The sequence below is a fragment of the Lutra lutra genome, chromosome 6 (genome assembly GCF_902655055.1).
Source record: "Lutra lutra chromosome 6, mLutLut1.2, whole genome shotgun sequence".
Classification (NCBI taxonomy): domain Eukaryota; kingdom Metazoa; phylum Chordata; class Mammalia; order Carnivora; family Mustelidae; genus Lutra; species Lutra lutra.
Genome location: NC_062283.1, coordinates 86485498 through 86596568, shown reverse-complemented (window position 1 = coordinate 86596568; position 111071 = coordinate 86485498). Strand labels below are relative to the sequence as shown.

General features: G+C 37.4%; 2 protein-coding genes across 3 annotated transcripts in view; both read left to right on the top strand.

Annotated features, from left to right (window-relative positions):
- Positions 1 to 6072: 6072 nt before the first annotated feature.
- On the top strand, positions 6073 to 91226 carry HBS1L (HBS1 like translational GTPase). Of its 2 annotated transcripts, XM_047732369.1 has the most exons (18): positions 6089 to 6267; positions 9954 to 10019; positions 17876 to 18004; positions 18506 to 18700; positions 56206 to 56314; positions 60972 to 61231; positions 61694 to 61859; positions 64568 to 64685; positions 69017 to 69163; positions 70961 to 71035; positions 71597 to 71714; positions 72829 to 72897; positions 75661 to 75765; positions 79488 to 79578; positions 80014 to 80122; positions 86365 to 86465; positions 89317 to 89461; positions 90565 to 91226. In XM_047732369.1, the coding sequence occupies exons 1-18, from the start codon at positions 6225 to 6227 to the stop codon at positions 90574 to 90576; spliced, it is 2058 nt and encodes a 685-aa protein (XP_047588325.1). In that variant the 5' UTR covers positions 6089 to 6224; the 3' UTR covers positions 90577 to 91226. The 2 variants fall into 2 exon arrangements, with proteins under 2 accessions (XP_047588326.1, XP_047588325.1); XM_047732370.1 differs by lacking the exons at positions 56206 to 56314; positions 60972 to 61231; positions 61694 to 61859; ... (9 more) ...; positions 89317 to 89461; positions 90565 to 91226 and adding an exon at positions 19938 to 22687 and having other exon boundaries at positions 6073 to 6267.
- A 9100-nt stretch (positions 91227 to 100326) lies between these two features.
- The window catches only part of ALDH8A1 (aldehyde dehydrogenase 8 family member A1), a 21349-nt gene continuing 10604 nt past the window's right edge, over positions 100327 to 111071 (top strand). The window contains exons 1-4 of the mRNA XM_047732371.1: positions 100327 to 100539; positions 104512 to 104659; positions 105769 to 105924; positions 107517 to 107666. Of these exons, the coding sequence (XP_047588327.1) occupies positions 100402 to 100539; positions 104512 to 104659; positions 105769 to 105924; positions 107517 to 107666 (592 nt within the window). The 5' untranslated portion in view covers positions 100327 to 100401. The remainder of the gene's footprint in view (positions 100540 to 104511; positions 104660 to 105768; positions 105925 to 107516; positions 107667 to 111071) is intronic.

Below are 111071 nucleotides of genomic sequence, written 5' to 3'. Positions count from 1 at the left end.
TCATTTCTTTTTAAGAATGGTGGACTACAGGGGCACCTGGGTGGCTCAGTTCGTTAAGGATCCCATTTTTTATTTCAGCTCAGGTCATGATCTCTGGGTCCTGAGACTGAGCCCTGAGTTGGGCTCCCTGCTCAGCAGGGAGTCTGTTTAAGACTCTCCCTTTCCCTCTGCCCCACCTCCCCAAATAAATAAATAAATCTTTAAAAAAAGATAATCTTGGGGTACCTGGGTGGCTCAGTTGGTTAAGCATCTGCCTTTGGCTCAGATTATGATCCCAGGTCCTTGGGATTGAATCCTGCATCAGATTCCCTGCTCAGTGGAGAGTCTGCTTCTCCCTTACACTCTCCCTCTATGTGCACATACACTCTCTCTCTTTCTCAAATAAATAAATCTTTATTAAAAAAAAAAGATAATCTTGAAAATTCCATGGATTTTCCCTCCCATTTTTCTTTTGTTTTTACTGAGGTATAACTTTTGTATTGCAAGCTGCAATATATATAAATATATATATTTATATAAATATATATATTTAATATATAAATATATTATATATAAATATATAAATATACAGCACAAAACATTTACGTTATATAAATTTTAAATATAGTATATATATTAAATTATATATAAAATCTCCTTTGCTGTTTTTCAATGTTGTATAGTTTCCTATTAAATGGGTTGTTCCACTGTTCATAAATATTTGGTTTGTTTACATTTTTGAAATTTTTTCATTTTTGGACTGTTATGAATATGATTACTACAAACATTCCTAAACACAAGTACTAATTTTTGTTGAGTCTATACTTAGGAGTAGCATCTTTGGGTTACAAGGCATATATATGTTTAGTATTTAGTGATACTGTCCGAAGTTCTTCAAAGTGGTTGTACCAATTTGCATATGCACTAGTTACTTATGAGACTTATAATTGCTCTACATCCTTTCCAACTCCTACTATTAAATTTAGTCATTCTGGTAGGGATATACCCATCATGATTTTATTTGCATTTATTTTTGGTGATTAATGGTGTTAGGGACCTTTTCAAATGCTCAATGCCCATGTTGTTATTCTTTTTTTGTAAAGTGCTTATTTGGGACTTTAACACATTTTTAATTTGGGGCAGGGGTAAATATTTTGAAAGGGTGCATAAGTTTTCCTTTATGTTCTAGATATGAGTTCTTTGTGAGATATATATGTTGTAGTATATTTCCTCCTAGATGTAACCTGTCTTTTTACTTTCTTAATGTCTTTTGACTAACAGAAGTTCTTAATTTTAATAAAGTTGAATTTATGAATAAGTTAGGGTTTTCTGTATCCGATTAAAAATCTTTACCCATCTTGTTGTCATATAGATATTTTCCTATATTTTTTCTAGAATTGTGATCAAACTATTATTGACAAGACCATCCTTTCTCCTCCTGAGCTGCAGTGGTGCCTTCGTTGTAAATTGGATGATCTCACGTGTATGAACCTGTTTCTGGATTGTCTATAGTGTTTCCGTGGTGTATTTGTATATCCTTGAATCAATATCACACTGTCTTCCTTGCTGTTACCATTAAAGCAAGTCTTAGTGATAGTGTAAATCCTTCAACTTGAGGTCATTTTTTTTTTTAAGATTTATTTATTAGAGAGAGAGAGCGCGCGCACGCACATGAGAGGGAGGGGTGGGGTAGAGGGAAAGAGAATCTCAAGCAGGATCCATGCTGAGAGCAGAGCCCAATCTGGGGCTCTATCTCACAACCCTGGGATCACGACCTGAGCTGGAACCAAGAGTCAGGACCTTAACTGACTGTGTTTCCCAGGTGCCTGGAGAAAGACATTCCGTTTTGAGATTGTCTTGACTATTCCAGTATCATTGCACCTCTGCTTAAATTACAGAATCTGATTGTCAATTTCTACCAAAGAATTGCTAGGATCTAACCAGGATAGTATTAATATAAATTCATTTGGGGGCATTTGACATTTCTTCCCGTTAAAATGACAAAGTATATTTCTCCATTTAATGTGACTTTCTTTATTATTCTGAGCAATATTTTCTAGTTTCAGTTTAGTCCTTATTCCTATTTCTTTATATTAATCATAGGTATTTGATAATATTTTCTATGCTAATGTAATTCATTTTTAATTTTTACTTTTCCACCTTATTCCTATCATATATAAGTACACTTTTTGGTGTATCCACGGCACTAATTAACTTACTAATTTTAATAGTGTAATTATGTACCTTTACCTGAAATTTTAAAAATTATTATCTAGGGGAGCCTCGGTGGCTCAGTGGGTTAAGCCTCTGCCTGCAGCTTGGGTCATGATCCCAGGCTCCTGGGATCGAGCCCTGCATCGGGCTCTTTGCTCAGAGGCGAGCCTGATTCCCCCTCTCTCTCTGCCTGCCTCTCTGCCTACTTGGGATCTCTCTCCCTCTGTCAAATAAATAAATAAAATCTTAAAAAAAATAAAAATTATTATCTATAATAGAATAAAAACACATGGAATAATTAGAACTACATAATCAAAAGTTGTGTAAGACTAGTCACTGCAAACTGGCAAGCATTATTGAGGGAAATTAAACATCCATATAAATGGAGAGACATAAGATGTCATGTGTTGAAAGAGTACATATTTGTAGCAATGTTAAAATATCAATTTTCCCCAAACTATCTATAGATCTATAGATTCAGTAAAATACCAGTCAAACTCTCAGTAAGAATATTTGTAATAATTGATCACCTCATTTAAAAATTCATATAGAGGGGCACCTGGGTGGCTCAGTTGGTTAAGCATCTGCCTTTGGCTCGGGTCATGATCCCAGGGTCCTGGAATCGAGCCCCATGTCGGGCTGCTCACTCGGTGGGGAGTCTGCTTCTCCCTTTCGTTCTCCCTCTGTGCTTTCCATATCTCTCTCTCTCTCTCTCTCTCAAATAAATAAATAAATAAAATCTTTAAAAAAATTCATATAGAATGCCAAGGACCTAGACTAGCTAGAAAACTCTGAAAAATAAGAAGTATAGAGGATTAACATTATCTAATTTTAAGAATTTTGAGGGGCACCTGGGTATCTCAGTTCATTAAGCATATACCTTCGGCTCAGGTTGTGATCCCGGGGTCCTGGGATGGAGTCCCACATCGGGTTTCCTGCCCAGCAGTGAGTCTGTTTCTCCCTTTCCCTCTGCCCCTGCTGTCTCTCATGCTCTCTCTCTCTAACAAATAAATAAAATCTAAAAAAAAAAGGATTTTGAAGATACAATAATCATGACAACATGGTATTGATGTCAAGCTAGATCAATAGAATGTAGAACCTAGAAACAGATCAGACATATATGGACAACTGATTTTTGATAAAGATGCAGATGAAACTAAGTGGGAAAAGGACCTTTTTAAAAATAATTGTTCTGGAACAACTGCATATATATATCTATATGTGAAAATGAACTTTGATCCAAACCTTATACCATACACAAAAATCAACTGAAATGGATCAACTGAAAATGGACTAAAAAAACTAAATGTAGACCATTAAACTTTTTTTAAAAATTAAGAGAAAATTTTTGTGACTTTGGGTTAGGCAAAGATATCTTAGATACAGTATCCATATTTAAAATAATATATTATTTTAAAAAATTGATGAACTGAACTTCATCAAACCTAAAAACTTCCACTATTCAAAAGACACTGTTAGAGAATGAAAAGACCAGTTATACATGGGGAGAAATATTTACAAATTGTATCAAATAAAGAAGTTTTATACAGAATATAAAAACAACTCTCTAAAGTAAAAAATAAGAAAACAAACACCTTATTGAAAATAGACAAAAAGACTCAGACATTTTACCGAGGATATAGAAATGTCAAATAAGCACATCTTTAGACCATAACCAGTGGAGAAACTGGAACTGTGCAGATGGTGGGAGCATAAAATATTACAACCACTTGGGAAAACAGTTTGGCAGTTTCTTAAAAAGCTAGAAATAATCTGTCGTATCATCCAGCTATTCCTCTCCTAGGTATTTATCTAGGAGAAATCAGTGTATGGCCATAAAAAGAACTGTACATGGATAATCATAGTAGCCCTATTTATGGTAGCCAAAATTGAAAATGACCCAAATAGCTATCAATAGGTGAAGCAGGCTACACATGAATAGGGAGCCCGACATGGGACTCCATTCCAGGACCCTGAGATCATGACCCGAGCCAAAGGCAGATATTTAATAGACTGGGCTGCTCAGGAGCCCCCTGTTTTTTTGTTTAAAAGGTATAAAAGCTTCCTGCTCTGGTCACTTCTTTGGATCTTCATTCTCTTGTGAAGGCTCCCATGTATGTGCAAAAATTTAAACTTACATGCTTTTCTCCTGCTTTTAGAGTCAGAGACCCAAAGAAGGTAGAGGTTTTTTCCTCTCTTACAGAACTTGTTATGTAACAGCTCTTTTTTACATCCATCACTTCATTTACTTTTCACAAAACAGAAGACATATCTTTTTATGCCCATTTTCCAGATAAATAAATTGAGCTCCCAAAAGTTAACAGAATGTGGCAGAACTGGCACTGAAATCCAGGCTTGTATGACTCCAAAGCTATGGTACTTTCAATCAAACCACAATACAAAAATCACAACTAAGAGTTCTAGAGGCTGAGAATAAAATCCCTAACACTCTCTGAGGAAGTCAGTGAAGTCTTCACTGCTGAAGAAGCTCTATTGCTTGAGATGTAGCCAAGGCTCTAAAAAGTATTTAGAATGTAAGAGTGCATTATTGATGAACCAGAGGCAAATTATATACTATCCCTCAGGCAGAAGTAATATTTTCTTCTTCATTGCTTTGTAGTACTGTTTATGTGGTCATTTTATAACTCATCCTCTTTGTACCTCAGTGAGTTATACTGAAGCTCATAACTGACAATTATACCACACTAGAAGCTGCTATTTGTATTTTAATAATGCCTAATATTTTAAAGCATCTGAGATCTGTGTGAAATCATCTTAAAAGGATAATTTATTATTCACCACTCTGTGAGTTAGATACTATTACTATCTCCATTTTACAAAGAAACAGGCTGCAACATAAAAATTATCTAAAAGTGTAAAATAAAACCCTTAGGCCATATAAAATTAGCAACTTTTTTTGGTATAATTTTGTCTTGGAGCTACATTAAACATCAATGATAGTTAAGAACAAACACTTGGTAGTCAGATACAGTCAAATGCGCGTTTAAATTATATTTAAACCACTTACAAATATGAACTGCATTTGCATAATTTTTTTATTATGTATAGTAAAGTTGAGTAAGCTTTCATTTCTAGAATTTGATGTAAATTATCACCATTTGAAAACACAGGCTAAAACCGAAATGTAATTTTAGTATGATAATGACGTTGGTGTTTTACATGACATCATTCACTTTGTGTTTTTGTTTCCACTTTCTGTGCTAAGAAATGAGGACATGTAAGGCCAGCGCTATGTCCAAAAAGCTATATTTAATACCCTTAGCATGTTACACATGATTATGTGTTCAGTGAATGCTCAAAGAATTCTTCATGATGCTGATGGTAACTACCTGCATCGCCAAGAGCCGACCTGTTTATCCTAGAGATGTTAACGCAGGATGGAGCATATACGTAAAACCATAAATTAACATAAACGAAGGCACGGTGACCTGTTGTAGTCAGGTTCTCAGTTAAACCATATATACCCATTTAAACAGAGTCCTTTTTACCCCCTCTAAATCTTGGACTACTTCTTAAACTAAACGAGTACAAATTTGTGCGTGCCTATCACGTCCCTAACTAGGCCTCAAAGATTAAAGTTACCTAAGTTTCCTGCTTCTATTGAGCACACAGTCAGCTTCATTATCAGAAACCAGACCCCGGAAATAACCTGGAACGCTGACGTAGGTCAGAAACGCGGGCTCCAAGTTTTTGGTACAAACCGACAAAAACGAGGGACTGGGATCCCGCCCCTTTGAGCCCTCTGTCAGTCAACCTGTCTGTGGGCGGGCGCCATGCTAAAAGACTACGTCCACGCACATCTCTGCGCATGCGCCCCAGGGAGGCGGGTGACCCTGAGAGGTTACCGTCGTGCAGTGCGCAGATAACTCCTTGCGCGTGCGCAAGCGCTCAGCGCAGAGGCCTGCCGGAAGTCAAGATGGCGCGTATGTGGTGTCCAGGCCGCAGTTGACGCTTTATCAGTATCTAAACCGTGTGTTTTCTAAGGGGTGGCGAACGCCCTCTCCGCCGCCATGGCCCGGCATCGGAATGTCCGAGGCTATAACTACGATGAAGGTAGGTGGCAGGGCATGCCGTAACGTCACTTTAGCGGTTCCCGCTGTGATCTCAGCCCGTGGGCTCCCAATTGGATCTGTGAGTTTCTCGTTAGAGGTGCCAGGCTGGAATTCCGAGTAGCCTCAGTTGGAGAAAATAACAATACATCTGAGTGCCAGCGAATGGCATTGTTTTAAGTCATGATTTCTGCCCGCTGGGATTGATTTTATTTAGGGAGAGGGAGGTTGCTGCATGCCGTCGTATGGGAGGACATTTGGGAATGTTGGGATCTGGTGATATTTGTGCACGTAAGCATTATCATCTCTCCCTCCCATTTTCTCCTCTCAGGTCGGGTAGACAATTGTCTACTTCTAAGTAGCGTCTTCCGACCCCCCTTTCAAAAATGCCCATGAAACTGTGCTAATTTGTAAAAGACGGGTTGACTTCATGCTTACATTCAACTGTCTGCTGTAACTAAATCTACGTGGTAAATCGTTTGTGTTTGTTCATACATACTTAGTACAAAACCTGGCTTGAGCAGATAACCCATTCTCTATGAGTTTCAAGTTAAATTGGAAAGTTAGGAGACGATAAAAAAAGATATCAGAAAGGCCAGTGAATAAGTGGATCAGATGATCTTGAGGTGTGTATACCCAATTCTTGGTCGATCATGCTGAATTTAAATGTATTTTGGAAGGGGAGGAGGAAAAGGCGATGCTAGAAGCAAGGGGGCTCTGGGTCATAGTTCTCGATTTAAAAAAAAAAGAAATAAAAATGTGCATATGAATATTCTCTAGGAGTTTAAAAGGAGTTAGAATTAGTTTAGGGTAAGTGCATCCTCTCCACAGTGGATAATTATAGGCATTACCAAGCATTATGCAAACTAAAATTATAAACAAATATGAAGGAGTGCAAAAAAGGAGTAAAGACCTATTGCTTTTTAAAGTCCAGGTCGTGTAAGTGTGCTTAATATGTTGGTGGTTGTTACTGGCACTGCCAGACGATTATTCTAGAACATCAGTATTGCCCTAACCACAGTGGAGGGTAGCTAACACCCTGTGCTACATTTGGAGACTGTCACCTAGTCAGCCTGTCATGTGTTATGTTCCTGGTGTTCACTTAAGATTGGAGGCCGTTTTAAGTGTTGCAGTGGATGTAAACATGGCGTGTGGATCACTGCTACCTGCGAGATGACTTTAACCTGACAGTTATTTTTGAGGTTATGATATGAAAAATATGAATAGGCCTAATTGCAACTTATTTCTTAAATAAGTATTTATAATTTCCTCAACATTAATTGAGTGCTTATTCTTCATTAATGGAGTGCTTAGAGTACTGCTCTAAGCTCTGGGGACTGATAGTTGGATGCTTGAGAGACTCTAAAGCGGGGAATATACAAGTAACAGATGAGTTGAGTATGACATGCTACAAAAATTACTCCTAAGGTGCTGTGGGAGCTATGTAAGTGAGAACACCTTATTCATTGTGGGTTGGCGGAATTTAAGTAGGATTTCTATGTGAAGTAAAGTCCTTCTGGAGGAGAGATGCTTGGCATATGGGAGTAAGTGCTAAATCTCTTTTCACCTAGGCAACTCCAGTTCAGGTTGTCCTTCATGTTTCTTTGGAACAATTGATGACATCATAAACAAGCTGTTCCTATAGCATAGGAAGTTCATCCCCATTTCCTGGTTATAAAAGTTCTACTCATTTTAAGGATTCAGTTTATTTCTCTTTTTTCTTAAAGTTTCCCCCCTTGTATTAATTTCAAATAGTAATTTGAAAATTCTTAAAAGTAATACGATGTTATTAGAGAGTATGTGCTTTAAACCTATTGGTTCCTCTATTTAACTTTCACTTTGTTCTTTGTAATTTGGGTAGTACTTTACTTGGCTGCCTTCATTCAGCTAATGCTATGTTAGCTACTAATTTTAAAGTGCCGGAGGGCGTAGTCCATACCTTATTGTTATATTTACTCTATTGTTATATTTATTCCAGTACCTGGAACAATGCTTTATGTGCAGTAAATACTGCAGAATTTTATTGAGGAGAAGAACCACTTTACAAAAATCCTAGGAAAGAATTCTCTTCATTTTTTTTATACTGTGGCACTGTTAGGATCAATTTCAGTTGAAAAACTGACCTAGAAAAGTTTCTTGGCATTCATATCTAAATATAGTATTTTGAAAGTGACTCCTTATTAATTTGCTGATAATAAAGTGTTTACTTGGGATTGTGGTCTAGTTTATTGACTGTTACATATTTTTTAAAAGATTTTATTTTTTTATTTGACGGGGAGAGAGAGAGAGAGGGCACAAGCAAGGGAGCAGCAGAGAGAGGAAGAAGCAGGCTCTCTGCTGAGCAGGGAGCCCAGTATTGGGTTGGATCACAGGACCCTGGGGATCATGACCTTAACCGAAGGCAGACGCTTTACTGGCTGAGCCACCCAGGCATCCCAGGCTGCTACATATTTTTATCCAATAGTAGCATTTATCTAATTTTTCTTTGCTGTAAATGTTTCATCCCTTGAACATGTGTTCCTACTATATGAATACCGTCAGAAACTAGCTAAGGATCCTTTGGAATTTGTTTAAATACTATATTCCGGGGGATCTTTCCTTAGCCACCCCACTCCCAGTTCTGTTTTTGTTGTTCGTATGTGTGATCCCAAATCGCTCTATAATCACTCTATATTTCTCATGTCTCAGACACTTATCATATAATTTTGTAATTGCCTGCTTTTGTCTCCTTTTTTCCTGTTAGATTTTAGATTGAGATCTGGAAATGTACCTGTCATTCACTGTTGTCCCTCAGATACATCTAATAGTCCTTGGCATAATCTATTAAGTGAATGAATGCATTTATGTAAATATATTTACCTTTTTTGTACGTTTTAGTTTTAAATTGATTCATTAATTTATAATAAAAGGAAAACTAATTTAGTTCCAGCCATGTGCCAGGTAGTTGGCTAAGACAAAACCTTTCCCTGAAAAAGCTTATAGTCTCATGGAATGAAACAGATACAGTTTTGAAGGAGTGTGCTAGAGAGTGGAAGTGGCAGGGGGGCTTGTGGCTTTACCAGAATGGTCAGGGAAGACATATGCAAATAGGTGATGTTTTAGCTAGAACCTTACTGAGGTAAAAGAAACAGCCTTAGGAAAATCTGGGCAAAGTGCATATTCTGGTCAGTAGGAAAAAAGTCTCATTAGCATGAACAAAGAGCATAAGAGAGTTTAGGATAAGATGGTTTTTATAGAAATTAACCAGCTGGACATGAAGAAAAACTGCTTTCAAGCTCTGATTGGAATTCCTTATACTAGTTAGTTGTATGGGAAACAAATGCTTTGGTCATGGAAGGGCACTTGGTGAAAAGAATGAATTGATGACTTCAGATTTTTAACACTGGAGAGACGATTCAAGTTTGAGGTCTATACTATCATTTTTTGATCACATGCAGTGAAAACTTGGAAGAATTTTAAGAAAACCCAGTTAGCTTAAAAACTGAAGAACTATGTATGTCTTTATGAATATAGAAAGTAAGTACCTACATTGGGGTAAAATTTTTAGAATTTTTTGGAGAAATAGACATTCCAAGCTCCTTTAATTTTGAGGGACAGTTTAGTTTGGAGAGAATTCAGATGCTCCTCTGTTAATAACTAAGAATATAAAAAGAACTTATGAAGAATTTGTCTTTTGTTTTTTTATTTTAGATTTTGAAGATGATGATCTCTATGGCCAGTCTGTAGAGGATGATTATTGTATTTCGCCATCAACAGGTGACTTTTAAAAAATAATTTGACTTCCACTTATTTGGGTTTAAAAAATGTTAAGTATTATTGTCATTCTAGGACTAGAGTGTTCCATAAGACTATAATGTTATGTAACATTTAAAAAGATAATGTCTTTAATTTTTATAAATGTATAAAATCATTTCTTTTTTTTTTTTTTTTTAAAGATTTTATTTATTTATTTGACAGAGAGAGATCACAAGCAGGCAGAGAGGCAGGTAGAGAGAGAGGAGGAAGCAGGCTCCCTGCTGAGCAGAGAGCCGGATGCGGGGCTCGATCCCAGGACCCTGAGATCATGACCTGAGCCGAAGGCAGCGGCTTAACCCACTGAGCCACCCAGGCGCCCCTAAAATCATTTCTTTACCCATGAATAGAACCTAAAGTTTTGATTTCATCATTTAGCTTTAAACATTCGAAGAAAACTTTGAAAACTATGTTTTTTCCAATATTCTTTGTAACTTGCAAATAATCTGAGTTGTACCGAAATGGTAATTTAGTCAGTAACGAAAATCTAGAACTTCTGAAGGCCGGTAGTAATTAATTTTATATATTCAGCAATCTCTTGAATCTTAGAAACATTGAGGTGTCACGCATAGACTTCCCTTCATATGGTACTTCAGTTTATCTACTATTAAGCAGTTTGTTAAATCAACCAAATCCATGTAGGTCAGTCTTCCCGGAGTCAGAGTGATTTAGAGTTCACGCTCCTGTAGGACTCCACATCAGAGCTGCATCTCCTATCTTACCAGCTGAAAGAGTTCTTCTTGACACCATATAAAGGAAACATGATACATTCATACCTTCTTTTCAGCAAAGACATAGTCTCCGACCAGACCTTTTCTCCTAATTTCCCTAACAATGTATTTGTCTTCATATTTCAGCCTACTCTATAAACATTTGGTTAAAATGCCTTGCTGAATTTTACTCTGCCAGGAAAGGGTAAAATTAAATATAGTTAGGTACAACATAAATATAATTCACAAAACTCATTTTCTATGACTTCAAAGGCTTAATACAATTAACATTTGTATCAAAATCCACTTTGTCTTTTTTTTTTTCTTTTTTTTTTTTTTTTTAAAGATTTTATTATTTATTTGACAGAGAGAGAGAGATCACAAGTAGGCAGAGAGGCAGGCAGAGAGAGAGAGGGGGAAGCAAACTCCCCACCAAGCGGAGAGCCGGATGTGGGGCTCGATCCCAGGACCCTGGGATCATGACCTGAGCTGAAGGCAGAGGATTTAACCCACTGAGCCACCCAGGCGCCCCCACTTTGTCTTTAATACCATATAGTCTGCAGAGCTGTCCTGTACCCCTGTGCCTGCTTTAATCTCCCTTTCAGTCTCTGAAGACCAGATATATTCTTTTGACTTTTTTAGAATTCCTTTTTCTTTATAAAGCATAGGTGTTCCACAAGTTGTCTTAGCACCTCTACTCTTCCTCCCATTTCTTACCCTGTTATTTGTTCCTCTGAAATGCATCTAGCTCTTTATTTTTACTTTCCTCATTTAGCCTTACTAATCAAGGCCTTTCCTCTCTTTCTCTAGTGTTAAACTGTTACCAATCAGGATCCTATTAGGAGATATAAATTGCACCAGTTATTTTGTCAGAGAGAATTTAATACAAGTAGTTCACCAGATTTTAAAGAGTGAAAAATGCAAGAAAGGCAAGCAAAATATCAAGGAAGGTGGTAACTTCAGGAAGCATTTAGTTGTAGAGGAGCAAATGGGTGAGGTCAGACCCAACTTTTTAGAAGCTTGTAGAGGGCCTCCTTGGAGCTGGGTCTTAGACCTGTGACGAGGGTTCTGCTTTGCCTCTGAAATTCAGAGGAGGGACTGTGAAATGGGGGATTCAACTCTCTGAGGAGGGGGACTGCATGGCTGGTACTGGTATCGGCAAAAGGACCCTGTGAAGCTGGGATTCAGCCTTTTGAAGAGGGAATTCTAGCTTGCTTGCTGGTCATGGTGTCTGAGGGATGTAGGTGGGGACACATGGAAGCTGGTTCTGGGAGTTTTGGGCAAAATGCTCACTGGTCCTAATTGCCGTTACTGTAGTGCACAATGTGGGTGAGGCAAAGGGGGCTGCACAAGAAGCAAAAAGGAAAGGAGCACTTGTGTTCCTCCCCTGGCCTTCCAGTCTCTCTTTAGCATCTCCCCCATTGGCTGATCCCCAAATGAGCTGACTGTCAAAGAAATGAACTTCCTGGAGACTGCAACCCCAGTATCACAAAGCAGAATAAAGAAGGCTGGGTTTGAAGCTCAGATGGCTTCATCAGCATTCCTTTAGAGCTCCTTATGCAGGGGTTCAAGGCCACATTGCATAGGGATGACGAATAAAATAAAAGAAATAAAACAAAATTTTGTCCAAGGAACCTCTCAGACACATGCCATTTGCAATGTTAAAGAAAACTTCATGGGTTAACCCTTGCGGGCTCCTGTAATAATACTGTCACAGTTGACTAGGTGATAAAGCGATAGCTGCTAGCATGAACTTCATCACTCATATTGTTAAGCACAGTAGAGAGCATGACATGCTCATGAAATGAGATGATGATGTGGGTGTGATAATTAGATTGGAGTTTTTAAAAAAATCCCTTCTACAAAGTAGAGACTGGATTGAAGGCGGTACATGAGTGGATATACATAGATTAGTTTGGAGGTTATACTAACTAGAGATGGAGATATTAGACAACAGTGTTCTCAAAATGTCCATGTGCCATTAGCATCACTTGAGAATTTATTAGAAAAGTAATTCTTGGCCCTGTTCCAGTCAGAAACTCAGAGTGGGGCACAGCTACTGTTTTAACAAGCCCTCCATGGTATGTTGATGCTTGCTTTGAGAATCATTTGTTTAGGACAAGGGTGGTAGCATTAGATTTGGAGAGAGATTCCAGAGATAGAGGAGTTAAGGCCTACAGATTTAGAAGTTGCTTGAATCTGACTTGCACAAGGGTGGGAACCTTTACAGAGGGAGGAACTACTGAAAGAAATCTTAATCTTGCAGGTTAACACATTGATTTATCTAGTCTTATCTGAATAAATCATGCTTAATCTTGTGTTAGGAATTGATGATACATTCTGAGGTCAGACATTCTGAGGGTGTTTTTCTGAGATTTACACTCATGGTCTAGCTTTCTTGAGGTCAGAGTTTATCCTTGTGTCTCTCATAGCTCTTCATGTGTGTCTTGTGTGTGGTTCATATTCAGTACAGTTTTATAATTTGAGTTACTTTGGTACACTCCAAGAAGTCAGTGATGTTATTGAAGTAGGAGATAGTTAAATGGTTTTGAGTTTTTTCTGTGACAAACTGTGTTTTTAACAAAAAACATGTGGTTTGGGATTTTTTAATTTTTTAAAACATAGTGATATTAGATCAGAAACTTTTCTTCTTTAGTGGTATATTTTCCAGGTGATTTTCAGTAAAAATAATGAAGAGTTTTAGAAGGATCCTCTCTGTTCTCAAACTGCCACTTTCATTGTAGAGATGATCATATTCATGGTCTTAATGAATTCTGATAATTGAGTGCTTTATCCATAGGAATTTTTCTAAAATTCATCAGTGCTTGTATTTTTTTGAACTCTACTAAGCACAGTTTTTGTGATTTCTAAATGTTACAGCTTTTTTTCCTTTGGAAAGATTGACTTTGATACTGAATATTGAACATATGTCAAGGAATTGGGGATGGCAAAAGCAACATATATATAACTTTATTTGAACAGTTATGGGTTTTGTTTTGCCTACTGAAATTAGAAGTGTTAAAAGATAAACCAAAGCATATTGAAATTTTTAAGAATTTATTTGAGCAAACATCAGTTTGAATCAGGTAGCTCCAAACTGGAGGTGGTTAGGCGTGCTCCACTAGAACAGAGCTAGGAGCAGGGGTTTTATAGAGAAGACAAGAAACAAAGCAAAGAAATTATTTGATTGGCTATAGCTTAAGGGTTGCATTATTTGGGAAAGCCTAGTTGGCTTTTGGTGATTGATTGTTCCTGAGACATTCATAGTAATTGACTCTTGCTTCGTTTTTCATGTTATCAAGGCATTGGAGCTACTGTAGTCAAAAGGTCTTCAATGATTACTTAAGCAGTAGTAATCTTTATTCAGTGCGTTCCAACTCAAAATCTTTATTGAGTATTAATGTGTATGAAAAACCCTATTTAATAAGTTTATAAATTAGTTTAAGGTAGCATGTTAGAGGTCTTCTTCAGACATGCCATAGTAGTGTGGTGGGTGGAGCCATAGTCCTACATGAAGGGGCCTGGGAAGGCTTCTGGAAGGAAGGGAGATTGGACTGGTCAATTTGGGAGGAAGAATGGCTTTGTTCCGAGGAAGAAAATAGCGCTTGAGCAGTGGCCTCTGTGTGAGGCTTATTTGAGAACACATTACAGTTGCAGCAGGGAAGAGGACTAGGAAAGAAAGTAGGAGGCAAGCTGTGGAAGGCAATTTTTTTTTTTTTTAGATTTTATTTATTTATTTGGCAGACAGAGATCCCAAGTAGGCAGAGAGGCAGGCAGAGAGAGAGGGGGAAGCAGGCTCCCTGCCGAGCAGAGAGCCAGATGAGATTCCCAGGACCCTGGGATCATGACCTGAGCCGAAGGCAGAGGCTTTAACCCACTGAGCCACCCAGGTGCCCCTGGAAGGCAATATTTAATTGTAGGTGTGTCTTGTCAGCTTAGTGAAGGGTTTTGAGAGAAGGGGCTGTATTTTGGGAAGGGAATTGATTACTGTACAGAGTGGACTATGGGGGGACTTGTAGGCCAGTATTTCCTAATCTTCCCTGATGATATTAGTTAGCTGGGAGACCAAATGCAGCTTTAAAAATACAGGTTTCCTGCTCCATTTCCAACCTCACTGAATCAGAACCTCTAGAGCAAGAAGCCCAGACAGCTGTGTCATTAATGAGTGCCTCTTAGATGGTTTTTATTTTAAGGTGTTAAGGAAACAATTTGGTTTTGAATTCTTAAAACTTTAATGTTTGTTAAACTGCCTTAAGTTTTAAAAGTCAACGTGGATGTCCCAATTTTTCAAAAAGCATTTCCATTAAAGTTTGTGATTTAAATTTAGAAACAAATAGCATTTTGTATTTATCCTTTTTCTCTCCATTGCTTTTTTTCTTACTATTTTATTGTATTTGTTGCCTTTGGGGCTCTCATTTCAACTTCAAAGATTTGGACTATTTTTCCCCACTAGTAGTTATGTTCCCGGGGGGAATTTGTCTATCCTCCTTCCCTCCCCACTTGTCAGCAAATCTAGCCAACACTGCTTCCAAAACAGTGGCCATAGTATAGGTTTCTGAGTTGGGTTTGTGTGTTCATCTGGGGTAAGAACACCCCCCCCCCCCCCCCCCCCCCGGAAAAAATAGCTCCTCTGAGGTTGAGTTGCAGCCTGGATATTGACAACTTCCCTTTTCCTGTCAGTATTTCCTAAGTAAATATTGTTGGGGGAAATTATCTGATTTTTTTCCTCACTTAATTTTTTATTTTTCTTGGGGTTTTCCTTACAGGTAAAAGCTATGAGAGGAAGTTGGGGCAAGTATATTTGTTACTTTTAGGCTAAACTGAATAATCTATTATAGATAGCTAGGAAAATAATTTGTAAATCACCAGGCACAAAGTGGCCCAGTTTATGTTTTTTAGTACTATCACATTTTATTAATCTAAGATGCCACAGAATGTAAGGTATATTGTAATTTTATGTACCACCTAAAGTAAATCTCCTGTCAGTCTAAGTGTTACATGATGTTGGATGCCATTTGATTGTAAGACACATCCTCGTTCTGAGATTTTAACATGAAATTAGTGGTCATCTTAGAGAGTCTGTAAATAGGATGACTCTTCTGTTTAGCCATGCTGACTTTTTAATAGTGTTCTATTCTTGTACTGAAGGGGGATAAATAGGGAGAAATATATAAAACATAATGTGTGTATTCTTGAAAAACCTATGGTCTTCAAAACTGTATACTGAAAATAACAGAATGTCTGGGAAAAACTAGGATCATGACAGATCAGTCAACCTGTAAAGTACTATCAAAAACAGTAATCATCTTAATAAAAATGCTTGCACATTTGAAAAGATACCTTAACTTGCTAATGAAGAAATATTCCAGTAAATATAGGGGTTTACATTTAAAAAAAGGTAAAAATCTTAATAGAAATGTGAGGAAAAAGTTGAACTAATGAATAATGTTGCAAAGGCAAATGCTCACAGATGTTGGAGAGCCAAGCAGTAAGCATGCACAAAGCGACACATGTCCTCCAAACTGAGCCAAGAGGAAGCCTGTGGGTCTCTCTGGCATTGCAGTACCATTATAGGTACAGTGTCATATTTTGTGCTGGGTATTCCCTTGTCCCTGCTGCTTTTAGGTGATGCCAAACATTTAAGTGTTGAGGAGAAAAAAATCTCATAAAGCACTTGAATATTAAGTCCTCATCATTCTCCTCTTTACCATTTGTGTGAATAGGTCTTGTTGAGGTAACATGCCTTATAGCAGAATAGATTGAATCTCTCAGCTGTCCTGTATCTCTCTTGTTTGTTCTTTTTGTCCAACATGTCTTCCACCTCTTCTTCAGTTTTTCTGACCCTCTTACCTCATTTTTTAGAACTGTGCTGATCTTCAGTGATTACTTAATCTTCTATGCTTCTGTGGCACTTGTTATCTATATTGCTCTTTTGGCTTTTAAAATACATCATTATATGTTTCTTCTTGGCCTTTCCTACTCTTCTGTAAGGGATTTATCGTTGATTTATTCTATGCATAGATAGCTGTTATGCTACAGCCTTCTGCATATGGGAGTAACACATAAGCCATAGTATTATTATCTGGTGTCTATATGTGCATTATTATAGGCAGTAGTTGCAAACTTTGAATGGAGTTAGCTTCCCTTTCTTTCATAGATGGTGCCTTCTTGAAAACATGAACAAAAGTTAAGTGTAGGAACACTAAGCAGTATAGACTTGAGTGTTATGTGCTCTTCCAGAAAACTAAATAATATAAAATCCCTAATAACACCTTGCCTGTAGAATACTGTATTAAAATTTCCTTCTTATTCTTTAATTTTATTTCTTCACAATTGAGCACAGTCCTAGGAATTGAGTTCAATGGGAATCCAGCTGGGGTGGAAGAGTTAGCACTTGGGGTGCGTGTGATGATTTTCTTCTTTGCTCACTTGTGTTTTATTTATGATACTCAGGCATATATTGTCTTTCCTCCTTTTAATGAAATCTACAATACCAGCTATATATTAAGTGATGACACTGCTGTAGAATGGCATAGACTAATTGCTGAAAGTCAGTGAGGTATGTGACACTAGTATACAGTGTAGACAGTGTTTGACTGAAAGTAGGAGTTGTTCAAAAGTTAAGGCCTATGATTTTGGTCAGCTGTTGGGTTCAAGCAAAATTAGCAATTCTCGGAAAGTGAAAATTAACTTGTTTTTAGTATTTTCTTAATTATGCAAATAAGCAGGTTTGGTATGTGGTCTGAAATATTTGTTCCAAAGATGAGAACATTTTGCATGGAAGATGGAGTTGTAGGCAGGGATGAGGTGTTAGGAAAGGTAGTGTTCGAAAAATATGGCAAAAGCTCGGTGGAGCTGTTAGAGATAGGAAGAAAGAAGGAGGATGGTTGTTAAAGCCAGTGAGTAGTTACTGAGGACATCTGACCAGGATTTAGGATATGGTATATTTTGTCTTTGTTTTTGATTCTATCCATTATTATAGAATGTGGGTAAATGGCCATAGGTGGTAGGTCAGAATCTTTAATTTCTATTTTAACTTTTGTGGGGGGAAAAAAAGACTTACTGGGAAGTGGCTGTGCTACAGCATTTTTCCATCATTTTCTCTTCTAGCTGCTCAGTTTATTTACTCGCGGCGTGACAGACCTTCCCTTGGTGAGCCTGTAGAAGAAGACGATTACGACGATCTGAAAGAGTCCTCCAATTCTCTCTTGAACCATCAGCTGAGTGGAATTGATCAAGGTATAGTAAAGAGTAGTTAATCTGTGCTTCTGTGTGAACGTGATTGATGATCAATACACCAGAATTTCTTAGGTTTTTTGCAGTTGTTCACAGTAGTGATTGTGGGTAAGAATGGTACAAATGTCTCTTGTATCTTCATGGGAAATTTACATTTTGTTAAGTATATTTTTTGAGGAGTGTATGGTTAACTCCATGGTTGAAATATTGGTTTTGTGGCTGTTATTTAGTAACTGGAATATTTGACTGAGATCTTCATTTATTTAGGAGAGAAACTTAAGTGATTTATTTTCTTTTAGCAATATTTATTGTTACATGAGCTCTAATAGGAAAAGATAGGTATGTTGTGGATAAAAATATAATCATTATAAGTAATTTTTGCCAAGGAAAGAGGAAAGTTGGACATGCTAATAGAGTTTCAAATCCTTCTTTTGTTTTGTTCTGAAAACTGAGGGTTCTTTCATGACATCATTTATGTATGGCTTTACTTACTTTCTGTTCTAGCTCGTCTTTATTCATGCCTTGATCACATGAGAGAGGTGCTTGGAGACACTGTGCCAGATGACACTTTGATTGAAGCTGTTCTGAAGAACAAGTTTGATGTGCAGAAGGCTTTGGCAGTGGTTCTGGAACAAGATAAAATGCAGAATTGGAAGGTCAAGAGTGAGGGAGCAACACCTGCAGGGAAGATAGCAAAAGGTATGCTTTTACTTGTTTTCTTTTAGTTTTTTTACAGTTAATGCTTTAAAAGAGGCTTTGATTTGCTTTAGCTGTTTAGAAAAATGGGCAGAAAATTGTGCATGTTAACAGTAATCCTGATGATCATCAATTCATTTCCCCATTTGTGAATTTTTAAACTGAGTGCTATGTTTTCTTTCCTTTGTTAAAGATTGTTTTTTTGATTATTTCCCTGCTTTTTTTAAAACTAGAAGAATATAGGGGGAATAAAATCAGATAAAAACAAGACAAGATACTTGTTGCTTCTTGTCAGTAGCTTAGAGAGTTTTTAAATTTTTTTTTTTTAACTCTGATGGCTCAGGAGATGGAAATTAATAGCCAGACAATTAATTACAAAAATGCCCTTATGTTTATAGCATTTGTAAATGTATTAGTTTTATTTAAATGTCATAAGTATCATACTTATACTGTTCTTGCATTTCAAAGCCTGATCTTTTATTTTGAATTTATAGAATTTGGGGTTAGTGTTTGAATTTAATTGGCATAAGAAGGAAACTGAGGTATCTTTATAATAATTGGTATGGTGTCTGTCAGTAGGAGCATGGTGATTTATTAACTGGCTTGATATTTCCTATATCCCGAGGATTAGATTTTCACCATAACAAAGTTGTATGCAGTCTCTTAACATGAAATAAGGGTGGTTTTTAATTTTTTGTTCAAATTTTAAAAGAATTTTGATGGGGAAGTACCTATAACTGACCAAATGAAAATGAGTCTATAGTATTTTATCTTTATTAGTAGTTTATTCCAGAAATTACAGAATGTTATTTGTTTGCTTGTTTTTACATTAAGAATATAGGAGAAGATGAACTAAATAAGTTCCTTTCATTGGTCTTTTAGACGTTTTGAATTTGACAGTTCTGATGATAATTTTAGTATGTTAAAACCTCACATTATAAAATTTGTGAAAATTAGAATATTGTCTAACTTGGTACTTGTATTTGCATATATCAGTGAGCAAAGTGAGAAGGTCACTTTAAGATGGTTAAAGGAAGGTAAAATTCCTTTATTATTGTTTTTTTAGATTGTTCACTTTTATTAAATAATGATCAAATGTTTGATCACTTTATTCATGTTATAATCAAAAGAAACATTTAGTAATTAAATGCCTCATTTCATGTTTCCTTTTGGTTGCTGTGACTGCCTTCTGCATATGCCAACCTATTCATCTGAAAATTAATGGCTTTTGTAAGGTAAGGAGTCTTATTATCTTCCTCTGAAGTTTCAGCTGATAATATTCAAAGCTCTTGTCCTCAATCTGCAAACCACTTGGATTATAGTAGCAAACCCTTTGATTTTTCTGGCCCAGTAGGAAAATCTGGATTATATCCTAATTCCTCAGTTATACCAAGTCACTATTTACTACACAAAAAAAAGAAACTTGACAGACCTAAAAGTGAAAAGAAACTAGAATCATGTAAGTTAACAAAAGAGCTGTCACTAGCTGACCTAATTGATGATATGCCAAGAGATTCTTGTAAAAGTCAGCCATCAGTCAGATTATCAAACACAGGTAGTCTGGAAGGTCTGTTTTCAAAGAATCTAGGTGCTGATATGTTAAGACCTCATGAATCTGAATGCGTTTCCAAAGATGATTCTTCATTCAAAGAAATACCAGATTTAAAATCCTTAATGACAAAGGACATAACACCTAATAACTCTTTATGTACTCAGAACAGTTCACTACCTGATTTGCAGAGCATTCTAGTAAAAAACAGCATAGGAAGTTTAAGCAATTCTTCGCTCTTAACTAGCACGTTGGAAGATACAGCTCATGATAATGTAAATGCTGCTAAAATGACTGATGTTGGAAGTGTTTCTTCAGTTGAACAAAGTACTAAGAATAACATTTTAAAAAATGACAATTTGCAGTTTTCCCAGTGTGAAAGTCCATCCCTAGCTGAACTCTTTCAGGAACACAAAGAAAACAATCCAAGCCAGTGCTTTCCTTTATCTGATCTTTGTAACCAGTCATCTGCCAGTTTCACAGATCTAAGTTTGGGATCCTTTCCCCTGTCACAGCTAGCAAATCGGTATCCATCTTCGACTGGAATATCAGAATTAACAGGATCCCTGTCATCTTTGGCATTTTGTAAAGCTTCTCCTACAAGAGATCTTGAGAATTTGTCACTTTCTGATTTGATTGCAGAAACAATTGATATAGACAACACTCAGATTAGGAAGGAGTCTTCTAAGCTCAGTTTATCTGAAATGAGGTCACCTGGAATAGATTCAAATATTGATCTTAGTGTCCTTATAAAAACCCCTCATCTTGTTCCAAAACATGCAGTAGACCAATCAGTTGCTCCAACATCAGAAACAAAAGTTTTAAGTTCAAAGTTAGGGAAAAGTTTCAATTCTGCTAAGGCTAATAAGAAAACCAATAAAGGCTCTTTGACTAGGAAACCACCTTTTTCTCTCTCTTGGACCAAGGCCCTTGCTGCTAGACCTTCAGCTTTTGCTTCAACACTGTGTCTTCGTTACCCACTGAAAAGCTGCAAGCGACGCACTCTTGACCTATATAAGACTTTTCTTTATAGTAGACAAGTTCAAGACGTGAAGGACAAAGAAATAAGTCCTCTTATAGCAATAACACCATTTGACTTCAAATCCGCATCTCCTGATGACATTGTAAAAGCTAATCAAAAGAAAGCTTTCACTAGAGAATAGTAACAAAAGGAAAACTTGCTAACTGTTGAGCTTTTGTTTTAATTTAAAGTCTTTATAGAATTACTTGATATTATGGGATTCAAGTTGTGATTTTTACATTAAAATCGTCTTAAGTCAGTTGATAGTTTTAGTTGATATGTGTTTTTGCACTGAAAATTTTTTTTTAAACTATATCTTCTTTTAAGTGATAACTGGCTTTATTTAAGTTGATAGCCTAAAATGGGTGTATGTTTACAAAGCGCATATGGAAACTTGATATTGTGAAATCAAACCTCTCAGATATTTTTGTTTGAAGCGTTCAACTTTATAAGTTTTTACAACGAGACATTTTCTTTTATAAAGTATTTTTGTGCTTCGTTCTTAAACGAAAATGCCACTTGGGATTATTAGAGTTTAGTGATGAAGATTTTTCTTACGATACGTGGCATAGCACAGGTGAGATGTAATTATATTTTAAAATATTAGTGATACCATTCCCATTCATTATTTTTCTGTAGGTGAATACTTAAAATTTTTCTATTAGAAAATTTTAAAATTCCTGACTCTTCAGAATACTGTGGAGGTTGTTGAAATACATTTTTGATGGTAATGAAATGAAAAACCTTTAAAGGACCATGTACGTACTGAAGTTGGATTAATACTAAATTATTTTTATACATTTTCAAAACCATTTGTCCTAAATGCACACTCTACAATAAGTATGTAGGAAGTGTTTTCAAGTATGGCTGCATGTTGTTTGAGTAGATAATTTTATCAGATCTCTTACTTTTTTTTTTTTACTGTGAGTAATGAAATGTGGAATTTTCCTTTTTGATGCTGACAGCTGTGTGTACTGCAGTGACAGAGTTACAGCAATGGTAGACCAGTAAGAGTTCTAGTTGCTAGAACAAGTATGTAATTCATCCCTTAAAGCAGTGGTCCTTAGCGAACAGTCAGAATCGCTGGGGGAATTTTTTCAAAACACAGATACTGTAGCTTCACTCTAGACATGGTGGTCAGTCTCTGAGGGTTGGCATTTGGGAATGTGTATTTTCAAAATAGTCCCTAGGTGATTTTGATATGTTACTTTTACTTAAGAACCACTGCCTTAGGAGAAGAAATCAGTAGCATGAGAGGCATTACTAATGCTAAGACCAATGTGAATTTATACTTCGTAGTTTCTAGGAATCAGGAATACTAAGGAAAATTCGAATTAGGAATTACAGTCTTTTGCATAAGAGGATGCTGATACTGTATTATTAATATTTCTTGCAGGAAAAAATAGTATCTAGAATGTTATTTCTTTTTTTTTTTTTTTTTTAGAATGTTATTTTTTAATGAAAATGCAATAGCTGGCCTTTTCCCAGTAAAGAAATATTTTTCTCTGGCAGCTACTTCACTATGCTTTTGATAATTTTTATTTTGTATTTCTTGTTTCAGTTTATTTTTAGAATGACATTCCAATATTTTTAGCTGTGTATGATGTTTTTATATCCAGTGTTTTGTTGGGAAAACTTAAGCCAGAATTATGTCTTCATTGTTCTTGACCACTTTTTTTCATGATGTCTTCAGTTTTGTTTTTAACTGTATATTTCAGTGCATATCATACTGATGCTTAGGAGATCATATAAATCACGTTTTGTTTAGGGTCGATTTTAAAGTTTGAATTATCCCAACTGCTGATTTTGTTTTCCTAACCTTAAACCTTGATAAAACATTTTAGTAATTTTGCAAAATTAGTATATGACTCATCAACTAGATTTATGTATGGGCAGTCTCCCACTTAGAATTGAATTGTATTCTATGAGTCTGTTTGGAACTGACAATAATTCCAGATAGATTAAGTGTTATGCAAGTGGTCCACTTTGCACATGAACCCACAAATACTTACTTAACCCATAGTGAAATTGAATAGTGGTACTATTATTTTACCTTTTTTTATAACAGATTTTCAAGCGAAAATACAATACTTTTAAGCCCCCATATAGTAGATCTTGTAGAGTGAACTAGGTCTCCTTTTGTTGACTGATTAGGATTGTAACTACCACTTCTAAGATTATTTAGGGGGAAATACTTTGTTGCAGGTCTCCCTGTGTGCGCTTGTCATGCCTACTGGTCCATTAGGCACATACATGATATGGCCTTATTGACTTTAAGGATGTGTCACAGTTTCTGAGATTCAGAGAGTGGAACCAAGAAGGTCCCTTGCCCCTTCTACCTTTGGCTTTTGGCCATTGATAAAGAGACCAGTGCCTCTTAATGGATACATTCCCAGTCTGATGATTGATTGCACTAAGTGCATATTCTGCACCAACTGCTGGTTTTTGACTGCTGTCTTGGTAGCTCAGGTATGCTAAGAGTTTCGGATTATTTTCTAATTCCAATATCAGTTTTGTGATGCAAAGCCATTTTTATTTGCATTATGATCAAGAGCATTTTTCTTTAGGAATGTAAATGATACTGTAATTATATTCTAAGTGACATAAAATACAAAAGATATTTAAAATTACTATTTTTGCTCACTTTTTTTGTCTTTAAATGATCTAAATGATTTAAATGGTTCATGGATGTTTTGTCCTCTTGCATTTTAAAGTCTTCAGTTGGCTTTTTTGGTTATGGTTCTTTTCCATTAATTGCCAAGAACTAGGGTTTCACTTGTGTACATGACATTTTGCTTAACTTTTCTTTCTTTTTTTGTTTTACCTTTTTCCTGCTTCTAGTTTAATAACTTGCATTCTAATCTCTTTTTGGCTTTGAATCCTCCTTTCTTGAACTTTTCTTTTACCCTTTTTTTCCCTCATATAAGTAGTAATAAATATTCCTAGCGTGTTATATTTCAATGTTTAGTATTCAAGTGGCAGGTCATCCAACTGATTGTCACACTAGAGATTAAACTAGTACAGTGCTTTTCTTTGTATGTAAAAGGGAGCACTGTTAAGATAAAGTTAAGAGAAAAGTAATGAGTTCTTATGTGATTATTTACTTTTTAAATTGACCCTGAATTTATATGTGGACCATTACAAATAAACAAGTACACAGTTACACATTGAGGAAGAACTGTGTATCAACAGGTTTTTTGTTTTGTGTTCCTACAAGTATATGTTTGGTTATGGAGTCATTTTTGTAGTAGCCTAAAAATTGCTTTTTGTTGCTTATATAAACAAAGAGAATGTTGACCAGACAGGGAAGTGTTGATAGTAATTTCTTTACTAGTTTTCTTCTAAAATTATATAAGACTCGATGTATGAAGTTGTACATTATATTTTTAATTTTTAGGATATAAAAGACTTGTCATTTTGAGTGTATATATACATTTTTGTAAAAGCTACATTGAAATAAATTATAATTCTGGGATTCTCTTAAATAAGAAAACATAATAGTTTATCCGTAGGGATTTTTTAGATAAATTTGATCCTTCAGAATGGGATTTTAATAATTTATGATGAAGGTACCTGCTTTTATGTTCCTATAAACAAATTAAAAAAAAAAACACAAAACTATCTGGTTGTAAAGAATTTTTTCTAAGATATTTGTCACTTAGAATTCTTGCTTTCCAAAAGGTAGAATTTTATAAATGTTTACCTTGGAGGACTTAACATACCATGCTAAAGGGGGGACCATTTTAAACAGCAAAATTACCAACTAAAATTGTAATGTGAAAAATGTAACACTAGATAGGTCATAAAAAGGGTATTTGTTTATGGTGTGAGAGCTGAAACAAGAAGGCAGAGTATCTATCACCTTTTGACCTCAGCTGGGACTGTGCATGTTGGGGGGGTTCAAATTTTTTGCCTCTCTGCACTTCTGTGGGCATGATTGCAAAAATGCCTGCCACACATAGTGATTTTTGGGGTTAATAATAAATTTTAGTGAATAGGTAAATTTGCAGATATGGAAACTGTGAGTAATAGGGATGGACTGTACATGTTTTGACCCACTAGTCTCCATCCTTATTGCTACTTTATCTTTTAAAGGCTATTAGTTTGGGGCAGAATTACTGAAACATTTGGTTTCTTTACTTCTCGGTTTATTTCACCCAAAACACTTGACACATTACAGTCAGAGTAACTTTTCCAAATTTAGCTCTTTCTAACCTCTGTATAAATTTTTAAAATTATTTTATAAGACCTTTTAGGAGCTGGGTTCTGCTCATGTGTGCCCCTCTCCCCAACCCACCCAAGAACAAACCACCTGAGTTGTTTCTGCTTCTTTATAGTGTTTTGCCCCTACTGTCGCCCCCATTACTCACCCTGGCCAACCATCCTTCAGGTTGTAGTCTATATATGACTTTACTCCCAATCTTGGTGTAGGGGAACCTTCATATGCATCCTAGTTCACTATATTCCTTTTATTACCATTCCATGTAAAATTACAGTCTTCCTCCCTGGTGCATGTAGTCCCTTTCCCTTGTAACCCTGCTTTATTGTCCCTCACAGCACTTAGATCATCTGACACTGTGTGGGTGTACACAGTTATTGTTTTCTTATCTGTCTCCTTACCAATCCCCATGCCCCCCCCATGCAGTTGCTATGGGTACAGGGATTTTATGTGTTTGTCGCTGTCTCCTCAGCTTAGAATACGTCTGGCTCATGGATGTAGGAATGGATTTAAGTAGAAAGTGAGTGTGGTCCTTAATACAGTCCCACATTCTTGTTCCCTACAGGAAGTTGTAAATAAATCTGTAAACAATTTGCTTCTTTTGTATTATTCCTCTAGAAGTTTACTTGCATATCACATATGTGTACCTACATATACATATTTAGACAAATGGAAAGATACATGACACTTCTATATCTGTATCATTTACCAAAGCATTTTGCCTATCATTCCTTACCATTTATGTAGAGATCTCATTCTTTTTAGAAGCTGTGTAGAATTCCATAACAGGGTTGTACAGTAAATAGCCCTTGTTGATACTCATTTTAAAGTATTTTCAGTTGCTTTTGCTATGACTCCAAAATGAACATCCTACATTTTTAGAAATTGAGTTTCTAAGCCAAAAACTAATAGACTTTAAATTTTTGATTGCTACTACCTAATTGTCTTTAACAGAGGTTGTTCCGATTTCCTTCTCACAAGTTTGTCAGTGTTTCTCTTCAGATTCTCACAGATATTATTACTCTTTTTGGTATTACACCAACCTGATAATTAGAAAATATTTTTTCATTTATTTATATGTCTTAAATAGAGTTAAGGTAACTGCTTTATTGTATATTTAGATACATTTATATTTCTTCTTCTGGGAACTGTCTATTAATCTTTGCCCATTTTTCTGCTTGTTATCTTTCGTAATGACTCTTAGTGTGTATGTGTGTATACATACAATGTATGTATGTATTATATACACACATGCATACACATACATGTATTTAAATGGTAAAGATATTAGTCCGTTGTTATATGCATGGAAAAAACTTTTTCAGATTCCCAGCTTGTCATTTTTATAAGACGGAATTTTAATTTTAATACATTCAAATTCATCGATCTTTCTCTCAGAGGTTTTTGTTTGAAAATTCTGTTCCACTACAAGATAATTTTTTAAAAGATTATTCATTTTTTCTAATACATTTGACCTTTGCCAGAGTTGTCTTTTTTTCTTTCTTTCTTTCTTTTTTTTTTTTAAACACCTTTGAGTCTTTGATCCAGCTGCCATTAGGGAGTAAGATAGGAATCCAGTATCTTCACCAGCATCTTTTGTCTTTTGAACAGCTGGATTTGTAATGGTACCTTTTCTTGAATTACATATACCTTTTCTTTCTTAACTTTATTTGAACTGCCATCTTTGGCATGCACTAAGTTCTTCTCTATCTAATTTGGGATTCTACTGTTCCATTTCTTTGGCTCGTTTTATGCCAATACCAGATTTTTAATTATTGTAACAGTTATTGTATAATTTTGATTATGTTTTGTAGTCTCTCTTGTTTCTTCTTCCCTTTTTCATAGTTTCTGTGAGTTATCCCACTTGATTATCTAACTTGGAAACAGCTTGTCAACTTTACTGAAAAAAATTGTTATTTAGATGTTTAATGATATCAGAAGCTTTGTGGAGAAAATATACTTGTTTTTATAGATGGCAAGAGGCTTTTGATATTACATTATTAAACATTAAACTTTAGTAGATTTTCTAGTAGACCTGTAATATTGGAACAACCCTAGTTGGTCATGGTAAATTGTTCTTTTAATATGATGGATTTTGTTTGCTAATATTTTATTCAAGATTATTCCATCTATTCATAAATTTAATTTGCAGTTATGTGTATGTATTTATGTGTTTGGGTTTTGGTTTCTCTTTGTGATGTTTTTAGAGAGAATTTAGAGTTTTTCTTTATCCTTAAGTAATTACTTTTTAAAATAGAGATTATTTTATTTATTGTTTTAAAGATTTTTTAAATTTATTTGACAGAGAGGCACAGTGAGGGAGGGAACATAAGCAGGGGAATGAGAGAGGGAGAAGCAGGCTTCTCCTGGGCAGGAGCCCATTGTGGGGCTCGATCCCAATATGCTGGGATCATGACGCAAGGCGAAGGCAAATGCTTAATGACCGAGCCACTCCGGCACCTGTATCCTTAATTAATTTAAAGAGTATTGAAGTTATTCCTTTCATCATAGGATTTATCTTTCTCAGTATTCTGGGGTCATTTTGAATGTTTTGTTTTTTTTTAGAAAACCATCTTCATGGTTCACAAATGTATTTGTTTAGCATTATAGCAAACATTGTCTTTTTTTTTTTTTATTCTTATATGCAGTTAAATCTCCATTCTTATTTAATTATTTTGGTAGTTTATTTAAGTAATCTCTACACCCCACATGGGGCTCAAAATTAGGTCCCCAAGATTAAGAGTTGCTTGCTCTTCCAACTGAGCCAGCTAGGCAACCCTATCTCCATTCTTATTTTAAATGTTGTTTTCTCCCCTTCTACTTTACTCTTCCCCTCTGCCCATTTTTTTTCTCTTGTTTTTTTTTTTTTTTTTTTTTTTTTTAATTACCTTTGTTTTATTCCCTGAGGACTGGCTCCTGGCTTAATAATTAGCTCTACTGGTATTTTTTCATTAGTTTGTGAGTTTATCTGTTTATTACCAAATCTGTTTTCCATTTTTTTTTCCCTTCCTTTGTGAGTGGAACATTTGACTCAAACACATTTTTAATTCTTTACCCTTAGAGGTTAATTTTTATTTATGAGATTGCAAACAGAAAATTTCAGAAAATAATTTAGCAGTCACTCATGGACCCATCATTTAGTTTCATATCTCTCCCTGTTATTAAGAAATAAATTGTTTGATCGGAGTCCTAGCTCCACCCTTTCCTTATTCTTCCCCACTCCCTTGTAGTAGATATGCATTGTTCACATTCTGTCTCATTTTCTTAGGTCTCTGAAATTATATTTTTCCTATTGATACTGCATTTGCTGTGGCTCATGGATTCTTTTAGAATTACTGTTATTTTCTGGGTTCTTTTAGAGTTAACTTTATTTTCTGGATAATTCACAGTTTTGATTTTTGATTTCCTTTTTTTTTTTTTAAAGATTTTATTTATTTATTTGACAGACAGAAATCACAAGCAGGCAGAGGCAGGCAGAGAGAGGAGGAAGCAGGCTCCCTGCCGAGCAGAGAGCCCGATGCGGGGCTTGATCCCAGGACCCTGGCAGAGGCCTTAACCCACTGAGCCACCCAGGTGCCCCTTGATTTTCTTTTTAAGCCAAGAACCTGAAAGAATTTAACAATTTCCAGGTTGTTGTGGGAGTTTTGTTATTGTTGTTGTGATTACTGCTTTCATTGTACTGTTACCAGAGAATGTGCTCTCTGTCCTTTACTTATTGAAGTATATTGAGGTTTTTCTTTGAGGCCCAATGTAGTTTTAGAATTGTTTCATAAGCACTTGTCAAGAGTATGAATTCTGCCTGAAGAATACAAAATATGATACATTCTGTTAGTTACTTTTTTGGGTTACTATTTATTTATTTTTTGAAAATTACTTATTTGAGAGAGAGCACACAGGTGGCAGGGAGGGGCAAAGGGAAAGAAAGGGAGAGAAGCAGACTCCCTATTGACCAGGGAGCCTATGCAGGGCTCCATCCCAGGACCCTGGGATCATGACCTGAGCCAAAGGCAGATAGATGCCTAACTGACTGAGCCACCCAGGTGCCCCTTGTTAGTTACTTTTAAATTATTACAGGGTTCAGTATTCTTCCTTAAATTCTATTTCCTTAATTGGTGGTTATAAGCTGAGAGAGGTAAATTAAAATATAATAAGACCCTTGCATTTTATTTCATCTTACTACTTACAGGTTTTACCCTATGCCTTTTGAACATGATCTGTCTGGATTTGACGTTTTCATTAATATAAAGTTCCTCTATGATTTGTTTTATGCTTTTTGACTTAAATTCATTTTGCTTACTGTCATGATTGCTGCTTTCTCTAAGTTGTATTTGTTCATCCTTTTGCTTTCAGTGTTTTGAATCACTTTGGTTTAGTTGTTCCTCCTGTAGATGCGTGTAATTGTGTTTGCCAGAGACTGTTTTAATAGATGAGTTTTTCTCATTTATGAGAATGATAGGATAGATATAATGCTTTCTGTGACATGTGGTCTGTGTTTTGACTTGGTATGTACTCTTTGATAACTTAGAGATTTGTACTGTCTTTGTAACATAGTAACATACTTTAATTTTAAAATTTTCCAACCCTAAAAGGTACCTGTTGATCTCATTATGAAAGATGAAGTAATTAATTTATACTTGACCTCCACTCTATTTCTCAGTTTTTGTTGATATTTTAAGTTATTTATACATTTTATAATATGTTTAATTTCTACTAACTGAATTATTAACTTTAAACAGTTATTTAAGGAGTCCTGGATTTAAAAGTTGAGCTCAGCAAAGTTACACTTTCTCATACCTACCCCCTTCTCTCTTTTTGTTCTGTATTTTTAGTTACGTTATTTATTGCCAAGATTTATAGCATTTTAATTTTATTCTGTATTCAAAACTTCCTTAGTTTCAAACCAGCCATAGTTATTTTAAAATAGATTTCTCATAATTAGGCTTCTTTTTGTATCATTTGACTTTGACATATGGTTTGACAGATCACCTTGTAAAATATATATGTGTGAAATGTTTCCCAAATTTTTGAATATTTGAAAGTGATTCTGTGGCCTGTGTTTGCATGGCAACTTGACAAATAATGGTTTCGGGTCCCTCTTTCTTTTGTGGAGGGCTTTGCAGACATTGCTGTACTGTTTTCTAGTGTTGTATGTTGCTAGCTAGTCTGATTCTGCTGCTTTTATAGTGTGGCTTTTATTTCTCTAGTATTATCTCCCCCTGTATTTCTGAATTCTGCAGGCTTGCTTTCCAACTTTTTCTCCTCGTGTTTTTATCATCTTCTCTTTTATCCTTAGTGTTCTCTTTCTCTCTCCTACCTTCCCTATCCCCCCCACCCTATGTGTGCACGCGTGTGTATGTGTGCATGTGTGTGTGTAGAAAATGGGATAGAAACTAGACATTTTTTTCCTTAAAGCAGTTGACAGATTAAACACTGCCTTTTCAACTGTAAAACTAGACTGATGGGAGAGACTCATGAATAAGGCAGACTTTGTACCAAAGATTTAAATGCTTAGGTATAATGATTCCACTAACCATATCAACCTGATTTGATCATGATGTACCACTGAGCAGCATAGAAGGAAATCTGTTTCTCATGTAGAGAATTTTTCAGTCTTTGTACTTTTAGGATTTTGGAACAAGAACTTAATACTTGTGTGAAAATTGGCCTTTTATTATGGTGTAATGAATTAGAGCTCTGATGTCTAAAATAATGCATTAAATGTCAATGTGTCTCCTTAATTCGGCCAACATTTTAGTTCATTTTGTTAACATAGGTAATGTGGAAAATCACCAATAGCAAATATAAATGACCTTCAGATGGGTTATTGTCTAATTTTGTTACACATTAATATGAGTGGACTGCTAAAAGAGCATATATTTAGGGAGTAAAATCCTGGGTATATCTTTAAGTTTTCTGGTGTTTTCCTTACTACCTTAAATCTGCCAAGGGAGAAAACACTCTCCAAAACTGAGTAACACAGACTCTTTTTTTTTTTTTTTTAACAAAGGCATCCAAATTGAGATACATATAGTATTGTTTGAAAGGAAAGTTCTTGGCAGAAAAATCTTAATATTTATCTTCAAAATTGTATAATTAGTCAACCTAACGTGGAAGAAAAATAGTTTTCCTCACAATGGATATTATTATTATGTAAGATGAGGTTAAACCCTTTGATGGCTGTTGAGGCTTTTTCTAACATTAAGGTTATTTTATTTATTTTTTATTTTTTAGAAAAATCGTTGGCCTTAAAAAAGTAAGCATTGAGAAAAATAGCTGTCTGCAAATCTGGTAAAGGAATCATATGTAATTTAAATTTAATGGTTTTTACAGTTCTTAAAATTGATATTTCCATTGCCTTACAAATAAAGTAGGCAATAATTATTTAAATTAATTAGATCATTCATAGAACTGATTGTTTAAAAATGTTGGAGGCTTTGGAGAAATCTATTTCAATAGTGTACTTTATAGTTGAACTACTGTTTTTGGTAAGACTTGTCTTAAATAACATTGGCTTGCCCATACTGTTTAGAAATCTACTCATTTTCTTTTCCCTTTGCCTTTCATCTTGTTTTCCCTTCATTTGGAAAAGAAAGTCTAATTTTACATAGTGAAGTTGTATTTTCTAGCCTCGCTTTGCTAGGTTTTATAGTGTTAATACTCTATTAAACAGTCTTCATATAGTATATCTGTATTCTTCTATTTGAATGTAAAATATTACTTATAACTGTACTTTCATGTTCTTGAGTCTTAATGGTAGGTTATTCACGAAAGAAGGTACAAGGAGTTAAGAAAAAGATAAAAGCAGAATTGTAAACGCGTCTGCAACAGGATCATTTTTTTCTACTTCTTTATTGTGCTGTATTTGTCTTTTCAGCATTACCTGACTAAATGGAAGAGAAAGTGACATTAGATTTTTAGGAGATGCAGCCTCCTCTTTCCTCTTGGGTAGAGCATTTTGTGAGATTTTTATCTTTGTCCTGAAAACAAATCCCAGTTTTAATTTGAAAAGTTTGTATTACAAAGAAAGCTTTAAATAATGAGATGTTATGAACACTTTTATATGAACTTTCAGTAATGTGCTTAAAATATATATTTCATTTTACTTTAATCCTTTGTTGTAAGGAGTTTAAAATAGGCATATTTAATTTAAACTACAGTATTTTTGATGTCCTTTTCAATATCTTTTTCTTTGAAAAATTTTTTTCACTAGCTTATCACTAAGTAACTTTATTCAAGCAATAAGAAGAATTTTATATTTGTATAGAAAACTTCAGAATTAATTGGCTTTCTGCTTTAAAATTATGTGGGCTTTTGAAAGGAAGTGGTTTATTTCACTGAAGAAACTCATCTGGTTCAGAATGTTTTCAGATAGGTCTTAAGATTCTCTTTGTATGTACACCTACACTGGAAAAACTTAAAACCCTAATTGCTTAATTTAAAAATAATTTGCTTTAGATTCTCAAAACAGTTTATCATCTTCTTGATAGAGCCAGTACCTTATAAGAATTGCATGAATGCTAAATACAGAGTTTTCTCTTAGGCTTAATTACTTTTTTTTTCCAACCATAGAAATTATAATCTGATTACAGGTGTATACTTTCATATTTGATTCCTAAGCAGTTCTTTTAGTATGTTTTTGAGTGCTTAATGTATGTACATAAGCATTGCTAAGTACTTGAGCAAGGAGTAGAATGGAAGCAAACAACAAAATTCATTTTAGTATTTAATTTTCATATTCATTTTTTATGAGAAAACCATGTGGTAGCCATTGGAGACATAGATCTAGGTCACAGACTTTTCTGTGGAGATTTATAGTAGCTCCAGTATTCTCCTCGTCTTCAGGAGAATCTAGGAGTTAGGTGGAAGAAACTGAGGCCCAAGTAAAATAAATAAATGGAGTTAATTTCACATGAGTATTGAGGGGCAAATTGTAACTCAAAATGAGTTCTTTTGAACTCCATTGCTTTTTTCATGGTTATATAGTACTCGCGACAAAGTTTTATATTCTAAGAATTTAACCCTGTTGTGTTTTTGTGTTTTAACCTCGGTGTGTTTTTGGTAAGTGTCTTAAGGATAAAATTAAATGCTTTGTTAAGGAAGTCATCTTTACCATCAGTGAGGTATTCAGAAATTACTTTCAAGTACTTTTTCTGCCAGTAATGACTTCACTAAGAGACAAGGCATTCATGTATAGAGAATTGGTTTTAATTTCCAAATCCTTGCAAATGAACAGTCCTAAGAAATGAAGCCCTTTCTCGTTTAATTTTAAGTCACTTTTTGGTCTTCCATTTCTTGAGCAACAATTCTGTTTGATTTAAAATCTTGAAAAATTTAATTTTTTTTGTAGTTGCAGGCCTGGTGCCATTTTAGAGCAAAAGCTTAAATAAATAATAGTGTTTCTTGAGCAAACTAAAAAATTCAGATGAGGAAATGAAAGAAAAAACATTGTACCTAATCCCATTATCCAGAATTTAGAATTAATAGCATTTTGATGCATTTAAGTAATAACAGTAGACAATATTAGTGATTACTTATATGCCGGATATTGTACTTTTTATCTCTGTTTTCTCCTTTAATATTCACAATAATCATATAGAGTAGAGTTTTTTTTTTTTTTTTTCAGATTTTATTTATTTTGAGAGAGTGGGGGGAGGCGGGGAGAGAGGCAGAGGGAGAGGGAGGAGCAGGCTCTCCACTGAGCAGGGACCCTGACACAGGGCGTGATCCCAGGACCTGGGATCATGGACTGAGCTGAAGGCAGATGCTCAACTAAGCCACCCAGGCACCCCATGTAGGGATTATTTTTATCCTAGTTTTATACCTGGAGGATCAGAAGCTCAAAAATGACTAAACATCTTGCTCTAGGCCACGAAACTAGTACATGGTGAAACCAAGGTTTCTAGTAAGATGCTTCTAATACCAATGTCCTTCTCTCTCTCTCTCTCTTTTTTTTTTTTTTTTTTAAAGATTTTATTTATTTATTTGAGGGAGAATGAGTGAGAGAGAGCATGAGAGAGGAGAAGTTCAGAGGGAGAAGCAGACTCCCCAAGGAGCTGGGAGCCGGATGCGGGACTCGATCCTGGAAGTCTGGGATCATGACCTGAGCCGAAGGCAGTTGCTCAACCAACTGAGCCACCCAGGCACCCCCAATGTCCTTCTCTTATACATTGTTTGTGTACCTGTTTCTATATATAGAGAATATTAGGTTTTTTTTTTTTTAAATAGGACCACACGTCACTTTTTAAACACATTATAACTTAATCATGTACCATATATTTTAAAAATTAAAAAAATTTTTTCAATTTTATTTTTAATTGGGTAAAATACACATAACATAAAATTTACTACATTAACCATTTTTTATATGCATCCCATGTTTACTGCAGCATTATTCACAATAGGCAAGGTATGGATGCAACCAAATTAACCATTTTTAAGTGTATAGTTCAGTAATGTTAAGTATATTCACAGTATTTTGCAACCAATCTCCAGAACTTTTTCATCTTGCAAAACTAATACTCTGTATTCAAAACAGCTCTTCATTTCCCAGCCCCCCCGCCGCCCCTAGCGACCATCCAGACTTTTTTTTGTATGCCAGCAAATTTAGGTTTTCATAGTATTCTGTTATTTAATCACTTACTCTAGGAACTTAAGGTTTTCAATTTATTATTACAAAAAACGCTTCGGCAAACATTTTGTACATTTGTATATTTTTTCAATTCTGTTAAAAAGATAATTATAGAGTAATATTGGATAGAGTAGCTAGCTAAAAAAGTATGGACATTTTTAATGCTTTTCTACATATTGCGAAGTTACCCTTTAGAAAGATTGTACTAATTTACTTATATTTAATTTTTAATCCTAATAGCATTTCTGATATTTTATAAAGAATAATTGTATTTCACTGATGGATTATATATTTGTATTGAAGTTTTCTTTCACTAATTGTTTAGAGTCAAAGACAGTGACTTTTTATGCCATTTTTGGGAGGCTTGCTGTGATGATGGTCACTCATGTGTTCCTGAAAATTTTATCTGTGCTGCATTGTGCATGCTGTTACATAGGTTGGTATTGTATAAAATACCACTTATTCTTGAGAAAACAGTATCTGACTTAGAAGTTTCTAGTTTAAGTAAAATAGTCTGTGATGTGCTATTGGCACACTGTATGGCACATAGAAAATGTTCACCAAGGGCTAACTGACTTCGTTCAAAGAAAGGAAGTGCTCTTTCACTACCAAGGAACAAGCGCAGTTAAAAGGTGATTCTATTAAAGGCTAATGCACTGGGGTGCTTAAATGACTTCTGACTTTTTAAAAAAAAAATCAATTAACATAGTGTATCGTTAGTTTCAGTGGTAGAGTCCAATGTTTCATCAGTTGCATGTTCTCATTACATCAAGTGCCCTCCAGTGGCTACATTTTTAGACTTTTTTTTTCACCATTCATGATGTTTTCGTATAAGCCCCTTTTGGCTCTTCTCTCTCCTTAGTCATTTTAAACAGCCTGATATAGATTCACCTATATATTTCCTTATTTTCACATAATATGTAAAAAGAGACATAACAATACAAGGATTTTTTTTCCATTAATGTTTTATTAAAATACTGTAATTTCATTTTCCTTATAATACATTGTTAGCTGGTATATTTCCAACTTCCTCTTTTTGGTGATTTTATAATATTCCATGATGTGGCTATGCTACAGTTTATTAAAAATATACTGTATTGGAGGATATTCATTTTATTCCCAATTTTTGTTTCTATGAAGAACGCTGTTTATAGAACATTTGCAAACCATATCCTTACAAGCCAGGGCTTTTGATGTTATGAGATAGATCTGTAGTGGGGGTGCTATGTTGAAAGGTGTATTGTTTGCTTTAAATAGGTGTAGCTATTCTTTATGAAAGTTACTGTGGTTCATCCCTTTTCCAGCAGTAGGTGTTAGTACTTTTCTTGATTTGGGGAGTCTGACAAATGAGAAATTAATGTATTGTTGCTATTTTAGTTTGCATTTCTATGATCATTAATGAAGTCAAGTATGTTCATATATTCATTTGCCATTCGAACTTTCTTCTGTGGATTGGTAATTGTATCCTTTGCCCATTTTTAATTAGGTTGTCTTTTCCTTACTAATTTGAAGTCTTTATATTATACAGATACTAATTTAAAGAAATATTGAGTATAATTGACATACAATGTTGTATTACTTTCAAGTGTACTACATAATGATTCATCAATTCTATACATTACTCAATGCTTACCACAGTAGGTGTAGTCAACATGTTACCATGTGACATTATTATTGACTTTATTCCCTATGCTGTACTTTTCAACTCCATGACTGTTTTATAACTGGAAGTTTATACCTCTTAATCTCCTTCACCTATCTCCTCACCTACCTCCCCTCTGGCAACCTTTGTATCTGAGAGGGTTTTTTTGTTCATTTGTTTTTTAGATTCCACATATAAATGAAATCATGTGATATTTGTCTTTTCTCTGACTTAGTTCACTTAGCTTAACTTTCTCTAGGTCTATCCATGTTGTTACAAATAGCAAAATTTCATTCATTTATTATGGTTGAATAATATTCCTCTGTGTGTGTGTGTGTGTGTGTGTGTGTGCATGCGCGTGCGCGTGCGTATGTATGTATCACATCTTTATCCATCCATCGATTGATGGACACTTCAGTTGTTTCCATGTCTTGGCTATGGTAAATAATGCTGCAGTAAACATCGAGTTGCATACATCTTTTCAAATTAATATGTTTGTTTTCTTTGAGTAAATACCCAGTAGTGGAATAACTGTATCATATGGTATTTTTATTTTTAAATTTTTGAGGAGCCTCCATACATACTGTTTTCCACAGTGGTTGTACCAGTTTGCATTCCCAACAGCTGTGCACGAGGGTTCCCTTTTCTCCATATCCTTGCCAATACTTGTTTTGTCCTGTCTTTTGGATACTAGCCATTCTGACAGGTGTGAAGGGATGCTTCATTGTGGTTTTGATTTACATTTCCCTGATCCTGAGTGATGTTGAGCATCTTTTCATGTGGCTGTTGGCCATTTGTCTTCTTTGGAAAAATGTCTGTTCAGGTCTTCTGCCTGTTTTGTAATCAGATTATTTTTTGGTGTTATGTGAGTTCTTTATATATTTTGGATATTAACCCCTTATTGGATATCATTGTTTGCAAATATCTTCTCCCATTCAGTAGGTTTCTTTTTGATTTTGTTGATGGTTTCCTTCACTGTTACTTTAGTGTATTTCCAATATTTTCTTTTTGTTTTTGTTCCCTTGCCTAAGGAGACATATCTGTAAATATATGGCTAAGGCTAGTGTCTGGGAGAGAGCTTTTTTTAGTTGTATGCCTTGTAAATAATTTTCCCAGTCTTTATTTTCTTTATCATCTCTTTTTCTACATAAAAATTTAAAAACTTGATGACACTGTGTCTGTCTTCTTAACTTACCAGGTTCCAGTCTTGGATTTAACACCTCCCTCCCCCGCCTCAATCTCTAGGATATAAACATTCTAAATTTTCTTTTAAGAGAATTATATGAATTTTTTTTAATGTTTGACTTCTAATTCTTCTAAAATTTATTTTTGTGTGGTGTGTAAAGAAGGGTCAAACTTTATTTTCTTCCAGATTTTCAACATATCAGCTTTTATGCTGTGATCAGTTGTGTGTGATATAGTAGGAGGGGATAGTAGCTCTCAAATTAGATCAGTATTGTTTTGCATACTAGCTCTGTCATTCGTTATCTGCATGACTGGTAAAGTGACTGGATTTTTCTGAGACTTTCTTTAAAATGGCAATAATGTTATCTACTTCAAATGTATTAAGTTTTATTAACCCAGCTTCTGCCATATAGTAGTCTCTTAAAACAGTGCTTGTTTCCCTTATCTTCTTCCTTTTACTAATTGCTTTAAAATTCGTTACATTTGTTATCAGGGAATTATCTCTGGGTATTGGTAATGTTCAATTTTATCAGGTCTTCTTAAATCATTTGGGAATGACTCTTGGTCCCACATAAGAATTCACTATACTGTCTGCAGTTAGTATATGACCTTTTGTATATGCTTTTAAAATTTCATTTTTTTTTTTTTTTTTAAGGATTTTTCAGTGCAGTAGCCTCTTCTGTCTTTAAGGCCATGTTCTTGGAAGATCCCAAAGGTAGAATTTAGGAAAGAAATTGAAGACTAAGTAGGAATAAAGATTAAGATAAACCTATGTAGGCCAGGGTGTGTGTGCATATGTGTGTATTTTACAGTCCTCAAAATAAAAGTGTGAATAACAGTTAATGAGAATATTAAAAGCTTTTTTTTTTTTTTTAAAGACTTTATTTATTTATTTGACAGAGAGAGATCACAAGTAGACGGAGAGGCAGGCAGAGAGAGAGAGAGAGGGAAGCAGGCTTCCCGCTGAGCAGAGAGCCCGATGCGGGACTCGATCCCAGGACCCTGAGATCATGACCTGAGCCGAAGGCAGCGGCTCAACCCACTGAGCCACCCAGGCGCCCAACAGTTAATGAGAATATTAATGAAATTTAATACCTTTTAAATTTGAATTATAACAGTTTAATTTTTACTTACCTCTTTTTAAATTGGACCTCTTTCTTGAAGTTTTCAACAAGGTTCTTGTAAACTTTCTCCTTATTTCAGCTCATATCTGTAGTATGAGACTTTTCCTCAGTGCCTTTTCCTCTGTCCAAATGTTTAGTGTGTTACTGATTTTATAACTGAAAGTTGATTCTCACTCCTAGTTTCCACAGTAATTTGGAGAAGAGGTACTCGTGTAGATTGCTTGGATTTATACTCCATTTGAACCACTTACTAGCTATGGGTCTTTAGCAAATTTCTTAACCTTATGTGTCACAAGTTCCTCATTTGCAAAATTAGGATAATAATCTTATTTTTAGGGTAGTTACAGTGTTGAATGAAGTCATATATTAAGCCATTAGAGCGTGTCTTGGCACAGTTAGAAGCTCATTAAATTTGGTTATTCTGTATTGAAGTGTTTCTCAAATATACATTCATGCCTAAATTTAAGATGTGAAGTATTAAGAAGATTTGTTAGGGAGAGTCTCATGGGTGGATAATCCCAGGAATAGGAGTACAGATGAGGTTTCTCAGGGAAAGCTTAGAGTAAATGAGAGAAGGTCTAGGAAAGAATGATTAGGGACACTGATATATGTATTTGAAAGACACATTCTGTAAAATAAAAAGGCTTTGTTCCTAATTCTGGTCTAGCAAAATTTTTATCACAGCATTAATAACAAAATGTCAATGGCTTTTTTAAAAGGAAAATTATTAGTAGTATAGTACTGTCTTTATTCTTTAACTCTTGAAGTAGCCAGAATTTTATTGCTACAGAATGCTTAAAGTACTGTCATTTAAATTCATTACATATATTAGATTTTAAATTTTGTGGCTGCTACTTGGAGGTGTATAATCTAAAGTAATAAACAGGTTGAAATCTGTTCATCTAAAGTTTTTTAGTTTTTAAAGATTGCTGGCTCAGCAATATTTATATTGAAACCTGATCCCAGTGAATATTTTGGGGTACAACTTTTTCTTCTGTGTGATAGATGATGGTGCTGCATGGTGGATTTGATGAGGCAAATTTTTCTATATAAAAAGTTTTAAAGTGAAAAAATAATTCATACTGAATAAATCACAGTCAGTGCAGCTGTAATATTGAAGGAAGTGGTTTATTCTCTGTAACCTAGTTGATGTACTTTTTGAATGTACATCTGGTAACTAGAATTTAAATATGTAGTCAGATTCACTGAAATGATTTCATATCTGAAGTAGTTGTTTTTCATTGAAAATTTAACACTAAGTTTCTTTGAAATTTTGAAAAATCTTTTTGTGTGTGAGTATACCTATATGTACTGATGTATTTGAAACGTTTTTAGGAACAGTAATGATTGATGGCAAATGATTGATACTTACTTGGAACTCCCCCCATCACTCCAACCCTCTTTTCTTTCTAAGTAATCTTGAATGTTTTTTAAATTCACGGTGTTTTGATCCGAGTGACTTTAAATTGTAAATTTATCTTACATGAAGAGTCTGTTACAGATTTATTTTGAATGTTTCTATCTTAACCTTATAAGTCTACACAATTATTTTCTCTTTCTGAAATTTTTCAAATCATCTAGTCATTTTTCTCAATATCAAAGTAATATATATTTAATTAGAAAAAAGGGGAAAAGTCACTCATGATTTTCTTACCTAGTGATAATAGTTTTGTGTTTTGCCATATTTTTTCAATTTTTTCCTGTGCATATTTATTCTTTATCTCATTGAGGTTTTTGTATATAATTATTATACATACAATTTTATATCCTATTCTTTCTTTACATTTTATATCTGTCTGGGCACACACGTTTAAATACAGAGTGAATTTTTATATCCTAGTTTGATTCAGTGAATTGAAAAACACTGATTAAAAAATCGTGAAAAGCATTTTTAATTTAAAACAAAAACTGGTGTTTTATATTAGTGTTTTTACATCTTTATAGGTACTTCAAATTTACAATTATTTAATGCCATCATGAGAACAAGCCTACATTTTGAACGTGTCCCTTGTAATATTTCTTATGTTTAGTTGGGAATTTTACATGGGAAAAAACCAAACGCACCTTTGTTATTTTTAATTGGTTTTAAGAGTATTATTTCCTAGATAACTAGTCCTCTATTTGATGTGCCTGATATTATTAAAATGTTAATAACTTTTACAGTTGGTGTTATTTAGAGATTAATTACATGCATACGGGGGAGAGATTCTCACTGAGTAGGCTAACTAGTTATTTTTTACGATTATTTATTTATTTATTTGAAAGGCAGAGATTATAAGTAGGCAGAGAGGCAGGCAGGGAGAGAGAGAGAGAGAGAGAGGAGGAAGCAGGCTCCCTGCTGAGCAGAGAGCCCGATGCGGGGCTCGATCCCAGGACCCTGGGATCATGACCTGAGCCGAAGGCAGAGGCTTTAACCCACTGAGCCACCCAGGTGCCCCAGTTATTATTTTTTTTTTTTTTAAAGATTATTTATTTATTTATTTGACAGACAGAAATCACAAGTAGGCAGAGAGTCAGGCAGAGAGAGAGGAGGAAGCAGGTTCCCCACTGAGCAGAGAACCCGATGCGGGGCTCGATCCCAGGACCCTGGGATCATGACCTGAGCTGAAGGCAGAGGCCTTAATCCACTGAGCCACCCAGGCACCCCTGCCCCAGTTATTTTTAAAAATAGGATTGTGAGGGCAGGAACCTTAAAAGGTCATCTGAACTAATTTCCTGACTTGAGGCAGATCTTCAAACATCTTTTAAGGTATGAACCTGAAACCAGTCAACAAGAGGTAGGTGGTTATAATTTGCAAAGAATGTTAATCTGGGCTGATCAAATTGTTTAACTTACATGAACCTCACTTATTTATTTATAAATTTATTTTTATCCCGATAAATTATTCTCAGTTACTTTTCTGTCTCAGGACATCTGAGAGATACAATACTTTGTCAGCATCAGTATCTTCCAGTAACAAGGATTTTCAAAGGAAGAGGGACAAGGATGGTCTTGTTCTTTCCTCCACTTTCCTTCTCTTCCCAAGCTGAGAATCACTGGCTTAGAGAATATATTACTTTTTTCCATCTATAAAATTATGTAATCTTATTAAATATTTGAGTGACTAGTATGTACGTACCAGGCACTGGACTGGATGTTGTGGAAAACATCACAAAGTACCCTTCTGGAGCTCATAGGTTAGTCGGAGAGAGAAGGCACATATTTTATATTGATATTTTACAGTATAGTCAGAAAACAATATATGCTGTATGAGAATATCCAGTAAAGGTTTTTGACTTCAAGTCATACCATTTTGGTCTGGAGTTCTCATTGGTAAGAATTTGGGAGTATCATGTGTGAACCTAAAATCGATAGCCTTATGTGATGATGTATGCTTTAGAGCCTAAATATCACTTTCCCCTCCTAAAATCAGCATCAGCAAAAGGTTAAGGAGTTAGTATGCATGTACTTGTTATTAGGGGAACATTAGCCTATCCTTCTGGTTTCCCACCAGAATTTAAAATTGTATCAGAAACTTCTTTGCTAACCAGAGAATGATTTTTTTTTTTAAAGATTTTATTTATTTATTTGACAGAGATCACAAGTAGGCAGAGAGGCAGGCAGAGAGAGAGAGGAGGAAGCAGGCTCCCTGCTGAGCAGGGAGCCCGATGTGGGGCTTGATCCCAGGACCTTGGGACCATGACCCGAGCCAAAGGCAGAAGTTCAACCCACTGAGCCACCCAGGCGCCCGGGCCAGAGAATGATTGAACTACTAGGCTCTAAGCAAATAGATTCTTCGGAGATTTTGAAATGCAAACATTAAAGGAAATCAGAATTACTGATTTTAACAACTTATCTGAAGCATCTGAGTAGCTACTAATGATTAACCTCGCTAAAATCACAAAATCATCATCTTGACAAAGCATTGACAGTTTATAGAGATTTGATTGAGCAGTTTTGTATACATTTAACTTCAAAATAAACCTGGTTCAGTAGTCTTGGGAAAATCAAGCCCATGAAGTCTGGAGGCGGTACAACCAGAAATGGGAAAGGGGAACATGCCTTGGAAGCAGCCCAGAGAAAAGAAGCAAAATTTCCGTAAGACATGTGATCTTTAGAAATCTACTTAAATTTTTCATCTGTAAAAGGAGGGCCTGGACCACACGATTTCTAAAAATAAAGCCCACAAAATTGCCTTGACTGCATGAATCTAAACTCCATGGAAGGATTCTACAAGGAATGTGGACACTTATTTTCTGCCTACACCTGTATTCGTTAGAGTTCCTCCGTGGCCTGCATGCCTTGTCATCCGTCCCTTTCCAGAGGCTGCCTCATCTGTTCCCAGGCCATAAGTTGCTTCCTGTGTTTAAATAGGGCTCTCCTTTCTTCTGTTCTGCAAACGTGATTATCCAGGTTTCTATCCAATTTCTCTTTGCCTTGAAAGAATCTCAGACCCAATATGTTCTATATTCGTATCTGATTTAGAGTCCTAGGGATTAAGATCTTGATTTGTTGCCTCCCTGACATTTAATTCCTCATCACGATGTATGGATGTATTTTGCTCTCCTGCCCGTTTGCACTTTCTCACTCCCTGTGCTGTGGTACTTGCTCAGCTATAGTCGTAGCACTTGTCTCCCGCAAATTTCTCTTTAATCTCTTTGTATTTTCTTTCAGTCTTGTCTGTCTACATGTCCGTCACATTTAGAATGACAATTACCTGAAAACAGAGACTGTTACTCATCTTTGTGTCCCCAGTGCCAAGAACATGTTATAATTTAACTTGCAAAACTCTCAAGACCTGAGATGGTATCTAAGCAGTGTTTAAAAAAATAAGTTGGTGGCAATCCCGGTCTATTTAGGAGGAGGCAGTTTCTGTATGGACTTTTGTAATTTTGCACTTGATGAAAGGACCAATCAAGAGAAGCAAGACACTGATAGCAGATTTCTTTTAGTTCTTGGGAATATATTTTCTTTTCGGTAATGACAAAACCATCTGCTCTTTCTTCCTTGCCGGAAAATTTGGAAACTGTTACTTATCTCACCTGCTTACATACATCCAGGTATCAAGTAGTTCTAATTTTACCTTGTAATAGCTTGGATATCCCTTTCATTGTCTCCAATCGTTCTTATCTTGGGTCAATGCATAGAATTTCTTGCATGTGTTAGGACAACCGTTTTCTAACTGTTCTCTCTCCAGTCTTGCCTTCATAATCCATTTTCCATGCTGTGGTCAGAGTGAGTTTTAAAAGCTCTGATACTTTATTCTAATACTTTAATTCTGTTGGTCTTTTTTTTTTTAATTAACATATAATGTATTATTAGCCCCAGAGGTGCAGGTCTGTGAATCACCAGGTTTATACACTTCACAGCACTCACCATAGCACATACCCTCCCCAATGTCCATAACCCCACCACACTCTCCCTCCCCCCTCCCCCCCAGCAAACCTCAGTTTGTTTTGTGAGATTAAGAGTCTCATGGTTTGTCTCCCTCCCGATCCCATCTTGTTTCATTTATTATTTTCCTACTCCCTAAACCCCCCACATTACATCTCCACTTCCTCATATCAGGGAGATCATATGATAGTTGTCTTTCTCTGATTGACTTATTTCGCTAAGCATAATATGTTGGTGAGTCTTCTTATATTTCATAATCAAGTTAAATTCCTCAATGTTATTCATGGCCCTCAGTGTGTTGCCTGCTTTTCTTTTCTTATGTCTTACCCACTTACCCTCTTTCCCTGTGTCCCAGCCATGCTGATCTACCAGCAGTCCTATTATTTCAGGCATTGTGTCTTATTTCCCAATCCCCTTTTCCTTATTTTGTCCTCCAAGATTCATTAGGAATATTTTAAAGGAAATTCTTTCAGTGTGGGTGGGTGGCACCTTTCCTGTACATTGATTTTGCCTGCATTGTCACAGTTCCCATGGTAGTATGTGTGTTACCTCTAGTAGACTTCTGTTTCTTGAGGATAGGAATTATGTTGTATTATTTTCTGTTTATCCTAGTACCTAGCGCAGTGTCACACAGTTGGCATATTTCTTCTCCCCATCATTAATATGTGATTGCCAGAGAGTAATATGTGTCTGTGGATACCCTGTTATCAAATGAGGAAAAGGAAGTTGGTATTTTGGTGATTTTAGAGACCCACAGACTATGCTGCTTTCTGTCATCACTATGGAGCACTGAATACTTAATATATGTCACACGTTGCTCTAAACAGTTTAGATGTATTGGCTTATTTAAAATCTCATAACATCTCTGTAAGGTAGATTCCATTATTGTTATTTTGTAGATGAGGAACCTAGACACAGAAGGAAGTTCTATAACTCATTTGAAGTCACATAATTAATAGCAGAGCCTGGATTCCACCTAGGCTGTCTTGCAGCAGAGTCCATGTCTTACCTACTTGACCAGACTGTGGTAAGTTGGAGGATTTTGACATGGAGTGGTTATGGGGGTTCTCCTGTGGAAGCATGAAAGTATGCAACTGGATCTACAGTTACTTTATTCTATTGCCAATTACACAGAGGAGACAGGTGTTTCTACCTCGTAGGCTCTCAGTAAATCTTTGTAGGATGAATCTGAGTCTTTGATCATACAGTGCTAAAGTTGGCCTCTGTGATTCCAGCATTATCAAGAAGCCTTGGCTTCCTTGTATGAATAATTTTAATGAAAATAACGGTATTTGCATGAACATGGAAATAGCATGGGCCATGGCCCTGCATGTGAGAAGACAAGAGGTGCGTGTGCCAGAAAATGTCAATCCGCTTATGGGAGTAGTAGGGAAGAGATGAGTTTTGAAAGGTAAATCAGCCTTGAGGTCTTAAGGGCCTGACCTAAGTAGATGGGAAAGGAAAGGAAAGGACAAATTTGAGAAATGTTTATGGGGAAAAAGTAAATAGAATTAGTAGTATATAGAGGTTTTGAGAAAAGGGGGGATCAGAAATCAGTAACTGGGATTTCAAGCTTGATTGGACAGTTGATCAGTTTGTGGGCAAGAAGATGAGTTAGGAGAGGATCTATGCATTTGAGATGGTGATTATAGGGTATAGAGTGTGTATTTAATGCTTTTTCAAATAACTATAGAGCAGTCCTCACCTGGAGGAAAGTGTAGACCCTAAGGGAATGCTGCAGAGGGGACTCCAGAACCCCTCCCCGCGCCGCCCACCCCCCCAGCAGAAAACTTTCCTGCCGAAGTATCAGCAGGACCAAGGCTGGGAAATCCGGCTCTAGAGCACGTAAGGTGTGCAAGATAGAGTTACCATGACGTTGTTCAGAGAAGTCACATTGATAATTCCCTTTTAGTTTTCATCTTTATTCCTTTAGAAATTTGTCAGAGCATTGGAAGAGCTAGGAGGCAATGATTTTGTTTGTTCACTTCAGCAGTCAGCAAACATGCATCAATGAGGTACAAAGTATCAAATATTTGCAGAAAGAGAGAAAGAAAAAATTTGCAGCCGTTACTGTCAAGGAGCTTCAGAGTCTAATCGAGAGGATTTCTTTCAGCTTAGTGGAGCATTCTGAATATATAGTTGTCATTGAATGACTGGCTAGATGAATTTGGCACTTTTGTTTCCAAACACGAACTTTTCAGTAGTATGCGGTATTCAGGATCATTGGTGGGAAGAGTTTGGGTTGTGGGATGCTGATGCTGTTACTGTCAAGTAGGATTTATATTATTAACTTCTAAGAAAAATCAAGAGTGCCCTGAAGAACAGTGTAGAAAGAAGTTTTTAGTGTTTTGAAGTATTTGTCTTAATTTGTATGCTTTTCACTTAAACATTTTAAAAATTTTATTCATGTGACAGAGAAAGAGAGCACAAACTGGGGGTGGGGCAGCAGACTCCCTGCCAAGCAGGGAGTCCTGTGCAGGCTTGATCCCAGGACCCTGAGATCACGACCTGAGCTGAAATTAGATGCTTAACCAGCTGAGCCACCCAGGCGCCCCTTCACTTAAACATTTTTAATTATAAAAATAATATAGTTGTATCATAGAAGTATATACATTTTGCACTTGATCTTAGCCAAAAGGCCGAGAAGCAATGTATGTACATTTTGAAATGAAAGTTACCTCCTTTTTATTATCACTCTCTCTAGAGAGATAATAATCAATTATTGATATTGATAAATCAATTATCAAAGTGATAATCATTCACTTCTAAAAGTTCACTTCCATTCTTGTGGACTTTTTAATGCCGATAATATAGTGATATAGCATCTTTGCTATTTAATATTGTACTTGCTTTTTCCACTTAATGTGTCATGGGTTCCTTTTCATGAGTGTGGGTTTACTACTTTTATATCTGGATTGTTTGGATGTACTGTAATTTGTTTAACCGTTCCCTTATTGATGTACACCCACCTTTTTTTGCCATTACAGACAGCACCACAGTAAATAATCTTGTTCATACACCGTTCCACAGTCCTGTTAATATTTCTGTAGAACACATTGCCAGAAGTACAATGTACATAGTAAAATTTTTGACTTTATCACCTTTTTCTGTGCCAAAAGTGCATCAGGCTGTGCTCTTGCTAATAGTGTAAGATAGCACTCTTCTTCCTCTTTCCCTCGGCAACTCTAGATGCTAATAAAAAAGTAGAAATATTTCTACTTGTTCCTCTGCCCTGTCTCCCTCTCTGTCCTCTCTCCTACCACCTCCACTTTTTAGTCCTTTTCCTCAGTCCCTCTCCGATTTGTGTCTCCCCTTTCCACTGCTACACCTTTCTTTGACTTGTGTATCTTGACCTGGTGCTTTTATTGTTCACTTCTTTCTCTCTGAGTTGTTTTCTCTTGTTGGTTTGTAGGAGCTCTTTTATTATTTTTTTTTAATTATAATTTTATTTTGTTTTTCAGTGTTCCAAAGTTCACTGTTTATGCCCCACACCCAGTGCTCCATGCAATATGTGCCCTCCTTAATACCCAGCACCAGGTTCACCTATCCCCCCACCCATCTCTCCAAAACCCTCAGTTTGTTTCTCAGAGTCCACAGTCTCTCATGCTTCATCTCTCCTTCCGATTTCCCCCAATTCACTTTTCTTTTCCTTCTCAGGAGTTCTTTTATTATATATATTAACCCCTTATATATATGTATATTTCCCCTATATATTTTATGTTCCCTTGTGGTATATTTAATGAGGGAGAAATCTTATATAAAACTTGTTAGTCTTACTTAAAGATTATAAATATATATTTATAAAGGAAATATATTCTATAAAGATTTTATTTATTAGAGTGAGAATGCACAAGCAGCGGGGGAGGGGCAGAGGGAAAGGGAGAGACAAGCTTCCTGCTGAGCAGGGAGAGCATTGTGAGGCTCTGTCCAGGACCCTGGGATCATGACCTGAGCAGAAGATAGAGGGTTAACTGACTGAGCCACTTAGGTGCCCCTATAAATATATTTTTATTTTTATATTATTTTATTTTGTTTTAAGATTTTATTTATTTGATAGAGTGCGTGTACAAGCAGGGGGAGTGACAGGAAGAGGGAGAGAGAGAAGCACAGACTCCCTGCTAAGCAGGGAGCCCCATGTGGGACCAGATCCCAGGACCCCGGGATCATGACCTGAGCCAAAGGCAGTCGTTTAACCACCTGAGCCACCGAGGTGGCCTATAAATATATTTTTATATTTTTCTTCTTTATATTCATATCTTTGATCAACAAAGAATTTATATATGATACACCACAGACATATGATAGAACATTTCTTTCCATGGCCAGTATTCCCAATACAACATGGAATAACCCATCCTTTCCCCACTGATTTGAAATACCACTTTGCACATACTGAATTTCTATTTGTAACTCTCTGTATATTCTTATATATTTTTGTATATACTCAAATGCTGTTCTTATGTATAAGAAATATATTCCTATTAATTGGTCCATTTGCAGATGCTCTGTTCTCATTCATCAAACTATTCTTATGGCCCCATTTTAATTTACTCCAGCTTTATAAGAGGTCTCGATATCTGGTAGTTCAAGTCCCCTATTCTTTTTTTTTTTTTTATTTATTTTTTTTTTAAGATTTTATTTATTTATTTGACAGAGAGAGAGATCACAAGTAGGCAGAGAGGCAGTAAGAAAGAGAGGAGGAAGCAGGCTCCCTGCTGAGCAGAGAGCCTGATGCGAGTCCCCTATTATTCTTAATTTAAAAATTTTATTGGTCATTCTCTCACATTTACTCTTGCAGAGGAACGTCAGCATCAGCTTGGCTTGTTTCTTCCCAAAATAGTCCCTTTGGATTTTGTACTACTGGATCATTCTTTTTTGTTGTTGTTGTTGTTATGTACTCTTTAAACTTAACTTGTGTGATACTTAAGCAAATTAAGAAAAAAAAAAACAACCTGGGCTCAATCTAAAGTATACTTTTGTGTTACTGTCTGTGACAAAGCCCAGTCTTACTCAGATTTTTGCCTGATTGACCCTTAAATATGCTTTTTCTCAAATTATTTTTGCCTTCTCTTTATTTTCAGGGTCATGTCAAATTTCATTTGTTGAGACTTTCCTAATTAGATGCGTATTTTGAATTCTCTTATTGTTTCTATAACTCATCTCTACCACTTTATAATTATCTCCCAGGGTAGTGTATAAGCCCTTTGAGAATAGCCACCATGCAATTCATGTCTTTTCCTACGCCCAGTTATATCACAGGCCACGGTTATATAGCCTTTGTCAAATCAACTGATACCTCAGTTTTCCTAAAGTAAAGTGGGTATGATTATACGTAGTTGGCATGGTTGTTATGAAGGCAAAAGAACATGTAAGCACCTAACAGGAGAGCAAACGAGAATGCCCATAGCAGGGCCAAATTGGCTTTCTAGAATGCAGATCTCTCAGGGTTAGGAGGTGGCTGCTATTAAGTGCAAGTAATAGAGAGTAAGTTGAGATTATTGTCCAAAGAAGAGATTGACGACAATTTGCAGAAGCAGTAGATCATCTCATGTCTTCAAAATGTAAACTCTTAGGGATTAATAATCATTAAACTCTCTGGAATGTTTGTTGTGGGTACAACACTGTTTTCATGTGCTATGGAGTATGTGAACATATGTATAAGACAGTTTCCACCCTCCCAAGAGCTGTTAGTCTAAAATTGAGTGTGCTTTAAGACCAAAAAAATAAATCAGTGATAGGTAAATCATGTGGATATGTAAGTTTACATTTTCAGTAAATTCAGCAAGAGTATGACGGTTGTGTGATGCTGGGGAAATTGAGCTTTGTATCTTTTACAAAGGCATATACATTAAAAAAGATCTTCAGGGCAAGGGACGTAGATAATTTTGTATTTAAGAGAAAACTTAAGACACTGCTATTTAGATCTCAGTTGAGAAAAGAAGCAGTGAAGCTGTGGAGAAAGCATTCCATGAAGAAATAACTACAGGGACAAAAGAAGGCTTTGCTTTAGAGACAACTAGTATTTGAGAATGGTGAATTGGACGGGTAGGGTGAGATGATTAAGTGCGGGTCCTGCCATGTCCTGTGAAGTCACTTAATTTCCTTGTGTCATTTTTTTCGTCTATAAAATAAGCAGGTTAAGCTTGATCAGCTGGGTAAGCTGTTTTTCCCATCTGAATGAAAAATCAAAATGATGATTGAGTCTCCTCCGTTTTCCTAGAGACTGAACACTAATCACTAATACGTGAAATTTCAGAATGCAGATCTTTTTGTGATAGGTTTTACATGACTTGGGGGGAGGACATTGATTATTTTTCTCTGGAATGGCACATTTTACTTTTACCTCCTAATGGGCTATTTGATTTAAAAATCATTTTAGTGGTTTGGGAGTCAGAGACCTAATACTGGACAGAAATCATTTATTTCGTTGTAACAGATGGTCTCCCACTTACAATGGTTCTACTTAGATGTTTTGACTTTACAGTGTTGCTGAAGATATGCATTCATTAGAGAGAGCGCCGAATCCTAACCACTAGACCACCAGGGAGGTTATATATGCATTCATTAGAAACCATACCTTGGATTTCAAATTTTGATCTTTATTCAGTTGATAATGTGGTGCTATCTTCCCTCATGATGCTGGACAGTGGCGGTGAGCTGCACCTTCCAGTCACTCACCTGATCATGGGGGTCCACAGCCAGTATGCACACAGCCATTCTGTTTTTCACTTTCTGTACAGTATTCAGTAAATTACATTGGATACTCAACACTGTACTAAAAAGTAGGCTTTGCATTAGATGAGTTGTCCCAACTGTAGGCCAATGCAAATGTTCTGAGCATATTTAAAGTAGGCTGGGCTAAACTGTGAAGTTCTATAGGTTGGGTGTATTAAATACATTCTCAGCTTATGATATTTTCAGCTTCTGATGGGTTTATTGGGACCTGACTCCATTGTAGGTTGAGGATGATCTGTAGATCAGAAAACTGAAGCTAGCAAAATTAAGGTGCTTAAGCTGTAAGGTAGGTAGTAGCTAAGTAGTGGCAGAGCAGGAACCAGAAGCCATGCCTCCTTTTTCTGTGCAAGTATTCACTCCATACTGACATTTTTTGGACTTTCTGAAAATTTAATGCTCAGTTTTTTGAGGTATGTTATGCAGTGAATGAATTTCTAGTTGGTTGGGGAAGGTCGGAGAACACAGTAAACATTTCATACTTTTATGTGATGGCTTCAAATACTCATATGTGTCTCTTCGTGATCCATGACTGGTTATTTGAGTTATTAGTTCACTTCTGACCTATGTGTAGATTTTGCCTGGCATCAGTCTGATGGTAATTATGAGAGGAACTTTGTAATATGGTTGGGTAAGTGGAAGTGTATCACATTGCTGTTGACAACAGCTCAGTGGGAATTTATTGAATGTATCTTTTTTCTTTGTGGGTAACACCAAATTGAAATTAGCATATTTCCAAAATAGCCCAAGTCAAGTTTTATCAAAGGGAGGATTCTATAGGTAGAATTATTGAACCCCTTGAAATAGTGTGCAAAATTAGTGTGTATGGTGAGTTTTTCTGGCAAGTATTTCTCATTGTTTTTGTGAGCTTCTTAAAGGGGTGTGTGTCCTAAATAAAAAGATTTCAGAATTACTGCTCTAGTGGGTGATAGTCAGAACTATAATACTAGACTTATTTTACTCTGAGAAAAAAAAGATTTTTTCACTTAATTGAATTTTTGAAAAACTACTTATTGTGTTTGATATCTTATAGATAAGAATCACTAGAAATGAAAAGGTTTTATATTTATTGCATCCCACAGAAGTACTATAGGATCATATTGTGATTTTTGTGCTTAAGACCTTCTATGTCATTTTAGTTTTAGTTTTAGTTTTTTTTTAAGTCAAAATTACAGTGTTCCAATGTACTACATGTGTAGGAAGTGGGAATTAGTCCTGGATAGCTTGGATTAAGACATTTCTGTGCTTTATGACTCTTCTCCCCTATTTGGATAGAGGCCAAAATCCACCATACCTCTTTGCCTTGCCCTTCGATGTCTTCCCTACCTACAGACACCAGCACTAACACCAACATCATCATCATCATCAGTACTATGTGTCCTCCTTTTTTTATCCCTGTCTCATCTCTCACTCCTCTCTTACTTTTGCTATAACTCTGGAACTCCTTTTTTTTCATAAAAATCAAACCTCTCTGTAATTTTCAGTGTTTTCCAAGTGTTTTTTCCACTCCTTGCCTTACTTCACTTATATTCTCTCAAACCTTAGGGCCTGGAATGTCAACTTTGTTCTCTTTACTGCCTTTTCCTTATTCCTCCATTCTTTTTTTTCCCCCTCAAGTCTCTGCTCCTTTGAAATTCCCATCTTTTGCCTAAATCACCTGTTCATTAGTCCTTACTGCTGTCATTTACTGAGCAACCTCGTTGTCCACTCTTCCTTGTTCATTGAATACTGGCAGTTGGCCTACAGTACTCGTCTTCAGCTTCAGTTCTTGATGATCGTAGCTTATTTGTGCATCAGTGTGGGGAAACACTGACAGAAGCCCCACCTGGACTTTCAGTTTCTTGACCACTTGATTTCCAGTGACCTTTAACTCCTTAGCAATTCACTCTGATTCCCCTCTTCCAGAATCATGAATTCACAGTCCTGTTCTGACCACGACTACCTAGTGGTGCTTCTCAGGTCATGATCTTCTCTTGACCTGTGGACCTCTCTTCTTTATCCCAGTGCTTCAGTACTCTTCTTTTGTCATTTTATTTGTTTAATCCCACTTAGGATTCCTGTTTGATTAATTTCAATAACTTTTCCTCCCATTTTGCCAGTAACTTTAACTGCCTTATTTCTCTGCTTTCTCCTTGCACCTGTTGGGTAGAAATGTAACCCTGAATGAAGTAGTTAATGCCTTTGCTGTGCCTGTTCCTAAATGGCTGATCATTGCTAGAAAAAGTCACAAAGAAAGGCAGAGTGATTCCATTATAAATTTATTATCACCGATCTTTTTAAAAGATGTTTTTATTTGAGTATCATTGACCCACAGTGTTACCTTAGTTTCAGGTGTTATCACAGATCTTAAGTGGGCCTTCACTACTGTCCAGCCATTCCCCCTTGTATGATGACTATTGAAAACCATTTGCTTCACCAGTCCTTTTACTTCCCTTGTTCACCCTCAGTCTCACCAGGTCACTGGCTCCTTGTGACAGAGTAAATAGAAGCTAACCGTTAGGAATTTTCATCTTCCAGCTCCTCAACACACAAACCTACCTCCTGTATAGTAATATCTATCTTAATTTAGATTCGGCCTATGCTTCATATCCTATCCCTTTCTGCTTTCCCAGGAGTTCTAAAATATGTCATGTGATGTTATCTCTTCCTAATATTTTCAACCAGTCCCTCTCAGTGCTGTCCTTTCTATTAGCTGACCTTTTTTTTTTTTTTAAAAGATTTGTTTGAGAGAGAAAGAGAGATCACAAGTAGGCAGAGAGAGGGGGAAGCAGGCTACCCACCAAGCAGAGAGCCCGATGTGGGGCTCCATCCCAGGACCCTAAGATCATGACCTGAGCAGAAGGCAGAGGATTAACCCACTGAGCCACCCAGGCGCCCCTCAGCTGACCCTTTTTGCTACCATTCTACCATAGCCCTCCCTTTCCAGCCAAACTTTTTAAGTGAGTCATTTGCACATGCCTGTAATCTCTCATCTAAAGCTGTTGGGACCAGAGTTGCCTCAGGAATCTGAAGTTTTGGAATGTAGAAAAGCATTACCATGTATGTACTACCTATGGTGTGATAACCTCAGTGGAATGGGGGGCTGCACCCTGTAATCATCACATTGTGATTTCTGACCTTGAAATGTATGACTTTTCACTTTAAGTGGGATAAATAAGGGCTATAATAGCCTTCATGTCAGTCCAGGTCAGGTTTTGCTTCCAAATTAAAATAAGACAAAAACCTTAATTTTCCAGAGCTTTCACATTGTGGAAGTGTGGATAGGAGATTGTGGCTAGGTACTGCCTCTGTTTTCTCATCTTCACTTTTTTTGTTTTTTACCCATTGTGATGTTTCCTTCTCTCACTTCTCTCAGATGGCTCTTATGAACTCTACCAGTGACCTTTACTTGAGGCGATTATGTCACTAGTGAATGTTTCCCGAGACTTGGGCGGTGCCAGCCCCATCAGCCACTCTTCCCCTGGCTTCCTTGGCACCGCTCACCCCGGCCCTCCTCTGTCACCTTTTGCAGGCTCAGGGTCCCTGTAATGATTAAAGGCTGGATTTCTTTCAAGGCCCTGTCCTAGAACCACTTTTGTTCTTAGTCTGTATTCACTTGCTTTGTGATCTCACTTAGGTGTGTGCCTTCAACTATTAATCATGTGCTGATGAATCACAGATAGATGCTCCAGCCCACACCTGTCCTTGAGCTTGACTCTGTCTTCTCCTCTCTCTTGGTCTTCCTCTTACTTGCTTACATCGTTTTGGTGGCTTCCTATTTTGTTAGAACAAGTGTTAGGCTCTCTGGCCTGGCCTGAGGGCTCCTGCGTGGCCTTGCTGCTGTCCCCGCTTCAGCTTCAGCTAGTGAACTGTGTTCCCTTTCCCTTCTCCTCTTACTTCCTCTGAGGTCCACGCTGCCTCCCACAGCACAGTCACTGTGCAAGCTACTCTCTCCGTTCACAGTGCTCTTCCTTCTGTGTAGTTCACAGTGCTCTTCCTTTCTGTGTAGGTCTTTCCTTTTGCATCATTGCTGAACTCTTAGCTTTCCTGTGGAAGCTTCTAATTTGTGTGCCCTGCCACCAAACCTTATGGTACCGTGTACATATTCCAACACTAATAACAGTTTTTTATTTTTGGTCACTTAGTACACTTTGTCCAGTTGATTTAAGCTCTCTCAGCACTGGGACTATGTCTGCTTTTGTTTGCCATTATATTTCCAGCATAGGGCTTGGCATAGAGTAGGCAAATAGCAAGCGTTTTGTATGCATTATATACATTAATTTATCTTTTCTAACTTAAAAAGTAATTTATGTACATGTATTTACCAGTGTAGCATGTCCAGTTTTAAGTGGACCCAATCCTGATGGTAATATTACTGAAAATTACAAAGTTACATTCTAAAGAATTCCATAAATCACAGCTCTGTTTTTTAAATATCAAATGCATTAAAGTCTTTGACCTATCTCATAATTGATCTTGTTCTTAATTCACTTTTTCTATATTGACCTCTTCCCCCATATCCTTGTTAGATATCAAATATCTTCCTAAGCCTAGTATTGTGTGCAAGTAAAGTATGTACAGTGTCCAGCACAATTCAGCAGCCTCTTAACTTGCTCATCAGTTTATAGGTATCACGGGATTAAAAATAGCTTAGCCATCTGCTAACTGACCAAACAATTTTAGTAGCATGAAAGGGCGTGGTAGGAGACAGGGACCTAGGGTCTAGGTATTCTGTCAGAGCAAGGCTTAGTGCAGAAACCACCTTGTAACCTCTTAATACTGAAACTTAAGAGTCAGTTCAAAATTAGGAAGAGATTTGGTGGAGGTTAAGCATAGCAGCGTCCCAGTAGTAGGGGATTTCCCAGAATACAGGTAACAGAAAAATTTCAGCATTTTAATGTTCACTGAATTTTTTTAGGGAAAAGAATATGTATAAAGATACAAATTCTATAACACTAAATTATCATGCTGTATATTTATGTAGTATATAGTATGTAACATTTTCTAGAAATCAGCTTTAACTAATTAGCCCTTTACATTTTACTCTCTAATTAGGAAAATCAGTAGACTCCCAATCATCTCGAAGTGAATCTGAAATTGTGCCAAAAGTTGCTAAAATGACTGTGTCTGGAAAGAAGCAAACTATGGGATTCGAAGTGCCTGGGTAAGTTCTTAAGCCCTCCCCCATCTTTTTTTTGAAATCAGTATTGTTTTCCACTTGACTGTAAGAAAGAGAAACTACCTTAATAAATTTTGCATGATGTGTCAGTAAGGTTGAAGTAACATGGGTCCTCAGTGTGACATGGTATAAAGAAAAGGGGTTGAAAAATTAGGATTGATACTAAGTATGCATGTTACTCAATCTAGCTCACTGTCCATTTCCTCATATAAATTAAATAAATTTTAACAAAAATCCTCTATTTTGTGAAATCTAGCATTCTGAGCTCGGGAACCCTACCACTAGATGGCGTAGGTAAGCAGTGTTTGGGAATTAAAAGTGGTTGGTGAATCATGTAATAATTAATTAAAAATTTTTTTCTAACTCTAATCTTTAAACTCTCTTAGGTTTTCAGGTTGAATGAAATGGATCACTAGAACAAAGTCACAAAATATAAAGTGAAACATACCTAGAATTTCAAATCTGGTGAGAAATTATAGATCCTACATTAGTAGCACTCATTTGTTCTTATCATAAGAGGATTCACCCCCCATTTTTTTTTTTTTTAATTTTATTTATTCCAGTGAGAGAGAGACAGAGCACAAGCAGGGGGAAAGGCAGAATGAGAGGGAGAAGCAGGCTCCCTGCTGAGCAGGGAGCTCTACGTGGGCTGGATCTGAGGACCTAGAGATCATGACCTGAGCCAAAGGCAGCCCCTTAAACCGACTGAGCCACTTAGGCGCCTCTCTGGAGAGTTTCTGTAAGCAAGGGAAATTGGTTGCTTGAGACTTAACAACACAGTAAGCTTTAAACCTCTTTGAAACATTAACTTTCAACATTAACTTTAAACCTCTTCAAAAATTTTCAGATTGTTTAATTATTTCTTAAATCCTTTAGTTATAAATTATACATATATTTTGTCTGTCCTTTAGATAGATAAGAATCAATATTATGAAATATGAACAACAAAGTAGAGGATTTTTTTTTAATTTCAAGAAATAAAAACTAAGCAGCCTTATTTTTCTCCCTTATAACATTGCTGTATCTAAATTAGTGGAAGTTTCAAAAAATAAATAAAAATTTAAAAATAAAATCTTTTAAAAAATGGGAAAAAATAAATTAATGGAAGTTTCACAAGTCTTGGTTGTAAAGAATCTTTATGATCACTTAGTTCAATTTTTTTGATTTTATATAAGCAATACTTGATTTAGATTCTAATTCGGTGAAGGAAAGTATCCCATATCTAGAACAGAATAAGTGTTCAGTGTATGTTGAATGATTGGATGAATGAAATTTTAATGAGTGACATTTAATGAATTAAAATGAATGACATTTAATTTGGGTAGTAACTGTAGCCCACTACAATAATTTTGAGTCCTCATTTAGTTATCAAAAATTTAATATATGTCTTTTCTCTCTGAATTGGGGTTGGGTTGTCAGAATCATAAATTTCTTTTTTATTCTTGTGTTTTGGGAACCATACAGTCCTATAATGGGATTATTTCCACTAAGAGGAAGAAAAATAAATAGAATATACAATTCCTTATTTTAAGGATTTTATAATCTTATTGAAAAATGTTTCAGAAATCTTAGCAACATACTAATAAACCCAAATTAATGTATCACATTAGAAGTAAGTGCGTAGTTATCTATGGGAATAATTATAATAAATGATCAAGAAAAAAATAGTAAGTACAAGTAAATAATTCTTGACAACCTAACTGTACTTCACAAGTGTAATACAAGCCTTTCAGAACCTTACAAGACTATATGCTTCATGAGGACAGCGACCATTACTGTTCATCATCATATTTCTTTCATAGAATAGCTTATTTATTGATCAGAGTCCTTGGGGAAATATATTTTATTTTAAAAATAAACTTGGAGGGGTGCCCGGGTGGCTCAGTCGGAGAAACTTCTGCTTTCAGCTCAGGTGTCATGGTCCCAGGGTCCTGGGATTCAGTCCCACATCGGGCTCCCTGCTCAGTGGGGAGGCTGCTTCTCCTTCTCCCTCTTTTGTTTCCTCTGCTTGTGCCCTCTGGCTGGCTGTCTCTCTCTGTCAAATAAATAAATAAAATATTAAACAAACAAACAAACTTGGAAAAACATAAAGGTGATAAAGCAGCCTGTGCATCAATATTTTGTTACGGCTCTAGGAGAGAAGTCATCAGAACATGAGAGGTCTGTAGGTAGAGATCAGGATACTCAGAAATGCATAATATTGCTTAAGGACCAAGCTATATTATGTCAAATACTTATATAGGATTTTTCAGAAAGTTTATACTAAGGATAAACTTAAGCTGTAATTCTGATTTGATCTTGAGGAAGCACAGAGAAGGATAACAAAATGCTTCTGAGTCAAGATTTCAGTATCATAGATACCTATGTAGTGTGATTCCCAATGGCAGCTCATAAAAAAGGGGTAATGCATTGCTTAGAAGAAACTAAAACAGCAAACTTTTTCTTCACTAATATTAAAGATGGTAAATACCGCTCTAGAAGAAGCTTATTTAAGTATAAATGGTTAGAACCTTACATAGACAATAAATACTCTTGAATTTAAATTAGCTTCCCAGTCTCATTTAAATAAATGAAGAAGAAAGATTAAGTCTCTATATTCCTGTAGAAATATTCCTACTTTTGGAACAATGGCTTAGGAAAAACACCAGAGTAGTTATTTTATAATAATAGGTAAGTTTACAAAATTGTATCAGAAAGCACCTGAAAAAATTCAACCAACTTACTTTTTTTTTTCATATCAATCAGTAGTAGGCCTCATCTTAGAGATTTTTCAAAACTTTAAAATACTGAGTTTTGCTTGGTAATATATAGAAGTTTTTACTAAGTACAGACTTAGCTAGGATGCTTTTCTAATTACTTGGTTCATTTCCTTCTAACACTGTACAATTCATTGAACTAATTTGTATTTTACCTAGACTTTATTTGAATGTTTTCATGACACCAAGAGAAAAGCAAGCCCTTCATGTGATTGAGTTGTACATGAAATAATCCAGTCAGACCCCTGCTTTGTGAAGCCCTTCCTCCGCTGGGCCAGCAGAGCTTCAGGCCTCTACCTGCTGTCAGTCATAGCTGTTCTGCTTGGATTTCTTCTCCGTACTGGAGTTAACATAAACTTTGCTTTGGAGAAAAGGTTCTGTAACTAAAAACAGAGATTTGAAACCAGAAACTGTGATTTCTCCCGGGTCTGATCGGAACCAGAGCCCATGTCTAGTTACTTTGGTTGAGCACTTGAATTATAATTTGTAGGGTTTTTTCAACTTGTCTAAATGCAGAGTTGTCATGTTTGGTTTTAGAACTAACTGTGGTTATTCAAATGTTTGCAAATTATAGTCTAAGATTTCACTTAATTTACCCTGTTGGAATCCTTTAAAAGAATTGGAATCTTTTTCACATGCTTAAATTTTTTTCCCCTGTGGGTCTAGATGAAGCTAATCTGTCTACATGGTGTTGACAAACACCACCAAAATTGTTAGTAGAGACTGACGAAAGTGAGAGAGAAGGGGAGTGGATACGAGGTTTTTAAGGAAGTTGCAAATGTAACTAATGGGACTTTTCCCTGAAGACTAGGATGAAGGGTCAGTGTTCAGCATATGAAAATGCCCTGAGAGGGGAAAAATGAGTCTGTTTTTTTGTTACTGTGGACAAGAAGAAAATAATGTACAGTTCTCACATGAACTGCTTTTTGTATGTAATTCTTTGCCAGTTCCAAATTGGATTGGATAGAATTGGTTTCATTCTAAATAATTTGCATTTTAACCTGTTCTTTGTCCTATTTTTGTTTATCTGTGTCCCTGAAAGGAATGTAAACTATATTGCAGTCTGGTTGATTAGATCCCATCGCTGCTAGCTGTCCATGGGATAGATAGTACTGATATAGTTTCTGTAGATAACAGTCAAAGAGCTAATGAACTAAGGTCCGTGTTTACTTTTGGGGGCATCATCATTATCAAAGAGCGAATAGGTTATGCTACATGGCCTTGGGGTCTACTTTACGTATTTGAGTCCCTCACTAGATTGTAAGCTTTTGGGATTAGTAGATAAATTGCTCATCAGCATCTTCTTTTCTTTTCAACATCAATGCCTAGTAGAAGTTGTAGTTTTTAGAAAATCAAGTATTAGTTGAATTAATGAATTAAATAAAAACTTCTTTGCTGAAATTATTAAGAAAATGTAGACAGAGTTAGCTCCCTTAAGGATAGTGTTTGAACAGAAAAAGATTGTTAGTCTCTGTCCTGTTAGAAGAATGAGTTAGGGATGAAGCTTTTTTTTTTCTTTTAATAGTACTTTATCTCTAGAAACACATTTAGTACCAAGTTTTACAAAATATCTCCATTATGCATTTGTTCTGATAGGATTATATGGCTAAGGCTATGTGGCCTTGAATTCAGTTATTTTATAGGCTATTTTCTTCTTATTTTAGTGTTTGCTGGACCGTTTTTCTCCTGGGATCCTCCAAGTCTGTATTTGTGTGGTTTGGGTCTAACTACTTATCATTTCCACAATAGAATGGCCACTTAGAAGAGATCATTGTTGGTCTGCAAGTATAAGGAATAAGAAAAGACAACTTCTCTGCCCTTCTGACCTTATAGGGTGTCAGTTGAGTTGGTTGAAACACTTTTTTTCCTATCTCTGCTTTCTGTAGAGTAACTGAAGAAAATGGTCATAGTTTCCACACACCTCAAAAAGGACATCTTAGTGAAGGAACTGGCATTGCTGCTTCTGATGTTCTTGACACTGTTTCTAAACCAGTTCTTCCATCCCACACCATTCAAACATCAGAAGAGCAGAGCTCAACACCAGCGCCGGTGAAAAAGTCTGGCAAGCTGAGGCAGCAAATAGATGTCAAAGCAGAACTGGAGAAGCGGCAAGGAGGGAAACAGCTCCTTAACTTGGTGGTCATTGGTAATGCCCTTTGTTCCTCTGGATGCCTGGTCACCTCTGCCTTAGCCTGGCCACTTCCTGGTGGCAGCATGTATACTCGTTCCCACTCTGAGTGTCTGTCTGGGTGAAAATGGACACAAGCAAGGAGACATCACATCATAGTGCTTTCTAGTCACCCTGGGGAAAATAATGCCAGATTACCAAGGAGGTCATTAGACTTGCTTGTGGCATTTTCATTTTGTGACTGTTTTGAAAATGCCATGTCTTACTGACACTTCGAATTTCCAGAAGTCAAGGAAATTTCCCCCCTCTCTCAAGAGACTCTTTTTTTCTCCATTTACTTTAACTATCATTTGATAAAAACTGGTATTTATTACTCTAAACACTGACATGAACTATTGGATTACATATTCATGTAATACCTCAATGTGAACAGTGTCTGGAAAATGTATCTAGTATTAATCCTGAATCAATTTTCCTTAGGTCATGTTGATGCTGGGAAAAGTACTCTGATGGGCCATATGCTTTATCTTCTGGGTAATGTAAACAAAAGAACTATGCATAAGTATGAACAAGAGTCTAAAAAGGCTGGCAAAGCTTCGTTTGCATATGCATGGGTCTTGGATGAGACTGGCGAAGAAAGGGAAAGGTAGTCACTATATTTCAAAATTTTTAGTTTGAAATGATATATAGTCTTTTAAATAAGTATATAGTATGTGTTGAATATGTATGAAACATGCCCTGAAATATTTTAGAAACTTCTTTTAGAGAAAAGCTTTTAATTGTGAGGGAAATATTTTTATTATAGTTTCATTATATCTACATACATTTTCTACTCTTCCAAACTCTATGAGAATAGTTGAAAAGAATGTTTATCAAAAAAACTTAAAAAAAAAAAAAAAAAAAAGAAACCACCCACAGGAAAATGGTAGTAAAAAAACCTTAATTTTAAGTTCTGTGGGAGAAGTTTCAGTTGTCCCCCCTAAGTATTTGTTAAATTGACTTGATTTTGAATTAAAATTATGAATAAGACTAAATTTTATATAAGGTAACTTTAAGGGAAGGTAACTTTTTGTAGTAAACTGTCTTCTGTCTGGAATTAAAATGACCAGTAAATTTAAATTATCAGACTTAATTCATCTTTATACTTTCTGTAGTATGTTTTTATGAGATAGAATCAATGAACTAGTAATTAGATCTACTTCCTACAATAGAGATTTAATCTAGTCAGTTACTGTGCCCATTGCTAACTCTGCAGGAGAGAACAGCTATTCATATACCCCAGCCAAAGTATTTCTTTCAAAGTATTCAGAGTGGTTGTTTATATCATGTCACAACTGTCAGAGATGGGGGAACCAGTGGCACCTTTGTCAGGAAAGAATGAGGACACCTTGTAGATGAAATGGCAGGTATATCGACTGTGTCAAAATAATGACTGAAGACTCTGAAGTCCTCCCAAAAGTCCTAAATCAACAAAGAAATTATTCCATGTTCCCTATCTTCCTTCTGAGTATAATTAGAGAATATATTTGGATTTTCATACTTTAAAAAAAAAGTGTGTATTTTCTTGGGGAGTCTTAAATAGTCTACATTATAATATATAAGGTAATTCTCAATAAAGGGGGTCATAATATTCTTTAGCTTTTTTGATAAACAGAATTTTATGTCATGGTGGGTGTTTTTTTTTTTTTTTTTCTTGTAGGTGGTCTTTTTTAGTCTATATCACATCATAAGTTTCTTTTCCAACTAGTAAGGAAAATTAGTTGGCTGCAAATTTTTGGAACATGAATGTTGGAAAACAGTGGAATTCTTGTATGATTTCAGTGTTAGAAGACTAAATAATTTCTACCTACCAAGTTACCAAACAGATTATTAAAATATATGGCTCTTTAGTTATATTTATGTCATCTGTTAAGTGGGTAAAGAGAACAGTAAAATTTAAGTTAGAATAACTTAACTTGTTAATATCTGAGTTGAGCTGGCAAGTGAGCTAATTATCTAATTCCTAGAATAGTCAGTAATTTTCATGGGGTTTTTTATTTTTTATTTTTGATAATACATCTACTGGTTGGCTGTTATTTTTTGCTGCTGGTAGTTTTCTATGCTCAGCATGATGCAATTTTAGAATATTCTTTGGTTCTGTAGATAACAGATAACGTCTAGATACCTAATAAGAGTTTTAACTCATCACTGTATGTTCCTTCATAGTATTTCAAAAATACAGTGTGTTACTTATCCCACCATGTTAAATATTTTTAAGTTGTCTCTTCTCATGTTGATCAGAAATTAGTAAAGTGAGTGACATTTTCATATCCTTAGGGTTACAAATGTAGACCAGAGCTGGCTCAAGAGTATATTCTGGTCAAAGCAGTATAGGGAGGAGTCTTAGTTCATCAGTATTCTGGGTGATTATTTGAGGATTATTAGAATTAAGCATCATTTCCACCAAGTCAAATGGCCCGTTGTTTTAGATGAAGCTGGAATGCCTTGATCAGGGAGACCCACAGTTACCTCAGCACTCTGCTAGGGGAGACACATAAATTACTCTCATTGTCAGAATGCTTGGCAGTAAAAGGGATGGCCCATCCATTATTCTGGACTGTTTGGGGCAAACCAGGATAAATGATTACCCTCTTTATTGCCCACCCGACTTCCCTTTCCTGATGTCTGGAAAGACTTAGTACCTTTGTAGACTCTTCCTGGGCTTTCTTATAAACTGAACCTACATTTTTGTGGCTAAGAAGTGGTACTGTGTTTGTTGGTCTCCAAGAAAGATGAAATGGGATGTGAAACAAACTGCTGTTTATCTTTCTCAAATTTTTAAAAAATTTGCTATCTCCTTTGATATTTCCTTTTTTCTAACTGTGTAACATACTGATCTGCCTTGGAAATGAAAGTTATTAAGTTTATTTTTATAATTAGTGAAGCATCTACATATGAACATGAGGGAAAACTGCCTCCTGATAGTAGTCATTCTCCACTTTACCTTCTCTGGTGTGCAGTAGTTACTGTTTCCTCCTCCAGAGGTATCCCCATATATCTTTCTCTGTTTACAGTCTACCTAGCCTTTTACCAAAAGAAAAAAAAAAAAAAGAAATGGGAAATAATACAGCATTTTGATTAAGTTCTTGCGGTTTCTACAGCCTTATTTTAAAGACACAACACATAATTTTGTTACAGCAGAAATTCTAGCCCCAATTGGTAGCTTAATTCATCAAAATAGTAGACTGTGTAATAAAACTCCCATTATATCTTAAGAATTTAGACTGTCATTTAGCCCATATTATTAAATAATTTAGTCCATAGCACTGATAGTATTTCTATAGTGTGTTCTAACCATTTTATGTTTTCTTTAAGGGGAGTAACAATGGATGTTGGTATGACGAAGTTTGAGACCACAACCAAAGTTATTACGTTAATGGATGCTCCAGGCCATAAGGATTTCATTCCAAATATGATTACAGGAGCAGCCCAGGTATTCAGATGTTTCCTGAATTATACTACACTGATTGTACATGCAGTTTCCTGATGCTGAGCTTATAATTCTAGGATTAGAAGTTCTAAAATATTTTGAAATTAAAAATTTTAACTTCTGAAAAAATTTGAAAACATAAAGATTGTATTTTATGATCTTATTGGTCCTATATAAAACTTTTTTAGTTATTATATAACTATGTATTAATTATGTATTAATATATATTATATATATTATATTTTTCTAGTTGTTATATAAAAGCCATGAATTTCTTACAGTAAAAATACTGGCATGGTACTTGATGAAACATAGCTTTATATTATATTAATGAGCTGGAGTGAATGTTTCAGTGTCTGCCTTTTCACCACATTTATTTTCAAGGCCTGTATCTTTTAAAAGCAGAAACAGTGAAGCTTGGGAGTTTTGCCCCTGTGGTTTATTTACTTTTCTTGTAGGATTAAAAAACAATTGCAATTTGTAGAGTTATATAATTCTTTTTTTTTTTTTTTGTAGAGTTATATAATTCTTAAGGATACTGAAAAAAATCAAAGATAATAACTTTAAAAAATTAAAACAGTGAAAGTAGCACTGTACATAGAGGCCACAGCTTTTTTTTCAATAAAAAATGGAAAATATAATGAGTTCAAAAGTTTGCCTGTGTCGCTTGGCAGAAAGTATGACTTAAGCAATTGGCATTTTCTGAGTTCTTAACATCTGTTTAAAGGGAATGTTAATATGAGCATTCATCAACCTAAAAAGGATGTTCTATAAATAAATTAGAATATTTTGAAGATGAATGAGAAAATATTCTATTTCAGGAAATTGATATATAATTTCAAAATAGTAATTTAAGATCCAGGGACTGAACAAGATATTGAAGATTAAAAAATATCCCTCTTGATTGAGTACCAAATATGGGCTAGACACTATATGAGGTGTTTTGTATACATTTAGTTTACTCCTTATAAAGAAGGTGTATATTATTCCTATTTTATTTTACTTTTTTTTTTTTAAAGATTATATTTTTAAGTAAACTCTCTACCCATGGTGGGGCTCGAACCCACAACCCAGAGACCAAGAGTTGCATGTTCTACCAACTGAGCCATCCTGGTGCCTCATCCCTAGTTTAAATTAGTGTACTTACGATTTCATGTACCAAAGGAAACAATGTATTTTTCCCTTTGTTTCATTGTGTGTGTGTGTGTTTTCATTCAATGAATACTTGCTGAATGCCTGCTGTGTGCCAAGGACTATGGTAAGCAATATAGGGGTATGAACTAAGAAGCACATTTTGTTAGTTTAATGGGAGAGGGAAATATCAAAACAAAAGTTACAGTAAAATGTTTTTGAATCCTAGAATCTTAGACTCCAGAATAATCATAAAGATCATTTATTCCAAATGGCTAATGGAATTAGGAAAGGATTTCAGAAATTATCGAATTGAATTTTATTATATGACAAAGAAATGGGCTCAACATATTAGGGAACTTAGTGTGCAAAATACTGGGGTGGGCTTTTAGGGATACAAGCTAAAATGTGCAATATGCTGCTTCTCCTCAAGGAAATCACATAGGAAGGTGAAACATACAAAGACGAAAGGTTAACACAAATGTACCACAAGAAGTATATGCACAGTATACGTGATAAGGAAAGATCTCTTTGTCGTGCTAAAAGGCTTCCTTGAAGACCGGTAGGCATTTGAGCTCCCAAAGACAAGCTGCTGCAAGAAAAAAGAGAAATTGCCCCCCCAAGATTTTGGAGATGGTAATGGGAAAGAGAATTAGGAAGAATATTTATTGCCTTAGATATCTTAATGTCAATTCAATAAATTTCAGGGTTTTTTTTTGTTTTTTTTTTTTTTTTTTAGATTTTATTTATTTGCCAGAGAGAGAGCACAAGCAGGGGAAACAGCGAGAGAGAGAAGCAGGCTCCCCGCTGAGCAAGGAGCTCGAAGCGGAACTCGATCCCCGGACTCTGGGATCATGACCCAGCCGAAGGCAGATGCTTAATCAACTGAGCCACCCAGGCATCCCAATGATTTTCAAATTTTAACCTAAGAAAATAAATACAATTTGACAGTTATTAGTAAAAACTGATTAGGAGGAGATTTACAGTTATTGAGCCTAGGATTTGGAAGATCAGGGCAGGGTGCTTTATATAAACTACACTTACTCTTCAGTGTTTCTGTGAAGTGAGCAATTTTTTTTTTCCTTTTTAAGTTTTCACTTACATTCCAGTTAGTTAAGATATAATGTAATATTATTTTCAGGTGTACAGTATTGTCATTCCACATTTATAGCAAGATTAAACAATTTACTGGAGGTGTGAGGCCTCAGTGAGTACACATGAGTGAAGCAGAGTCAGTTTCCAAATGGATTGCTCCAGTTTGTGCTCTTAACCAAGAATTCTTATTCAAAGAACTGGATCTCATTGAAGAAATTAGGGTTCAATGTCTCAAGTCATGAAGGATTGGAAATGAATGCTGAGTTTAAGATGAGAAGAAAGGCAGAAATATTTGGGTAAGCAAAAAGGAATAGAAATCATGGTGTAAATTGCCCCACCAGAGTATGTGGGTGGTACTTCTAATTTAAAGTTCTGTTCAGAGCAAAGTATCTGATAAATTCTTTACTTTTGGACCATTTTATTTCTCATTATGGTGAAGATTATATGGCAATATATGTGAAATTATTTAAAAACTCGATAGCACAAACTTTAAATGTCATTGAGGAAACAAGGAAGAGGAAAGCTATTTTGGAGACTGTTCAGAAGACCAAAGCGCTTCCTGTGGATGGAATGTAAAAGGATCCTCAAGAGAGCGATAATCCAGTACCAGTCTGAGCTAGCTCTGGAGGGCACTGCTAGAGTTCGTCATTACATCCTGGATTATAGAAAAACAGATTTCTGTAAGAATAGGTAGGTCTGCAAGGCAAAAACCGCAAAGGGGGAAAAAAACAAGAGTCCTCCTTTCAGGGATGTCCTGACAGGGCATTGACAGAAATACTTGATGAGGATGAAAGTAGAGGGACACCTGTGATTGCACAAAGCATTCTCTGCAAATTTTCAAAGACTGCATCCACATGATGTATGTGGAGTCACAGAAAGAAGTATCAACACAGGGGTGCCTGGGTGGTTCAGTCAGTTAAGCGTCTGCCTTTGGCTCAGGTTGTTATCTTGGGGTCCTGGGATCGAGCTCAGCATTGGGTTCTCTGCTCAGCAGGGAGCCTGCTTCTCCCTCTGCCTGCTGTTCCCCCTGATTGTGTGCTCTCTCTCTCTCTCTCAAATAAATAAATAAATATATAAAATCTTAAAAAAAAAAAGCATCAACACGAAAGAATAGTGGGAACCCATTAAACTAGTGTCAATAAGGCTAAAGAGGAAAAGGAACTAAGGCGAAGGTTAGCTTACTTCCTTCTTTCTTTGTGTGTAAATGGCGTGTGAGAGGAAAAATGTCTTTCACCTCGTTCTCAAAATGCTCCAGAAAGGTTCGGAACCTTTGTTAAGTTCTTTTTCTCTGCCTTAAAGGGTGAATGTGCTGTTTTGGGAGGACTCATTTGTTCACAGTTTTTCATTATCGTAAATAGTACTCTGGTAAACATCCTTGTTGGTTTATAATTCTCTAGGATAAATTCCAGGAAATGGAAGTGATGGGAAGCAAAATATATATAATTTTAAGACTCTTGATACTTAAGACTCTTGAAAATGCCCCCCAGAAAGCTAGCTTCTCCCTTAAACAGGCGGTGCTGTGCCTTTGCCTATAGTAAATCATTCTGTCTTTTAAGTCTTGCTTATGTGATTTCTGAAAGTGGGAGAAGGAAAGAATATGTTCATGTATTTCTAATTTCCTTTGGTTTCTAGTGAATTTGAATTTTTTCATGTTTCTCGGCCATTTGTATTTTTTGAGCAAATTGTTTGTACCCTTTAACTATTTTTCTACAGAGCTGTGTCTTTTTTCCCTGTTTTAGTAAAGTTCATATTGATTATAACTTTTAAAAATATCTGTCCCTGTTTTATTTATTTATATTTATTTTACTTATTTTGTATGTTTTAACTGTGTTTATGTATTTCCTTTGCCTTGATATTTTAATTGGTATGTAATCAAATATGGGAATTTTTTTAATTTTTTATGTCATTATTTTTGGCCACATGCTAGTATTTTTTTTTATATTTAAATTTTAATCCATCTGTATAAGTCTTTTGTTTGGTTTGCTTTGGGGCTTGGGGTCAGGTTAAAGTCTACCTTTAAAGTCTGGCCATAGTTAATCAACTAATCTGTCCTTTGAATTAAAATGCTGTGATGTTATTCCTAGTTTTGATTATTTCTTCTTTCTTAGGCTGATGTAGCCATTTTAGTTGTGGACGCCAGCAGGGGAGAGTTTGAAGCTGGGTTTGAGACTGGGGGACAAACACGAGAACATGGCCTCTTGGTTCGCTCTCTTGGAGTCACCCAGCTTGCGGTTGCAGTCAATAAGATGGATCAGGTATTTGAAGGCAAATGAGCATTCCTTTCATTTCAGATGTTAGTTAAGATGTTATCCTGCCCTATCGAGGACCTCAGAGGTCACTAGAGTACATCTTATCAGTCTGGTGGTCATATTTAAAGAATTCATGATCCTCATATTAAATACATAAGATACAAGTAATTTTTAAGCAAAAAGATGTCTTGTCTAACTTCCAACATTAATTTTAAAATCTTATCCAAAAACTAATGATGTACTATATGTTGGCTAATTGAATTTAAATAAAAAAAAATCTTAAAATTGTTTTTAGTTATAAAATAATACACAATTTAATTTAGTATAAAGAAACCTGAAATAACCTATTTTCAAACTCCCCCTTTCCCCCTGAAATCTTTTGACTTTTCATTTTGCAGATCCATCTGTTTATTTTTCTATTTAAAAATATTTTTCTTCATAATGCTGTGTTATGTTATCTGTTTTGTTATCTCCTTTTTTAAAAAATGATAATGTTCTTGTGCATGTTTCCAAGTAATTAACTTTTGTATGAACAGGTGGTTTTTATAGCTGTTTTCTAGTCTGTTTTAAAGATATATGTAACTTAGTCAAATAATCCCCTATTTGTGAATATTTCCAGACGTGTGTGTGTGTTATGTGTGTACTTAGAAAAAGCTTATTCTTTGGGAATTTCTGCACCTAAGGTCATATGCATTTTTAGGACTTGCTATATGTATGATCAAAATGCCTTCAAGAAAAGTTCTAGTTACTTATTCTCAACACATATAGTATATGTACTTTCCCTAACATTTGTTAACACTGCTATTATTAAGTGATTATTTTCCAACTTGATATGCAAAGCATGTCTCTTTTTTTGTTAACTTGAATGTTAATATTTAAATATACTTTATATGTTAACCATTTATATTTTTAATTTTGGAATTATTTATATAATTCGCTCTTTTTAAAACTTCTCTTAGCAATTTTTAAATATAATTTATTTATTAAAAATATTAGTCCTTTATCTTGTCTTAGATACTTTCCCAATTTGTTATTTTACTTTTCATTTTGCGTGTTTTGACATATATTCAAATTTATAAGTATTTTCTTTTGATTCTTTTTTTATGATTAGGTACTTTCTTACCCTGGGATCAGATACTTTTTCACCTGCATTTTTCTACATAGTTCTTTTACAGTATCATTATTACATACACCTTTTATTAGTTTGAAAATTCTCAAATACAGAGAATAGAAAAAAGGAAAGAATAGTAGAAAGAATTCTATAATAAATACCATATTATACCCATTACCTAAGATTCTCCTATGTACTTGATGGCATCTTTGTCTGTCTACTCCGTGTCCACCCATTAATTCATCTTATTTTGACAAGAATTTCCAAGTAAGTTATGTCTTGTTACACTTAACCCTAAATACTACAGCAGGCAGAGTTCATATCACATATACATTTTTAGTCTCTTTGGCTTGGGGGGTGTATCAATAATTTTATTTTACTTCAGTAGTTGGTCTGAGCACAGTTTAATAAATTATTCACTCTGTCTCCTTAAATTTGAAATCACTTACAGCATATACAAAACATTCTGTGTGTATTGAAGTTTGTTTCTGGGCTTTCTGTTGTAGGAAAAGTTATTTTTAGATGATGTTAATAGTAAGATCTCATACTCTGAGTTTAAATTTTAATAGATTTCATATTTAATAGATTTTACGCTTATATTTTACTGTCTTGCTTTACATTTTATTGCAGAAATTTAAATTTTATATATAGCATGGTCTGAAGTGTAGTTTTAAAAATTGAATCTTTATCAGGTTAATTGGCAACAAGAAAGGTTTCAAGAGATTACTGGAAAGCTTGGGCACTTTCTTAAGCAAGCAGGTTTTAAGGTAAGATAATTTTAAGTTTATATAGTTAACCTCAAGTCTCATCTTACTGATATGGCAGAAAAACCCAATATTTGGTGTTCTTGTCTTACTAAGTATATTTAATTTCGCTTTTTATTTCTGCCTGGTAGCAAATATATCTTATGTTTTTTGGGTTACTTCACCATAGAAAATGCACATTTTATAAGTTGGCTTGAATTTAATGTAAATAAAAGACTTTTCTGCAGTTAGTAAGTTAGGTGGATAGGTTTAGGGAAGTCACAGAGGAATGGAAACTATACTTCCATTACAGTGGAAACTAGTGGGGAGGAATTTCTCTAGCAAAGTGTGAATGAAATATGCCTATGTTACCAGGTTAAAAATGCTTTGAGTGTTTTGGAACAAATTTTTTAAGTTTCCCACAAAATCAAAACAGTTGAAAACTGTTGGTTCTTTGATTTCTACTACTTTTTAAAAAGTACATTGTTGCATTTACAGACTAGGTGCAGCATGGTAATAGTGAGCCTTTTAACTTTTTGAAAGCAGTGTTGTACTAAGTTTCATATATTCAATCCTTTTTAATAGGAAAGTGATGTAGCTTTTATCCCTACGAGTGGTCTCAGTGGTGAAAATCTAATCACAAGATCTCAATCAAATGAACTCACAAAATGGTATAAAGGACTTTGTTTATTAGAACAAATTGGTAAGTATACTGCCATACTAATTTTGATGCATTTATAAGCTTGATTATTGTTATTTACAGTTCTTGTTGGGAGGCATTGTTGTATGTGAAAAAGCATAGGATTTATAATCAGAAGAGCTAGGATATTATCTTTATATAATAAATATAAATATAATTTTTTAAAATATATCTTTTATTTCTCAAACTCAAAGCTTTATTTCATCAACTTCTAATACAGTTTGCATTGACAAGTGATTTCACCTTCATCACATAAGAAGGTCAGTGACATCACATCAAAGAGGAAGCCTCACATATTGTGGGCATCACTAAGAAATTTGTATCTCAAAGGCAAATCAAGAATAACAAAATGTTTTCGATTCAGTCTAATGAGTATCTTACTTTTCATCTTTATTAATTTGGAAATGACTGGATAAATACTCTTCATTTTCCTAAAGCAGCTATTTTTCTTTATCCTTTGGGGGTGGTGGAGACCAGATAGCTTGAGTTTTAAGACACCCACATACCCATGTTATTTAACGACTTCCTCTTTAGTGGACCATCTTCTCACCTTCCTATGCAGACACACGTGACAATTTTTACCAACTCTCACCAGCCTGCGCAAAACTCCAAGCGTTTTCTTTAGCTTAAACTGTTTTTGAAAAAGTGATACGTAAACAAGATTGAAAACTCATCAAAACAAAACAAAAACAAAAACACATTTTCTTTCCTGATCCTCACCTTCAGGAGTCTCCACAAGTAATCCTGAAAAGTTGCCAGGTCTTTTAAAACCCATCCTCCCTACGCACCTATGATTTTGAAATCATCTGCAGTATTTAAACTAATACTCCATTTTCTTTCTTTAGTTAATGAGGCTCAGGCCTACCCTACTTAACCTCAGACTGTTGTTAACCTTAAATGTGATAATGTGTATGAAAACATTTTATAAACTAATGTTTATAAACATTAGTAAATGTGTTATATGAATGAAAGTGTTATATGAATGAAGGTCAATTTGCTATTAGTAATTATAAAAGAAAGTTATTTTCTGGGAGACTCGGGTCTATAATGGGCCGACTGGACCGGAGTCAAAAATTACTTTTAAATTAAATCTTGTTTTTTTTGCCATTTTTTCCAGATTCTTTCAAGCCTCCTCAGCGATCTATTGATAAGCCTTTTAGATTATGTGTGTCTGATGTTTTCAAAGGTAAGTGCTCCCTCATTAGTGCTCCTTCATTCTGGCCCCTGCTTTTATTTTCTCCTGACCTCTTTTCTTAGACAAAATTATTATACTGTCTTGATATTCTCCCTTCTCTGTGGCAGTGTAAGGATCATTGCCAAATTAATCTTGAAGTGCATAGTTCTAGTTCTTTAGCTCTCCTGCCCAGAAAACTCTCCAGGTTGCTTCAGTTTACGTCATTTCCCCTGCTCATACTCCTCCTCCCGGTGTGGACCTCCGGTGTGGACCTCTTTATCTTTTCTCTTTCTAGCCTCCTGTGTTTTTTTCTCTCTTCTCATCTCTTTTGTTTGTGTATCCTTTAGCCAGACTGGATTGGTAACTATCTCTTAACTACATGGAGTCTTTGTTGCCACTCTTGCTCCCCAGTGTTCTGTTTTTCTTCACTTGCCCATCTCCTACTTATCTGTAGCAGTCTGGGTCCAGTCAGGAGATAGATACCATACATCGGTAAAAAGAGAAGCTGATTATAAAGAAATACTAGTAAGGTAAAAGAGTGACTGTAAGATGAAAGGAAACTCTCTCTGGTACCGGAGGACTGAGAAGAGTATGCAAAGGAGGAAAAACTTAGAAGGCCATGCTAGAGAAGGTGTTGTATTAAATCCCGAAGGGTACATCCAATCTAATGTGTACAAGATCCTCTTTAGAAAACTATAAAACAGAAATGAAATAAAGGTCTTAATAACTAAAAGGATATAGTCTGTATGTTGGAATAATCATTACAGTTCAGATTTCAGTGGTCTCCCAAATCTCCGTTATCACAGAATAGGCAGTGCAGAGTGGATTCAGAACTGAGCAGCAATAAATTGGTAACTGATGGGCTCACCCACGCACATATCTTACAGTGCCCCTCTGTGTTCTCTGTATCCTCTGTCATTGCATTGTTTGTGTGGTATTATAATTGTTTCTGTGCATTTTATTTAACTTAGATTGTGAAGTCCTTAAGGGTGAGTACTGTCTCTTCTGTGTCTTTATCTGCAGGACCTAGCTCAGTGCCTGGCACATAGTACATGTTTAATAAATGTTTAATAAGTGGATGAATGAAGGTGCTTCCCTAAAAATCAATCAATGAAATTGATATGAATCATTATTATTGGCTTCCCAATTCTAGAAGTAGAAGAAATATTATAATGCTTTTTTAGAATGCCTGTTATCTATTTGAAATACAAAATACAAAAATAATGTTTTGATTAACAATATTTGCTGACTCTGCTTTTTCATCTTTTGTTCTCTCCTTGGGCTGCTTCCTGGCTTCTTCTTACACTCCTCCCTGTCAGCGTGTTCCCACTGACATTACCAAATGACCCTTTGGTTGCCAAAGCCAGTACTCATTGTTCAGTTCTGTCTTACTTCCACCTTACTTGAATTTGGCATTACTTCCGAGACGGGTAGCCATATCTGCCTTAAAACTTTCCTCCATCCGCTTCTGTGACCCACTTTCTCCTGCTGTCCTGTTTCTCTGACTTTTCTGTATCTTCTTTGCAGGCTCCTCTTTTTCTGACTCCTAACTAGTGTTCTATCGCGTTAGTCTTTTTCTTAGTCTACCTGCTGTTTTCAGACAGACATCCATGGGTCCTCTACCTCCTGCGTCTTGATGGTTTCCAGATCTGTATATTACTCTCTGGGTACATGTGCTAACTGCTGCTGGACATCTCCGCAGGGATTGTGCTCCCGGGCTCCCATTTCCTGGAATTTGATGTGATTGGTGCCCTCTGGAATGTCTTGTAGACACTTTACATTCACCAAGCCTTAAATGGATCTTGTTCCTTAATTTCCTATCTCACATTAAATGTGAGACAAATCTCACCATCATCTTAAGATTTCTCCCTTTTTGCCATTATCTGTCATCTTCCTCATCACCCAAATATCTACCGTATTCCCACATTCTTGAGTTTGCTTCCTATCTGCAGTGTATGCATTTCAGTCAACCTCCCTTCCTCTCTGACACAGAAATAACATGTCACTTCTCTGTTCACAATTCTTTACTGCCTTCCTATTCTTTAACTGAGGATGCAGTTCTAGCCCTGAGCATGATTTATGAGGGTCCTTTATTAATTTGTCTCTTGCCTATCCCTGTTGCCTCATGTCTTGCCTTTTTCTCCTTCTCCCTGTGGTCCCATAAACGTGTCATATGAGTGACATGTGGGTGTTAGCACATCTCACATGCAGTTATGACTCCGTGCCTGCGCAGTGTCCTGGGTCAGCAGTGTTTTCCTTCTCACCCCACCCCCCAACCCATATGCATAAGTACCCGGAAAACTCCTGTTCTTTCCCCTTCTTAGTACCCAGTTAAAGTGCAGTCATTCCCCTCATCATGGATTCTTTTGTGTACCTTTTTCTATTTTCATTGTGCATTTTAAGTAATACTTGTTTCTGGACAGTGTAATTGTTTTTGTCTTTCTCTTTGCTGGAGTAAACCTTTCATGGGTAGGGGCTTATATTTTCATCTTTTAGGTTAGCACATGACTTGGTACTTAGTAAGCATTCAGTAAATATTTGAAAAAAGAATGAATTTCACTTTTTATCACATGAATGTTGTGATTTGTAGGAAAGTCTATAGTAGAATGTGGTATGCTGTATTTAGTATATATGTTAAAAATTCTGAAATGATCACTGTTTAATGTTCATGGCACTGCTAGTCTTATTTAACTCCTTGTAACTAACTGTAGCTGACAGCAGCAATCATCAGATAACACTGCTGTATGAATTGTAAGATTTGGGCATGTTTTGCAGATCAAGGATCTGGATTTTGTGTAACTGGTAAAATTGAAGCTGGTTATATCCAGACTGGTGACCGACTCCTAGCAATGCCTCCTAATGAAACTTGTACTGCAAAAGGTATTCCTCTGCAAGATTCTTTTGCTAAAAACCTTTAAGTTGAGACAGCAGATTTTTAAAAAGTAGTTTAGTTATTAACTCCTGAGTAAATAACCTCTTAGTGAAATTGTAACTGACTGTCAAAGTGATACTAACTGTTGAAGATAAAAATGTGAAAACATTAAACGATTTTTTTCTGTTGTGACTATGTGTATATAAATGTACATAGAACATTCTAACTGTGGTAGCATTTCTTCTTCTTTTTTTTTTTTCCTGATTCTTAAAGCCTGGTTAGGATTTAACCAGATGTATAGACACCTGACAGATACATTTAAAATAGTATTCGGTAGCAGAAATTAAATCTAACCCCATCCTGGCGCTAGACAGTAACAAAGCAGACTGCTTGCTGTGCTGTGTTGTTTTGAAATGTGTATTTCAGAATTACTGTAAGTTAACAGCTTTGATCATGTTTATACCAAAAAAGTTTTTTTTTGCACAAACCTAAGAAAATAAGATGCAAATGCAGAGAATCCTAATGTTGAAAAGAGAAATTGAACTAACGTGCCACAGTCCTGCTTTCCCACCTGTAATATATGGTCTTTCATAATGACCGATAACTATTTCTATCTTCAAATCCTTTGTACTTGCAAGTACAAGTGTTATTCTTCCAAATTCTGCTTAAAAGTTTAGAATTCTGTACTTATCTTAATCTAACTTCCAACTAAGCCTCCATCTTCAACATGAAACTGATGATCTGTTTTATACTATAGAGTAATAATTTGTTACAATTTTAAACTAAAGTATACTGAGAATGCTAAAAGTTTTTAGATTTCAGTACTTTTCTTCTGTCTTTAAAAAAAAAAAAAAAGATTTATCTATTTGTTTTGAGAGAGAGAGAATGAGTGGGAGTTTCAGAGGGAGAGGGAAAGAGAATCCTAAGCTGATTTTCCCCCTGAGCATGGAGCCCAGTGTAGGTCTCGATCTCCCTACCCTGAGATCACAACCTAAGCTGAAACCAAGAGCTTAATCGACTGAGTGCTCAACGTTGCTTAATCGACTGAGCCACCTGGGTGCCCCTCCTCTGTTACTCTTATTTATAGTTTATATCCAAAGTTGTACCTGACTGGTTCATAAATTTGAATGTACATTTTGTTTGAATTTATTTTCTTACTTTAAAAGCTGATTTCTTAAAGATTATAAGAAATTAATATCTGTTTAGGTAACAGAGTTTAAACTAAATTTAAAAATGAATAAGGGAATGAAAGCCGAAGTTACTTCCATTTTACTTTTTTCTTTTTGCCAGCCTAGGAATCATGAAAATTCTGTTTAGATAAAAAGTAATTCACACATATTTTTAAAAAAATTTATTTTTTTTAAAGCTTTTATTTATTTGACAGAGAGAGAGCGAGCACAAGCAGGGGGAGAGGCAGAGGGAGAAGCAAACTCCCCACTGAGCAGAGAGCCCGATGCAGGGCTCAATCCCAGGACCCTGGGATCATGGCCTAAGCTGAAGGCAGATGCTTAACCCAGTGAGCCACCCAGGTGCCCCAAGATTTATTTATTTTAGAGAGAGAGCTCAAGAGTGCAAGCAGGGGGAGGAGCAGAGGGAGAGAGAATCTCAAGCAGACTTCCCACTGAGTGCGGAGCCCCACAAGGCTCGACTTCACAACTGTGAGATCATGACCTGAGCCGAAACTGAGAGTCGGACGGTCAGCTGACTGGGGCACCCAGGCGCCCCAGTAATGCATGCTTTTCAAAAAAGAATCATTTTCCGTTGATGTTTTGTTTACAAGTTCACATCTCTGCTTTTGTTTTTTAAAGTGATCAAGAGCTACAAGACTTTTGAAATATGAATTTATTTGTATGTTAATGAGCTTTTTTGAGAATAAGAATTTTTAAAATAATCAATAGGCATGAATTAAAACCATGATCCTAAAATTATCATGGACCTTACAGATTGGCTCTTTGTGACCTCTGAAATCATAATTTACCTCTGGAAGTACCACATTGTTTTCCTTTCTCCTTCCTGTCCCTTCCCCACCAGAAAAGCTCTTAACAATTTATCTTTAATCTTAAGGGGTAGCTGTATCAGAAGCACCTGAGCTCTCCCCACTCCTTGACAGCCACTGTTGTAACCCAACTTGGAAGTTCTCAGTCCTCAATTTCTAACTCTTGCTTTTGCTTCATTTACTTGATTTTTCAGTGTACCCTCTATCTCAATAATTCTGTCACTAACCCATAGTATCCTAAAAGAGAGAAGTGACTAAGTCTGCTACCAACAAATGAAAATTCTAAATTAAGTTTTCATTTTATTAACATATCAGGTTCATGGATTGTTACAAAAGAACTTTGTGGGATGTCTGTCCAGTGAAGAAGGTCCTTAAGAAGATGAATATCCTATATAGGACAGTGTAACATGTTTGGAGGGAAAAAATCAGTTGATAGATTGCCTCTAAACGATTTTATATTGCTAATTGACTTCTAGTATGAAAGCTCTTCAGAATCTTAAGCTAAAGGCAATCTCTGTTGTTTGTAAGTAACTAGCCCCTGTGTTCAATTCCACATTTCAGAGCAAAAATCAGATATGGTCACTTTAAGTTTACATTTTAAAACCAAATTTAATTAGTTGAAAATTTAACAAACATTTCTTCATATCATAATTGTTAACATTTTTTAGAGTCAAGAACTTCTCTGATGCCTTGTTGAAAGTTATGGCCCCTCTTAGATTAATGCAGCTGTGTACATACATTAAATTCTAAATAAAACTATAGGTTGTCTCAGAGTTCTTAAAGTTCTCCTTGAACTCATAAAAAGTCTAAAAGAAACTTAGTTAAGAGTTTCTTAAGAGTATGCTACATGGAAAAAGTAAGTATTTTGAGAAAGATATGGATGAGTTATAATTTACTAAAAACACATCAGTCCACTGTTTCACAGTGGTTGGCCTGTGTAGTGTCTTCATCAAAAGGTTCAAGTTCTAGTGGAAAGGAACTTACCCCTTTTATTGCCCCTTAGAATCAGAAAATATGAGATACCTTTTAAAAGCTTTTGAATAAGGTAGCTGAGTAATGCCCTTTGTAATTGTTCTCCAGGATTATCCCTTGGTAATAAAGTTATATAGCAACACCTGGGACCGTTTTTGAATTCAGTTTCCTACACTTTTCATGTAGTCAGTTATCATTGTTCACCTCTCTCTCTGGGAAGCATTTCTTTTGAGCCAGGAGTAGTGAAGGGACCTGTGAAGAGCACCATCTGACTGAGCACTGATGCCCTAAGAGTTCTTCAGAGAACTCAGGTGACTGTTGAGGTGGTTGTCTAATTAAAAGCAAAGTTCAAGAGAATAAAATACTGCTGGACACCTTCCTTAGTCCCATATTTTATGTTATAATTTGAATTGCATTATTACGCTTGTACCTGTTAATGTAAGTGAACTGTTTGAATGAGGTGTGTTTAAGGAATATACCGGTTGTATAAATGAGTTTTAAAATTTTGATTAATTAAGCTGAACTCAGCCTCTTTTGGACAAATAAGAGTCACTTTATGTTTAGGGTGGTGTTCTACAAGAGTCAAGTGTAGAGGAAGTGTGTTTTCCTCAACGCTCACAGTTACACTTCTCATTCTTAATCCATTCATATTGAAAATGATGAGTAGTGACTGATGAAGCATAAATCAGCCAAGCTCTTTTGGTTGTTATGATTTGATATCGAGGTGTTTCACTGTATGCTTTGGTTCTTACTCATTTCCAGGAATCACTCTGCACGATGAACCCGTCGACTGGGCGGCAGCAGGTGATCATGTTAGTCTTACGTTGGTTGGCATGGATATCATCAAGATCAAGTGAGTGAGAAAATGAACTTAAGCAACCATTGTTTTGGATATAGGACCTCAAAACATAGATTTTGCTGTTCACTCGCTAAACTGAAAGAATGAGTATTAATTTTGAATTTCATTTGGCCAAAAATAGGCACTTGTAGAAACATACGAATGATGAGCAAAACCTATTTAAAACTGAAATTAATACATGTAGCATGTGTACTTGACATGTCCTTTGAATGAAAACTCTAATGTGTAAAAATGGTGTAAGGTTAATAATTGTATAAAGCTATGCTTTAACCCAAAAGGGAGTGTTTAGTAAAAGTCTGCAATCTACTTGATTGTTTTACTTTGTAAATGGTTTTAGAGGTATTGCTATTGGATGTATACTTATCTTTCCTCCAACTACCTTCTCTCTTTCTCTTTTGTTTTGTTTTGTTTTGTTTTGTTTTGTTACAGTGTTGGCTGCATATTTTGTGGCCCCAAAGAACCCATTAAAGCTTGTACTCGTTTCAGAGCGCGAATCCTCATCTTTAATATTGAAATTCCTATCACTAAAGGATTTCCTGTAAGTTTTGAAATGTTTGTTATCGTTGATTCAAAGTAAACTTCAAAGTAACTTCATCCTAAAAAGTAGTAACTTACTTTTCAAGTGATAATGCTCTAGTTATTTTCAACTAACATCTTAATATTCTAATCCAGAGAAACATGACATTAGACTTTGAAGGTCATTTTTACTTTTTTATTTTGGTCCTTGAGGCTGGGGATTTTTTCAAAGAGGCATTAAGAAGAACTATAATCAGTAGGATACAAACTAATGATAATAATAGTCAAATTCATCTGGGGAAAATGGTAGATTTTTTTATTGTGTTTTAGGGTTATTTGACTAATCTTCTCAGATTGTGTCTTTCTGTTCATACTTTAGTATGCGTATTTATAGTGCCTTCCTATCATAAAAGTAATATATATAAAACTTTGGAAAACACACAAAAGATAAGAATATTCTGTAATTACAGAATACATAATTATCTCTACACTTTACAATTTAGTGATTTTTTTTTTTTTAATGTGTGCACGTTGGTATTTATGAGTCTATTCTGGGGATGCTTGCCATAGAGTTAACTTTAATTGGGCTGAAGCAACACATTCAAACCCTGTAGGCTGTGAGATTAGTTTGGTAGATTATTATTGTCCAGCATCATTTAAACATACACATTAATGGGGAGGAGGGGGATTTTATACTATAATATTACTTATCCAGAAGACATAATGCTTGTGAATTACGTGGGTTCCTTCTCTTACGTGTAATTTTTTTTCAGATGTTTGGGGGCCATACTCTGTTTATAGTTTGATACTTTGTTTTTGCCACTTAACAGATGACATTTTCCCCTAGACTAGGCTTTTCTTTTCTTGATCAGCCTATGTAGCACAGATTTGCAGGACAAAAAAATGTGTCTCCATGGAATTAAATGACTTGCCTTTGGAAATACAGATTGTTTTCACCATTTGATGCATCATTGCAATAAAAATAAGACAAGAATAATAATTGACCTTTAAACTTAATTTAGTTAGTGGTAATGTTTTAGGGGTCAGGAATAAATTTATTTAGCTCATTTAAATTCATTTTATACTTATACACCTTTATTTGAGATAACCATGTGCTTTGATTGTAATCCTTTGTAATTATTTCTATGTAAGTTTGATCAGATAAAAATTATAAGATATTGTTGAAGTATTTTAGTTTTATAATCCATATTCCATTTCTCCCATATGCTAAAAAAAGGAGTAAAAGTTTCTCTCCCAAAAAAAAGGCTTTAGTTGAAAATATTTCATTTTTAAATATTTAGAATTTATGTTTGATAGGCAAGAAACTACAGCTAATTTGCTATGAATGAATGGCCCCCGTTCTTAGAAAGCAATATGTCCAATGGGGAGAAGCTGGAGAGGTTGGTTACTGCGTGTTTTTACTCATGCAGCAATAATTTTTTTGCCATTGGAGAGGCAGAGAGGTCGAGAGGTCAGTAGTTACTTTCTATAGTAATACTGTCTTCCTGTCTACTGTACTTTCTTAAAAATATGTATGAATTGAAAGTTTGTCAGTGCCGTTTTATGCGATTCCACTCGCGTATATTGATTGACGAATCCCCGGATGAAATTTGTTTCAGAAAAAACAGCCGTGTTTCGTCATTTAATCTACCCCTTGTGGGAAGAAACCTTCAGTTTTTGTTTGTTTTGTTTTTAAATCACAAAAAGCCTTCCTAGGCAATTAAAATAATACTGTTTCAGGGACTAATTTCTTAACACTACAGAAATAGATTTGTGTCTCTTGGTTTATATGATAAACTCAATTTAAGAAGAAAAAATAGAAGAATGTGTTAGACTTTAAATTCATGCTTTTTTTTTATTGTGGTAAAATATTTTGTAAACATAAAATTTACCATTTTAATGATTTTTAAGTGTTCAGTTTAGTGGCATTAAGTACACTCACATCAACGCCATCCATCTCCAGAACTTTTTCCTCATCCCCTCCTGAAACTCTGTCCCCATTAAACAATAACTCCCTGTTATCCCTTCCCCTTTTCCCCTGACAACTGCAATTCTGTTTTCTCTATGAGTTTGTGTATTCCAGGTGCCTCCTATAAGTGGACTCATACAGTTTGTTCTTTGGTGTTTGACTTACTTCACTTAGCATAGCATAATGTTGTCAGAGATCATTGGTGTTGTAGCATGTATCACAATTTCATTTCTTTGTAAGGTTGAATGTTGTTCTTTGTATGTATATGCCCCCTGTTGTTTATCCATTCATCTGTTGATGGACGGTAAGATTGTTTCCATCTGTGGGCAATTGAACATCGGTATTTAAGTATCTGTTGGAGTCCTTACTCTCAGTTTTTTTTGGGTGTATACCTAGGAGTGGAATTGTTGGATCACACAGTCATTCTGTGTTCAACTTTTTGTGGAACCACCAAACTGTTTTCCATAGTAACTGTGTCAGTTCATGTTCCTGCTAGCAGTGCACAATGGTTCTAATTTCTCCACTTCCTCATCAACACTTGTTAGTGTGTGTGTGTTTTGGGGGATGTGTGATTTTTGTTGTTTGCTTATAATAGGCAAACTCTAATGTGTGTGAAGTGGTATCTCATTGTGCTTTTGATTTGTTACTTCCCTAGTAGCTAGTAATGTTGGGCATCTTTTCACTTCTTTATATATTTTGGATATTAATCCCTTGTCAGATAAATGCTTTGAAGATATTTTCTTCATTCTGTGGGTTGTCTTTTTGACCTTTTAATAGTGCTGTTTGATGTACAAAAGTTTTTAATTTTGATGAGGTCCTCTTTATTTTTTTCTTTGATTGCCTGTACTTTTGGTGTCATATATAAGAAATCATTGCCAGATTCAACATCAAGGAAACTCTCCCCTCTGTTTTCTTCTTTGAGTTTTAGTTTTAGTTCTTTCGTTTGGCTCTTTGATCTATTTTGAATTAATTTTTTGTACTTGAGTAAAGTAAGGTTTCATCTTCATTCTTTTGCTTGTGGATATCCAGTTTTCCCAGCACCATTTGTTGTAAAGACTGTCCTTTCTCTGTTGAGTGGTCTTGGCATTCTTATTGCAAACTAAATGACTATACATTCATTGATAACTTTGTAATATAGGTTACCTGGAGGTATAAGGAAAATAATAATTGGCTCATTTTGCCACCTAACAGATTATGTAGCTCATTATAGTTTATAATTTTATTTTCACAACTGCACATGATGTAGAGTCCCAACCCTTACCTGAAACGTTTCAAGCTACTGTGTTTTAGAATGCAGAAATACTCAGATGATAGAAGAGTGATGTGATGCATGTATGTTACATAAAACCCCTAACAGAGAATGGGCAACACCCTATAATCAAACATACTAATCATTCTGTGCCAGGGCTTATTAATATTAATGCTAAGTGAAATAAATAAGGACTGTAAGTTGCCTTACTGCTAGTGCTGTTTTACTAGTTAAATGGGTGTATAGCAAAATTAGGAAAACTTAGGTTTTCAATCTTTTGGATTTTGGAATTGCAGATAAGATTGTGCACTTCTGTTAGTGTTGTCTGCACTTAAGGATGAGGAATTGGAAACTCAGGTGTGGTGACTCTCCGAATGAGAAGTGATGAAGCCAGGACTCAGACTCAGTACTGTCCACTTTGAAATCCAGTACTTTCTTTTCCTTTTACATTAGGCTGCAGACTGTTTTGAATTATAGATGACTTTGGTTATATGTAATATGAATTAAATGTTAAGATAATATATAATTACTTTCCACTTACTTACATGTAGATTTTTTTCACTCGTGTGTTCCACAAGGGTTGGGTTTTTTTTTGTTTGTTTGTTTTTGAGCTACTACCTGTAAGGTGGTGTGGAGATATAACAAATAAAACTTAACCCCATACTGCCACAACCCATTCTTTTTTTTTTTTTTTTTAAAGATTTTATTTATTTATTTGACAGAGAGAAATCACAAGTAGGCAGAGAGGCAGGCAGAGAGAGAGGAGGAAGCAGGCTCCCTGCTGAGCAGAAAGCCCGATGTGGGGCTCGAACCCAGGACCTGGGATCATGACCTGAGCCGAAGGCAGCGGCTTAACCCACTGAGCCACCCAGGCGCTCCACCACAACCCATTCTTTATCCACTTCATTGGATGGAACCCACACATAGTTCACAAATAGGTTAGAAGAAGCTTAACTAGGTTTGTGTGCCTCTGTTTCAAATTTGGCAAGCCGTGGATGGAGACCGGTACCAATTTCTTAGTCACACCTGAGCCAACATCTGCTTATTTACTTGTTTGTTGCAAAAGAAATGTTTTTTAGATTTGTAGACCTACATTGATGTTATACATTGGTGCTCTTTGACCCCTGAATCTATTGGATGCCCAAATGTGACTTTATCATGCATTATGAATTTCCCCTAAGGGTTGATTGTTAAATTTTTCTAGAATGTTTCCAGTTTATAATGGTCAAATGCCAAAAAACGAAAACAATACAAAACAAAAACAAAAAACAAAAACCCAAAACTAATTTGCCTTTGCAGAGTGATAGAGGTTCAGTTGTGCCTTAAAAAAATGAACACCACAAGACTGATTTACTTCATGTGTTTTAGGTGTTCTTTTCCTTCATACTTTTATTTATTTCACAAATATTTACTGAGCGTGGATTAAATATCTGGCACTGTACTGGTGTACATAGTTCCTAGTCTTATGCAGTTTATATTTACCTGGGATGACTGACACTTAAAATAGCAGTTACAATAAAAGTGAGATGTTACATTGTGAGATTACAGAACACAGATGAAGGGATCTATCTCAGACTAGGGGTTCGGGTTTCTTGTAAGAAGCAGTGCTTTACTCTAAGAGAGGTAGAGTAAGATGAGTAAGAGTTAGCCAGATGAAGCTGATGTGTTCTGGCCAGAAGCATAATATGTGTAAAAGCCTGAAGAAAGGACTTGGTTCATGTAGGGAGTAGAAGTGCTATGTGTCTGGAGCAGAGAATGTGAGAGGGACGGAGAAAGATGAGGATGGAGAAGAAAGTGACGGTCAGGTTGAAAAGAGCCTTGGTGCCTTGTGGTGGAATTAAAGTTTCTTGATTTTAAAAAGCAAGGAGGTACATTAAGTTTGTCTTTTAGAAAATCAGTCTGGTAGACATATGAGAAATGGGTGAGAGGGGGCAAGAGTGGTGGCATCTTAACGGGGGTGAGAGCAGATGGTCCTGGACTGTGGACAGCATTGTCCTAGAGAGAGAAGTAGACAGAATTAACCAAGAGCTGATTGAAAGACTTGGTTTTTAGAAAATTACAGAGTTCAGGATTGTGGATCCATAGGTCCCCCAGGTATTTCTATTCTCTGAACGTGCAAACTGTTTGAGCCAGGCAGTTTCATAGTAGAAGCGTCCGTGTTTCTTCAAGCAAGCAGCATAAAATGGTACTTCAAGCCAGTTGAACTTTAGCTTTGCCACTTCCTTAGTGTTTGGTCTTCCCACTACCCTACCGCAGACAGGTTGCACACTCAGCGCTTATTATTTAAATCAGGATAGCCAGTCCAGCTCTGCTTCCAGTTGACCTCAGCGTAAAATTCACCTCTGAAACATGTCGCCATGGCCACATGAAGTCACTTCGCCTTTTTGATATTAAACTTCCTTACACATAAAACATGAACAGTAATAGCAAATATCTGAGGTCATCAGTTAACTGAATGTTTACTATGTCCTGGGCACCACTTCAAAATACCATCATCTGATTTTCCTCAGTGGTGGGGAGCCTGAGGCTGGAGGTGTTGGGGGTAAAGGGCCTTTAAGGATTTGCCTTAAATCATACCCCTGGAAACTGTAGAATCAGTCCCGACTTCAAAGCTTGTCTACCCTCCCACATAGTCTTTTATTCTCATTATCCAACAGTGAATACATTAAGTCCTGCTGAGTATGACAAGATCCCCCTTCCCTCTTTCTCATGAGGGAGCGGTTTGCATCTGTTGAGCATCTCCTCAAGCATCTCCTCCACAGGGCGCTGTCTGATGGTGTCCTGTAAAGAAAGTTGTGTGATCTACTAAGGTTCACACAGTGAGGTGTGGTGGAGGAGAAGCTGGAACTGGCTCCGTGACCTCTTTACCTTAGTAAGTTAGGGAGCACCCTGGGCAGACTGCTGGGACTTAGAGGAAGCAGCTGGAGACCCTGGAAGTTCCCAGTGGGAGCGCTGGCTGTAATAACATGATGACAGGTGACTCTCAGAGTGAAAGGCCACAGATGTACAGTAAAGGGTGTTTTGATGTGACAATTTTTTGTTTTAGGTGCTGTTACACTACCAGACTGTCAGTGAACCTGCCGTTATTAAACGACTGATTAGTGTCTTAAACAAAAGCACAGGTGAAGTCACAAAGAAGAAGCCAAAGTGAGTGTTTTAATGCACAGAGTGAACACAAGCAACTTAGCAGATCTTTTACTGGTCAATTCATTTTTATAGTATTTCTCTTTGTGATAAGTGAAGTCTATTTTTACTTGCTCCTGAAATCTGCGCCCCCCCCCCCAAAAAAAAACTAGATTAAAGGAAACACAAAACATCTATTTAAGCTCCTACCTAGGTATGAATGCTAGATATAATTTCTGTTGTGGATGGTGAGTGGGGTGTGAATTGTGTATAAAAATTTAAGTATAAATTTATATGTTTGCATCAAGCCCTAGATACTGAGGATGTAAAAACAAAGGGCACTTAAAAAAATCAGTTCTGCATTTTAAAGAATGAATTTGAATTATGTCTAGCCACTAGTTCCAAATTCCAGCTGAGTGTTCCTCTTAACTATCTTGTCACTCCCTTAATGAGAATCATTCCCTATGCTAAGAACACTCCAAGAAGAAAGTGAATTACATACTGTGTAGCTTCCAGGAATTATTTTCTTTCTGCTCAGAATCCACTTGGAGCTTTAAGCTGAGCTATCACCACCGTGTTGTTTCCCTCTGATTTTTTTTTTTAAGATTTTATTTATTTATTTATTTGTCAGAGAGAGAGAGAGAGAGAGAGCGCGCGAGCGCGCACTCCTGTGCACAAGCAGGGGGAGTGGCAGGCAGGGGGAGAAGCAGGCTCTGAACTGAGCAGGGAGCCCGATGTGGGACTTGATCCCAGGACCCTGGGATCTTAACCTGAGCTGAAGACAGCTAATTAATAGACTGAGCCACCCAGGTGCCCTGTTACCCTCTGATTACCATTAATATCCAGGCCTAAATGTGGACAGGTCCCTTTGGCTGGGATAAGGTTGGGATTTTTCAAGGGAAGTGCTTCCTGAGAACTTAAGTCTCTTATCCTAATTCAATAAAGGGTAACCACAGTTTGGCTTGGCTGCTCTAGCTTTGGGGTTTTCCTCACTTCAGCCCTCTGGGGAATCCCATCCAAAATCCCCCTTTTTTAGTCTTTGGGCGTTCCTCCTCATTTGCACCTGTGTAGGAGGCCAGAGGGTGTTAATGGGTTCAGAGGTTGGCTATGAGAAGGGAGTCTTCACACTGCTCTGAACCCAGGCCTGTTTCTCCATTAGTTGCGAAGAAAGGGCTTCTTAATCTCTCTCTTACAGGTAGTCCTTTATTTTATTTTTTAAGATAAATTTTAAGAACTTACTGAACTGTACAATGTTGTGTTAGTTTCAGTGTGCAGCTTAATGACTCAGTAGTTCTGCGCATTTTTCAGTGTAGTGACTGATCTTTATTTTTAACCCGAATCTTTAGCTTCTGGTGTGAGTGTGGCTCTTGTTCTGAGAACTGTAACTAATGGCTAACATTACTTGAGGACCACTGTTTCCTGGACTCTATCATGACTGCTTTCACATGATATACATTCTTAGCAACCCTATGAAGCACGTGCTATTTTCCTCATTTTTCAGATAAGGAAACTGAGGTGTAGAAAGGTTATATAACATGTTCAGGTTCACAGAGCTAGTGAGGGGCACTCAGGATTTTAATCTAGTACCTTGATTCATGTACACTGTGTTATTTTTGGCAGAAGCCAGGTTGTTTGACCCATCACACAAGTGATTTGGAGAATTCTTGATCTAGAATTGATTCATCACATCTAATCCTGAATTTTCCCCTCCTTGCTTCTGCTACAAAGTCCTTGCTCGGTGATGCTAGGTTTTAATATATTTTCATAGTAATTTTCCCTGGCACCTTATTTGTAGCTTTTCTCTTATTTTGCACCAATATAATTTGGTCTTTCTCCTTCATTTCCACTTTAAGGATATTGTAGACTCAACTGCTTTATGTGGAATGGAATCAAGCTTTCTAAAAACAATATTTAAGTGCAAATAATGAATATATTAGATGCTCTCCTTTCTCCATTCCCTTTCTTAGGAATGGGACTTTGGACTGATATTGCCCAAAACCAATATTTGGAAATTTTGGAATACTTTCTTAGAAACTTGAGTTTGGCTAATTCTAATCTGTCTGTCCCTGAACTAATCTTGCAGAAGGAGAGTCTATAATTGCTATCTTCTATCCTTGCAGAAGGAGAGTCTATAATTGCTATCTTCTATCCTTCTAGAGCACATCAGAATTAAACTAGAGAACCTTTTCAGAGTGCACCAGTAAGTTTACATGAGCCCATACACAAGGATTTTTGTTATGTATTTGTATGAAACTGTTTACAGTCAGGCTCATGTCTCCTGTGTCTGTCCCCTCCCGCCACCTTCATTTCCTACAAACACCATATTGTGGAACAATCTTATGTGATTTTCTTCTGAACCCCTGTTAAAGAATCACTGTTCTATGTGAGAGAGAGAGGAGGGAGGGAAAGAGAAATTTAGAATAGTCTGTTGGCACTAAGAGATTGTCCTCTTCATAGGTAACTTTCCTAACACATAATCTACCTGTTAGAATTTTATATTGTATCCCTCTTTTAAAATGACAATTCTTTACTTTCTTTATTAATTGAACCTCTCAGTTCCACGAGGAATGAAAGGGAAAGCTTTGGTGGAGGGTCCTTGAGCATTTGGTTATAAGATCCTTCAAGAGTTGTATTTGGAAGATTGGTTAAAAAAAAAAGGTATGTGTAAAATGAACCAGCTAGCATTTCTTCTATCTAGAATCAACTAGCCCAGAAAAATATAAAGGCATATATTTTCATTTAAAAAAAACCTTTTCTTTTGAAGTTTTTGAAAGTTGATTTGTTGATCAAATGTGAAATACTTATTTTTCAGTTGTTACTGTTTTATTCACCTGTATGGGCCATCCCTGTTCCCCACCCACCTTTTATTTGACAGACTGTTGACTAAAGGCCAGAATGCCTTGGTGGAGCTGCAGACACAACGCCCAGTGGCTCTGGAGCTGTACAAAGACTTCAAGGAGCTGGGCAGGTTCATGCTGCGCTACAGTGGCTCCACCATTGCCGCAGGCGTGGTCACGGAGGTATTGGGAGGGGACTGGTGGCTTATGGGTCCGGTGTCTTTTCTGTACCTACTTCTTAAGAATGATGCCTGAGAGTTTATGACTTAAGGGGAATACAGTTATAGTAGTAGAACAAGATTTTTAAATTTATATTAGATTTTTTTTAAATGATGGCAAGAAAATGTTGGGTTTTAGAACTTTTCATAATGACACTTCTGAACTGTCCTCTCCACAAATAATGTTTCTCAGAATTTAAGTAAGTTTGTTGAAAAATAGATTTGTAAGTAAGCAATCCAGATTATGTGAACACAGTCTTTAAGAGTCAAATGAATTGGGTGAGGTGATTTCGTTTGCTGGAAGAGCTCTCATTACTTTTTTTTTTCTTTAAATAACTGGTTCTCTGTGCATTTAAAATAATCCATTCAGAAAGTTCAATGAATGTTTCTGAAAGAGATCTTTTGTATCATGTAAGGTGCAGTTGATTTTGAAGAAAATAGCCAGTGGTGAACCAGCAGGCTTCAGTAATTTACATGTTCTTCCACACAATCATGATTAATCTAAAATCTTAGAAATATTATATTTATAATGAACTTCATGTGGCTGTTTTCTGCATAAAAATTATTCACTGTATTTAATGGGATGACTACTTTGAACACTGGGCTCTGTTAAAGTTGCATCAAAATTTAGTTACACATGCAACCTGTGAAAGGCTTTGGCATTCAGCTGCCCAAGTTAGTTACTGCCCCACTGAGTCCTAGCAGCAGAAGCATGTTTCTCCTTCAGTTCATTCACCTGTAAAAACTGGGTATGAGAACCTATCTCCCACCGTTGCAAAGTGAAAGGGCTGTTACAAAGTGCTTGGCACAGTAACTGGCACGCACAGTCTCACAGTCAGCCAAAGCATTCTTTCTAAAAGAGCATTCTAGAAATAAGATAGTTTCTTGTGGAAAATAATGGAGAGATTGTAGTAAGTCTTAGAAATAGCATGACTGGAAAAGGGGAAAAGTTACAGGAAAAAAGAAGTTTCATCTTAACATAATGATTATATTGCTGCCATTTTCCTTTTGTTTTCTTAAAATGTGACTGATTAAATTATAGCACCTTTTCTTTTTTTTCTTTTACAGATAAAAGAATGATGGGTCAAAATTTCTGCCATGTTTCCAAATGCAATGAAATAGCTAACCTCTATTTTTAAAGAATCCAGTTGTTCAAGTTAAAGGAATAATGTGCAGTTGGTTATTTTTTTAAACAAGAGAGAAACTTAAAATGATATAACCAGCTGCAAAGAAGTATTAATCATCACTCCTGCAAAAATTTCAAGTTGCTAAATGGCAAAGAAAGGCTAATACTACACTTTCATTAAAACAACTGGCTTTCCCTTTGAAATGTTAGTGAATGGATTTGCTGAGGTTTATGTAAACCATCAGAAGTATGTATTAGAAGACATTCAGTCGTCATGAAATCAACTCTACTTCTAGCCATACCACAAATGTTTACAGTGTTCAACTTTACTGCACACATTTTAAGGAAAAGTAATGAAATGGATTGTTGAGGCAGTTAATACTCAAACTGAGTGGTTTTGTTTGTTTGTTTGTTTTTTAGTTAAGAAAAGATTTCCTGAAGATTATAGGAAAGGTGTTTGGTGTTGAGCATAAGAATATTCTTCTTCTACCAAATGAACTTTTGAAATCTTAGTTTGGAATTAGTGGAAACTGTCCCTTTGGTAACCAAGATATTATTTAAAGTATAAAGCCAGCTTTAATAAAATGCCTTAGTTTGAGCATAACAGCAGACTGTGTTTTGTTTCTTAGATTCTGTTGAGATTCTCTACCACCATTGCTAAGAATGACTTAAGGATTTTATGGGATCTGTTTCACCTAAGTTTCTTGGCTCTTCCGCATGAATTGTTGTTGTTTGTTTGTTTTCCTAACAGCAGGTCAAATTTCATCTCCTCCATTTCTCACCATAATTTTATTTCTCTTATTTATTTATTTATTTATTTATTTATGTATTTATTTATTTAGAGGAGGGGTAGAGGGAGAGAGAACATTAAGCAGGCTCCATGCCCAGTGCAGAGCCTGGCACAGGGCTCGATGTGGTGACCCTGAGATAATGACCTGAGCCAAAAATCAAGAGTTGGAACTTAACCGACTGAGTACTCAGGCCACCCTCTTCTGCTCTCATTTAGAATTACGTATATGATAACTTTATCTCGAATACCTTATAGACTGCAGGTCCCCTGGGAGTAAAAGTCATGTTTTTGTTTGAAGTTTCAACAGCAAACTCCAAGGTATATTTAGTTAACAGGTATTTGTTGAGTTGCCTCCTGAGTACGAGCTGCTTTAGAGCAGAATTCGTACTCAGCCGAGCCTGGGACTCTGATCTGATAGACTGTGTGCTAAGCTTTCTTTATTGGGAAATAGTGTGATTTGTACATTGGTGACTTACCGTATACAACAGCATGTCCTTGGTTCTGCGGAAGACTGCATCCGTGTGCTAAAATGCACAGAGCGTAAATGTGTTGCTTGGAGAACGATCACAGTGAATACACCCAGATCATACATTTCTTTACTGAAAAGTATTGGAGTAGTTGTTATTTCAGATAAACTTGCTAAGATAAGAAAATATCTATTTATATATTATGTTAATCAGGAATGTAACTGGTAAATCTGGCAAAACCTAACTTACAGTGACTTAAGCAAAAAAGAAAGACTAGCAGCAGACTTGCTTTGACTCCGCCTAGATCAAGCAGCTTGCAGTGTGAGCAAAGACTCATCTCTACTCTGCCTTCCCCAGGGTTGGTTTTGCCCCCAGACTCCATACAGAACCCCTTGAAGTTTCACACATAAATCTTCAGAGGCTTCGTCAAGAGTCAAGAGCAGGTTTAAAAGAGCAGGTGTTTTCCAGAAGTTCTAGAAATATATTATCATTGACTATAATTGAGTCTAATTTCTTTACCTGGGGCATCCTTGTAGTTGAGTGTGAAGTGAATCACCCACAGCACATAGCTGAGATTCCTGGGAAGGAAATTGAGGGTGCTTTTAGGAAAGGGAAATGGATTGAGACCTGGTAGGGCTGGGGGCCAAGAACAAGAAACAACCACCGTGTTATGTAAGATCATGATAGAGTTAACTTTAAATAAGAATATAGCATAAAACAAATGGTAGTAGCAGTAGTAGAAGTGAATTTTATTCCTTCTTATATTGTGATGAGGTACGGTCTTTTTATTTACATTATGTTTACAACTGGTTTTGCAGAAGTGGGGGTGGTGACATTAAGGGGACCACCTGTGGGACAGGTGTGCTGGCAGTGGGAGATTGGGGCGAGGGGACAAGACATACAGCAGCAAGCATGCCCAAGTTTGGTTTTGGTGGAAATCCTCCCCGTGAAACTTCCACCCATATTCATAACCGTACATTCCTCTGGGGTTACTCTGCCTCCCATACTGTGTTTCTTCTTGCTCTGTGTGGTTTTACTGTTTGGTCACACAGGTGGCTTTGTTCTCTGATCTCAACTCTGAGTCTTCACTGCTCAGTTGCCTGTAGAGTAACTGGGCTTAACAACATAGATCCATGTTTTGACTCAGTGTTATTTCACATGTTCATTATGACTATTTGGGCCTCTCTGTGATCTTTTTATAATATAACAAGATTTTCAAAAATATTTATTAGACGCTTTTAAAAAAATGGTGTAAAAATACAAAATTATTTGAATGTCCCTAGCATATTACTGATCTATAGGAGTTCATCAAGGTTATACAGCTGAAACACACACACACCTTCCAGAAGAAGACCCAATAAAAATTACTGAGTCATCACTTTCTAGTTTTCCTCTAAAATATCCATGGAGATATTAATGTAAAAACATTTCCTCCTTAACATGAGCTTGCCACATTCTAGGCGCAGGAGAGAGCTCTGGAGTGCAGGTCATTGTGCTGCCAGCCCAGCCCAGCCGGGGTGGGAATGGGTTCTCAGTACCACAAACTACGAAGGAGAATTGATAATATAAAAGCATCCAGCAGGAATGTACCGAAGGACAGTGCAGAAGGGTCTAGATGGGGAGGGAGACCATTAATGCTGAAGTAAAATTTTACTTCTATAAAAGATTCTCTTGGGTTAAAGTAATTCAGTCTGTAAATTATAGTCTCCCACCTGCCTGTTTAGAAATTAGTGGGGGAGGTGGGGGGGGGCAGGTTTTGCTTTGGCAAAATCATCCAAGAGGGCAGCTTGTGGCCTCCAAACTAGCAACATTTAAAATCCCAACAGTGAGAAGCATTCTTTAGAACCCACCCACCTCCAGGAAGAAGAGCCACATGAGTGAGAATCTTCTCAGTAGGACCAGAGCTGGCACAAGCCCGCAGCGTCGCGCTGACATGAAGGACGGGTCCCAGGGGCACATGAGCCCAACGGTAACCCTTGAGCCATCAAAAGCCCTTCTGTATCAGAGATCTCAGAAGAAGTAGAATGGATGAATAATAGTCTGGTTCTTTGAAAATGCCAAAGCTATTCCAGATTTTAGAAAACACTGATGAGATGAGGCATGTAACTGCATGATAAGGATCAACTGGAATTCGAGGTGAAGTGTGAGGTTCGGCTCTTGTGGACCAGCTCTGCACCACCTTCCCAGGGAACCCCGGGACTCTGCTCACAGTAGCAGAAGGTGGGCTGTCATGTGCTTTCAGAGGACCCTGTACCTCTCCCTGGAACACTTTCAGGGCTGCAATTTCACATTTATTTGTATAATTCACTATTTTCTCCTACTGAAATCTGAGTCCCAAGAGGAAAGAGATCTTTTCTGTTTATTATTTCATTATCGGTCTTAGTCCCTAGCACATAAATGATTGTTAAATGATTGTGAGAATTAATGCTGGTGATAGCAATATGAATGATCTTAATTTCCTTATGCCTGCGTTGTCTGAAAATTACAAGTTTTTACTTCTAATGCTGTGTGTGCAGCATTAGAATGGCTATTTTTATAGTGAAGGAAAAAGAAAACTTAGGGAAGCAAACTTTAGCACTGCTTCTGTCTGTCCTCTTGTCTGTTAAGACACAGCCCTACTTTGGACAGAGTCTTTCCTGACCTGGGGTGAGCTCGTAAGCCTTGGGGATTCAGCTGTGCTTGTATTTCAAAATCGGGCCAGGAAATCAACTGGCTGCCAGGGATTCTACCAGCACGGGCACGGACGTTCGATGGCCGAGATAGCCGAAGGAACTCACTGCATTCTCGCCTGCCAGCACTGGGCTTACATAGAATTCTTTTAAAGATGACTATGAAACATAGTAACAGGCCCGTGGAAAAAGCAGACGTACGTGTAGGGTTCTGAGCAGGTGGAGGCAAAAAACTTTCTTTCTTGTGCATTGTAGGTAACAGAAGTTTTCCTTTAACTGCTGCATGGTGTCCGTGAGATGTAGGAGATTTGATGGGTTGAGAACAAAATCAGAATAGAAGAGATGGCATGGGGACCCAAATCATAATAGCAACATCCGAAGCCTGTAAAAATAGATACTAATTGCAGACAGTGAATTGATGATCTGGAATTTTCCTTGGAAACCAGTCCTAGATACAGATGGATGAAAATGATAGACCCCAAGATTGCAGTTGAAGACAGTATGACGTTTTTATGCAAAACATTACAAAGGGATTACAATCACATTTTTTTCTGTTAAAACTTTTACATTTCTAAGATTAAAACAAATCTTGGGACCAAAACAAAGCTCCCCAAAAAGTCATCTTCAAAGAAACAAAAAATGAACCCCAGTCTTTTCTGCAGCACTAAATTTTAAAAGACAAAGGAACACAGGAGCTAAATATATAAAGCTTTAAATTAGAGGGAATGCAACCCATGAACCCATTCTTCAGCTGTGTGTTGTTTACAAGATGTCCTCGTGGGAGAAGGGTGAAGGAAGGGAGGCAGGATGTAAAATGCTCAGATCATGGAGGTAGTCCAAAGCTTTAAGATTAGGGAGGTCGTGACAGAATATTATGCAGCAAGCAAAGGCTGGTGCCCATCACTTGTAGATGTCATCGGTCAAAGACCACCAGGGCACAACTAGTCAAAATTATTTCTATTGATGCTTGCTGCTGCAAGAGAGAACACAGACCACAGAGGACGAGGAGCTCAGTAAGAAGGTGTAAGGTGGGGCTTTTAAAGAATTGGCATGTGGAAGTAGGTAATTTTGAGGAGGCTCAAGTGAGCAAGGGTTTCTTCTGGATTGGGTGCTGTCAGAAAGGGAGTAATTCTGCTGCTGGGGGACCCACTTTTATCTAAGAGGTCAGGGCAATGAACACGGCACAGCGACGGCAGTCACTCAAGTTAGCCACAAGAGGGGGTAGTTTCATCGTTTTTAAGGTTTACACAGTCCGTGAGTTTTCGCTCAGGTGTGATCACAGAGCGACCTAGTCTGGCGTCAGAGATTTAGGAATTGTTAATGTTTGACAGAAGAACACCATGGCCTACCTGTGAGGCCCAGGCCAGCTTCTAGTTCTCAGAAGTGACTTTTTCTTACATGGAAATCACTGAAATAGGTAGAAGTAACAGTGTAAAACCAACCACATAAAGAGGTCAATTAAATTATACCTAAATATGAGGATACGAAGTAGCTTGCGGCTTTTGTAATATCAATTCAGCACCCCATCAACTGGGTTTAATTTTGTGATTCTTGGAGCAATGTTCTGTTGGAGAAGGTACACACCTCCACTGCCAGGCTCCTGCTTTCCTCCACCCTGGTCCCACGATCCGCTATTATAGTGGAGAGAGGGGCTCATTGAAAGGCTGCAGAACCAGGAGGGAGAAGAAGGACATGGGCCCGGAGAGGAGATAGTCTGCTCGTCAAGTTTCTTGTGGAGACAAGGCAGGTGGGGTTCTGAATAGATATTTCCTCTGCCTGGGATTACCCACTTCTTGGCTGCTCGTTAACTTCCTCCCCATCCTTCCTTAGCCATCTCCTGAGTCTCCCGAGTCTCTCGAGTTCCATCTTCTGATCCCTCCAGGGAACTCACACGGGGCTCTCCATCCTCACACCTGGGAGCATCTACATCAGCGAATGCCTACCCTTCTCAAAAGGAATGCTTTTTGTCTATGAGGTGGAAACTATCTTCTTCGAAATATTCTGGAACTCTTAGTCTTCAGAATATGAGTACGCTCCATAGATCATGTTTACAGTTTTCGTCAGTTGAGCTTACAGTCCTGAGTCCTCTATTCTCACTGTGCCAGACTTGGCACTAATCCGTCCACTGGGGGGTGGTGGGGGCAGACCTGGTTGCTGCCAATGGGAATGCCCTTGAACGCTACCCCAGCACTCAGCAGGACCCGCCCCGGATGGTCTGGGCTGGACTGCTGGGTGGTCCAGCCCAGACAATTCAGGAGCAGGTCACATCCAGAGGTACAGGAAGGCAAGTGGGACCACAGGGGAGCAAGGTCTCTATTCGTAGGCCTGGATATAGGGTTTTATGTCTTCTTAAGGGAAACAAGGCAAGAGATGACTGGTCCTACATTTCGAGGGATGGGTATGAAGGCAGGTTAGGGCTCAGGTCGAAGTGAGGCTGGTTGCTGCGTCCCAAGGAAGTGCCTCCCACTTCAACCGAGCTCTGGTTCCAAAGTCAGATCGGAGGTTGATCTGTATGTGGGGGTCAGTGGTTGCAGTGTGGACAGAAAAGGGCTGGTAGGACAGAGGGAGGAAGGTGAAGGGCCATTGGATTATGCCAAAATGGACAAGGTCAAGCTTGAATGGCAAGTGGTGCAAAGTGCAACTATGACTAATCCCCACGTCAGCTCAGAGGCCGGGCCTGTTTCTGGGTGGGGAAGCTCGGAGAAGCGCCAGCCCTTTTTAGAAGTACTAGGTCCATCTTCTCACATTACTCTGCTATTATGTGGCAGAAAACACCACCCCCAGACTTAGAAAGTCTGTTTCTTTAAACAGCTCTCCCTTAAGCAGTCCTCTACTTGGAATCTTTTGGATTATTATGAGCTATACAAAAAGACCAAAAAAATCTGACTAATCAATCCACATTAGTTTCAGTTGCTTCTGTCACATAATCAGATTTTTTCTCAGATGCTGGGGTGAGAGAAATCTCAGTTAAGTGGGTGAAGGAAAGGGAGGATCAGGCATATTTTTGAGCCTAAAGTGCTTGGGAGAAAGGTGCGCTTTTAGGAGGTTCAGAAGGAGCCAAAAAGACACAAGAAGCTGAGAGTGGGAGAACCAGGGACACAATCTAGGGAAGGTCTGTCTGTCTGGGCTGGGTATTTCCCCGAGATCACTCTGTTCTGGGCTCCCTGCTACTGTGTTCTGTGGTGCCAGGGCTGGGGTCTGCAAACCGTATGGCTCACCTCTCTTGCCAGCTGGCTTTCTGCCAATGGGAGGCCCTAGGAAGAACCTAGAAGGAGGAGGAGGGAGGAGATGCTACCTTCTGTCTCCAGTCTCTGTCAGCATCTCTGCAGCCACAGCAGGTAGCTTCTGCTGCAGCCCCCACCTCCTGCCCCCCCACCCCCCAGGCCTGCAGGAGCTGCTGCTACCCACCTCTCCTTTGTGTGCTCCCCGTCTCAGACATGGCGGCCTCTCTTCCCTGTTACTAGATGTTAATATTGTCTGGGTACCTCTGCTGGACGGGGCCCTCCCTCAGCTGTCTAACCCAATGTAATCCTTTCCTCCTATTAGACTTTGAAATATGCACAGTGTTTCTGTGTCCTGGAACAGACCGGGGCTGTGCGTAGCATTGTATCTGTTTGTCCATGTGGGTGGTCCCTTTTTCTTTACATGTGACTAGGTATTCAACAGAAGCACATCCAAACGACCAGAAACCACCCACACGAGAGAAAGAAAAGAGAAAACTCACCTGGAACAGGAAAGGTTAAGAATTTTAGGCTGAGAAAAAAATTTTTTCATCTTTGAACTTCTTCCCCGCTTCTTACTGGGTAGGGAGAAGGAGCCTCAAGAATGTGGCCACGTTATATAAAATGAGTTCTAATGCCGAAGGTTCTGCAGAGGCTTTGAGCTGCAAAGGAGAAAAGACCAGGGGGCTTGGTCCTGTGTTCAGCAGACCGTCACAGGGCAGTTTTAGATTTGCAGAAAGGACTGAAGCACACGGAGCAGAGGCCCTCTTGTTTGCATGCGTGATCTGCAAGCATTTTGGAGATCATTTAGAGAAAGACCAATTAAGTTGGGAGTGGGGAGGGCCTGAGGACGTGCACAAGCCAGCAAAAGTCCCAAATTTAGAGTATTGGTATCTCACATTTGACTAAATTTTAACTACAAAAGTTGCATATTCCTATAGGTTCACCAGACAGTATTCAAGAAACTTAAAACTATATGGAGTAAAAAGAAGAAGAAGAAAAAAAGAGGAACCCTCGCTCTTCCCCTTCCATCCCCCTTAAGCAGGCATCCGAGGAGATCCTGTTGTGTTTATTATCCACTAGCTCTCCTTTTTCACTTAACAGTATATCCTTTCAATGGCTAAATCACATTCCTTACGCTGGCTGTCGTAACTCAGTATCAATTGTCAGTTGCTAGGTATTTTCTATTTTTTATTTTGAAATTACAATAAAAAATGATGCCCTGTGACTTACCTACTTGCACCAGAGCAAGAAATTCTCTGGAAGAGATTCTGAAAAGGGGAATTACTAGCCTCAAAATGGGCACATTTTGTTTTTTAAAATTTTTTATTTTTAAATATTTTATTTATTTGAGAGAATGAGAGAGAGAGAGAGAGAGAGAGCATGAGAGGGGAAGGGCAGAGGGAGAAAAAGACCCCCTGCTGAGCAGGGACCCCCCCCCCCCCCCCCCCGCCCCAATGCAGGACTTAATTCCAGGACTCCAGGATCATGACCTGAGCTGAAGGCAGTCGCTCAACCAACTGAACCACCCATGTGCCCCAAGTGGGCACATTTTAAATGGTGATGCTTCCAGACTGCCCTAACGGGTGTTCTGTGACTGCACTGCTGCCCCCCTCCCCCCACCCCCACTGCCCTGAATCAGGGGAGGAGGAGAGCACGTGCTTTCCCACGCCTGCACACACAGTGGGTGTTACAGTTTTCCGTCTGACTGCGGAATCAGGGCACCTGTCGGTATTTCAAATCCTCTTGATTAACATGAGGTGGAGCGCCTTTCAGGCCTTCATTAGCCAATCGCATCCCTTTTACTATGAATTGGTTTTGTATAGACTTTGCTTTTTTTTTTTTTTTCAATTGGATTGTTCATTTCCCTTACCAATTTATAGAAATTCTTACATGCATCGTGGCTATAAATCCCTGTGGGTTACTTGTATCTGTGCATGGACACGGTTTGTGCCCTTACTGGCATGGCACAGTGGGGAGGATGTGAGCTGCTGATTTCAGGATGGAGGAACTATTCACGAAGAGGGCAGGAAAACAGACGAGAGACCGAAAGAGGGAGTCTGTCTTTAGTCACCTCTGCGGAGTTAGGGCAGTGATGTGTTGAAGAAAATCACATGATTTGAAGATAAACAGATTAAAGTTCATGCCTTACTAACAGAGATTTTGGACAAATTAACTTCTTTGAGGCTCAATTCCTTGTACCATTCAGGGATTTAATGACTTCACTTTATAAAGCATTGTTGCATGGAATAAATGAGTGGATTCATGTCAAGGACTTGCTTCAGGGTCTGGCCCTCCATGTTTGAACAATAAATAGTTTATAGTGTGAACCCAATAAAAGGAGTCACACAGGTGCCTTCTGACATCTTAAAGGGCCATGGACACAAGCTTACCATATTATTATCCTTTTCTCATAATATACTGGAAGTCTGTGAAATATTCCTAAATCTTCTTCACTCAGAGTTTGGAGACTGGAACATTCCTGAGCGTCAGGCCACCTCCCACTTTCACTGATTGGCAAATGAGGACTTTAGGACTGGAAGCGAGGGTGGGGCTAACTCAGAGTAGAGAACCGGGCAGGGAGAACCGAAGGAGACAACTGCCAAGGAGAAAGGCACGAGCCGCGTTCACCATGGCTGGAACAAAGGCACTTCTGACGTTAGAAAACTTCATTAATGGAAAGTTTGTACCTTGTAACTCCTATCTTGATTCTTATGATCCGTCCACGGGGGAAGTATATTGCAGAGTGCCAAACAGTGGGAAAGAAGAGGTGAGTGGGGCGCCTGGCTGGGACAGTTCGTTGAGCATCCCTTGGTCTTGCTCAGGTTCTGTGTGATCACAGGGCCGTAGGATCGAGCCCCGCATTGGGCTTGTGCTCAGCGCAGAGTCTGCTTAAAGGCTCTTTCTTCCTCCGCCTTTGCCCCTCCCCTCCCCCTCTTTCTCTCAAATAAATAAATGAATGAATCTTAAAAAAAAAGAGAGAGAGAGAGAGAGAAGAGGTGAGTATATTCACTTAGAGAAGATGGAAATAGACCTCATGTGCTGATGAATTACGTGTCACTTTTCTAGGAGCAAAGGGAGTTGGGAAAAGGTGTAGAATTGTTAAACACTAGCAGAGGGAAGATTTTAGTGCTGGGAAGGTTTGCTTGGTAATGGGACTTTTAGGGTGCAGGATTCCCAGGCTATCCGAAAGCGTTCTTATGACACCTTTTGAAATGGTGTAAAGTGAAGACTATCCTCCATTTTCAGGAAGTCCGCGTTAGGCAACTTGGCTTTTGGGAAAGAAATAATAAGTATGGTAGCGGCTTTTTTCATAGAAGTGAAAATCCTCTTTGTATTTCTTTTGGTGAGTGAAAACAGGTGCTAACGTAAAAGCGAGCGGCCTCCTGTGAGCTTCCAAACGGGGATGCCTATGCCTGGCACAAAGCCCATGACTTCGTGCAGAACACGCAAGTGATCAATGAGGCGTCTTAATACATAGCTACATCTCTCAGACATTCCTTATTAGTGGTCTAGTAAAAAGTATTTTTTGTTAAGAATGGTCCGTGTTTCTGTTTCCTTTTCTTTACTAAGCGTTGCCTAACTTTGCCACTATATTCATGGATTTCTAAAAAAAAAAACAAAAAACAAAAACAAACAAAAAAAAACCTTGTTGCTCCACTAAAACAAGCAAAAGTGAAAAACCCAGGGATTGATTTTAGATTATCCTCTAATAATGCCTTATGTCTTTAAAATATCTAGTGATTTAAAACTGATCGTTTGATGAAATGCAAAATCAAATTCCCATGTATTCTTGCATTTAAATTTAACACCATCACTCAAAGTGCTTAATGGTACAAACATTAAAATTTTTTTTTAGTGATGCAAAATTTTATTTAAGAAGTTTTATAAAATGTTGGATATATTCAATTAGCTATCAGTTATTTCATTGACAATGTAAAAGTGTCTGGGGTGATGAATATGGCTAATGTATGTATGCTCTTCTAATGCCTAATGGGTTTTACTTTTTAAGGCACAAAAAACTAGATTATTTATTTATTATTTAAAACAATTTTTTAGAACTAGATTATTTAAAAGCCAACTGTAGTCTTCATATACAAATAAGTATCTATAAATAAGCCTTCTGATACTAAGCCACTATTTCTCTTTTATTAATAACATTTTAAAACTGTCTTGCATTAAAAAAAAAAAACCTTTAGACTTGTGGACAAAAGTTTGCAGACATTGGCTAATCTGTTGGTTAAACTGTAACCCACAATTCTGTTTCAAATGACTTGGGATAAATGTGGGAAATCCAGCTTTGTGTTATCCAATCCTCCTGGTCTCTAAGTGTTTTCCAAAGTGCTGTTAAAAATGACAAATATGACAAATGTTGTGGAAATATTTTCTGCGGCTAATGGTTCATGCCTTTTCAGAAGATAGAATGCAGTACAGAGGCATCTGCTAGGAGAGGAATAAATATTTTGGATTTCCCAGCAATTTAACTTGCAAATATTCTCTCTGATCCCACAAGTCTCAGTTTTGGCTCGCTTGAAAAATATCATCAACACACAAACTGCACACCCAGTTTCACAGAAAGTCTCTTAAAGAAAGTGCTGCTGGTGTTGCTAACAGGTTTTGCTGCGTGCTCCACGTTCACTAAGCCCTCTAATACAAATTACACCCAATGGGAGTCATAACAACCTACTAATAAGACTCTATCATCACCCTATTCCACAGATGACAGTGAGCTAACATTCTCATCTCTGATGCCTAGATCACACACACACACACACACACACACACGCACATGCACAGACACACACAGAGATTCGAGGTGGCATTTACATGATAGCTTTGTGATCATAAGCACAAACCAGAGTCTGACTGCATGGCTCCGAAGACCAGCTGTACTGCTCAGTATCTACTGTCTTGACTTAGAGCTGAACTTCCTTGTGCCTCAGTCTCCTTACCTATAAAATGGGAATAACAGTAATACCTGTCTTCTAGTGTGGTTCTGAGGATGAAACAGACTGATGCAAAGCCCTTCTTGTTTGGCATACGTAAATGCTTTCCAGGTGTTAGCTTTTGCTCATATAGATTTAATACGTATTCTATACTACACAGACATAGCCACCTTAGAACATATGACTGGACCTGAGTTTTCTGCATAGCAAAAATCTTAGATTTTGTATCGACAACCTCAGGAAGATGAGATTTTACACTAAGCATGGGAGGAAGGAGCCCTTCTCTTGTTGGCTGGCAGCCAGGCCCCTGGGAGGAGGCGGCTTCTGGTGGTGAACAGCACAGCCCACCTTCTCCCTTCTTCCCGTCCTCGGGTCCACAGTAGAGATTCAGCTTTTCAACAGAAACCACCACTTTTCCAGAAATGTATAATGAAGAGGAGAATCACGTCATCCTTTATTCAGCTCAGCTGGAAGTGACTCTGTTTATAAAGGAAACAGAGAAGGAGTGTGGATCAGATTTGGGGGGAGAGGGCGGCTGAATTGTCAGGTCACGTGGCACAAGAAAGAGGCTTGTGGTTGCCTGAAGCCTGTGGAAAAGGATTCTGAGGCTGGGCCCGGGCCCAGGGGTGGAAGAAAGCTGTGAGTAATTCTAGAGTCTTGTCATGCGTGTGATGGGGGAGAAAGCTGAGACATAGGCTATGGATTTGCTATCTCCGGGAAAGACTGCTTCGACTTCGCCGAAGACCCCAAGACTCATTTTGCCTTGCAGGAATTGGCCTTGCTCGAACCTTCCCATATACTATTTCCTTTTGGATTTGCTCCAAAACCAGGTTTCCAAGCTATCTGTTCAAACATGGACGCCCTCCTTTCCCACAGAGGCCTCTTTCACTGGGCAGAGCCAGGCAGGCTACAGGGACCGTGGCTCTGCCATAGCAGGCCAGCTGTGGTCTTGGAACCACGGAGATCTGGGTTTGAGTCCTGACACTGTCACTTATTAGCTGTGTGACCTCTGCTGAGTTACTTGAGTTCTCTGTGCCTCGGTTTCCTCATCCGCAAAATGGGCATAGCAATAGTCAGGGTACAGAATTCTAAAACAGGTGAAATAAAATAATTTGTGCGTTTAGCATATTCTTTATATATAAAAATTAGTAATTTTTGAGTGGTCTTTTTTTAAAAAATATTTATTTGACAGGCAGAGATCACAATTAGGCAGAGAGGCAGACAGAGAGAGGAAGGGAAGCAGGCTCTCTGCTGAGCAGAGAGCCCGATGCGGGGCTGAATCCCAGGACCCTGGGATCACGACCTGAACTGAAGGCAGAGGCTTTAACCCACTGAGCCACCCAGGCGCCCCTTGAGTGGTCATTTTGAGTGGAAATGACAATCTGAGGATATGATTTCAAACAAACTTTCAGACTTTGTCAGATATGTTGGATCTGGATTAAAAGCTGAGGGATTCTACACATCTTAGTGATGTTTTCTCTCTCATATGCTACTGAAAAAAATTTTTGTATTTTAACGTGATTAAAAATGTGCATCTGTTAAAATTCAAATAACTTCCTTCTGATGGCCGCATCTGAATACCCTGGTCAAAATGGAGCATTCTTCTCTGTTTTTGTGGTGCCCCTGATTCTCTGGTCACATAAACACCATCTTGCAGGTAACTCAGCATGAGGAGGCCTTGAATATTTGAAATCAGGCAGAAGGAAATTAGGCGGGGGTGAACCTGTGTATTCTGGATTCATCCAACCTCAAGAGCAACGGTCTTAAGCTGACCCTCCTCCTCTTTCTCCTCAAAGATTGAAGCCGCAGTGGAGGCGGCCAGAGCAGCCTTCCCGGGCTGGTCGGCCCGGAGCCCCCAGGAGCGCTCGCAGGTGCTGCACCGGCTGGCGGATCTGCTGGAACAGTCCCTGGAGGAGCTGGCCCAGGCAGAATCCAGGGACCAAGGTGAGTTGCGGCTTGCCCGTCCTGTACCGGCCAGTGCAGTGCCTAAGGAAGAGTGCAGTACTAATCCTCAGATGTCGGCCATGCCTGCCCTACTTCCGATTGGTCAGGTGACCTCCAGCCTCTTAACTACAAGGGATGGGACTCGGGTACTTCCTCCATAGTAGCCCCCCCAAGTTGCCTCCCTCTAGTAGATGTGGGGCAAAGGGAAGAAGAGGATCCTTCTAGGTAGGCCATTCAAAGCAAAAATAATTGAAGAGCAGGTTATTTAGAAAGAATCTGTATGTCAGTATCGAACTCCCAACACAACTTCCCAATTTTAACTCCTTCCCAGAAGCGTAAGTAATGGATTAAATGTCCAATAGTAATATCTATTGGGAAACCCCGAGATCTTTTAAAATGATACAGATGCTTATAAATCAGCTTAAAGTTAGAAGGCAGCCTGAATCCAAACTCTTAAGGAGATGCTTCCTGCCGGTGCTGCTGACACTGGGGGTCCCCCTGAATCACCAAAGACAACTAAGGAACAACCCAGAAAAGCTATGTTTCTCTTTTTGTTCAGTTCAGAAGCTAGGGCATACATGGGGCACGTGGTGAGTGAGTGAGGGCCACACGGCATCCTTGGGGTCCCCTCAGCCTTTCTGGCACGTTCCCATCTTAAGGACTCCACCCCGTGTTGGGGAGATGTTTAGTATACATCATCTGTTTGTCAAAGTGGTTTCATTGTGTCGTGCAGCTACAGCTGTCTTAATACCCATTACTCCAAGCCCTCCTAGCAGGTACAAAGCTTGGTGATTTTGACTTGAAAGAGCTGATGTGAGCGGAGTGGTAGCCTCTGGCAGATTCATGATAGCCACGAATTGTTCAGCCCGCAAAGCAAAGATGGTTTCACTTAATTTTAACGCCCCCCCATTTCATCTGATAACTTCATACCTAATTATTTCATGGTTCTATGAGACCATGACCAGCTCTCTGTGTCGTGAGGGGATGAAGTTTCAGGCTGGAGAGGACCAACATTCCGTCTGCGTGAGCTGGGATACGTGTATGATCATGTCTTCTCCATCCCCCGGGGAAGCAGGCGGACAGTGCTTTCTGTTGTTGGCTTCTTTCAGGGAAAACCATAACACTGGCCAGAACCATGGACATTCCCCGGTCTGTGCAGAACTTCCGGTTCTTCGCCTCCTCCATCCTGCACCACACGTCTGAGTGCACGCACATGGACCACCTGGGCTGTCTGCACTACACCGTGCGGGCCCCGGTGGGGATCGGTGGGTGCTGGGGGAAAGCCTGTTCTGCGGGGGTGCCCAGGGATGCTCCCTCCATTCTGTAGAACTCGTCTAAAGGAACAGACCAAGAGGAAGGAAAGAGATGACTTCTACTTCGGCTGAAAATGAATGGGCCTCAAAAATCTATTTCTAGTTTATTTTCTTTGTCTCACATTCCCTACTTATTCCTGAAACACTGTTCTTGGGAAATTAGCAGGAAAAGAAGGATGCCGGGAGGAAATTCACATACGAAGGTTTCCACCGCCCCCAACATTAAAAACATTTTTTTTCCCCAGAGAATTTTGTAGTCAAGAGCAAGGATTTTGGGTATGTGCGGGGGCCAGTTTCATAACATTTCTATACCTCAGGATTCTTGTCTTAAAAGGGAGAATAGTTTTAATTTTATATTTATATATGTTAGTGTGAATTAAATTAGTACGTGTAGAGCTCTCTGAATTAACTGCTTCCTGCTTTCTTTTAGAGGATAAGTGAACCTGAGCAATGACTCAATCTGTCCACTAGATGTCACTGTTCCTCCAACCCCCAAATACGCATACTTAACTAGTTACATTTTATGATGGGATAAAAGTAAATAAATTCAAAGGAATGAAAACAGGACACATTACCACTTTGGTTATTTGAACTCTTTGGAAATCATATTTTGAAGGAATTAGGAAAAACTCAAACTTCTCTCTTAGAAGTATGGTGATATATCATGCTGAAAAAAAACTCTGTTATCCTATAAAGAAAAGATTTTCTAGTGAGAAATATAATCATATAAAATATATGTTGACTTTCACAGCATAGGTTTAAGGGAAGAGTATAAATAAGATGAATCCATTTACAAATTCATAAAGTAAATTTTTTTTTTTTGAGAGTTTTATGGTTGGAAGTTTTATGGTTCCAGAACATTGCATGGAGACACATTCTAGATGCTGGTTCTGTTACTTATTTAGCAATTCTATCTGGTCATGAAACAGGTGATAACCCAGAGAGAATTTTTTATTAAAAAATCCTCTGGCTGGCCAAAATGGATTTCATAGTCTATGCATCAAGTTTCCCTGGCTTTACTAATCAGAAGGCCCCCACATGGCAGACTAAGAATTCATTTGCTCTTATTTTACCACTAATTCTAAAAAGCTTGAGATTTTATGCCTTAATCCACAATAGGTTAGAAACAGTGATGGAAAAACTTAAAAGAAATAGTAGTTAGACAGTTGGATGATGAAGAAGGAGAGAGAAGTTTAAAAAAAATGTAAAGGCCAGTCTATAAATCTCAAAACTCATCACATTCTGGAACCGTTTAGCCTCTTGGCCCTGGAGCTTACATTGCCCTTGTTCATAAATACAGCCGTTACATCAACAAGAAAAGAGTAAATTGTATTGCTTTATAGTTTTAAGAGGCACAGTTGCTTATAATACATTTTAGAGTTATTTCCCCAAAGTTGGCTACAAGTAAGCCAAGGTGGGGGTTTTAGAAGGGTAAGCCCAAGTTTCATGCAGGGTGGAGGAGTTCCACGTCAATAAACCCAGTCTGGCCAGTCTAGTTTGAGGGTCCTGCCTTTGGTGGCAGTGTTTCTGTTCTCCTCTTGTAGCTGGTCTGATCAGCCCTTGGAATTTGCCACTCTACTTGCTGACCTGGAAGGTGGCGCCGGCCATCGCGGCTGGCAATACCGTGATAGCCAAGCCCAGCGAGCTGACGTCAGTGACGGCGTGGATGATGTGCAAACTCCTGGAGAAAGCAGGTAATGAGCGGTGGCTTTGGAGAGGTACAGGACTGGCTTTGGGGTTGCAAGTTTTGTGGGTCTCAGCCGCCACAACGTCGCTGACATGTGAAAAGTTGTTCTGACTAGAAATCTGCTCACCAAAATTGATTCCATTGACATCTTTGGTTTTCCTCTCTCTGATCCTTTTCTGAGAAATCCCCTTCACACACAGGGTTGGATCACACTCCTTCCTTTTCTTCACCCCTGTCCTCCCGGCGGCGGTGGGGTGGGGGTCTGTCAGGCAATGACATGATTGCACACCTGTGAGTGAGAACAGGCTTAAAGATCCCTGTCAACTCCCACACCAGCCTGTTCCAGAGATCGTCTTCAGTGGATGGTTTAAAATCTTCTATTTGAACCACTTGTTAATCTTGATGCAAATAAGACTGCCCTTAAGTACTTCTCTGGTTTGTATGATTATACGATACCTGCTAGAAATGGGCATTTTTAAGAGATTTGAATATACCTCCCTCAGTTTTCTCTACATTTGGAGCCACCGTGTGGAAACTGATATAATACGGCTCCTTGGCCTCTTTATGTCAACAGTGTCCTGGCCACGTTCAAGGTATTTTCCTGGGTAGGTTCTAGGGTATAACTCAGCATGGGCGCAGTCTGACTCTGCACCAGGGTTGTGTCAGGAGAACCTAGCTTGCAACGTACAGGAAAGCCCCTCGTTGTTAGGTCCCTCTGCTCAGGTCTCCATATCACCCTGCTCTGTGTACTTCCTTCAAGTCCACAGAGAAGGTAGTATTGGGCTCACCCATATCCATAAAGTAGGTGCTTGGAAAGAACCCATACCTCCCTCTTCTGGATACCTTATCTCTCCAAGCAAAAACATACATATTGGCTTCCAAGAAAGTTGAGCCAGTTTTTACTCCAGGATTTAGATGGCAGGGCGAACTATGTGGCCTTATGACTCTGTCTAGCTGCCCATTTCCCTTGTATTGTACAAAGGAATGATTTGATCCATTTTTGCCTTCCCTTGTATTGTACACCCCAGCTTCAGCCTTTGGGGTGACATTTATGGATGCCCTAGGCTTCTAGAGGGTTATGATAGAAATGTGCCTATCTCTCTAATGTCCCAAGGGTATCATTCCTTCTTTACATGAGGGATCATTTTCTAATGCCATTCTTTGCAAAATTAAGTGCCTAGTATCTACAGAGTTCCAAGGCCTTTCTTCCCTCTCTGTTGGCTATAGGTTCCCTGGAGTAGAGAGAAGGGGCCGATGCTGTGCCATGATCTATGTTGAGGAGGGCAGCCCTGCAGGTGGGACAAAGCCACAGAGCTGTGTTCCCAGAACCACTCTCTCTTGAAGTCAACCACATCTTGATCTATGAAGATTTCTCTTCCCTAAGCACTCTCCCCTTCCATATGCCCAGCTCCTGGGCTACAAGAGAGTTCTACATTTCCATGTATTTGCATAGCGTTGATCTTATTTCTTGTGAATGAATAAGCTTGTTATACCAAGACAGTTCTTCCTTCCTTTCCTGCCTCTGCTGGCTTTGCTAAGCTTTCTTCCTCTGGGCACCACGGAGAGTGTAAGGCTCAAATTGCACCTGTCTTAAGCCCTCAGTTTCTCCATGTGGATTGAGAATCTGTACGAGATGTGTTGAATACTATACACAAAAGAAAACTAAGACGACCTGCTGGTGCATTCTTGATATTTATAGAGCCAGTCCTTGGGTCCGGAGCATTCATACAGACTTGACAGTTGACCCTCCTGTGAAGTAAAGTAATTTTAAAAGTATACAGTGAGTGCCCCTTTTGTAGTTCTAGAACAGTTATTCTTGACAGCACCAGACGCCTGCCTCATTCCTGCAGTGTCCAGGGAAAGCAGATTTCTGTCCTTTCCTAGTTTTGTTCTGCCCAGTGGAAGCTTGTTGCCATCCTTCCCCATCCCGGTCCCTGGTGCAGGGAATCTATGCCCTGTGCTGTCTGTTAGCCACCTATTCTGAGTTTTACTGAATTATCATTTGCCAACGTAGTGCGTCCTTTCTCTGGTAACTGGCATATCTTAAGGGTAGAAAAATCTCATTACTGTCTCGATCAAATTGGCAAAGTGGTGCTGAGAATTACTGGCCAGTAGGTAAACGCATTAACACCAAAGCTCAAGGGAATGTAAAGTGTTAATGCCGTTGTGTAGAAGGCAATTGGCCTGCTGAAGTGAACTCATTTTCCTGGGATGATAAATATGTGGTGTTTCTGAGTTTTCTTCACTCTTCATTAAAATGCTGTTGTATACATTAGCTGTGATTTGATCCATTTTTGCCTTCAGGATTTATAAAGCCCAATAGTCCACCTTCTCTGGCCCCCAAACCCCAATCAGAAAGTATTGGGCAAATATTCACATGCTCACTGTCTGATGGAGATGCAGGACCCCCCAGCCTGCAAATGGTGGGAAACTTGACCTTGTTTCTCCCCCATCAACCACCGTGAGGGCCCCTCTCCTGAGCCCTCTCTTTGCCCCAACATGGGCTTAGCGGCTGTCACATGGTGTCTGACTCTGGGCCTGTCCTCCATGGCAGAGTGATCTGTGATCCAGGACCAACCCAAGCTAGATTTCAGTATGTGTGCACCTGTGGGTAAAGGAGAGGCCATTAGAGGGGAAGCTCCCCCAGATACCACCAGGAGTCATTGATTCCCCACACCTGTCTCTGAGGCTCACATGAGCGGGGGTGATCCCCTCAGGTGATCACACCAGGGCTCTGGCTTGATGGAAAGGTGTTCTGGTTGATGATGGATCATCAATGCCAACTTGTTATTTGTACTCTAAAATCATATTCTGGAAGAGATGGTTTGAATCCAACAGAGCATGTTTCTTTAGAAAGAGAATGTCTAACCTGGACAGGGAAAGGTAGTGGGAGCAGGGAAGTAGTTAAAAAACCTTACACGTTGGAGGTTTTCTGCATCTCTGTACTTCCAGGCTGGAGAAATATGGGAAAGAAACTCAGCTAATCTCCTAAACCCTAAGACACAACACGATTGCACTTAGATTTTTCTTTCTGGACACATAAAGCTTTCCAGAGTCAAGGACCATTTCTGATTTGGATAATATATACTAAGTCTCCATTCATTCATTCACGTAATTATTTGTTAACCGTGTGCCCTCGGTTTTGCCTCCTAGTGGTTGTCCTTTAGCCTCATTCTGCCTCAGATTGGTTGAGGTGAGGATATGAGTCCTCCCTGCCTCATCCAGTAGCTAGGAGATCTAGATCACTTCCAGCAGTGACTGGCCCACAGTGAATGCGGGCACTTACTGGTATTAATCTATCTGGCAAACTAGGGCCTTAGCGTACAGGGGCCAGTGGGGAGCAGTAGGGTCTCATGCTAGAAAGATGGGGCTCCCGTTTTAGGATGTATTTGGCACTTTAAGTCAGTTCTAG

What these genes read in the sequence shown, in the direction of transcription:
- HBS1L (XM_047732369.1), top strand. Translation starts at nt 6,225, where the DNA reads ATGGCCCGGCATCGGAATGTCCGAGGCTATAACTACGATGAAG. An exon ending in ATGGGATTCGAAGTGCCTGG is followed by an intron (nt 56,315 to 60,971) that starts GTAAGTTCTTAA and finishes TGCTTTCTGTAG; the next exon opens with AGTAACTGAAGAAAATGGTC. An exon ending in GTCACAAAGAAGAAGCCAAA is followed by an intron (nt 86,466 to 89,316) that starts GTGAGTGTTTTA and finishes TTTATTTGACAG; the next exon opens with ACTGTTGACTAAAGGCCAGA.